At 42.8% G+C, this 121,730-nt stretch overlaps 1 protein-coding gene and 1 long non-coding RNA gene across 4 annotated transcripts; both read left to right on the forward strand.

The window, feature by feature from the left end:
* The first annotated feature begins 26,452 nt into the window (after nucleotides 1-26,452).
* LOC141741627 (uncharacterized) lies at nucleotides 26,453-46,091 on the forward strand. Of its 2 annotated transcripts, none has more exons than XR_012586437.1 (5): nucleotides 26,453-26,635; nucleotides 33,358-33,499; nucleotides 38,800-38,994; nucleotides 40,401-40,540; nucleotides 45,065-46,091. It is a non-coding gene; the product is annotated as an uncharacterized LOC141741627 (long non-coding RNA). The 2 variants fall into 2 exon arrangements; XR_012586438.1 differs by having other exon boundaries at nucleotides 26,567-26,686.
* Nucleotides 46,092-103,955: 57,864 nt separating this feature from the next.
* CCND1 (cyclin D1) lies at nucleotides 103,956-120,241 on the forward strand. Of its 2 annotated transcripts, none has more exons than XM_074586337.1 (5): nucleotides 103,956-104,329; nucleotides 106,124-106,339; nucleotides 106,922-107,081; nucleotides 112,668-112,816; nucleotides 113,404-113,583. In XM_074586337.1, the coding sequence occupies exons 1-5, from the start codon at nucleotides 104,132-104,134 to the stop codon at nucleotides 113,425-113,427; spliced, it is 747 nt and encodes a 248-aa protein (XP_074442438.1). In that variant the 5' UTR covers nucleotides 103,956-104,131; the 3' UTR covers nucleotides 113,428-113,583. The 2 variants fall into 2 exon arrangements, with proteins under 2 accessions (XP_074442438.1, XP_074442439.1); XM_074586338.1 differs by lacking the exon at nucleotides 113,404-113,583 and adding an exon at nucleotides 118,249-120,241 and having other exon boundaries at nucleotides 103,969-104,329.
* Nucleotides 120,242-121,730: the final 1,489 nt, after the last annotated feature.

Raw genomic sequence — 121,730 nt, forward strand, 5'->3', positions numbered from 1 at the left:
GACCACACATTCCTATCCTGTATTTTCATTTTATGCCGTGTTGTGAAACGAAAGTGCACTGGATGCATGTAATCCAGCTATGAATTTTCAGACTTTCACTCTACCATGGCAAATGCCAGGTAAAGGGGATTTTGTGTGTTTTCCAGTCGAAACTCCCATTGACTTGATCCCAAGGCCATCAAGTTGCTTTGCAGTTCTGGGATAATGATGGGGGGGTCATTCTTGTGCTCTAGAAGGTTGCTGCTGCATGATCTTGAAGGTTTAAATGTGCATCTTTATAATGGTTTATGTCAATATCAAGTTATAACGTGTGTGAAAGTATATTGAAATAGAGACGACTTGTTTGTGTTGGTCCATAATAATCCTTTAGTCCTTCATCAGATTTCATTTGCTGATGTTTTAAGAACGTCTTTCAGTTTGCTTCTGAAAGACCCCTGATTTTTGTTCTATGTTCATACAAATTGTGTATATTTTATGCAACTCTACAACAGTAGAACATACCATACAATTCTCTTTTACCGTAGAATTATAGTTTAGCATCCCAGCTTTTAATACAGTGAAGAGTATAGGTATGCAATAAATGCCCAGGTAGCCACTAGGTATGACCCAAATATCACCCAATAGTGTCAACTCGGAACAGTACAGTATGTGAAACAAAAGGGATTTGACTTCTCCTGTTTATATGAGTGTGTGATGAAGGATGATTTTTTCCTTTTTTTTTTGTGTGTGTGTGTGTGTGTGTCCCCCCCCCCGTTTTTTTTAAGAAGACAGAGAATGTAAATTTTTTGTCAGAAGTTTTACTCCTGCCTGGCTTCTAGCAGTTCCTTTTGCGCATCTTTCTGTGACACTAGCATCTACCTGAATTTGCCTCTCATTTTCCCCCTTTCCCTGTAGCAGGGGGTGATTAGCTTTGACGTGTCTCCCTGGCTGAGATCGATAGCAAAACTCTGGGTTACTGCGTCAGGATCAACTGGCAGGTAGAGAGAAGCAAGAGAGGAGCAGGCTGGCGACCTGACTGCATGTGCCATACCCCATAGCCTGGGGAAGCAGGAAGGAAAACCAGCGAAGCTGCCTTCAAACTGTCTTCTTCCTTGGCACGAAGTGGGGAGAGAAATCTCTGCTGGCGACTCTGGCGAAAGCACAGGAGCAGACATCTGGGAGTGGAGCCACGCCATCTGAAGAGTGCAACAGCAAAGTCCTTGATGATAACCAAGGTATTTTACAACAAGAATGACTTTGAACTGTGAACTATGCTTCAGAATATCTGTGCAGTTGTGAGGGAGTGAGGAATGAAACAGATTTTGTAATTGTAAAAGAAATCTTTTCTGTCATGCTTGTACAGGTTGTTGATGCAGAACTTGGTCCCATTTTATTACTGAGCTTGTGGGACCAAGTATTACAGTTTTTTTCTTCTATCAGTATGTGCCTTTAGCTCTCCAAAACAGCAGCAGAAGAGAAACAACCTTTTTGGCCCAAATCTATCTTATCTTTATCATTATGGAATAGTCTTCTCAATGTCAACGCAATTATTCATGAGTAAGGCAAGTATTCTATGGCCCTTGCAAAAAAAGGAATTGAAAGTACCCATGATTATTCCTTATGACATTGGCATATCTGCAGCATAACTTCATGTTTCTAATCTAAGCTGAGCAAAGCGCTCTTAGGATGACCACCAGATAATAAGGGAAACAAACCTGGGGAATCTTGTCCTGGCTTTTAAGTTGAATTTCTCTTCATCAGTGTTCATTCCCCTTTTAATTTGTTTGTTTTGGGTTTTTTTTTGCAAATGGAGCTTGTTCAGGAAGGCAAAGTGTTGATTAGCAGCCAACACTTATTTAATAATGGAACGAAATTAGTTTTGCAGTGAAGGAGAATTCACTTCAGGAAGAAACAGGAGTAACTTGTAAAGATTACATCAACCAAACAGGAAATGGAAAGAGTCCCATATGGTTGAGGTAGTTTTGATTGCAATGCCAAGGGTGTAAATTGCCGAACAGCTTTTGCTGGCTTGAGCTGTTGTTGGCTTTCCCCTTCCTCTGAACTGCTGCTAGGTGTCCACTCCTGCCTGAGCCATTCCCCTTCCGTCTGGATCGAGCCCCTGAGCTGCCACACTGTGCCTTCAGGGCAAACATGGCTGGGGAGAATTGCTAGCAGCTGCTTACGCGGCTTAGTCATTACTGCCACCAAGAACCACTGTCTGAGATAGCTGGAAGAGTATTTGCGATGTGTATTTACAAAAAATTGCTAGACAGACTTCGTCTGCACAAAGCGTTTGTCAAACGATTTTGAGCAGGAAATAAATTCAGATAAACAGATGCTCTTTTGACCAAGGAAAGTATATGCACAGATTTGTATATTGTCTAATATGGCTAATCATGCTGCCGTAGTATTAAATAAAGGCAGTGCAACTGTGAGATGTAGCAAGATGGGGTTTTTTTGCTTGGACCTATTCTGATGATGGATTATGTCAGTTAAACATTTTAGGAAACAGAAGTCACTTCTCTGTAGGAACTTACCAGCAGTACTCACAGCTAAAGCACAGCTAGTCGATGGTTGAACGTGTACTGATGCCAGCCTTGAGTGAATGGCCTCTGAACGCAGCATCACGTAAACGTGTCTGAATAAAATGAGAGCAGACCGGAAGCAGTTCCTGAGACTTAAGTGAATGACCTTTCTTTGCTGCTGTTGTTTCCAAATGTTTGGCAGGCTCTCCTCTGACCACTATATTTCATTTCCATGCACCCCTGTACTTCCCAGTTCCGGCCAGGAGCAGAAGCAGAAGTAATAAAATACCACAAGAAAAGCTATTCTTGTTATATTTCCGGCGCTACTGGATGCAGCCCCAACAGGAAATCTCATGAGAAAGACTGATCCTTCGCAGTTTCCAGGCCCGCTTGGAAACCCAGGTGACTTGGTTGAACTAAACAGCAAATAAGCATCAACCAGCTTTGGTGAATAAAACGCCTTCTCCCAGCATTTCTGGTCCAGTCCTCCCTACTCCCAGGATGCAGAAACCTCGTGGCGGGTGGTGGTCACAGAGAAGACAGTCCCTCATGGTTGGCTCAAAATAGTCGGAACCTGTGTTTCCAGACAGTTATCTAACGTGAAATGAGGAGACCTGCAGATGTAGAGCCCTCTCTCTTCTAAAATGCACCAGTCTTACTTGAGAGCCCATGGGGCTTCGGGATTGCAGCCTCACCACCTCCACGCGTAAAGCTCTGCCGATGAGCTGCATCTCCGCTTCAGCCTGCGTGAGTGGGCGCCAGTAGGACTCCCAGTCTCCCAAGGGGCTAAGATGGTGGAGAGGAAAAGGAGCTCAGGAAGAAAAGGGGGAAAACTGGCAGTCTCACAGCCAGCTGATGCAGGACCAGCCCACAGAAACCATTGCAACATGCACAATAAAAAACCCACTAGTCTTAGGAGCATTCATATGATTCTCATCTTTCCTTTCCTGCTCTTCCCCCCCGACACCTTGTTGCTTTTGTGTGTTATATACTGTAAGCAGGATGGGGAAGGAGCTGTGCCTATTCGTTCATTTTGCCTAAAATGTTAGGTTCCGGGTGATAGTTCAGTCACTTTGGCCACGCGCTGGGAATTTTTAATACTGTTTCGAAGTCCAAGAATTACCATCTAGGGATCAGTTCTCAGCCCACAGAAAGGGGACCTTTCCTTTGGCTTCCCAGGGTAGCGAATCAGGTCCAGAGCGATCTGCAGATCTTAAAACCTCCCTGCAATGTTTTGCAGAAGCTCTGCCGTTCAGCTCGCTGGTGGACACACACGCTGTCAAAGATGATGACTCAGATGTAAACCCTTCCTGAAATGTCGCTCTCAAGAACAAATGCCTTCCCTCTCGGTAACCGATACAATATTTCTGGCTCTCCAGCTGCAATACCAGATTGCATTTGCAGTGTCACTTTGGCAGTTAAAAAACCTTGTCATAGTCATCTGCTTCAACACCAAGCGTCTCGTCCAACTGACTGTGGGCCTCTCTGTTTTCCTCACATGCAGCCAGGATGCAGGTTTCTAGCGATGTTTGATACTCGGGACATTTGGAGATGGAATGTAACCACTTAAAACTGTTTGGTTTGTCACTTTTGGATTTGCTACATAAGGCTCTCTTAATACAAACAGGCCTGTTTATAATATTCATCAGACAGTGGAAGAAATTCCTCTGATGTCTGTATAATGCAGCGAGCAGACTCCTTGATTATTAACATACTGATTGTGTACTCTTATTTCAGATGTGAGCTCAGCACTGGGGGAAGAGAGCTGGGGGAATAAAAAATGCAAGACGCATGACATGCTTGGGATTTGGTCTGTGAAACTGGAAAAAATATTTACACGGTTAGATCGTGTTTTTATGTCATTCTTTCCTTTTATGTAATATTTGGAGAAGCCGCTGAATTTTCAGTTCTTACCCAAATCAAGCCACACCTCTGAGCACTGGAGCAATCCTTGTAGGAGAGGGAATGGGAGAAACATGTCCCCATCCTTTCTTAATCCTTTCATTGATGTACTCATTAGTGTTGGCACAGCGATCATCTGGTGCATCTCATCCCTCCCTCGGCACTTCCCTAAGCTCAGCATTTACATACGTGCCTAACTTCCAGCCCAGCAGCCGGGAGGCTCCAATGTTACGCCTGTCTGCTTCCCCGGACCCCGCTCCTGTTTGTGGTTGCTAGATCCAGCAACCTCTCCCACCGCGCGTAGCTAACCAGATCTTCATCGCCAGCCCTCAATAAAAGCTGCAGAGTAAGGAATCCTGCATTGCTTGATTGTGCGTGAAAACAGTCCCCGGAATATAAGTCAGAGCAATCCACGTGCTTAATGTTCTCTGGCCTGCAATAACTTTGGTGGGTCTCAGTTGCTGCATCCTGTCACCGGTTACTTACCCGTTTACAATAATTTAATTATTAATAAGGCCTTCTTGATGCCTTAGTCATAGAAAATACAGCAGATACTTTGTGCGTTACTCAGTGTTTTCATCCCTTGGGTATTATATCTTCTTTTAATTTACTGTTTGTTGTTTTTGTGCAGGAACTTTCACTTTTGGTTAGTTTCAGAGCCCACCCTGGATATCCCTTGGATTGGGCTGAAGTACATTATATATGACATTAACTAGCATTAATGTGGAAATTTAGAATCCAAATAGAACTTGTCCGCTTGCCCAACAATGAGTCATTGTCCTTTTTCTCTTTTTAGCCAACAGCAGATTCAGAAGCTGTGAGACAGTTTCCTGCAGATAAGAGATAAATCGAAGGGAAACCTGGCAAAAAGATGATGGTCAAGCTGCAAGATATCATTTCCTCCAAAGCCTCTACATACTAATTAACCATTCCAAGCATATTTTCAACAGCATTTAGGGATTTCCTCATCAAAATAAACTTCCTCCCATGTTATCTTCATTTTTGACATCCGGCGGTATAGTCTGATATGAGAAGCAGGGTTAAAAATTCCTAATATTGGCGCGCGCGTGTGTGTATATGCACAAGGGCGCGCGCGCGCACACACACTCACACGATTGAAGCTTTGCCAGTATTACTTTGGAATTTTAATGCCTGATCCAAAGTCCTCTGTAGTCAGCAAGAGATTTTCTGTTAACTTCAATAGTAGCAGGATCGAGCCTCTATCCTTCCGCATCCAGATTTTTTCATTTATGCCTTATGACTTGTTTATAACAAACTACAGATGGGCTTGAGTCATAAAGTTCGGAGTATTCGGTTTAGAGGTTTTGCTTTGGGCCCATCCCTTTAATGTACTGCTTATTCCAGACCTGCCTTTTAAAAGGAAAATATTGTCAGAATGAAAGTGTATGTGCAATAAACAAACTTCTCATTTCCTTCCCCTTATTTTTTTTCCTCTTTTGAAGCTGATTTCTTAACTGGACAATTAGTTTTAGGACTGCCATCGAATGCAAACTTGTCATACCTGATTTGCAATCTTTTCTGTTTCAAGTGCTATCAATTATTTTCTAACTAGATGCTCCTGTGGGATCAGCTGTCACTAAGAGCAAATTTGAACACAATGGGTTGCTTCCTATTTCCAAAAGAATCTGAAGATTGTCAAAGCTTGACAGGCAGCTCCAGTTTTAAGATGAAACAGATAAGTTAGGTTTCCCTGTTAGGCGCTTTTGAACACAGGCAGATAAAGGAAGTATTGTTTCTAAAGAGGGGATGCCATTTATAGTGCAAATTCACTCTTATTAAGAACAAACTGCAGTTGCTTTAAACACATGGTCAAATACATTTACGCTTACGAGTCTTTGCAAATATTTCCGCAGAGCCTGCACTTAAAAATGTCTTGCTTTTTTTTTTTTGTTTTTAAATGAGAGACTAAGTAAACTATTAAAAAAATCAGTAGATGGTATAATGTAGCTGTTGTGTAGATCAAATACGTAAGGTGTTGATTTTATAACCAAATTCACCAACAGTCAGCTGGAAGTTAAGTTTATGTAGCCCTGTTTTTGAAGATGCTTCATCTATCGTATGCCTTGGTAATTACTTGTGTATGTTGCAGATGCAGATCAAGTGCACGTTGTTTTAGGTGTATCAAAAGTGAGACGTGTCATGACTTTTAGGTCTAAGGTAGCACTAACTATCTTGTGCCTTGCCACTTATTTTGGGGTGGAAATGTGCCTTTGAAGCATTCCTTTGTGCAAAGAAATGTGGGACTATCATTGAATGTTCACTTAAAAAGACAGAAAAAAAGATTATCCTGAGAGATGACACTAGATCAATGGTCCCAAGGTCTGAAGTGTTCCAGTTGCCTACCAAAGAGACTCGGTGTGTGTACTGGAAACACTCATCACCTACTTCAGGAAAGAGAATAGTCCTTAGTCCTTCCAAACCTTTTCTGTTTGCAGAGTCAGTCTTGGCCAGTTGTTGACTATTGGGTGTGTTAACAAAGATCCCGTCCCCTGTCATTTTTTGGCTGGGTCTGTTGTGTGTCCTCACCCACTATGAAGAGGGCAAAAAAGTTCTTTGCAATGCAAGGCAAAAACCTTAATTATTCAGGTGACTGATCAAACGCCCAGTGACTTCAAGGATTAGTCGCATGCTAATACGTCTGCTTTTGTTATAAGTGTCGTGCTGAATGAAAGACGATACGGTACATAGGAGGTCCTGAGCTTTCAGGTGCATATGTAAAAACCGTCTGAGAGAGATAGTGGTCTTCTTCATCCCTCTAAAGGGATGCAAGGGAAACGTGACCACTTGGGTTTGCCAGTTGTAATCAGTGTAATATTTCAAACTTTGATATTTTGAAAATTTTCAATTAACACCAACATCCAAGGAGAGAAAATTTCATTCAGAATCATTACAGTTGGGAAAACACCCAGGAATGGTAAATATCCTTAGACAGAGAAGTATTGTACAACCTGAGTATCGCTGCCACCACATTGATGGATTGTCCCCAGAGCAGATCAAAAGGAGGAATTTTGGCCACGAGGGCAATTCATTCGATCTACCAATGGAGAGAAGCAATGTTATTTCCACTTGCAAAATCATAGGGCTCCATTGCCACACTTTCACAATCGCCAAATTAGAATCAGGTGTTAATTAGCCCTTGTGTTTGGCAAGCTCAGTTTATTGAGAACATTTGCCTTGGTCAGACTTTTGATTATTTTGGCTCTGAAACCTGGTTTACATTGATTTAATCATTAGAATACCCTCTTCTAAGGCTTTCAAATGATGCAATTAAGTGCAAATACCACATCTCCTGCACAGCAATAGGGATCTGAACAGTTATGACAAATCCAGTAGACAGCAGTAAGTGCAATTTTTTACTGTTTAACAGGGTCTAATTCTGTAGGACAGCATGTGTCAAATATTAAAATAATACACCTTTTGCTTGCCCATTACCATACTTGTATGTAATAGCCATTGCATGACTTTGTATCATACTAGGCGTCTTTGCTGAATTTCTAAATGAAGAATACAGTGTTCACTGTATGGGGACGTGGCAGTCCGTATCCAATTTATAACTCCAGCCATTTACAAAAAAATCTCAGTCTTATGATTGTATCCAGAGAGCAAATAGAGGCGGTGGCACAAATGTAATACAAACGTGTCAGCATCTGTAAGAATTACTCACCTATTCTTAAGACATCTATTCATAAATAAGTTATTTAGGTTATTTCCTTTTAGAAGCTGTTCACCTACTTAACCATGTACATTCTACTTTGCAACAGTTTTGTGGCAGCTCAAGTATTTCAGAGAACTCATTTACACATTTTTGTCATGTGTTGTGCCATTCGGAATAATTTGCAAACAATTTAAAACTACATATTTTTATTATTTTTTTCCGTTTCTAATGATCGATATGAGGGTAGAAAAGCAAACCAACAATGATGCTGTATCTGCAGTTAACAAAGTTCCCTCCTGCTGGATATGATGGTGGGTAATAACTTAGTGTAGTTGAGTTTTTGCTATGAGTTGGATCGAACAACAAATACTGTAGTAAAATTAATAACATTTTTACTTCTAAAACTAGGCATTCATATAGTGCTCATTTCCACAATTCACTGATGCTTTTGACTTGGACAGGAAGGGCTTTCGTAACCTTCCTCACCTTGAGTCGTACCTTGCTCTAGAAGCACGGCCAGAGCTTCTAAAGACCTTCGGAGAGCACTGTCCCACCGGAGCTGAGGTGTCAGGATCCAATACTCTGTATTTGTTTATAATTTCATTCCCATATGACTAAAGAAAAACACCCTGACAAAAGGAAGTAATCTCTCGGAGGAAGGCTACATCGGGTTTTTTTTCCCCCTACTCCTTGAATAGCTTTACAATGGTGATTTTAATCAGATGAGTCATCTGCCAGGTTTTATGAATCGGTGCTCATGTTGTGGATCCATTAGGGGTTTGTACTTCTCTCCATGACAATGAAGTTGGAGGGAGTAACAAGGAGGCAGCTGCTTAGATCAAGTGGCAGTGTCTGTCCACTCCTAAGCCCATAGCCAAAATCAACAGTGTGTCTTTACAGTTGATCTAGGGAATGATGTTACAAAAATGGGATGTTTGCACTAATGACTTAGTCAAATACATCTGGAGCCCTTTTCCCTGAAGAAATGAAACTGATGTAATAACACAACACAGTCTTCTTATTATGTAAATCATGAGGCAGAAAGCTGAGGACGTTATTTAAAGAGAACTGAGGAAAGCTGAAGATTTGCTCAAGTAATTTCCCGTTTTTACCCCATATGAGATCTTGCAGATGGCAGGAAGGGATAGAAAAAGCAGCAAGGGTCCCAGCTTCCAAATGTGAGACAATTCTCTTCTCACAATAAGATTTTAAGCCACTGAAAACCTGGAGTTTTCTACAACAGAAGCATGTGGACACGTTGTGATAAGAAAATCAAGACGGACTTTATCTATGCATCCGCTATGTTGAAAATAAAGGAATAACGCAGGTTGCCACTTGTGATTGGATTTTGGAAGCATGAACTTGATAAAGTGCTTAAGGACACACTCTGGTTTTGATGCCAGGAAATATCACCAGTTTGCAAATAGAAATTTCCTTCTTTTTACACTAACTGAAACTTGGATGCAGTGGAAAAGTGGGAAAGAGTGAACTAGAATGTTTTCAGTAATTTTTGGTTGATCATGCAAAATTCATCTTTACTTCATCTAAAGTTTGTGGTCAAAGGTTTGGCTTATTTTATTCAAGTTATTTGGGATCATGATATATTTTTGGAAAATTTTTCTCCCACAATTTGATTTTTCTATGCTATTCAAAATGTACCGTCTACATACGAATGTAAAGCTTTATGGGTTGCTGCCTGCAGATGAAGAAAAATGAACCTCCAGCACTCAGCAAAGCCAGGCCAATACCGTGTCACAAAAAACCCACCCTCAATAGCTGTAGACTTCTGGCATAACAGGGTTTTCCTAAATAGATAGAGCAGATCTGTGCAAGAGACAACATTTCGGAGGGCGTCACTCAGACTTGAAGATCTCTGGGGAGTGACGCCTATCACAGAGCTCACCACCCTCTGCTTGACTGTCAAGGCCCATCCTTTTACCTTTCGTGTTCTGCAGAGAGAGAGATGTAGCACGTCTTGGTGCATCACTGCCTGGTGCACTACTGAAAGAGCTCAAATACTTCAGAGCTGAGTGCACGTAAGGATTTACATAAATGAGAACAGAGAAGAGTTACTTTAAGACTTCAAGGTTAACTATGTGTTCAGATGGTGCAGGCAACCCCTTATACTGCTCTGCAACACTCATTGCCCCACCAAATTTGCGGAGGATGTTCTCTGGCTCATTGTTCGTGGCTTAGGTATTGGCCAAGGCATTGACAACTTTCGCCAGTTTCAAACCAGTGTGACCTTTCGCATGGAAGAACATAATTTTGCACCTTAAAAATATGCGCTTTTTTCCTATTTCTGATTTATTTTCATTCTTTCTTTAATTTTCTTTCTCCTGATTAGCACTGTGAATCTCTTCTTTGGGGACCAGGAACTTCCAATGCATATAAGAAAAGTGTTAACACAAAAGAAAGCTAGGGGTAGAGATCAAGACCATGACTACAACTAATTAAACGTTCCTGTATAGCAGAGAAGCAGGAATTTTCATTCTGCATTTAAAAATCCAAAGACTTCACTTACCTTATCAAAGACAGCAAATCATCACGTGTTCTGACTTTCACTGCCCTCGCCCTAGCGTCGGGCTTAGGGCTCACGGTGACAACCTCTGCCGAATCTCACTGGGGTGGCAGAGGAGGTTATTCATGCTTCTAGAAAAGCAGAAGGATCAAATCTGTCTCAAATCCTCTGGTTCTGTGGTTTATAGCAGAGTGTTTCCAAACAAAATTGATGAAAGCGGAAGAGGCATGACAAGGAGATCATGGTGATACCCTCTAGCACAGGGACAGAGCTGGTAGCTGGCGGCAATAATGCCATAAACCCCAGTTAGCTCCAGCAGGATTCATCCTCCGGAGCCTTCAGTTTATATAATTTTGCACCTTTTTCAGTATTTTCCAGCCCTTATTTCTGGTTAAGTGGCATCTGCATCCCCAGTAGCCGTAGGCTGCTGTGTGCATAATGTTCCACTGGCTTAAACACAGTTCAGTGTAAAACACACAACAGTATTTTCACAGGTTTACAGAGATCCGTATAAATACACAGTATAGAGGCTGAAGTATCACTGTAGTTGAAGGCTAGGAGATACATATATTTTGCACCTTCTAATCCTGCATACATATGTACATACATACCTACATACATATGTTTTACACCTTCTAATCCTACAACCTTCGTTTAATAGCAAGACATCAATTCTAAGACTATATGAAAATTTTCTTCCTGGCTACGTGAAAATTCACGTGCATAAACAGAATGTTTGTGTACTGAGAGGCACCGTTGCCTGCAGATATATGGTATTTCTTTCATAAACCTTATTGCTACACCATGCTGGTAGGGTATTTTAATCTTTTCATTTCTGATGAGCCTGATCAACAGGGTCAGTGTTTCCACTTACATAGATCTTTACTCCTTAATGTTTGTGTGGACTGGAATTAAAGTGTAGGTCAAGGAGGGCATTGGGGCTTTTTGGTGTAGAGCAGGGGCTCTTCAGATGTTACTTGGTTGGCTATAACGTAGACCAGGTTAGCAACCTTCACGAAATAATCTTCTGCTAGAGACAGCAATGTCCAACTTCCCATGGATGCAAAAATCCTTTCTCTGCATTGATGAGATCTGGGTTCAAGCAAGAACTTGTTATTTCTGAAATATGGAATGCATTTGCTCTTGGAACACATGTCCTTTTTATGCCCCCTCGTTCATGAGCTGGTTGCAAAGCTACAAATTTGCTATAAAATTCCTTTTAAGGTGCAGTGCTGCTAGAAATTTGTAGAATAATAGAGCTCCTTTCATCCTTTGTATTTAAACATGCAATTTGCTTTAACAGGATCTGATCAACCATTAAAACCCACTCTGTGTTTTATGTGTTTAACAAAAAACATACTCGCACGAGTAAAATAGACTGCATGCGAGGCTACAATATACCTATTTATGTCTAACATGTAACAAGGTCTCCCAGAACTCCTTTTGTCCTGAGGGGTTTAACAGCTCTGTCCCAACACCACTAGCAGAAGGTCAAGCCCTTTGGAAGGAAAGCTGCAACACAGTGCCCTGATAGTGTAGCGCATCTGTTCGTTAGGGCGTTGGGTTGGCCGTCCTGAAGTTGGGGTTCAGCTCCTGCAAGAGGGATGCTCCATCACAGTCCTTAACTCAAAATATATCTACGATCCGTTCCAGTCATCACCAACGCAAGAATGCCTGCATTCTGCAGCAGGAACTGGTTTGTCAGATAGTTGCTAGCCAAGTGGTCAGTTCGAGGAGTATCACTCTTAGCTGAAAGGCTTAGGTACCACTGGAGTATGAATCATAACCACGAGGGAAGTTTTAAAGTCCAGAAAGTTTTAAATTCCAGGAGAGGATGCTACCTTGTCAGAAACAGCTGCGGGGAGTCTGTAATGTTGAATGGCTGTAATATTGCTAATGGTGACACTCAGAAGAAAGAAGTTCTCGGTGTTCAAGGTTTTATCTGAAAGGCATGCAATAAAATTGAAGATTGACTCTTTCCTTTTTAAAATTGATTAGCCATAGAATTACTGGTTTTGCCATTTTTTCCAATGAAGAGGAAAACGTAATTTTTCATATAGTCTTGTTTGTTTACTTAGATACACAAAGTTTTGTTTTCTTGAGGGCGTCAAGCAGGCATCAAGCAACAAGAGAGAATATTTGGGCTTGTAGTTCAAAGGCCTTTTCACAGGTAGCACTTCGCTCGAAAGCTCATTCATTTAGCTCTCCTCAAGATCATTTTTTCCACTGTTTCTTCTGGCTTTGTGTTTGGCTTTTTTTGTCCTTAATTCCTAATTGTTTTCTCTTGCCTTTTTTTTTTTTTCCCTTTTTTTTTCCAAAACCACAAAAACCCAGTAACAACTAAATCTACTCGAGTAACCAGTCTATACGTATGGACTGGAGGCCCCATGGTTTCAACTGCCAGATCCTGTGAAGTTATTTACAGAGGACCAGGGAGACATCATATACATAAGTATTAGTGGAAAACCAAGAAATGAATTGCAAGAGATACTTCAATGACATTTTCAGACTTTGAACTAAGAACTGATAACTTATTTGATATCTTGTCCTCTGTATTTCTTTAAGAATTTTGTTTTCCTTGCTGTCATTAACGTTCTAGAATGAAAGCAATAAAATAAATCTTTAGTTTGGAAATACAAAGATCCGAAAAACAATTTTTATTTTGAAGATTCTTCTATGCGATGCATTTGTGGTGTCAGAGCTGAAGGTGAAAAAAAAGATTTATCAAAACGAAGAACTACATTTTGATAACATTTCAATCCTTTTAAGTATTTGATGTTGTTAACTAAAGGTTTCATGCATTCTTTCAAGGAAAAGCAGAGTTTAGTTATTTTTTGTCTTTGAAATATTTTGTGAGCATGAAGACCCCAACCTTTCCTATCAGTTCAATGGATATAGCCAGGATTGAAACTCATTCAGTCACTGCAATTTTTAAGATAATAGTAAAAAAAAATTCCTCTTGTTTTTTATAGATATATATACTTAATGCTAAGGATTACATCTGTGTAACTAGTTCAAGAGAATATTTTACCAGGCTTGTTATGAAAAATAGCACATACCATATTTGTCATCTTGTTCTTTTTCAAAGCCCAAATCTTTTGGCTGACCAAATGATCCCAAGACCTCTAAAATATTCTGTGATCTTTCTAATTGGATACACTGATGTCTGCTGGGAAACAGATGTGATCGACTGCAGTCATCTGTGAGGCTGAAACAAAATGCAGCATGTTTTTCAGGAAAACTTTATCAGTAACTCTACCTCCTTCCAAGGCATAGATGTAATCCATAAATAAAAGAGTTGCCATTTGATGAGAAGGAGGAAATTCTATCTCAGTCAATGACAGGGAAAGTGAAATGTGGTCACCCGGAGTTCCTGCAATTCAAAGCCAACTCATGCCCACTTTAATTATTATGATGTATGTTCCCGTTCAACTTTAATGGGACTGCTTGCACGGGTAAGGGAGCTCAATTGCAAGGGTCACATTTGCTTCAGTTTTTTCATCTCTGGTTTAGGGTTAGGAAACCTGCAGAAAGGACAAGGATCCTTTGAGAGAGCCATCTGTTCATCTGACTCTGCCTCCCCCAGGAAAGATTAGCGCAAACCCAGGGTGGTCAGTTCGGGTATACCCCTGGGCAGGGACTGAATGGAAGGGGGATAGACTGGCCTCATACTGTCTGAAGAAGCGGTGGGACTCAAAGCCAAAGCACAAGGTGGTTTTGGATCAGTGTAAGACTGGATGGTAGAAACCACCCCACACCCCCAGGAAGCCAGTGACGCCAGATAGATCAGTCGAGGAAGTGACTGCAACAATTGTTACGCTTTCATGTATTTTATTACTTGTAATTTTAGCTTTAATTTCACCACAGGTTTTTCAGTCTCGGTGGAATATTAGAAAGCAAAAACGTCACGTAGCAGGGGAAGGTGGACTCAGGAGCACAGATCTACAGAGGCCTGGGAAGTAGATTCATGGTTGAGTAACTCGTTTGTGGGAACTGCAGGATTGGTGAGGATGGAGATTGCAGGTGCTAATTATTTTGATTAGGTACTTTCACGGATTAGGATTTGGTACTTTCAAGAAGTTTAAAGAGTTTTGGTTTTGTTACAAGCTCTTGAGATAGTCTGGGGCTTTGGCAATCCCCGATGGAGCTGCACTTGGGCCTCACCTCTGCTTTATATGTAAATGGTGAAGTTATCCACACGAAAGCTATTGTCTGTGTTGACTTCTCTTTGGAAAACATTGTGTTTCAATCAACTGTTCTTTATCTTTGGGCAGAGTGAGGTCTGCTCGGAGAACTCAAGCCCCACAGCAGCAACAGGGAGGCCATGCTGGTGACTCCTGCGGGGACTCCTCCTGGGGACGCTGACGTTGGGAACCACCACGCTGCCTCTGTTCCCAGGCAGGATTTCAGCCCATTAAGAGGACTGGCCCAGCTTGAAAACTCAGATGTCCATAAAACCGTTAAGGTAGGCAACATCTTCAGGCATTATTTACCTGTGAGGATTAAGACATGTCTTGCTTTTATGTGAAAATCAGACTCCTGATGCCAGCACGTGGCTTTGGGAGCTGTGATTATAGCAAAAGTGTGCTTTTGTCATGGTACTTTTTTAGTACAAAGGTCTTGCAGATATCTAGCATACATAGATACAATGTTATAGTACAAATTTATAATCGATTTTATTCACAGTAGCAGTGTCACTAATCGAACTGAAATCAAAGACCGGTAAGAATTTGAGTTTAGGCTGTCATTCTTAGCCGTCTCAAAGCTCACTCAGAATAAATTAAAAATTATAACAAGAAATTAATGAAATAATATCATATCTTTTCAGAGGACACAGGCTCCCAGTTTCTATGAAAACTGCTCTGCAGCCAGCTGCTTCTGCAGCTGACATTTGCTTATTGAGCCAAATCCATATCTCAGGGCAGACCAGAGGGAATGTGTCTATTCTGGTTCCTGAGAAACAAAGCAGACGAGGGCTATTTCTAGTGGCCTTTCAGGTCCAGTGCGGGTGGCTGAGAACTTTGAATCAAAGTCCTCCCTTTCAAAATTGAACCCAGTGATATGAGTTTTGAACAGGGCTCACAGACTTAAACCCAGCAAAGGAGGAGACTGAGACAGTTTGTGATGAAACAGGCAACTTCTCCGTCTCTTGGAATGAGAATATTATCTTCAAGAAATTGGAAAAGCAATAAATAAGAAACAAACTCAGAAGAATGAATTTAAATATTAGAAGGCACTAAAATCTAGGAAAAATGTCCTGGCTCCTTTTCTTCAAAACATTTTGATAGACTTCTGATAAACTAGGAAACACAAAAAAAGCTGTTAGCTTGGGCCAACAAACAAAAAAATGCTGGCAGATGTGTGGAGCGCTCACTCTTTTTTTTTTTCTTTACAAAGTTATACAATAAAATCCAGCCAGGGTATGTGACTATGTCATGCGGGAGGAGGGAAAGAGGGAAGGAGAGGAAGAAGGTTAAAGACTTTCAAACCTGTACGTTTAATTCTAGGTCTTTAAATTTGTATTTCTTACGCAAATTATTTTGAAAAGTGCTTATAAATCTCAGAACTTCCCCCCAAATCATTTAAGGTTGAATTTGTCTTCTTAAAATGATGTGATCCAATGTTCTTTATGCAGTGAAGGGAAGCATCTATAAACCATTTCTTTTTTGAATGGCTTTATTTCTGAATCCTTGCTTACCCTAAATAAGATCTGAAATGGTTCCTCCTGAACTTTAGAGGGTGAAGGAGTAGAGAGTACATTGTGTTTCTAAAAGGCAGTCTAATGATAAACAGTGATATACATTTTTAATGCTTTCCAGTTTTAAAGCATTTTAAAAATATCTGCAGTCTGCAAAGGAAGAGGGGGAAACGGGTAGGTATTTCATTTTTTTATCAAAGACTAGCCATTCATAAATTGCTGAACAATGGAAACTGCATGCAGGGGTAGCGCCTGGACTTAGAGTGAACCATGGCATTTCATAAACTTGTAGGGCTAGGCATAGAGTGCTCCTATTGGGAGTCTGCATCACCGAGTATTTGCTCACTTAAACCCCAGGGTAGAGGAGAAATTTTCATGGAGCTTATAGTGATTTATAATGGGAAGCATAGGCTTTTTCATAGACATTGTTCTCAGTGACAGTGTAAAGAAAGAGAGCACTAAATCTCTTCTCATCATAACTAATGATTAAGTCAGCAGCTTTTTTGGCGAATACAGAATGCCCTTCTACAAAAACAAAGTATTCTATTGTGATGTATTACATTTAAAAAACCCATAAGTATCCCATAAGGCTATTGCAATATTTTTAACTAGATCTTCCCTCTTTGTCACCATATTGAAATAAATGGAATGTGTCAGACTGAGTAATGCTCTTTCAATAAGTTTTTAGGAGCTCACTTAGAAGTTTGGCAAAATATAAAGAAACGAGGAAAACTTTCTCAGGATCCTCTATGGCCTGAATGAAAGATCGGTCCATTAAGGAGAAAAGCTTATGCTGATGCTGACACTAATAAATGGGACAGAGAAGGATATTTCTGCTTAGTTTGGGCTACCTTGCTCCAAGTTTGCTGCCTCAAGTTGCCCTGTGAAATAAATCAGCCAGCTGAAGATGATTCATTGCATTACAAAGTTCCCATCAATATAATGGGGAAATCAGTTTTGTGTGAGCGCTCAAATGGGAACCCACCCTCAACTATTGGGAGTCAAAGGGCCAGCAGTCGCTGAAAAATTAACTCCCCTGCATCCGCCGTTCAGACCTGGGTTTGAACTGTGGCACTGGGAATGCCTCTTCCTACAGAGGGTATTTCTGTTATTCAGCCTGGATGCTGAACTAGCTTTAGCATCACGCATTATTTGCCAGAAAATGCTATGATTTTGTTCGGCTGTTCCTTCTCCAGTGCTTTCATTTCAGATGCGATCTCAGCCCTGTTGAAGTCAGTGATAACACTCCTACAGCCGTCACCAGGGCCAGGCTTTTACTCTCTATTTTGACCCATGGGGCAAAGTTTTAGAAGGTGGACCTTCAGACTTAGATCTAGCTTGGAGGTTGAAGTGAATACAAATACATTCTCTTTTGTAAATATGTTCCCTAAAATATTTTATACACCGAAACACTTAAAAAAATACCTCCTCAGTGCTGCTCAGATGGAAAAATTTGCAGTAGAATGACAAAGGGAAAAATTGTGTTTAATTGTTATCCCTCAGTAAAGGTCAGGCTTCAGGACTCCATTGTTCTCCATGTGGCAAGTGTTGGTTTTTTATACCTTCCGTCTTTCATTCTTTAGAAAAAAAGTATATTACTGAGAACCCATTTTCAGGAGAGTCTTTTGTGACATGGATCCTAGAGTGTGTTCTTATATTAGATAGTTTAAATATTTCTGAAATGTTTGCAAATCTTGCCTAGTACGTCCTTTCGTACATCTCTGTAATACAGCCTTTCCTGAGTATCACGTCTGGAATCTGAGCCACAATTCACAGAAGTTACAGTTGGGTAAAGTGGGCCCTCCTCAGACTTAAGAATCCTTCAGTTTTCCTTCCCCCTCCCTTTTGCCTCACAAAGGTCCTAGTCAAGAGTGGGATAGAAGGAAATCCCATTAGAGCCTCATAATGCTGCTACTTTCCAGAGGGAGTCACTAGAAAGTAATTTATTTCTCCAGCGTGCAACTGGAGGTACTCAGTTGTCAAAGGCATGCTGGTGCTATGGCCTTCGTTATCCCAGGAACAAGGGACCGAGGTTGTGGCCTGAGAAGCCTATTCCTCCTGCCAGGCTAGCCCTGTTTCTTCCTTACTTACTCAAACATCACGTGTAAGTCCACAGGACATACAAGGCTATGCTTATAGCTGGAATTTGTATATACGTGTACGTATGAAAAGCCACAATTCTGCTGCCTTCCCATATTAGCACCAATCAGAAGCTATAGGCGAGAGTAGCGCTATCAGCTGCATTCCTTCATCTCCTGAGCCATGGGCAGCTCTAATTTTCAGACATGCTTTCCTTTTTTTCCCCTCCCTGCTTTTCTCTATTGTTATGTCTTTCCCATCAAGGGAATTCGCCCTCGAGTTCAGATCACACACACTTTGGAGACGCAGTGGAGAATCGGCCCTTTGTGAGCGTGTGAAGGATGCTTTCCTTGACCTGTCAGAGAACATATTTTACTTGATGAGAAAGAACGCTGGGCCAAATTCCTCCCTACTGTAAGCAGGCTGCTAGAAGTGGACTTACGCTAGGGATGAGCATGGCCTACTTTGGCTGGCGGAAGGTCTCCCAAGCAGATGACACTTACTGTTTATAATGTATTGGCTGCTTTTACTGCTCTTTTAAGTGATGGTGGGTGTTTGTACCAAACAATGCAAATAGGAAGTCATTTGTTTGTGAGGGCTTAATCCTGAAGCCCTTATTTGGTGTTTACTGAAGTTAAATTCAGCCTTTACTCAGATAAACTCCAGTTGAATTCACAAGGAGCTTGCCACAGGGAGGACAAGAAGAGGACTGTGCGAGTGGGCTCCTTGTTTTTGGCTGAAGCACAAAGATACTTTACATTAAAAACACATACTGAAGAAAATAGAGGCACACACAATTACTGCCTATATGCATGCGGCACTATACGTGTGCACACGAACACAATTGCACACTAATCTAATCAATACATTCATTTCTTATTAGAACATAATTACACATCCCAGGAGGCTGGAACAGAAAAGTCCCATTAACCCCTCATGCCCTTTTCAGCTTTCCTCTGCCTTTCCATCTAACAGACCTCTGTGTCACTCCACTCATTAGCAGTTACTGTCTATGACATTGTTACATAAATAAGGATGTCGACCTGTCAGAATGGGTCACCCAATTCAAGGGTGATGATAAATATCTGTCCCTCTGAATTAGGCCAAAGACACTAGAGTACAGGACAGCTACTGTTGATTATTGGATAGTTAATGTATAGAGGACAAAAGGTGCTGAGGCCTGGTCACTTTTTGGATCATTAATATGGATTTAGGCCTATTGTTAAACCCCCCCCCCACACACAAAACTAGGTTAGCAAGAACATGCATAACTTTCAATTTGGGATAGAATGTATAGATGGCGGGTAGATTCACGGTGCTGAAGGTGTGGCTTTTCCATGAAATTGATGGTGCTTTTAGATAGGCAAACAAAATATTTTGGGGTCAGGCTGAAAACAGTTTGTGGTCCCCCCCCGCTTACAAATGCAATGTAAGTAGAAGGCACAGTGGATGCCTTTAAATAAGCAGAAATGACTGCAGGAAGGGGAATGTGCAGTAAAGCAGTATTCCGTTCAGAAGGAGCTAGAGAGCTGCTGCTGAGGTTTATCACATGGTTTGCACTGAAAACCATCGGTTATTGCCAGGACTCTTTTCTGAAACTCTGCTTTATTTTCAAAACACCGTTTTCTACTTAAATAATGAAAGGACTGGAGAGTGTCTGTAACCCCAATTCATTCATTTAGTGATTACGATCTTCTTGCGTTAGTGACAGATTATTCCTTGCAGGTAGCACTTAAGTGTGATGCAAGACACTGCTTTGATTTTAATAGCAGATAATGTAAAAATATCAAGGCAGTTTTGTAGACAGAGGCTCTTGCCATTCCAAATAAGAATGAATTAAGACCCTTTTCCAAAAGACTCAACACTGTAACTCACTGAAAATGCCAAGCGCTGGGCAGGAACATCCCTTAGGATTTGTTTATCTAAAAGTCTAATCGCAGCACCCACAACTTTCCCTGAATTCAGTCTCCCACAGGATCAGACTGTCGTATCACCGTCTAGAATTCATTACAGCAGTTTGCTCTGCATGGAAGATCCAGTCTGGTAGGGAGCTAAATGCCCTGTAAAGAGTTCAGTGTTAATTACAGCGTGTCTTTGCAGAGTCAGGCCCCTCAGTTGGTTTTACTCCGGTTGTCGCTACCTCTGTGCACTGGTATCTATCTCCCGTAGAGCCCTGCCACTGAGCTGCGAGAGACGTGGCTACCGCGCAGTCTTCTAGAGCAAGGCTCTACCAGATGGTGATGCCAACCCATGTGCCAATTCAGTGGTGCAAGGTAGCTGTAATTCGCCCCGGGTTTCCCTCTTCCTAATTTCCTCCACGCTCAGGGAAGCAACTGTTGCAAGGAGTATCCCTGTTTTCCTGGCACACGGGCATACGGGAAAGTTCTGCTCCTTATTGTAGTCAGAAATCTCAGTCTCCCTGGTGGTGCCAGACAGCAGTCTTTTGAGCACAGGAGGATCAACAAGTCAACTCTAGTTTGCTGAGACACCACACCAGTCCCGAAAGGCCGATTTGAGTCGAGACTGTGAGTGCTGGCTTACTGGAGTGCATTCACATCTTTATCCAGGTGCAGCTGTGCAGATCTGGAAAAAGAAAATGCCGGGGATCAGAACTAGGGATACCTACAGCTCCTGAGTTTCCCTTGCTGGGGTAAGACTCAAGGGAGTTAGGGAACAAATTCTGGGCCTTGTCTACTGTGGTGGATTTCTGTCCTTAGTGGAGGAGACCCACAAGGGAACGTCTAATGTATCCTGTACATGAATTATGTATCAGCAAAAGATGTCAAAAAGATTTAGAAAAACACCGTTCCCAAATCTATTTTTTCCCATTCAAACTGCAGTCACGCGTAGCATTTTATTTAACTGAGCTAGATTCTACTATTTTGTGATTATTATTGGTAAGATTCATGCTCCTCCATGAGATCGATTTTTAGAATTAATTTTCCAGAACAGATTTGTCTGTGCATGAATCTGCAGATGTGTTTCTGCTGGAGCATACAACGCTTTCTCTGCGGACTGAAACCTTTGGGGTCTGAAAGTTGTTAAAAAAAGAAAAAAAAAAAAGTCAACCTTTTTGTATCATCTTAACAACTAAAATTTGAAGATATTTTGATCTGGGTTTTCCTCAATGTATTTTCTCTAATGTACGTTGAAGATGGTGTTATAGGAAAGACGAGGCTTGGAAGTGCGGAGCGTAGTAAGGTCGCTTGCTAATGCCTCTGTTTCTGAAAGGGGTAGACCTGTCAGTGTTCCGACTGGTATCACCAGACATCCTGATATCTTCGCCTATTCCATTATAATGGCAGATTTGACAGTCTGTGGGAAATCCATAAAGAAAAACGTAATTCAAAAAAATACACTAAATGACGTTATTTCTTTGTATTTGGTTATTTCCTAAATATTTCACAGGACCAGCATGGCTGTATTAGCTTGATGCCTGTCAGAAACCAGGGGGAACCACATCAAAATATGGTAAAAAATGAAAATGTATTTCTTTCCTTTTTAAGGCCGATTGTAAAAAACCTTGTGCATGCACACATGCTACATTTATAAAAATAATTCCTAACACCCTCTAAAAAAGTCTAATCATAATATCTCAAATACGTGTCCAATATATACGGGATTATATATGCAGCAGTGGGTTAAGCATATTGCTGGCAAAGAACTCCGGGACACGATGATATAAATTCACAGAAACAGTGCTTGCTAATGCAGTAAATGACGACAGCTGCTGTAACTGCTCACTAAAAGGGAGCTCTATCCAAGAATAATGAATATTTCCCGTTGCATTTCACAAGTGCATGCTTTGCACATGTGAGTTTGGGTCATAACTCTGTCAGCCCTGTGTACCTCTCCGTTTACTGCACGGTAACATTTAGATGAATTAATTAAAGGTCCGAAGTTAATCGTGAACATACTCGGCGTGAGGATTCCAGCCAGGCAGCCCCTGGTAGCCCAGTCCTCGGCGCAGCCATGGGCCAGGTACCGCCCAGTACTGGCCCGGGTATTGGCCAGTGCAGAGCCCCTGCAACGCCTGGCTCGCCCCAGCCTGCGGAAGGCAATGGCACTCCTGCTGTAAACGGCCAGGGCGAGAAAGCCATTCGGCTTCTTATTGCAGCCCGGTAACAATCTGCCCGTTTGTGCTGGTGGTTTTTGTGCTGTGACTACCTTTCCAACAGGAACTGGACTGAGATCACTGGCTTATTCCAGTCTAGCCACTGAAAGGCTGCCTGTTTATTAAAACCATACTCTCTGTGAAATGCATCTTTGTCTATGAAATGGCATGGCCATTACATAAGTTTGTGATTTATGGTCACCAGATAGTGTATTTGCAGTAGGCAAAGCAGTAAGCCTTGAGGGATCAGGATTTGCGAGCCCAAGGCTGTCCATCTCCAGGTGCTTTCGTGCTCTCTTGCTTCATGGAAACATAATAATTGATGGGACTTAGCTTCTTGAAGAGTGAACGGCACTATTTCTACCATTGGATGAGGCAAACCCAACCCAGCAGCTGTAGCGTATAACACCTCAGAAGCATCTGAAGCACCTGGGCACCTGTCAGGGTGGCGTGAAAAGCTACCTGGGTTATCTCTAGAGCTTGGGTATTGGTAGCAGTCAAGCTGTGGTAGGGTGGAGCACCATGAACATTAATTTACCCAACTGAGAAGTGCTCGAGGCTGTGGTTCCACAAACATTTTTCTCCGTGGCAATTTCGGCTCCAGCAGGTCATGCTGCCACCACCCAGGGCTGTTTGCGGCAGTCCCTACACTTTGTTCTGCCCGGAGGGGTGGCAGGAGCACGGGAGCAGGCAGCAGCGAGCCAGAGTGGGCATCGCCTGCTGACGCTGACTCTCTGTCCTGGAGAAATGTGTGTGTAACCACAACCCGAGGGGCAGGATGAATAAGCTTATGTGGAAGTCTGTGACTAAATCATTCTGGAAAACAGGCTCTAGGCTCTTTCGAAAATGTTACCCGTTGCTAGTAGGGACTTAAAGAAAAGGCAAAAGGCCATTTAGTCTATTCCTTTAAGTGCACAGCATCATGTCTAAAAGAAATCACCAGCACAGCTGCTGTTAGCTGGAAGATGTGAACTTTCTCAGCAAGTAATTGATGGCCATAAAGATTACACTGCCCTCTCTAAAGTGGTTCCTGGTGTTAATCTAATCAGTGCCAAGTACAGTAGCTGTTGATCTGTGCCAAGAACCTCCCTCTTCTATTACCTGCGTTAAGCCCATTCCCTGGGTGCAAAAGTAACAATTCATAAGTATTGAAGCTGAAGCAAAATACGAAGACGTGAGTGTCTGTTACAGGGAGTTAGGAAAGAGGTCTGTTGTGTCTGTTGTATCGGTCTCTCTGAAAATTCTGGCGGTGCAGTGTTCCTCGTTTGATTGTGTGTTGTCAAAGGGTGTGTGTGATGTCTGAGAGCAGCAAATGAAGCTAAATTGCTGCGAGTAAATTATCTACCAAGAATTACTCAACAGTTCCATACCAATCAAGTTACAAACATTAGTATATATTGGCATGCATGCTACCAGTGTGGTATCAGCTGGTGTTGTTAAGGTGGGATGCCATAAATTGCCTCAATGACTCCGTGTACCATTATATGGTAAGTGTGCAAGACCCCCTCTGCCTCCTACAGGTGCCCACACAGCTCCACATGTTACACCTTGAAAACACTCATTTGCAAGTTTGCCCCTAAGTGGAATGACACAAAAACTTCCCCTCTTGCACTAAATCCTGGAAACTAGGTACCGAAGAAAGCAATGACCTCCTGACTCCTACGGTCGGTTTGGCAAAGGCAGGTGGCAAGAGACTGACACTTTTTAGACTTTTTACAGTACTAAATCTGCCATTTATCATGATCCCTATGACAAGACAGTTATTTGTCCACCTGACTAACCTAACTCCAGGACCGCACCAGCAAGCGTGTCCCAAGCGGGTATGGCCGTGCGCTGTGGTGGTTGTCCTGGCTGGCCTCGGACAGGGCCAGCAGCGTCGCTCAGGAGTTACTTCACAAGCTCTCTTTTACCAAAAAAAAGCAAGCCAAACTGTTGACAGAGAGATGCCGAAGCCTTTGTAATGCCTGCAGCCAAGCGTGCCCCATGCTGTGATCTCATCAGATGTCATGTGCTAACTCGGTACTTCAGGGAGGGCTTGTATAGTGTGTCTGGGAGGCACTGTTGGGGAATAAGTGGAATGCTTCTCAATCTGGCTTAAACTCAATATTAGCGGACACTGTAGGTGCCCACTGCAGTAAGTGTCTTGCTATCAAGCTCTTCTGTTGCTGTGGCCATTTTTCCATCATTTTTGCAGAAGTGCATGTGATAATGTAATTAATGACTACGCTTCTTATGGCAGCGGACGCGGACAAGTGCTGCGGGGTGGATCTCACATCTACCCGTCGAGGACAGGTGTGCAGGCAGGAAACAGGGACATGGCATTCCCCAGCATCAGGCAGTCCCCAGTTTTGGCTGGGGGTATGGGAAGTGCGACCTGAAAGGGGCAAAGGCCATGAGAGAAGAAAGTAGGAACAACGGGCATGTCCTGAAGCTGTGGTGGAGACAGAATGACTGATTCTTACTGTAGAAAATGTGTGTGATAGCAACAAAGCAGATCAGCAATTAGAAAATAAGCAAAAACAGAATCTGAGAAGTTACCCTTTTCCAGGCTGTAGAGCCAAGTTCAGATTCTTCCAGGAACTGATTCCATTTACATCGACGAGAGGAGAAAATACCTGCTCACCCTGAAATATGTGATTTCCATTGCTGAATCACAGTTTTATGCACTCAAACATATGGCCCGTGTCCCCCTGACCCCACCAGGAACACAGTTGCACAGCTTCTGTCATAGCTGGCTCGCCGTGTTGGGTTGGCGGGGTTTCCAGATTTGGGATAGAAAGTTTCTGCTCCGTGACCCCAGCTTTTTGCAGCCCTTCTGGTCTGTTCGGAAGCGCATCCTTCCCCAGCGCTCGTGGCACACCAGTGAAATCTCGCTAACCTAAAGAAGAGCAGATTGGCTCTTTACTCTCTTTAGTTTCCACCTTTGCCAGCAGGTGGGATGCACAGACTCGCAGAGTGTGCGCATTCATTGCCTACACGGGCTCGTATCCCATTGTATGAATTTGCCTGAACAGCAGCATTTTAGGTTTAGCTTAACCGTCGGTAACACCTTTAACTCAACTCCTTTATAAAGCGGCGTACAGCTCCATCCATTAGCATCCTTCTGAATTACTGCAGAAATCTTTGAAACAAAAGTAATTTTTTTTAATAAATGAAGAATCATACCCAGTTATTAAAGAAATGGCATGATTTATTCAAACTTTATTAATATTTTGCTCTCCTTTGATTTTGGTGTACTTCTTGTGTAGAGCCAGATATGTACACATACATGCACGCACACACATGCACAGATTTATATATATGTAAATATATATATATACACGTGTGTCTTCCATATATATACATGCATGTGGGCCTGGAACATATATGAAATGTCAGCGTGTTTGTAGAATGTTCTCGAAGATGTTCTGGGGTTCACCAGTGATAAGTCATTATTGATGATTTATTTGGATTACAGCAGTGCCTACAGCACCTGACCAAAACAGGGATGAGATTGTGTTGAGCTGCCTTCAAATGGTTCCTGCTTTGATGCAAGTGTTTTAGGGAGGAGGTGAAGAGAAAGATGGATGCAAGAACTGCAAAGCAGACTAGTGATTTAGCTGGAAATAAATTTTAATGTCCTGACTAATACCTTTCAATTGTCACTGGCTTCATGTGTCGCAGTGTGATGAATCAGGTATCAGCAACAGAATTTGTCTGAATGAATATTCTCACAGATTGCTCTGGTGCTCAGTCCTGCAGGGCTCCAAGCACTTGATGGCAGCCTTCAGAAACTCCTCCTGCTCTACTGGATTTCAGCCTCCTGACACTAAATTTACTCTGCTCGTGCTGTGATCGGATCTGGCTGGGACCCTGCTTTGCCCTCGGCACTCAGTCCGAGGTCCCTCTGACGTTCCAAAGATGTGAGTTGCGTTTTATTCCCAGTATTCCTCATTTTCACATGCTTGTTCCCATCCAGGTTCCGGAAGAAGCTTCAAGAGGAAGTGCCAGAATCTTATTAGGGAAAGATTGTTGTGCTTTTACTCCCCGAGGAGGTCTGGCGAGATTATAAAGACAGCAGCATGCTCCTGCAGAAGGCTGAGAGGTGGAGGAAGCAGGCAAGATGGAAAAGTTACTAGGAAGAAGGAAAAGTGTAAAAGAGGTACAGTGCATGGGAACGTAAGGAGAAAGGAAATGAGCGATGAGGGAGAATGTGAGTCTTCTCTGGTTCACAGTGTTACGATACCGCTGTCTGCGTTTGTCACATCACTTAACAGTGACCTGCAAATGATTATTTTTATTGCATTTATGCTTTTCATCGCTTCTTGATGATTTACAATGAAGGCTTAAAAGAGTTCACAGCTTGATTTTTTTTTCAATATACTCGTTGTTGTTGCGCTGTGTCTCAAGTTGTTTTGCGTACACGAAATTCTTGCCAGCGCAACTAAATTAATTTAGATTGATTTTGATACATTAATGAACAATACTTCTCCTACAGACACCCAAACCCTCGTCAGCATCTGGGGGACACACTCCAGTTGGCGCGGTCCTTTTCAGTAGCTCTAGTTTCTGTCCATAAGAAATGCTCAAACTGGCAAAACTTTTGCTGGCAGACAGGCTTTCAAAATGTCAGGCAGACAGAGATGAGGGAAGGGGGAGAGAGTGGAATTTTACAGGCAATGCTTGCATGTGCTAAATAAAAAACGGAGCGAGGATTTATTTCCCTACCTCAACTCCCTTTGCAGTTCACCTTTAAAGGAAAATATTTTTTTAATGCACGTGTATTAAATGTGCTCATGTTCCGCTATGATTGTTGTTTAATGAATAGGATATTCATTACAGTTAAGCATATTGAGCTCACAGAAACAGCTGGAAAAATACTCTAAGCATTCGTTATACACAAGTGAAGAAACACGCGTGTACGTGTGTGTGTGTGTCTGTGCGCGTGTACATGGAACACCACGCAGCGTGTTAGCTGAGAGAGGGCCCTCGCAAGGACGGGGTGACATACAGGCATGGTGGATTCAAAGTAACAGAGTAAGAGGTGAAAATAAATCCAAAGATCAAACAGAAACAGAAGAGAAGAGAAAACAGGCAACGAACTGAGAGGAAGTTGTGCTCAAAACTGGCTGTATTCCATATTAGTTATTCAGATTTCCAGATTAAGACAGACCAATTTTATTATTTCTTTTTTTGCTCTTTCATTGAAAACAGATACACCCCGATTCAGGGAGATGTTTAAACATGTGCTTAACTTTAAGCACATAAGTAACCCTAGTGAAGTTGTTTTACTGAGTATTCAGAAAAGCCACCATTAATAAAGACATTCACTGTAGTTAAAAAGAGCAACAAGTTCTAGGTTAGTGGAGAGGGGGAAATAGCTATTATATTTACATAAATTTAATTATATATGTGAAGCAGAGGAAGCTTGTAGCAATACATATGAGTGAGGAGCTTAAAATTGCAGAATAATAAGAACAGAATCACACACAGATAAGGGAAACATAAGGAGAGCAGGCAGACCTGTATCCACCACGCTCAATTTTTTAATAAATTAGAAAGAAAGCCTGAACAATACTAACTTCTTTCGCTGTCTTAAGATAGTAGAAAAATAAGGTAGAAGGGGTAGAACTGGCTTTATTTCAGAAAAAAATCCATATCATGTAACGAGTATAGGGATCATTAAATGTTTTCCTTTCCAACAGTAATTCTAGTGAGTTCCAACAGGAGCTTATTAAACATGAACTATTGAAATCAGGGTTAAGATCAAAATATCCATATAACCGTACCCAGGAATGTTAAAGGAGTTGAGTGGTTTTCGGGAGTGCCAGTGCATGCAATAGATACCAGCTGGGTATAAGCTTCCAGAAACACTAAGCAGCAAATACCATCTGTGAAAAGGAAGCTGTCAAACAGGGACGTAAAAGGTGAATTACATGGAGAAGATTAAGATGGGTTCCATATTGATGCGAATGTTGAAATCAGAGTATAGATTTTCTGAAATACCTGCTCTAGCATGTGTTATGAGTCCATTTAGGAAACCCTATAGAATACATTATATTGGCATAGAACTATAGGATAAATGTACACTCATTTATGTCTACATTTCTGTTCTCAAAACCTGACGATGTGAAGTGGCTTCATGTGCAAGATGCTGAACTTCATGTGTCCTAACATGTATTTTTAAACGTGTCCATTAAACATGTATTTCCTTATGCCCCGCGTTGCGAAGCCGCAGTGACGGGCTGTAGCTTGGGCTGAAGTCCCCTTGGTAAATGCTGTCCTGGAGGAGCCCAATGCAGTCTCCAGTGTGAATCTATAAAATTCAACATCCCGTCTTTGATCTAAACGAATACAAGCCCACTAATGAGAAACAACGTGGCCATCTGTATCATGGCGGAATAGATGCTGGGTGCTCGTCTCTTTTGCTCCCTGCTTTGATGCAACACTAATGTATCTGTTATTTTATTAAATAATCATGTACCACAAATACTAGTTGCTGATGGCCCATGGAGAACTAATCAGCAAGCAGTATTTTTTACATGTATACACCATATTACTTTATTACCTCAATACCTTCTAATTTTTCAGTAACTGTCCTTATTCTGGCATCAGCACGATGAGAGGAGGTTTTGTTACAGAACTTTCAGATCCTGGTAGCAGGGTTCTCACTGGACATAATTAGCAAAACCTCCTTGAGTCCCCAAGATCACCATTTGTAATCAATAATCAAAAAGCTGTTGAGTCCAGAGGATGCCATGCTTGAGTTTATGCATAATATCAAAGCTAAGACTGATTCTGGACTGGTCTTTATGTACCAGTGCAAACGGCTACCAAGAGAAAACCGTTTAATAGCTGTTTTGGTTTTTTCTCGACTGCACCATCACTTATTCATGCTAACAATCATGACATGTAGAGCTCTGATATTCCTTCGCTTGCAAACTTCAGTGATGCTGAAGGCATTAACACTTGGTCAGGCCTTCAGGAGCTAAAATATTTTTCTCCTTTGTGTTAAAAGGGAGATGAGTGAGCCAAAAGCTGAAGGTGTCGTTATTCTTTGGTCCTTCATAAAACCTGATAAGCTAAACAGGGAATAATGAATGTTTCTCAACTCCTTGCTCAACTATAAGCTGCTGAAATATAAGAGTATTATACGGAGACATCAGAAAAATGTGCATCAGACTGTATAGGTAGAGAGCTATGTAACATAGAAATTATTGATTTAATTGCATGAATTAAGGTTTCTAAATAGGCTTCTGTTATCTTCTGGAGAAAGGAGAAAGAAAAGCAGAAATACTATTACAAGGAGATAAATTTAAAGGTGCAGCAGCAGGGAAAATAAATGTCATTAACTTAGTGGCGTCTTCATTGCTTATATGAATTTGGGTTCAGAAGAGAATGTTTATAAAATTAGAGCTTTTCCTTTGTAGCTGCACTGTCAGACTGGCCGTAGGTTGCCAGATAAATTAAATGGCTCTCAACAAAGCTTTCGGTGGGTGTAGACAGCTCACAGCAAGGCGATCCTTCATTTTTTTCAGAACCTACTGCCTGTCAAAAACTCATAGGAGTTAAAAACCACCACAACTAACCCAAAGATTCAGTGCAAGAATTACAGTTGGCTGTTCGAGCCTCTAATTGCCTGGTGTCCTTGGCAAGAACAAACACAGAGCCATATCATTTGATATCTTGAACCATAACCTGCAATAATCCATACTCTTTAATCCTTCATATAGCTGTCGCTATGTCATCACAATTTATTTTAAAATGGTATTCTTTAGTACTAATCTCATTCCTAATCATTCATATTAATGTTAGCATTAGGGTGAATTAGGGCATTATTTGCTTAATATGTGCCATATGTGACACTTAAGTACTTGTAAGTAATTACATATCAGAGAAGACAGCGTTGAATGTGAATGACACATACAGTATGAAAAATGGAAGAGACCAATATTAAACTTTTAATAGAAATAACTTCAGCAAAACTTTCCCACAGGCAACAGAACTCTGATATTTTTAGCTGGTTGAGGCCAATGTATGTTAAGAATAGCATTCGCTGCAGTGGGAAAATACACAATTTCTATTACGGGGCAGTCAGAATAACAACATACTGATGATACACTGGTATAAAATATGTAATTATCTAGCAAGCAAAAGAATAAATCACATAAACTGTTTACAGTAGGAATTGTGACAGGACAATGACACATTGTTGTCTTCTTTGTGTAGCAAGGATAAAGTTTGGCTTATAAAATTGCAAAATCTAATTCATGGTGTTTATGTGATGCTTCCTGCAAGAAGACTCTGATAAGATTTTTTATTTCTAATAAATCAGGTTAGATATTAGCTTGGTTAAAATGGCAGATAGAACTGGATAAAATTAGAAAGATGCTAGACTGGATAACATCTTATGTTTCTTCAATGTACTGTTAGTCTAAAATTATACAGAATAGTCCTCCTTTCCCATGCAGCTGCAGCTAACTGCAATTTTGCTTCTAGAACCATTACTGTGTTGTAATTCATAGGGTGCAAAATCCGTAACCGTACCAGAAGTGAAGTTGGACTCCTTGAGAGCTGTGCTTGGAGTGATTATTCTTATTACAGAATGACTAGTCCATCATATTAATAATTAGTAATAATGCAGAGAACAAAGGCATTGTCTCCCCCCCTAACTATCATCATATATAAAAATAGTTTTAACTGACAAACCCCGTCTGTTCTGTGCGCTATTATTGTATCGCTATAAGTTGTAAAAATGGGGTGAAATCAATATTTTTTATCTGTCCTCCTTGGTAGCAAAGAAAGACCTAAGCTTCAGGATTAGCGGGCAGATATGAGGAGGATTTCTTTCTTTGTGATACAAATCTGTATTAATTGATTTTTCTTGATGTGGATTAATTGCAGCTCTTTATTAGGAATAATATCACAAATAAACTATAGACAAGTATAGATTGCTAAGCCTAGATTTCAACTGAATGAGGCTAATCAATACCTAAGTCTGTAATTTAAAGCAATTCATTAAGGCCTCAGGAAAAGCTAAATAATATACGTGAGAAATGTCTCATCTGGAGCCTTCAAGGAGTTTCTCCCTAAACAGAATAAATACATTTATAATATATAATTATTGCAGATTAAGCTTGCTCAAATGCTTTTCATTTGCCAGCTATTACACTCAGGGTGCGGAGGAGCACCTCTGCAGCTCGGGCTGTGGCAGCAGCATCCTGATGGCGCAGAGCCCCTCTCCGTGTTTATCATCAGGCTTTCAATTCCGGAGAGGAGGACAGCTGTCATACGCCTGGCAATACCTCAAGTTTCTGTTCACCTTTTTGGGAATGAAAGTGTTCATATTCTCATTTTAAGGAAGCATAACGTCTTGTATCCTCACTCGGGTTTCTGATGGTCTACAGTAGACAAGAGAAGTACTTCAGTTTAGGCCAAGGCGTTTGAGCAGAAATGATAGCCACCAAGCACAGCCTGCAAACCACAGCTGTGTCAACACGTAGCGGGGAGCGTTTCCCATGGGGATGCCACTCTCTGGTCCCAGCCTGAAGGATGGGCCAGCCAGGGTCCCTCTGTGGCCAGCTGGCCATGGCTCTGCTGGGGGCTTGCTCACTGCCGTCCCGTGCCAGTTCTTGGCCATCGCCCCTGTACCTGCGTGCTGTGCTTTGGAGGTGCCCCGCACACGGCTGGGACGCTCAGAGTCATTGTGCCTAAAAAGTAGACCCACATAGGCTTAATTTTCATCAATATTGTAGATACAATTTGTCTCTTATAGGTCATTAAGAACTTCCCTTGGCTATTTCATGTGTTGCGTGATTTCAGATAGACAGTAATTAGACAGTGGATTGCATACAAATTGAGATTGAAGTTACCCAACAGTTGCAAAAAAGAAACCCAGGAGAGTTTAGTGCTCTTGGGATTAGCTTTATTTGCTTATGCTTATCACATAACAGCAACACAAGACGTATAGCAATGTCTGTATTACCATTGCTTTAGACAACATTTTGGGTATGTGTAGCTCCTTTAACACTGTTTGGTCTCTGGTTGGATGGGTGCATCATTCTTGCTCTCAGTTTAGTCAACTGTACAATTCAGGTTCTGATCTTAAGCATCCACGTAAAGTTAAATACATGAGCAACCATTATTAAAATTGCTACTAATAACTAGCCTTCAGTAAATTATTTTAGTGACATTTAGTAAGCGCGTATTGTGCAAGGTGAATTTCAGGCTTCTGTGGCTTAAGAGCTTTCAGAATATAAACTGTATCATAAAAGAAGGGAAGTGGATGTAGCGCTTGATTAACATGTTTGCTGTAATACTTAAGACAGATCCTAGGTGTAGAAGGACTAAATGCAAAACCTAGGAATAAAAACCCTAAATCAGTGCAACAACAATGAACAAAAAAGATAAATTACAAAATAACGTTGTAATAAGTGTATTTTGAAAATACTCTTACATATTGGCGTATGGTCTTCCTGGATATGGGTGTAGATAAGATGGAAACAAACTTCAAGCATATAGTAGTAGGTCTGACTAATTCAAATTTTAGCACTTACCAAATTCATTAAGTTCTTTGAGGTTGCAAAGGAGATACATTTGCCTTAGTAGTTTCACGAGTGCTGCACTTAACAAGAAGTTTCCTTTCTGTTCCTTAAAAAACTTGGGTTTAGAGATAGAAATCCCAAATTCTTAGTACAAGTCCCGGATTTCAGCAGGGCTACAGCAGGGACAAATGCAAACCATTTCTGCCATGAAAACTATGAACCCAACTTTCTCTACAGTGGAATAAGCCACGCAAGGTATTCTGTCAAGTCTCCAATGTGCATATGCCATTAACCAGTGCTGTTACTGCTCTAAGCCTTCTCCTTTTTTCGCTTTGCCTAGGCCAGCATCTGTCCTCTTGATACCACCTTGACCTCCAGTGCTGGCGCCTGTATTTTCCTCCAGTGGAGATAACAGAGTTTGACTCTCACTGTGAAGATACCGGAGGCTATTAACTCACGTGCAGTGAAGATACGCTAACCAGGTATTTCATTTGGTTAAATGACTTGACTTTGACTTCTGGTTCCCATATACACTAGTTTGTCCTTGTCCTTGTATTAAGTATTGTTTTGACAGATGAATTATCTAATTCAAAGTAGCTAGGACCTGAACTAGCTAACTACCTCTTGCAGGAAAAAAGAGTTAGCACAATTTGGGACTAATTTTCTGCCCACTATGGTTCCTTTACACTACTGTATGGGAAATATTTATACAAAGTATATTTAATTGCTATAGAAATAATGCCCTACATAATTACATCATGAAAGATGTCAGAGGACAGAAATTTCTTGCTTTTTCTCATTCGTTTATATTTCTTAGACCTTTTCTCAATTCCATGTTACTTCCGTGGCAGCACCATAAACCAAAGCCTAAATCTGAAGATGTGTGGAAATAGTAGGGCACAAATGCGTCCAGGATAGACTGCTCTTGCATTCGATAGCTAACAAAGAGAATAAACATCATAATAGGTCGGTATGCCCTCTATCTGGCTTAGATTATCTGGAGGCCATCTGAATAAACTCTCAGCTGAAACAGGAAGCCCTGGGACTAGATCTTTCACCTTCCTTTGATTGTCATTTTCCAATTGTTTTCATTTTTCAGTGACGCCAGCCCACTTGTTCATTGATGTTCCATTTTGGCCTTGACTGTGCCAGATCCACCCAGAGAAGTAAGAAGCCAAGAACAAATTGGGCCTAAATTAAGAGTTGGCTTTCCTTGAGGCCTCCTTATACGTAAGGTCCTGAAGTAAGACGCAAACAATGCCAAAATTTTGTAAAAGTGGTGTTAAGACAGGGTGCTTCAAGCTCATCAGGCTTCTTGAATAGGTGGAAATAGCGCGTGTGCACACGCACGTACTCAAAATCAAGGATGCTAACAAGAGAAATAATACTATAAAAACAAACTAAAATGGGTCCGTATTTTTTTTTCCAAACTAGAATCATAGGTGACTAGATAGGGAGAGATTTTGCTCATTTTCTAGTCTCTGATGTTAGCCTCGTAGTGCAAAGGAACCATAGTACCACAAAAGGTGGCACGGTGTGGCAATATAGCAAGTTCTCCTCTCCTCTCCTCTCCTCTCCTCTCCTCTCCTCTCCTCTCCTCTCCTCTCCTCTCCTCACTTATGATTTATGAGTACTTATGGTTTATGGGATATATTGCCCAGTTATAGATGTGTATCATCAACCAAAGACCTAACATGCTACGAGTCCATCGCGGTGATTTCCCATCTCTTCTGATTTGATTTGCTTCACTGCCAGCCACAAGACTAAGCACTACAGTCTTGGGGAGAGTGGTTTGCTCATGTGTGACAAAGGAGAGATCTGGGTCTTCTACGCACAATTGCTCATATTTATGAAGTCCTTGTCATCTGACCAAAAGTCATTATTCTTTGGGAATAAGCGAGGGAGTTGGGATGAGTGTTAAGAAGGCTGGACTTAGATATGGCCTGTCCATTTTTGGCTTGGGACTGGTTGGCAAGGAAAGCACACCAATGTCCATGCACCTATTTTTCTCGTGCAAAAGATTTCAATTGCACAGGGGTTGTCGGTTTGGCACACATCATTAACATTAAAGTTTAGAGGGGAAAGGCTGTTCTGGAACGGCCAAAGAGAGAAAGTCGCCCATGTATTTGCATTTTAGTGCTATTAGTGGTGCCGCATTCAGAGCCGCTCTCTGGTCTGAGGACGGATTTGCAGGGTAACTGCATTTTTGTAGGTTTCCTTTGAAACAGAGACAAAACAGAAAAAGAAGCACCAAACCACAACTTTAAAAATAGGATGCTTTAAGATGCCTCGTGGAAGTCACAGGCTGTCCTTATATCGTTCAATTTTTTGAATTCTTCAGGAGTGAGAACAGAGTCGGTTGTCAACAGAGTGCTGTTCACAGAAACTAGGCAGGAAAATGAAAGAAGGCTCGCTATTGTTCGGCGATGTGGTGTAGGCTGCAAGAATGCGTTGGGAATGCAGCGCCTGCATGTCAGGCAGAGAGAGGGGTCTTTGTGTGAAAACACTGAAGCAGAATGTCAATCATATAAATAACTATTATCTCATATTTTTTTTTATCTTGATCATTGCTATCACCCTTCTTCAACTGGAGTCCATAAGGATGGTTATCAATTTCCTGCAACATACTGGTGTCTAGTGGAAGCTGTCCGGATCCCGCGTCCAGGGGAGCCGGCCTACCGTGACATGGGGATCAGTGTTGGAAGTGTCATGCCGCTCGTGCGTCCTCTGCTTCGTACCACTTTCTGACATAGTCTCGATCATAATTTATGAATAGGTAACACGCAGCCACCCTGCTCTGGTGTCACTTAGAAGCAGCATTGTTTTTCCTAAAATACAGATGTCTCCATCATTCCCCAGAAGAATGTGCGTGATTTGAAATATTCATAATTGAACAAGGAAAACCTAGGCTAATAGAAAGGAAAGCTACACACTTATGCAAATGTAAACAACATGCTTTCTCTCACAATGGTTAACATTGTGTCTGGGTGCAATGATGTAAGAGCACTGTTATGAAATTCCTTAAAATCCTGAACAAAATAGAGGCAACGTGCCTGAAAAGGGTGCATTTGTGATTAAAACGGTTTTATTCTTTAAGCAAATTAACGCTTGAAACAGAAGCTTGCAGAGCTGGGAATAATATACCTGTTATGACCTGAATTAAATCAACGTCCTCTGAAGTCTCTCTTCTCCTGGGTTGGTGTTACTTGGTGATGCTTGAGGCAGATCCGCCTTTGGGGTGACACATCACTGTTTTGCTTGCCTGCAATGGCGGGAGATCGCATACGGAAAAAATCCACCCCACGGGGGGAGGCTGAGCCAGTGTTTTGTTAGCCTACACCACGTGCCGTGCAGCAATCGTAAGGGATCTGTTTCAGCGGGGTCACGCAGGGCCAGGAGGAGCTGCTTTGAACACCCACGCAGATGTGGCACTCGGAGGTGAGAGCTGCTGGGTGAATAAGCACGAGGTGACCAGTCCTGCACCACCAAATCCAGGGAGAATTTTGCCAAGAATTTACCTTTAAGCGCAGGGTTGCCGGGCACTGGCCACATTATTATTCCTGCGTACCAAGGCCCAGCTGGGATGGCCTTATCTCACAACCACTTTTTCCTGATGTGGTGGCTAATCTAGGGAGCAAGGAGTAAAGCAGGAAAGCTAATAATAAATACCTCTTAAATCACACTTCCTTAGGCTCCTAGCATACTCCATTCCATTTTATCCTGCGTATTGACAAGCAAGAGAATTTGACCAGAGGACATGGGTTTTCCTCTTCCTCGGGTATAACTTTTGGAAACTCTTTAAGCCAGTGTTGCCGGTGTTCCCACCAAGAGAAGCTGTCCCAGGCGCCACCACCCCACCCCTAACCATTTGCCAGCAGAGGCATGAACGGAGTCAGGGAGATGACCCATATTAAAACCACCTGATCTTCTACCAAATTAGTTTTAACGCTGTGCAGGGTTTTTTTGGGCCAGATGACAATCTAGCTGCCCAAACAGTGACATTAACAAGAGAGAAGGCAGCATGGACAGGAGGAGGCAATGAGCAGCGAGGAGCTAGGAGAGAGCAGGGCAGCTTGGGCTTCCATTTCAAGTCAGAACTCAACTAGGAGGCTCGGTACCTGCTCCAGCACGTGGTGGTTTAGATTTCGACTGTTTCACATCTGTCTCCTCTGTTACACCCTTTATTTTCCACACTGTACCTCATGCTTGAGAAGGCCTTCTTGAAGAGAGCCTTAAGAGCGTGGATTTCAGGGTAAACCGTGTTACTTCACCAGCCTATGCCATGGTTTGTTCCGTATAGTGAATAAACTATAGGCCATATCGGCATACGAGGACAGGCTGAAAGAGCTGGGGTTATTCAGCCTGGAGAAGAGAAGGCGCTATAGCCTCTTCCAGTATCTGAAGGGAGCCTACAAGAAAGCTGGAGAAGGACTTTTTACAAGGGCATGTAGTGATAGGACAAGGGGTAATGGCTTCAATCTGGAAGAGGGGAGACTTAGATGAGATCTGAGGAAGAAATTCCTTACTGTGAGGGCGGTGAGCCCCTGGCCCAGGTTGCCCAGAGAAGCTGTGGCTGCCCCATCCCTGGAGGGGTTCAAGGCCAGGTTGGACCGGGCTTGGAGCAACCTGGGCTGGTGGGAGGTGTCCCTGCCCAGGGCAGGGGGTGGCACTGGATGGGCTTCAAGGTCCCTTCCAACCCAAACCATTCTGTGATTCTACATCAAACTCTCAGTTCGTTTAAATCATTGTAGTTCTCGTCAGTTCGACAGGGCTGCGCTGATTTGCACCAGCTGAAGATTTATTTCACTACCTCAGATTTCTTCTTCGTTTTTATAGCAACTGTAGCTGTATAGCACTTAATAACAGCACATTATTATGTTAGAATTTTCCATGATTCATTTCAGGAATTCAAAGTACACATAACCATTGGTACTTACTGCTTAAATGCTTTGCAGAAAATCATCTTGATTGTAGGAGCAAACCTTATTTGTGTGCAAAAATACTGTTTATTTGGCCCAAACTGGCAATTGCCAAAGTGACCAGAACACAGAAATATACAGGATGGATTACCATTGTGAATGGCCAATAACTGAAGAAAGCCATGTATTGTTTCACAAAATTTTAAGATGTTTTTCAGACAAACCCGTGAAAAATACTCATTTTCATTCTAGAGGGTAAAAGCCTTCTGGGAAAGATTTTACATCTGTTCTATTTTGGTTATGAAAATCATAATTTATTTTTTCCCTATTAAAACACAATTCAGAATATATTTTAAGATGAAATCCTCCAAAATGTTACTGAAAAAAATGTTACAGTTCCTTGGGGAAGCGGGACGGGTCGTTTCCTTTGCATTTGTCTTGTGAGGGCGTAAAAAGGAAAATTTTTTCTAATAGCAGTAGTTTAGTCAAAAGCTGTTTGAAAAGCTGATTTGACTGAGATAGTGGCCAATTCTTGATTTAGATTTTTTAGCTTTTATTAGCACTGTACAAACCAAACACTCCACTTGGGGTTCCAAACTACAACTACCAAAAATCTCTGATGACTAATACTTCCTGGCTGGACTTCATGCTGCCTTGGAAAGAACAAGACTACTTTTTGTCTAAGCCTGCACTAATGTTGTATAAAAGGATGTGAAAAAGGTTGTTGTAGGTCCATCCACAAACATCCCTCTTTTGCATATGCTTGTGGTGTTTTTGCCACTGGCTTTGGGGAGAGTTAATCTAACGTTTAATTAAATCATTTAGCTTTATTTGAAGCATCCTTTTTTTTTTTTTTCGTGCAGGGATTTGCTGCAGTCCCAAAAGAAGAATGAATAGTGTTTCCTATTTTGACCACAGAGTGATCTGCTCATGCATGCTGTCAGTGGACATCGCTACTGACCGGCGTCCAGGGAGAAAAAACATCCGTTGTCCACTCTGTCCCAGCCGCAAGGCCACGTGGCGGCAGAGTGTCCTGCTGGTGGGCAGAACATGTGACGGTGAGTTGGGATTCCTGGATTCTTTTCTTGCCCTGATACTGAGCCTCTGGATGAATTAGGTAGACATTAGTTAAAACCAAGGTGATAATACCCACATCTCCCAAACATTATGAAGGTCATTTCTGCGTATTTAGGAGGCCCTTTCACCCTCAAATGAAACTGTCGAATGACCACAAATCAAAAATAACAGCTCAAAGTAGATACAGGTCTGAGCACACCTCTGATTTTCTGTGGGAATCTGGGCCCACCGACCCATAGACTCAGAAGCACCGTATAAACTCCTCAAGAAAATCTACATGAAAATCCTCTTTTTGCTCAGAAGAAGATACTCTGTCTTCCCATTCCTGCTCCCTCCCCTCCATCAAATAAGGACCTTTCATCTGGCTGCTTAATCCCTGCTAGCACCCACCCTCATACCTTGTTCCTCCCTCGCTCTTCATTAAGCCTTTACAAAATGTATTTCCAGTCGACACCGACTGGAAATTTAATACTCCCAAGTGTGCTGCCAGCAAAGCTCCCAGTCCTTTCCTCCGCTGGCCTCAGCTGCTGTTACAGTCCAGCTCCCCCAGTTACTTTTCCACACTGGGGAAAAGCTGGAACTGGCGGGAGGCTCCAGCAAGACTGGGAACACCCAGGGCTGAGGAGAAGGCTGGAAGCGGAGGCTGGAGGGAGTGGGCCGGGTCAGCGTTTGCCCCGTCTCTACGTTGGTCTCAGTCGCCTGTGACTAAACTCTCTCCCTCCTCCCTGCCACAGCACCCTCCCACGGATGCTCTCAAATACAGAATTATTACCCACTGCCCTGTTGGGAATTGCACTTTGTAAGAAACTCACCCACCAAAAGAGCTCAGTTTCCAGTTGGGCACCTTATAATGACCAGATTTTGAGATGTCTTCAGCATTTTACGTTTATTTGCCAGATACTCTCTTGGAAAGTTTGGCTACAGTAGCCAGAAAGGCAAAACCTTATGAAAGGAATAAATAACTGTAGAAAGAACTCATTCAAAAAACCAACATCCTGCCCACAGGTCCGATTCCTACGTGCGCTCCAGATCCTGTGAAACAGTTACAGATGCTTCATGAAACTTTTTCTTTACATTCGTATCAATTTTACATGTCTATTTTTCTTTATTGTAGTCTGTCCTTTGTTTGCTAATAGTACATTAAAAAATAGTACCTGCATTCGAAGAGATCAGCTTTGATCTTTGCACTGTTTTCATCTAGCAGTTTTGTGGTTGTCTTCATTCTCACACTTACGATAATCGGCAGTTTCTGCAGGCTTCTTTCTTGATTCTCCCTCAATTTTCATTCTCTTCTCGGGTTGGACTTTTGTTTAGACAGGTTATTCTCAAAGCAGAAATTTAACAGAGTCATATTAGCCTAACACACGTTCAATTTCTACTTCCTCAGGCTGTATCGCTCGGGCAGGGGCTGCACCACGGCTCGCCAGGAGGAACATGCCTGCGGAGGCTCGTGGCCTCTGGGAATCGAGCGAGCGATTCAGCCTCGCGGGACCTGACAGTGCTGCCTCTAAACCACAGATCCCCCAGGTCAGGGAAACCTTCGGACACACGTCCCGGGGCTACCTTAATCCTTTGGCACCCCAGAACACCATGAGGATGCTCTAGGGGGGGGTTATGCTACATCTTAGCTACAGCTGCGTAGCGTGTACGCATTTCTTGACACAAAGAGGTTGCTATAAAACGACTGCTCGGTTCTAAAATGTTGCTGGCAAATTGTCGTGAACATGGGAAAGAAACAAGAGTGTTGAGAGCTCTGAGTATCATTGAAATATTTAAATATTATGTACAGTGACGCCTGTAATTCACCATTTGCTGTGGTAAACACAGCAGAAATGACTGTAGCATAATGTTATTCCATATTCTAAGCCAGATTCTTGAGGTTTGTTTTATTTATATCACATGTGGCTGGGAGAAATAATTCTAGGAGGGCTCATACCATATATTTTCTTTTCAAGTTGCCAAAATATCTTAGAGAAATCAATGGTTGAGGATTCTTCTGTGTGGCTAAAGATTTCTTTTTAACCTCTCGGTGTGCCAAAATCAGGAACAATTATTAATCTGTCCTGAAGCTGCCGATACAACCTGCTAGGAACAGATGGTGTGAATGAAAAGCCAGAAGTGGCCATTTTTAATATTCAATAGATTAAAAAAAAAATGAGTTCTTTAATCTTATCTAACCTCTTGTGACCGAGGGTCTAAGGTATTGACTTAAAGACAATATCGATAGCCTTGAGTTGAACCTGAATCAAACAGGGAGCGGGATCTTCCGAGATGCTTTGTACCTCTAAATGGTGCTGCGTGTCCCTGGGCTCTGTCGGCCCTGCTGGGAGATGAGCACTAAGGGCTGCTCCTCAGCAGGGTCGACGGATGAGGCCCCGTCAGAGCACCCGGTGCTGCAGGTACCGGTGTGGCTGCACTCCGGGGCTTCTTGTATAGGTCTGAACTTGTACGGCAGTTAAGAACCAGCTCCTGTCAATGCCTAGGGATGGAAAAGTATTACATTACTAGATATTATCTCAGTCTTGCTGTATTTATACATCTCAATTACAAAATCAGGAAGTATTGCCAGCCATCGTTTGGATACAGCTGGCATAAACACACAAACACACACGCACACACACGGAGAACAAACCCGAAAAATCCCAAACTGCAAGCCTGCTTTATTTTCCAATTAGTTAAGGATCATGGAAATCTGACTCTTGCAGCCTCGTGTGGTGTCTGGTGTCTAGTTCAGGTAACATGCGGATGGCTGGGTGCAAGTTTAACTGGTTGGCCTTCCCCAAAAAAAGCCTAATCCCAGGTACCCAGCGGGGTGATGCTACGCTGCTGGTGAGACTGGGTTTTGCCCTGTGTGCCACTGCTGGAGGGGGCGGGCTGTCAGCGGCAGAACACAGAACTTCACACCTTTCCATGAGAGGGGGAGCCCAACCGTCGATTCGGACTCACCTGCCCTATGGGAAAGGCTGCATCTGAATTTCTCTGCTCGTTATTTTCCTAACATCTCTGCAGCCCAGATTCATTTGTGAGAAACAAGGCTGGGGGGGGACACAAATCCAGAGCAGCAGCTCGTATACAAAAAGGCAGTCCTATTAACATGGTGCAGGTGAGAAATAGCTTGATTTTTTTGGCAGGAATAATTTCCCAGGTCAGGTATCCCGTCACCAGCCAAGCGACTGCAGCAGATGTGGCCAGATGACAGACTTTGCGTGCGTGACTCTGGGACAGACAAAACCTCTTCCTGCAAACCAAGGGCTGCAATTTGAGAAGCCATTACTTTCTCTATTTTTAATGCCTTTATTGACACTTGTCTGCACAGACCCCGTATCCTGGCAGGCCAGCAGCTCCCCACCCGCAAATCCCTGTTCTGGTCCAGGCCTCCCTCCTGCAGTTGTTCTGCGCTCCTCGAGCGTGGCCCCTCTGCCCCTTTTCCGCCTACGTGTCCGCACACAGAAACCACTGACCACGGTCAGGCAGTCCCCTGACAATACAGCATGTGGGAAAGCTCTTCCAGGGCGAACGGCAGCCTTTCAAGAGCTCAGGCCGGAGAGTAAAGGCCGATGCGCCATGGGAGAGCACTGAAAGGACATTTGAGTATTCTGATGAAGGGAAAATGAGCTCTACTCTGTGTTTTTTTCTCTGGAGGCTACAAGAGTGAGATTTCTGAATTGGAGGAGTGGAAGAAAAAGAAAAAACATGAAAAAATAGCCAGCTAGAAAGATGGAACTTTAATTTAGCACATTATGGTAATGATGCTAGGTACTGCTATGAAACGGAAGATGCTGGGAGATGCTGGGAAAGATCCACTTAAATATCAGTTAATCTTGGACAGCAAAATTTAGTGTGCCCAACACGGTGAAAGCAACGCCTAATGAATGAACAAATAAACACTGACTTAAGTTGTGGCCATAGACCTGTTGGAACAAGTCCAGAAGAGGCCCCGGAGATGCTGGGAGGGCTGGAGCCCCTCTGCTGGGAGGACAGGCTGAGAGAGCTGGGGGGGTTCAGCCTGGAGAAGAGAAGGCTCCGGGGAGACCTTAGAGCCCCTTCCAGTCCCTAAAGGGGCTCCAGGAAAGCTGGGGAGGGACTCTGGATCAGGGAGGGGAGCCATGGGACGAGGGGGAAGGGTTTTAAACTGAAAGAGGGGAGATTTAGATGAGATATTAGGAAGAAATTGTTTGCTGTGAGGGTGGTGAGCCCCTGGCCCAGGTTGCCCAGAGAAGCTGTGGCTGCCCCATCCCTGGAGGGGTTCAAGGCCAGGTTGGACGGGGCTTGGAGCAGCCTGGGCTGGTGGGAGGTGTCCCTGCCCAGGGCAGGGGGTGGCACTGGATGATCTTTAAGGTCCCTTCTAACCACAACCACTCTGTGATTCTATATGATAAGTGTTATATCAGCCCAAGCTGTTGCTGAAAGCAGTGGCCCCGGCACACCCTGCCCCGGGGCGCCCATTCCTGCTGCTCCCTCGGCCAGTCCTGCGGGGAGCCTGATGGGGCACCGATCCAGCGATGAACACGGGTCACTCTGCTGCCCGTGTCATTTTCAGAGCAGTGGTCTGCTCTCGCCACATGGTAATTAACATGAGAATGAGCAACTAGACGTGCGGAGGGAGTGTGTGGGGAAGCAGGGAGGGGTGACAGGGCTATGCATTTTCTTGGCACTGTGAATTTCTGCTGGGACGGAGCATCTGTGTAACCGTGGCCTGGGAGGTCTCATCTAACGGTCTGAGCAGAAATCAGCAAAGTATTCCTCATTTCCCCTTATGGATGAGAGATGGATTCCCTGCTTAACTTTGGATAGGTCTTGCACCTAGAACATGGTCACTGGCCTGAAAATGGGGACGTGAAGTGAATATTTGGGTTTGTAACATTTTTTTTTTTTTCTTTCTGGTAACTCCATTTATGACAGAAAAATATTAAAATGTTTGCCTGTGAATGCAGCTTTCTACCAGGCTCTGAGATGCGCTCCTAAATGTTCTGCACTGTAGACTACGTGAATAGTTCTAGACGGACAGTGTATATTTTGCCATGAAGGACATGCGGAGTTGAAGGATGCAGAACACTGAGAATTCTTCCACTGTATGACAATTACAGAAACATCTGTCCTCAGTAACCCTCTGTTGATCATCTGTAAAAATCAACTGTTTGAGTCCCAAATAATTCCCGTTTTTAACAGACGGTCTGAACTTCAGGTGAGTTTTCCTTACAAACCACTTTCCTTGCATAGACCTGAAATGTACGTACAGCCCCTGCTTTTGTATCAATGCGTTACGAATTCTCACGGTGTCTTGCAGCATTCAGCTCCGCGTGGTCCGACTCCTTATCTGAGCTTGGAGTTTTGGAATGTTTCCTATTTCGTGGTCTGAATTTTAAGATTTGGGTTTATCGCGGATTTCTAACCTGCAGCGAGAAGACCAGACTCCTGCATGAAAGTGGTGCTGAATGGAAAACACGTTGTACTGTCAAAGTCTCTTTCATGAAGATGTTTCATTTTGAAGTAGCATAACAAAGTCAGAAGAAAACACTCCTCGCGAGCGCACACAGTAACATCTACAGAATTTCTTACTCTCGGGACATACTTTTTCTCATGGTTGTGTGGCAGGACTCTCTGTCTCCCTGGCTTCTAGTAGAATTTCTGCTCTATCACTGACGAAAGAAGTCTGAATATCAGAAACGTACCTCTGAATGCGCCCACAAAACATAGATTTCCTTAACATGAAGGTTTTCTATATTCATGCAGAAAATAGCTCCGGTGCTTCTGTGAATGATATAGTCTCCAAAGGACAACCAGCTCTTGTCATCACAAGGCAATTCAGAAAACCAAACAAGGGTCAAATACTTGATACGCGAGTGCTCAGATCTTTGTAGAAGTGGAACTAGCGTTATCTTTTTTTTTTACTCTGTGTGTGTCTGTATTGAAGTTCTCATTCATATTTCTTTTATGTGTGGTGGAAAACTGTTAAGCTTCATAATATCACTGCAAACATCCCAGGTCTCTGCTCTGTCTGCTAGACTTCGTTGCCTCACTTAAATTTTTTTTTTCTTGGTTTGGTTTCAGAGAAGAGAGCTTTCCATTTAATATTAGCATTCCGAAGACGTCCGGAACTGAATAAGCCCTTAGAGCTCAAGGGGAACATCTCCAGTACTATCCGCGGAGGAAATGGGAATCTCACGCGGTTCCAGGTGCTGCCCCACCTTTCCCGTGCCCAGTTCCGCTGCAAACGGGAGCTGTCGGTGCCGGTAAATACCTCTCACTGCGACGCAGCCTGGAACCCAACACCGGGAATGAGCTCACGCCATCCTTGGCGCAAGGAATTCTGATACGAGCTTAGCAGGGATGAAAGGTACTCGAAGCAATGGGTGATGACTTATGAGCACCATGGGAGGAAGTCAGCCCGCCACGAGGAAATTTTTCTGCTGTCTAGATGTACTAAGGAAACACTGCAAAAACAGAGAAAAAGCCAGAGAACTGGAAATTATATCTTGGTGTTTTCTTAAATCATGTTTGAGTCCACCATTTTTTGGTTTTATTACTTTAAAAACCAAACAAACAAGCAAACCCAAAGCATTTCCTTTTCTTTTGGTCTATATATTGAATCATGCACGGCATGCATTATACAGAATAGCCCGGCCCCAGTTTGGAGTAAAAGGTAAAAGGAGAGGAAGGTCAGCATTTCACAGCACTGAATCCTAAGTAATGCCAGACTGCCTGACATCACGTAAACCGAGGGAAAGTCTGCAATAACTTAACTTCTTTTTTTGAATGAGTGCCTGGTGCTGGAAGGTATCTCGAGCCATTGACAAGGAAGGCATCTCAGGACACTTAGCATTATCCAGGCAATATTCAACATCTTCCAAGATTCAGTGCCTCGGCAGGCAGAAGCAGAGATTTAGATTTTTTAGCATCCAAAAAAAGAAAGGTGAAGGGTTCATCCCAGTTCTAGGTGGTATTTTAAAGCTAGCGTGGTTAAGGCATGCCCAGCGCTGCTGCCAGCAGCTTGCAAACCATTTACTTTTGATTTTTCCTGTCTGAAGGACCAGATCAGAGTTGGAGTTGGTATTTAGCATGAGTGTAGAGAGAGCTTCAAGCTTACCCCTCATCTGTTTCATCATCGGACCATTCTCTGTAGTCCTCTTCATTCAGGTGAGTGATGGCTGACATCAGCTGGAGATCTGTTCTTCCAAGTCTGGGATTTAACCTTTGTGCAACAAAATCACAGAGAATTAAGCCATTTGTGGAAATAACTGTAGTCAAAGACCATGAAAGAAACCCATGAGCACATATAAAATAAAAGTGTCCATGATACGATCCTCTGTGTGTGTGTATATATATATATATATACACACACACACATATATATGTATATAAATCTATGTAGAGATTTCAGCAGCCCACTTACCAGACTTCTAAAACTGATGATGAGATGACAGAGAGGTGAGAAATACGAAACTTTCGAGTCAGAGACATTTTTCTGTTTATGGTTCATGTGATTTTATTTTAAAAAGGATTTCTATGAAAATGGAGAAAGTTGGGTCACTCCTGATTCACCTCCCCAAAAATATACATATATGCATGTACATATATAGCAGTGGGGTGTGTATATATACATATAAAAATATATATAAAGAAGGAACATTAGGAACATAATTATATTTATGACCAATGAACCTAATGACCATTAGTACTAAATCCCATAATGTCTTGGAAAATTCAGGTAGAGCTAATCCTAAATAACAATAAATCTGATTTTTGTTGGAACTTTAAAACAGCTTCATTATTTTCTCTACTACGTTGATTGGAAAATTACAGCGTGTTTTCATTGGTCTGCCAATGGGTTTAGCTGCCATTTAAGTGATGCGCTTTATATTCCAGTAATTTGAACTTTTCTGGTAGAATACCACCCAGGAAAACAGAGCGTGATGTTCTGGCATTATTTTATTATATCTGTATTGAAGAAAAGGAATGATTTCAATTCCAAGCACCCAGCTGGTAGAAATTATTTTAGCTGCAGGAGTTAAAACTAAAGATAGCGTTAAACCTGCATTTCTAAGACGGAAATCTTCTGCACGCACAAACCCCCGTTTGCATGTGGAATAGGAGTCGATTTTGCCAGTGTGAGCCTGCAAAAATACCGGGTCAGTTGTTAAAATGGTGCATACACACAGCTGGAAATTCTGTTTGAGCTATCAATGTGTACAAACGTGTGAATCTGAACCCACAGCAGCAAACAACTTCAAATCATGAGACGGAGGCAAGGAAGCAAACTACAATAATAAAATATCTCTTGGTTAATAGTTCTTAAATTCCCAAAGGTCTGAGGCAGTTTTGGATCTATTGCACACCTTTCTGTGGTAATAAAGCACTTTAATGGGAATTCATACATGTGGAACCATCTTCCCGTTTCCCCATTCATTTTTATACAATGTTAATAGACTAAAATTGTACAGACATATAGAATGTTTATTGTAGAATCTAGACTAAGCATGCCCCGACAGTAGAATACCAACTGTTTTTCTTTTTATTTTGCAGCTTATGAGAAAACGTTCATGGGCAACGCCTGGCCCATTGCAGATCAAGCGCAGCCACGACACGGCTACGGACGCTGCCGATGCTACGGTCAGTGGATGTACTGTCGCGCCAAGAAAACAGACAATTGTTTCTTGCTGCTGTAGAACATTGAGGAAATACGCTTGGCAACGGAGAGAATTCCGTTGGTTCTGCTGTAGTAAAAGGCTGGTGTAGACTCAGAGTTTCCATTAGATAGCAAAGCATTGCACTGTAGTTGAAACGCTTCGTTTTTAATGACTAGCGCAACAGTTCAGTGGCTGGGTAGTAAGCCCTATCACGCGGGCACTCATCTGGAAAAATCCACTGTATTCGTACGAGGAGACCCTCCACCACGAAGCCGCTATCTGCCCTGAGGCAGGTTCCTTAGTTTTCCCTGTATGTAAAGTGAGAATAATGATATTTACTGTCCTTTGTGGGATGCTTGTTTATTTATTACAGCAATATGTATTACTCTTAAGTATTAAGGAGCCTATTTCCAACTGACAAAAAAATTACTTCTTTAGTTTTTATCAGTGAAATATGGTCAGTCATCCAACAATTTGCTTCTTTGGCATACCCTCCACTTGCCGTAATGAGGAATAAACCAAGAGTATATCTCAAGAAATATATGGTTAGAAACAATGCTTTTATGTTTTCCATATTTTGTTATTTTTGCCTCAAATCACAGTTCAGTTCAGCGTGATCTGACATGGCTGAAAGACTGAAACCCCCACTCCTCCGAAGCAGTGTTTATTATAGAAACCCACAAACTTAACCTAACCTAGAGCAGCTTTTCCAGCAGTGATATAATTACAGTAGTTATTGTTGCAATAAACCAGATGTTCCTGAACTGGAATGAAAGCGCTTCCCCCCGCGTTACATTTGTTACGTTGCCTCTTTTCAAGTTTCACATCAGCTGTTCAGAAAGCTCTTTCTCGGTTGAGTGTCACTTACAGATTCTTGCTGCATGAGTCTTGTAGCGTGAAAGAATGAAATACTGGCAGGCTTCGAATTTCCATTGCTTCCCTTAAAACCTCAAACATGACAGTTATCAATGTCACTAATTCTCGCCCTGGTTTAAAGGCATTTTTTGTCCTTTAAGACACTTTTACTTGGCTAAAGAAACACTTTGAAAAAAATGCTTTCAGAATGAATGAGGACATTGTTCTGTACAAAAAGAAATGTTCCACCCCTACAAAATCGATGCAGTTTGCTGCAGACTTCAGTGGAGCCGTCGTTTTACCCCACCATTTTGGGTAACTTCTTTGTTAGGCAATACCGGTAGCTTTGGAGAACAGCACCTTTTTGAACCGCTGTCTCACCTGTGGTTGCAACTGTGAACCATGAACGACGGGTTAACCTGCACCATGAATATCTATCATTTTTGAAATATTACACGTCTTACATTTTTAACAGTGCGTTAGTCAACACATTTCTAATATTTCCCAGCCCAATCAAGTCCTAACTGTAAGAACACCTTGCCAATAAAGAAACGGACTGTGTTTAAACTACTACGACCTTAGACATGAGAGTTGTTGTCTATATTTTACGTGTGCAAGAAGACCCGTCTAGGAACAACGAATATGAAAAGTCAAGGAGAAGTCAACAGATTGCTTTATTACACTTACTGTGCCATATAATAGCACAATGAAGAAACATAAACTAGGCTTCGGGTTTTGTTTACTTATAGGTGAGTTCTCATGAAAATACGGGAACAGTAAGAATGAATTATCAACTACCTGAACACGTGACGGCAATCCTGGAAGAAACCTTTGTGATGTTCAGTTATAGCTGCTGCTCATTTTTCTGTTCGCTAATGGTAAACTCTCAGTCAGCCCAGCCCCGCGGTAACTCTCATGTAACAAGGGAGACGAACCAGGGACGCATTCACCCCGTGAAGTGGTCTGCTAAATTTACACTTTGTAAAATGTAAATGTTTCTTAGAGAAGGAATTTACATGACTCTGAAACACGGCCCAGTTTTTCACTGATGTGGTAGGGGATGCAGACATTGTTGGCCTGATTTTACAGAAATCTTTGAAAATGGGCCATAAAATAGCTGAGGAAACCCAAGAGGCACCCACACGTTTGGAAGCAGATTATAAGACAGCTCTGCTGCTCAGCCACAATCAGCTCCCTGCTTTCGAAAGGCACGGTATCGATTTCACATTTTTTGCTTTCCTAATGAGAATGTGTCAGAGCTGAAATAAATAAATAACTAGGCCCCATGTCCAGGGAGCCTTGAGGTCTTCCCCATCACGGCGGCCGGGAGGCCCCTGCGCTTCCTCCCCAGCCGTGACATGCCCGGTGAATATTTCCACCACCCACACTTTATTCATTCTTAACTCTCCTCACCCACTCATCATTACAGCTGTGCAAAGCATCCATTACAAACCCTGAAGCCATCTGAAACCTACCTTTTTAACTTCGTTATGTGCTTCTCACACAGCTGGGACTGGTTGGACTTTTGGTAAATTAGCTTTTGAGACAATCGACCCCCAGTTTCATGCAAATTTGGACCCGGGTTAAGGTGAATGATTTATGGGTTGCATATTTTGAAAATCGCCGAGAGAGTTTCGTATCACTGCACCATGCTTCGCTGTGCAGATCTCTGTCATATTCATGGAAATCACAAACGACGTATGTAGTACACTGCAAAAGGGAATAATACCAGCAGTCAGATCCCAAATGTGCTCCGTGCGTTGCGAACAGTTCCTGGCCTGAAGGACCTGGGGAAAAAAAAATTTTAAAAAGAGCTCTTTTTAACTCTTTAACACATTATTGCTTCAAAGTGTAACTAACTCATAAATTTTTTATTACATTCCTTCGTTTAGCACACATGCATGCCACTAGCGTTTCGATTAGACAGGAACCCGTGCAAGGAGTTGCCGTAACGATGCTCTCAGACAGGAAGTAGAGGGAAACCCAGACTCCAAAATTCAGATCCAAAGGTAGATTTTCTCTAGTCAAAAGGAGAGGTTTATTTCATTGGTGATCAAATTTTGAATTTGCAAAATTCGGATTTGGATCCTCACTGAGATTTTGGCCAGCTCGGTTAGCAAAATTAAGCAGCATATTTGCTACATGGAGACTAGACTACACCAGCCCTACTGAGGGCCATCTTGCTCATCAGTTTTGAGAACCGCGAGGCAATTTGCTCTAAAAACACTGACCGAAATTATAGATAAACAAGTTTTTTAAAAAGAACGATTCAAAGGACGGGATTCAATATAAGAATGCCTGACATTCTTAGTCAGACAGTATTGAAGAAACTAATTTTGCGCTTTAATTTTTAAAGGAAGCCCAGACTGTTTAAGGCAGAAGTACCAAACACGTCACTGAACATCTTAACTCCTAACAAAAGAACTTCCGTAGTTTCAGCTTGTGGAATGACAACTTCTTATCTGCAAAACAATCTTTTTCTTTTTTATTGTGAATGAGTCCACGCAGAAGATTGTAAACACCTCATCAGATCCCAACTGTGGAGTACCGCTTCCTGCTGATACCAAAATATTAATGTGAGTGAAAGCCAGAGGGACGGGTTTTAGCGTGGTGAACGTTGCTTTGTCATCAGGTGACTTCAGTTATTTTTTTTGAAATCCTGTTTATCACAGTGCTTTCAAGATAGGCAAGGAAAAGGCATGAAAAGTCTGTACAAATCCCGAAAATGGCTTGAGGTGGAGCTGTCTTGGACTTCAGAAAAGTATCAAGGCGTGGGATTCAGCTGAGCAAGGTTGATAGGGACAGTGAAAGCAACAGTATCCGAACCAGTCACTGTGGCGTAGGCACTGTGGGGTCTCAGTCCCCATTCTCCTGAACGTCTAAGACAGGTAAGATGAATCACAGCCTACGGGTGTCTGTTTCTTCCCATCAGCGACGAGGAGAATGTGAGTGACCAGCTGATGTGTAGGTAAATGTCTCTCCACCTCCACATTCGGTGAGGTGAGCTCCATTCCTGGTGCCTGCTGAGCGCCCTCCGCAATGCGAAATTTGGTGGAGGAGAAAGGGGGGCAGAACAAATATGAAGCACCACGGAGGTCAATGCTCTATCCTGTGCCGCTAAAAGCAGAATTCTGCCCTTGGTCAAGAGTCATTAAATAAAAATCGCATGTAAAAGATCCTCATGGAACATTAACACTAAATGACAGGACTGTCAGATATACTCTGTGATGAAATGAGTCACAGAAATAAAATAGAAGCAGATTGCAGTATCAGAACCCCAAAGTGTATTTATAACAGCCTTTAATCACCACCTTCACCGTGTCCATTTGTTACTCATCGAAACATCACGTTTGCCTTTTGCTTAGGGCCTGGTTTTGTGAAGCATTGAGCATCCTCACCTCACATCAACATCAACACATTGGAGACTTATACCCAGGGAGAGATAAAATATGGCACGTAATGTTTCGTATCGCGTATGTGTGGATAGCTGTGAATCGAGGAAAAAAAATTGCTTTTGAATAAATGACGTGAGACCAGAAAAGTGATAACATAATGCGTGATTTGAGAGCAAAACCCCAGGCCCTTGAAATTCATTTCAATAACAGTAAAGAGCAGTGCCACTTACAGCGCTGAGGAGTCAGTCGGCTTTTCCACTGGACAGTCGTGATTCTTGGGGTTGGTATCGCTGTCATTTCGCGTCATGCTGGGCTGTGACTTAGTGTGGAAAAACAAATAAATTGCTGAAATGATGGGATTTCTCTCTCCCTCTTTCTCTGCATCACGAAAAATAAAATAGAACTTACATTTTATGAACCGTTTGCCAAAACTCACATCATGAACACCTTCCTTTTAAATGAACGGCTAATAAAAAGGAAGACAAAGGAGAGATGCAAGTTCAATATTTAAAAGATTTCCTTTCTGCAAATTCTTTTGTTAAAAAATGAGAAATACATTATGAGGTTCATTTAACAGTACTACGAACAAAAACACGCAGGCAATTAGTAACAAACGCTCAAGCAAATCTATCTGTTCCAAAAAGAGGTGTCATAAAAAATGTTAGAACTGAAATTTACTGCCGCTGAAGTCAGCAATAGCATTTCCATTGCCTCCAGCCGGAGGAGGACTTGGTTCCTAGGAAGTTCACTTCAAAGATGATTATCTTTATATCAGCAAGTCTAGGAGCGAGGGCTCCGTGGCCCTCTACATGAATGCTAAAGGGAATACCGTGCTATAAATCCCTGTTTCAGCAATGATAAGGGCTCTGGCCCCAGTTGAAATATACAGAAATAAAGTACAGTTATACGAGTTTAAAAATCCTACCAAAATCTCTGAGTAACCACATCTGCAGTCCTACCACAGGTAAATCTCCCAAGGCTCTTGTTACAACTGTGGCTTAAATAAGCAGTCCGGGGCCTGTTTCAGCGTTTGTTATCAGATTGTTCAAATATTTCACTTGCGTTTATTAACTAAAGAAGGTCTTGGGCTCTTTATTCTGGCTGTATGCAGAATTTACCGAATTCACTGTTCATCATCTGCAAGTAGAGGCTGAATTATCTGGGAATTTTCAAATAATTTTGTTCAGAGTATGACTTTCAATTAATATAAAGATAGACTTGTAAGGACTTCCTTAAGTTGATGCTGCTTTGGCCTAATACATGACCAGTCTTTCAAAGTTCTCTAATGGTTAAAGGTAGTGGCAAGGCATTTCAAGAATATAGGTAAGCCAATTTCTTCTTGATGCCGCTTCCTCTCTTTATTCACAATTTTTTGTTACTTGGGATGACTACAATTGCGTACAGCTTTGAATGGGACTTGAATATACAGTTGCCCACTTTTGCACTGCTACTGAATCACATATCCCGACTCACGTAAAAGAAGGATTCCTTGTTTGTGTTCCCAAGGTCTTTCCAGCAAACCTTGGGACTGAAATCCCTCTCTCCGGGCTCCTCCTGAGGCTGTGCACCACGGCTCCCGCAGACTGCCCACCTCTCCTCCCAGCCTGCTTCTGAGCTCCGACTCTGCCGCTCTGTCTCTTTTCCACGTGCATCCCTGCCCAAAACAAACTCAACAAGGCTCCCCACCCAGATCTTTTAAATTCCTGGGCAACCTTACGGTTGTCTTTGTTTTGGGCCCGAACATGTGCTGAACTGTCTCCCGTAGCTCAGAAGAGAAGGGTGGTGGTTAAAAACCTACCATTTTCAACAAGGCTTAACCCAACCTATAACAAAACCCTCAGCAAAGATGTAACCACTTCACAACCCCACGTGTGTGCATGTGCGTGTGCGGTATGTGGAAAGGAATTTGCCAAAGAAATGGCCATCTTTCCCTGAATTTCCAGCTGGAGAGGCGCCACAATCAGGACCAGGACTCAGGCAGTTCCATTCCTTTGAGAGCTGCATTAAAAATGTTTAATTCTTAGCATTTTGCTTCTGTCGGGAGTAGAGCCCTTAGGTTTCTACTTCTTCAGACATCGGGGACTAGACAGATGCACAGGCAGTCCCAGCATTTTTATTCTGAGCTGACTTGATCTGAGCACCAGGCTGGGAGCCAGGGTGGCCACACTGGGTGTGACGTTTGGGCACCCAACAGTTCTTCTGGGCTGGGACCAGCCTCCACCAGACCAGCTCGGCGGGTGCAGAAGAGCCTCGCGCGGGCTGCCCTTGTCCAAGCCCACACGCCGATCTGCGTTAGCCGCCTTTGCCTTCATGAGTCCACGGGGTTCAACCACCCACAGTTGAATCTTCTGTGGTGGGGTCTCCACTGATGCTTTGCTGCAAAAACCGCAGTAACGCATACAGCATTGCTCATTGAACTTGTGCGCGTCACATCTGTCCATCCCAAATAATGCTACTGTTGGTGGTCTGAGTAAGACAGCGTTTTATATCCCGAGAAGGCTCATCCGCAGGATGTTCCGTTGTCACTTGGCGGCACGAGGAGTTCTCCGAAGCAGTGTAGTGGCCACTGGCAGGGAAAGGGAATGGGTAGGAGGCGTTCCATAACTCGGCATCTTCTTACAGACAGAGTTTATGTTAAGGTGGGTTATCACACATAACCAACCTTAATCCCTTTTAAATGAAGGTTCTGTTTATAGCATATCAAGGTCAGGATTACAAATCCCAAAACAAATCACCAGGTATAATTAAAAGGAATAATGCCAATGATATTTTCCAGTCGTTTTCAGTACTTGAAACGTGGTCTCTGTACTCCTTGGACTTCTCACAGGTAAGTACAGATGGTATCTTTGTGAGCTAATAGTAACTTGTTTATTGTAGTTCCTTTATTTTTACCACTAGCTTGAAATACATACCAGTATTAAACATTGTATATGGCATAACAAACTAGTTAATTCTTTCAGTTTTTCAGCGGTATGTTCAACAGAGCTTTAGAAGTATTTCCAAATAAATTTCCAACCTTTATTTACCCTTTGTAGATAAATTCACTTTGCTTTTTTTCCATGCTCTTTTTGTGGTCAATTCCTAGCAGTCATCGCCAGTTCACCAATGAGAATTTCACAAGAATAGAGGGTTTTCTCTACATGTCACAGAATATTTCGAAAACCAGAATGCCTTTAATCTTTATCACATAACTTTGTAACACAAAGCCGATTCTGAGAGATAAAGTACTTCCACCAAGTAAAGACAACAAAAGAAAATGTGGTACAAAAGTAGCACATGACCTAATCTTCCTCTTAAAGAGGTAACCTCTTCGGATTAAACTGAATACTTGAATTAACTTTCTAAATATTTTTTTTTTTAAATAACTAAGTTAAATGAAAAATCCAAAAGTTTAATGACAAGAAAAAGAAAAAAGAAGTTGTGGTTTTAGTGTGGTTAACTAGAATATATGTATTCTATGAGTACAGCCAATTACCGTAGTTAGTACAGCCAGCGGTGCTTAACTAGCAGAAATTCTGCATAGTTAAAGTGTTGGCTTTGTGACAGAACATGCATAAAGCACAGTAAATAGTAAGACTATGTACAGAAATATTTAATTCTTTCAGTTACGGGGGTTTATCAAGCCCAGTATATAACTTTGGGCTGGAAAAAATGGTAAAGATACTTTGCAGGTAGCGAACATTTTCCTGACAGATCCCAAGTCATATTAATTGAGATACTTTATTTTTTTTCTATTTTCCACTGAAGGTGTGGGGAAAAAATAACAGAGACTTGGTTTTTTCCTCATTATTTGGTGGTCCTTCCTTGAAACTTTCCAAACCAAAGCCATTTCTCACATCTGGTTGGAACACAGATCTTTAAGACATCCAAGTAATTCAAATCAGATGTAAAAATCTAAGCTACGCTATATGAAATTCAAGAACAATATAGTTACAAGGTTAGAAAAGTCTGCAATATGGCACCTCTTTTAATCAATAACAGCCTCAGTTTCGGTTTTTCTGTAAATACGAGACTATAATTAAGAATGATCTACTGCATTAATTATTTCAATACCCAGTGTAGCAAGTTACTGGATTAGTGACACTTTACGTCCATAATATTATTAGCGATTTCTTATCCCTGTGCCCTAGATGAAGTCCACAGCAATAGGGTCTGTATTAGATTGTAGTTCCAATGGAAAATATTGAAGATCACTAATATCAATAAGTACTTCCTTATCACAACCATTTGGGGCTGCTCGTATTGACTTCCGTTACATTCCAGCAGTTCTGCTTATACCCAAACGGTAGTCGTTAATTTCCATTAACTAAGTCACAACTATACGTAATTTAAATTATTTCCAATAAACGTTCCATTAATGCCCGTTATCTGCATTTCATTTCCATTGATTCCAAGAAGCTACCGTTGAGCTTAATTGCCGCCATAAGAAAACCAGTTTACCATGGGCGTCATTGGGTCTCCAGTAATGCCACTGGACAGCTACGGGGCCTGATTTCTCTTCCTGCCAGGCAGGAGGGAGCAGCGCTACACAGCGATCGCCATGCAAATCAATGGCTAAAAATGCAAACAGCTGCAGCTGGAGTTGACCAGAGAACAGCGCCTACCCACCCCATCGACAGATACACGCGCTTCTAGGATACCATTTCAGTCGGATGGAAAATATTTTAGAGGTTTCCTTTGACTTAGCATGTGAAAATAAAAGGAAGCTACAATGGACTGTCGAAAGTAACACAGTATTCTGGCTTGTTCCACTTGAGTTAAAAAATGGCATCTGATAAAGGGAAGTTCCAGACCAAGAGAAAAATCAGTGCAACTTGTTTAATCCCGTTCTTTTCCTTATTATAATTTTGTCCGTACAAATACTCTGACTGACCAAGAAAAAAACCCCAAACCCTCATCTGTAGGACTCTTTCAGATATTTTTGGATACTACAGGTTCTTAGCAACACTTTAAACTCATTAAGATTAGATCACTGTTTTAACATACAAGTTGGTTACATTTAGACTCTCAGAAACTGCCAAGTCATGAAAACAAAACATCTGCATGGAAGTGATGATCTTGACTAATGTTCCTTTTGAAGAGAAAAGCAAAAGAATCAGCGTGCTGAAAATTAAATGTTACTACATTTTCAGAATGACAGTTTCAATTTTGCATTGCAAAATTTTTCTTTCCTATTTTACATACTATTTCATGTTGAGTTCTAAATGAAATATTTTGCTTTTATTCAATCAAATCGCTTGATTGACCAACAATTATTCACAATCATGCTTTGTAACAGCTTTCTGGATTGTTTTATTGCTTTCATTAGGAGTGGAAATAAAACAACCGTAAGACATTCCCTGAGAAGGAAAAATCTGGATCTCACTGGGCTTTGGTTAGAGCATTTTTTCATTAGCTTCACTTTCTGGATGTGTTCAACGTCTTATCCAAAAAGGCCCTCCAAGCTAGTCCTGTACAAAAGTTGCCACACATCCCACACTGTAGTACGGTCAAACCTCATGTCCATTATGAAATGACAGCGGGATACGGCTTTTCCTAGAGTTTTATTACAGCCTGCTGTTCTCTAACAGTTCTGCATTCACACAGCAAATACAACACATGTTCATTATCTACATTTGGGGCTGGAGAGGCATAAATTGCCATTGGACCTAAGACTCCCAAAATTTGAAGACAGTCCAGTATCTATTATTCCATCAGCATTGGCCGATGCATTCCACAGAAGGCTCGGCTCTGCCCTGGCTTAGAGGTGTCACTGCAGCCAACTCTCAAGGTGACAAAGTCTTGGGTAATAGTTACAAACTTTGCATCTGAAAGAAAAGCGGCACCTCTGAGAAGCAAACCCAGATGCTGAGGGTTATGGGCTACAGGTTGAGGGGCAGAGCTGAGCCTCTCAGGCAGCCCTGACACACAAACCTGCATAACAAGCAGCTGACCCACACACCCTGTAGAGGACTGATGCTGTCAAGAGCTGATGTAAAGAACTGAACAAAGGAAACCATTTGCAGTGCACAAAAAGAAGGACTTTTATTGTCTTAGAGATATCTCCTGAAACCTTATCTATTAACTAGTCACACAGACATCAGTGGTGATAGATATTATCTGCACTTCCTTTTGATTGCTTCCCTTTCATGCCAACATTACCTCCGCCTGCTCAGGCCTGAGCCTCTCCTGCTAGCCCTCACTCAAGATCCAGCCTCAGGAAGGCTCCTGGAAAGCACCCTCCAGCAATTCAGCACAGAAAAGACAGGGGCAGGGCAGCTCCTGGGACAGGTTTACCCGTACTCTCTCGTCATCCAGGTATTCCTGAGCACAGTGAGTAGGAGGTCTCACAGCTGACAGCAGCGTAAAGGACTCAGTCCTTTATGGGCGTTCACCATTTCACCCTGGAACCCCTCAGAAAGAAACAGAGGCACTTCTTAGCAGTGGTGTTTATCCCAAGTACAGATTGAAAATGTGCCATTCATATTCCATTCAAATCCTATGTAATAATCTGAGAACACATAAAGCAGGTAAAGCTTAATTTGTTTCTAGTTCTTCTACAGCCTTCTTATTTCCTTTTTTTTTTTTTTTTTGGTGAAACAGAGGTAGTCTCACCCCATAGCCATGTTTCAACCCAAGCTTCTCAATGGAAACCTCTCTTCTTATTCTTGAATCCCAGCCTCCTTCTCTTGTAGGACTAAGATTCACAAAGTCCCACACCTTTCACATGCAATAGAGATGAGATTTCAGTCTCTTTTTTTCCTCTGACGGTACAACTGCGTCTAACCTTATCCACGAAAGCATGGGGAAGAGCATATTACAGACAAGCAGAACGAAATGAAAGCAAAAATACGACAGATATTAAAGGAAAGTCAGCTTGATGTCACAGTCACCTCTTGGTCCAGGTGGTGAAACTCATCCCATGCTCTGACATGGCATGAAAGCATTTGTCATAAGATCCACTTCTTTATGTACGGTCCCAAGGTTAGAAAACTGCACGCTCTTCAGTGTGCCGCTTACCAGCTGTGGTAGCCACACAGAGAGCTGTTGCTGTGAAAACACAGAATTGTATTCACCTTCAGATTTTTTTTTTGCCTAATTCAAACAAAAGCAAAGCTCTACGAGGCTGGAAGTAGGTCATATAAGGAGTAGTCTCCAAAGACAACTGCACCGTTCATGCATCCTCAGAATAATGCTGGTGAATAGCTACATGTAGACATCCACAGTGAGTGTGAATAGCTGTTCCTGACTCTAAGTTCATGATGATATATCATGCATAGCATCTCCTACTAGTACTTCCATGTCTCGAGCCCATTTTCCTAAATTATTTAATTTTGAAATCACAGACCATGACCAATGTTTAGTTATGCGGCACCAGATAAAGACATAAATGTTTTTCTCTTAATTCCCTTTTCAGAGTTTCTCAACTCCTCTGAATATCCAGATTGCCCCTATGAGTAATTTTGGTCTGCAACCTCCAGAGGTTTTAACCTCAACAATTTGACCCTCAGTTATGAGATCTGCAGTTTTTCAGGCTCTGCAACCCGGAAGCAAAGACTGAGGATTACCTAAATTAGTTAAGACTGGCTGATGAACAGTTGCTATTTCTTGCAATGCCACAGCTGATGTTATTTTCCTTTCACACTCAAATTACCCTGGAAGCCCTGCCCTGTGGAGCAGGTGCTCTCAGGAGATAAGCAGCAGTGTGAAAAGTTTGGGAACTTACCCCATTGTACAATAAACTTGACATCTAATCTACTACTTAGGTCTGTAACACACCCAGTAGAGTTAAACTAATCAACCACTGCGGTCCGTGCATCCCTCCCAACGCTTTTCAGTGGTATTCCAGACAGCCACAATTACTGTAACTAAAGATGCTCCGTTTACATGTTTTTCAGTTTTGCACATACAGACGTTCACTCACCCCTGGACAATAAACTCAGATGACAGCGGTGTGGAGGATTCCCTTTCCAGCTGGATTCCTCCAGCACGGGATCTCCTGGTGTGCAGCTCCTGCAGGGATTTGGTCATTCGCGTGGTATCTTGCCACTGAGCTTTATCAAGCTTCGGGTGCCTTTGAGTATGTGCAGGACTTCAAAACTTGGATACTTTAAAGCTGGGAAAAAAAAAAGGTTGTATGATATTTAAATACCTTTGGAGCTAGACATTAGTTGAGCAAGGGTTTTCAGGACTTTAGTTTTAGTTTAAAGAAATAGTACTTGAACTTGACTTCTGTACCAATTTAGATTCCTAAATCTACTTTCTAACCTCGCCCTTAGTGACTAAGGCATCTGAATGAGCGGCAGAGATTAAAATAACCACCTTTGATAATTCTCTAAATTCCTAAATTAAAAGCACTCCTCTGAGATACATAAATGGTTTGCCTGTTTCACATAGACCAGAAAATCAGGACCAAAGTCCAAGAAAAAAATGACATATCAAAACATCAGCTGAAACAGAAGGTTCCAGCTGTTTCAAATGCCACTAAACCACAATGATTATTGCTAACATAAATAAAGCAAAATCTTAATCCAGCTTTATCAAGGAGTTACTAACCATATTTCTGTGTTCTTCCAGTAGTTTTATGAGAGAGCGCATGTTTCATAAGCAAGGAGAAGGATGGTATATTAGCAATTACTTTCTCTTGTACTGTAAAACACCCCAAACACCTCCAAATGCATCTAACAAACAACTGAACTTGGTCCATTCATATAGAGCAGAAAAAAAGAGATGTCAAACCAACATCTAAATTATGTCCTTGCTAAGTGGCTTGACTTGTGTTTTTTTTTTAATTGAACAATGTCACTTCCTTGTGACCACTACAAATGATAACAGTTGCGAGAACTTTACAGTTGCTAAACCAAAGGAATGGCTGGAATTCTTTGGAAAAATTTTACAGCTTCAATACTCAGTTCAGGCTGACATTTTGTACTTTAAAAGCTATCTTTAAGCAACTAAATAGGTGGCAAAGCACTCCAGAATCTGGCAAGACAAAATAAAAAAAAAAAAATCAAAGCCTGGAAATGCCAACCCACTGCACTTTTGCTACACTCCATGATTGTGGTGAAGGGTTTGGGTTGTTTCATTTGCAGACTCGTGGCTCCCTTCGTTCCAGTAACAAAAATGCCAACAGCATTTCTAAATTAAACCCAGCATCTTGTCCCTTCTATTTAGGGCAGCTTTTTCTCTGCCCCACCACATCTCCAAGCACAATGCCAGCTCTCTCATACCATCTGTGTAAACTTCCCTCTGCTGTTTCCAAAAGTGCCTTTTTTCCACTGCTGGGATCCTCCACTCAAGGAGAAAATTTTCAAGATGTGTTCAGTGAGTAATTTTTTTGCTCGCCAAGTTAAACTGATCACACAAAGTCCCCCCCCCCCCCTTTTTTTTCTTGTTTCCCCATCACTATGTTAATGTTCAAAATATTCTCTGAGAATCCTAATTCTAGCTCTTCAGAATACGGCAGGGGGAAGAACACTGAAGTTTGGTGCTGATTTAAGTGTTACTGCAATTCCTTAGCATTCCAAAAGACTCATTACAAATGACTAAAGGAAAATATTTTTAAGGACACCAAAGAAATGCCTGCAGCAGGACATGGCACAGGGAAATCCGAGCTATCTGGAAATGTGTTCACTCTCACTGGAGCAGCAGAGCCACACAGCTGGACTGTTCAGGTCCTGTACTGTGCTGCCTGTACAGATGGGTAAAGACATTCTGCTTTTGGGATCCAGTGAAGTATCCCTCCCTGGCAGTTAATGAACGGTGTTTCGAATCACAGTAATTTTCACCAGGACTTGTGCTTCTACACCTTTTAGATTCTAATCTCTTGCCTCCAGTTGTTTATCCCGGCATTTTTTGCTAGACTCTGTAGAGTCTAGCAAGATACATGATACAGACTCTGTATCGCTCCAGTAGCTACCAGGAACTCCTTGGAACTGGCATGGGAATAAGTTAACAGGGTGCAAAGATTTGAAAAAACACAAGTGATTTTTTTCTGGACCTGCAGAGGGATTTAGGATTATGTGTTTCTACTTGAGAAGTGAGAATGACACAGCACTGGCACAGATTGCCCAGAGAGGTTGTGGAGTCTCCATCCTTGGAGATACTGACAAGCTGTCTGTACATATCCTGGGCAACCTGTTCTAGGTGATGCTGCTGGAGCAGGGAGGTTGGACAAAATGACCTCCAGAGGTTCCTTTCAGCCTCATCCTTTCTGCAAAACTCTAAAAAATACCAAATTTGGACTATTTATTAAAAAAAAAGGCCAAATAGGTTCATGGGATGGGATAAAAGGCATCAGCTGGGTTCTCTGGAAGGAAAGGACATGCCACTGGTAGTTCCAGATCTAAAAATCAAGTGCCTATATGCTCACGTAGTGATAGATGAGGTACACAGGTACCAGAGCAATGAGCACGACAGGACTGAACTAAAGTGAAGAAAAAAGGAGAGGTTCCAGTAGCTCTGTCACCACTTGTCCAATATAAAATTGGGCTCCCATGCTAATTCTTCTTTCCCCTAATATAAAATACCTGGTAGATTCACTGTTAAAGTGCACAAAAATTTTGGAGTTGTTCAGCCTGGAGAAGAGAAGGCTCCGGGGAGACCTTATAGCAGCCTTCTGGGAAGGGGCTGTTTGCAAGGGCATGCAGCAATAGGACGAGGGGCAATGGCATTAAACTAGAGCAGGGCGGGTTTAGATTAGACATTAGGAAGAAGTTCTTTACAGTGAGGGTGGTGAAACGCTGGCCCAGGTTGCCCAGGGAGGTGGTAGAGGCCCCATCCCTGGAAACATTCAAGGCCAGGCTGGACGAGGCTCTGAGCAACCTGATCTAAAAATGTCCCTGCTCACTGCAGGGGGGCTGGACTAGATGGCCTTTAGAGGTCCCTTCCAACCCAACACATTCTATGAAAGGCTGGGTGAACAGTTGGAACACACTATCTCTAGTTCTCCTTGGTAAAATACAATCTCTTGGCCGTAGTTAATAAGTGTATTTCACTGTTTTCCTATTGCAACCAGCTTACATGTTTATGTTTGGATGATAAGGGAGCTTATAGAGAAAAATATCTCCTATAATTGTTCTGCAAACTACATTGTTCTTTAATACAAACACAACAATGAAGTTGTGTTCATAAACTTACTGTTACTAATATAAATAATTACAAAACCATAAAAAAATAAATGCACGTAATAACCAAAAGTATAAATGCACCACTACTAAATACCACTTCATAACTGTGGCTCTGAATTATTACTGCCTCACCAACACAGCCGCAATATCCCACTTTATAAAATCCTCCACTCTACAAATTAAATGAATTGGATAATTAAGAAAGCCTCTGTTTAGTCCACAAAGTGAAACCACCATCACTATAGCATGAGAATGAACCCACATTTTAAAAAAAATTGTAACATTTCCATTCCCTGGTGTACATGACCCATACCTCCTTGCTCTCTATCCGCGTGAAGCGCGTTGAGAATGAAGACGCTGGGCAGCCGCTTTGCTCAGCGTAACAGCCCCAGGTGCTCTGCCAACAACTTTGGGTCTCCATCAGAAAATCTTCAGGGCTGGGACTTTGGCTTCCTACCTATCTGCAAGACACCTCACCGCTAACAATAAATAGAAAATTACAGATTAACTGTAGAAGTCTTGGTGATAAAAAAAACCCAACCAATGCACACTGGAGTGCAGGTCTTGCAGTAGGACCTGGCTGGTGGGGCTTGTTACGGAGAGGGGCCAAGATGACAGTGGCTGTACATAACAGCTCTTTACTACAGCATCTCCTGCCGCCGCAGGGAGAGGAGTGGGCCTCGATGGAGCGTCAGTTCTGCTTGTCCCTGCAGGTCTGGCAGAGGGGGAGATAACCAGAATTACAGGCCTGACCCCACCAAAAGCACCCATACCCCACCCCCCTCTCTGCTAGCCTGGAGAAAGGATGCAAAGAGCAGGAACACAATTAAAACACAAAAAAAACACAGGGTGTGTGATACAGTTCACAGTGCGGCCTGCGCTTGCTCCCTGGTTTTGCAGGGAGTTGCATGCGAGCGTTTGTACGTCTGTGAGGTTTAAGCAGCGCTCACGCATCCCTGCGGCTGGGCAAACACAGCCACGTGTGTCAGCTCTCCTAGAAGAAAACAGGGGCGAGGGAAGGGGAGAGGACGCTCCTTTTCCTTGTCACTCTTCCAAGCCTTCCATCATCTTTCTGTTGTCAGCTTCCCTTCTCTTCTGGCCAGATTGTCCCAGATTTTAGTTCGTGAACATGCCCTGCCAGTCAGCAGTGGGCTGGGTGGCTGAGGGTTGCCATTAGCTGCCCTTCCCTCTCAGCAGCATCGTTGCTCCCACCGCTGTAGCTGACGGTAGATCCTTGCCTCTGTGTTTTCTGACCTTGGTGCCAAGAGGGTATCTATTATAACTCCCAAAACATGTTGCCTGATTACCTTCACATTGCATTAGCTCTATAAATAGGACAAAAATACACCTATATAGGTGATGTCAGAGAATTACGCGTGTATGTTTTATTCTGAACGGCATCTCCAGAACAGCTGCTGATACTTTGCCAGTTGCATTTTACTTACAACATTTCGGCATTTGCCAACAGGATTTTTGGTGCTGTATGCGGATGGCCAGGTGTTGTTATCATTCCACCCATGTGCCTGAGTCCAGTAACAATCCTGCTCCTGGCAAAATTCAATCTTTTCTCATCTCTCGACCCATGTTCATCTTCGTATTGTTTTTTAATTAATCTACGGTTAGTTGAAGCTCCTGCCATAGATCAATGATTTCCTTTCAATTCTTGTTAAAGATTTTTCATTTTCATAAATTTGCAGCGCGTTGCTCAGAAGCTGCTAACAGCACACTTTTCTCTCATTATCAAATCACCAAGGAATGGACTCAATGAAGCAAAAAAAAAAAACACCCCATAAACCCGCCACTGAGGACCTTCAGGCTTAAGGGCCTTTCTATCTGCTCCAGACACACTGCAAATGAAAACATGGTCTTTTGCCACCTTGAAAGCTACAGGCCAGATCCTCTCTTGGTGTAAAGTGCCGCAGCTCTGTTTTGGGATGCAAGCAAGATGTCCTGATTTACTCCAGCTAAGCATTTGACACTGTATGCTGCCTCCCCTCTAGCCGAGGGAACAGCTGTCTGTGAAACTGCCCCTCAAAGAGGAATCACTGCAGTTTTCTGTGACTCTGTATTTCCAAATGCAAGTTTTCCATACCTTTTTATTTTGGCAAGCAGTATCTTGAGGGCTGCACTGAGTTCTTCAGGGGACGCTCGCATTGAGGATGTCTCTTTGTGCCTCCATATGCCACTGTGCTCAGCGTATCTCAGCACCGTTATTTAATAAAGTTCTAATTGTCGTGGGGTTCAATTTACAAGCCATTGGCAAATGGAAAACAGTCTTAAAAATCCCAAGCCTTTCTAATCCTGTTTTAAAAAAAGAAGATGAACAAATTACACAAAAGAGAGTGATGAACATATGTACTACTCTTAAGTGGCATGAGAGGGAAATAACTATTCAGTCAATGAAGGAAAATGCAAGCTATAACACATTTTAAGGTAGTTTATCAGGGTGGTCGGGCACACGGCAAGATCTGTGAACTGCACACACTAGACCTAGGCCCAGTTACAGCAGCTTTTACGGCTTAAGCCCATACTCACTATGCATGTGTATTACATTAAACTTTTCCCTTCTTTTCTGTAGTTTCCCTTCTGTGCATTTTGGTCTAAATTTTCAGAAAATTGCATGCACGGTTCCTACGATTATGCACGTAATCAATTAGTTATTTATGTATACAACTACTGTGACCAGGTATGCAAATCGCCAAGCAGCTTTTGCCATTTTTCAATAATTTAGCCCTTTGTCATTTATACATCCACTTTTGTTCAAAACAGTAAGTTCATGGAAATTTAACTCATTTGAAACATATGTGTAGATCCATATGAACTGCCCAAAAGCGTCACAAAGAGAAAGGATAACCTTGTTGTTAAGGCAGGAGAGCGCGAAATCTGGTTTCCATTCTGAGTTCTGCCACACATTTCCTGTGTAACCTTGGGCAAGTCATGAACTGTAACCTATCTCAGCGCAGCTGACCTACATGTAAAGCAGACAGAGCCATCCTTACTTTGCGACATTATTGAGACGTTTCGTTTGTTAGTGCACATGAAAAACATCGAAACAAGTCAGTGGAAGGTGCTAGAGAAGTATAAGCTGTTAGTAACGGCATTATATGTAGTCACAGTAACAAACATGATAGATTATCTGTACTCAATCGTAAAACAGTAATAAAGGGGCAAACATGGCCATTGAGAACGGAGCAAAGAAAAAGGCAAACAAATTCAAGCAAGGAGATGAATGAGAACCAAACAGCAATGGTGAGCATGAGCAGGCATGTGAGTAATTAACCTGCATAATGCAACTTTTACTGTCCTGCTAGGTCTTGGCCGTTTACAAATGGCCACGGTGTCAGAAGACATTTCACTGGCACTGACCACCTCACCGTCTGTCTGATCAGCATGAATTATTCGTCGTTAATCAGGATAATTCTGACAGTGAAATTCATGCCAGGTGTCGGCCAAATGCTGGTGGAGAACATTGTGCTATTGAACCAGTTAATATAGCTGTGGTCAGTTACAGGAAAACATGCCCTCTTTGTTTCCTTGGACACCAGAACAGAACTGTAAAGTCAATTGTGTTGCTGTGGTTTTTTTCTTCTTTTTGGATAAAATGCAGTTAGACTTGCACATCGCTTCACTAAATGTTTGGGGTATGGCCTTGTGGGAGCCATATAAATCATGACACATTCTGAGAGAACACATCTCCTTTTAAAAATTACCTAATTTTGTAGCTGACCTATATATGGCACTCACACTGACATCATTAGGAGTCTAGAGTAGACTGATTGCAGTATCTGGCCCAAATTTATGACTTAATACAGCAAAATGTTCAGTATCCTCAGATCCAACTGGGATAAAATGTTACGTCTTGGGCCCCACGTAGCAAATCTCTATTTTGATTAACAAAATCTCTACCCGTGAGAAATGAAGCAAAGCTTTTGAAAATATATTAAAGATCGTATCTCTTTACCTCTGCAAAACAATTTGATGACTCTTTATTTCACGCGTGATATTCCTTGGGAGGATTTGGGAATCAGAATTAAAAATGAACATAGAACGAAGAAAGAAAATTCTGGCACAGTAAGTTTTCTGAGCTTCAGACAAATGTCTGAAAATATGCCTTGATCCACACCTCTAAAGGCGACTGTCGTCCCCTGGGTCTGTATTCACACTGCAGCTGAGGAAGCAAGCCTACCAACAGTACATCTGAATTTGCTACAGAGAGCTTTGTACTTCCAGTGTAAGATGTTCAGATGCCCGCAGACTGAAAACGCTGGGAACCGCTACAGCACATCAGCCTCCCGCGTTCCCTGGAATTCAATCCCTGTTTGAACCGGAGCATATCTTTTGGAAAAAGATATCATCTTGATTTAAAATGTTCCAGTGAGGGAAAATACACTAAAAACTTTGGGAAATTATTTCAATGGCTAATTAAACTCAATTAAAAAAGCTATGATGATCAGAAGGGAGCTTTGCAGGGGTCCTTATCGCCTACAGAGAAGGAGCCCAGATTTACTATTTTATATGTGAATTGCACCTGTGTGATGTCGTCTTTTTTTTTTTAATCAATGACTGCAATACAAAAACACACTGACTGTAAAAATCTGGCCAGCAGAATGATTAAAGAGTAACTATTCCCTTCCGGGGCTTGTGAAGTGTTTATTAATCCTATTAGACAAAACCTGAAAAATTGAGATAACGGGCATGTGCCACAGTAGTAATTCCACCACCACTTAGCTGGTCTTCATTACTCTGAGCTACAGTCAATGAAAAAACACAGGCACTTCTACAACATGATTCATTTCTTCTTAGGCGTACACCTACCTTACATTTAGACGGATGAATCACATTTGTAGTATGTGTGGCAGTTAAGAAAATTTGGGCCGTGGCCCTAGCTCTGAGCAACCAAGAAAAGGCCAGACGAAACAGTTCTACCTGATGGAAAATCATCTGCAAGACCACAGGGCGGAGGGAGTCAGTCTTCAGCTCAGAGCCATGGTGTTCCCCTGCCATCACTGGTCCTGCAGTTTCATAGAGAAATGCCCTACAGCTGTGTCACCACGAGTAAGTGCTGACTCCTGAAAGGTGCAGATTTGTCCAGCAAAACTGTTGGAGGCAAGATACCAACATCCATCTTCCAGCGCTTTAGAGATTTTACTCCGGGCCAGATGCAGTCTAGTCCCACTGGCTGCATGTAAGATAGGTTCGCTCCTGGAGCTGGAACAAACCTCATAGTTTGGATGACTCTAAAAGGAATCAAGTCCCTTTGCTCTGTGATGTGAACCAGAGCACAACAAGGGGAACAACAGGGAGAGTCACTTCAGAAACTAACTCCAGGTCTCTGCTGCAGTGTTAGTGTAAAGCCAGCCCAAGTGCTTTTCTTCCTTTGTGACAATAAGGTATGCGGATCTGTGCTCAACACTCGAAGGCAAGATCTCTATGAGTGGTCATTACCTTCTCCATCCTAGTCCATAAACTGCTAGAGACATTCAGTTATATGTTCCCAGAGGCAAAGCAAGCAGTCTGATGCTTTTTCTGTCTTGGGATATGTGGTTGCTGACTCCTGCCAAATACAGCTGGTACGTTCAGAATGACAATGCTCGCTGGCTTTGGATAAAAGAGCCTAGGGAGCTAGTCTAACACCCAGTGCCTCCTAGGGAGGTATCTGCCTGGGTTTCAAACTATGGTTTAGATACTGCATTCTGAGCAAGCGTTTAGTTGATGATGTTTCGCCCTAACCTGAATCCCTGATGAAGCTTACAGATCAGACCGGCTTGGTCGAAACCAGATGTTCAGCAAAGCTAGTCACTGCAGTCCTTTCTCTTTTTCCATACAAATTCTCTGCTTTGGCACAGCAGAAATACCTACCTTCCCTCTCTGCTTGGGCTTTTGTTACTGTACAGGCTTTAAAAGCATTTGTCACTTTACAGTTCAATCTTGAGTAGAATTTCTTCCAGCACTAATGGAGATAATTCTGGGAATAAAGTTCCTAAAATCGCTAGTTCCATAAAGGAGAGGTCCATTTTTCATTTTTTCTGTAAGTGTTGTGTTCATCTACCGGCTCTATAGGGTTAATAATAATAATGCAGAGTTACACAGGTGGAAACTTAAAACAAGAGGTCAGATGAGAAACACAGCTTTCATCAATGTCTGGGGTCTTCACTGGAATGCAAAGAGATCATGTCATTTGTAGAAGACTCTGTAATTGTAGGAGGAATATTGTCTACCCCCTTCTCCACTCTCCAAAGAAATTACCTAATAGTTTCCAATTGAGATGGCTTTTAAAAGAATTTGGTTTTGATTCAGTCATCATCTCAGAATAAGGAAAAGTACTTTACTCTTAAATTGTAATTTTCATTAGTTGTCTAATGCCAGCTGAAATTCACATTGTTCCTCAACTAACTTTTGCTCCTTAAATTTTCTCTCCCTTTGATATACTTATAATAAAATAAATAGGTGAAAATAATCATCTGCTCTACTTCCAGCACAAGATCCAAAAAGTTCCTTAAGAAGCTGGATTTAATTTCTAGACAGGGCAGCCGAGGCAGAGGGAGTTCTAGGGCTTTGCCTGGGATCACACAGCAAGCCAGCAATTGACCTAGGAATAAAATCCAGGTGGCTGTTTAATTTCCACATGCAGACCTCTAACCAACACAACCGTCCCAATTCCTTCTCTCTACCTCTCTACAGCTATATCTGATTTCTAGCAGTGTTGGGAAAGTATTACTTTTGTGCAAGATTCCAACGCAAAGCACGTTGGTTTACCTGAACCTATTGAATTTTAAAATGCTGTATTAATTTGCTTTTACTGATGAGAAAATGTTTATTCCACCTGTCAGTTTCTATCACAGAAATGATACTCTGATAAAGCTCAGTGTTCATGATCCCTGCTGTCAAAAGATTGGGTCATCGAAAAGATGAAAAATGTAATTGAAAATCGAAAACACCGCTCAGCTCTTTATATGACAAACACAAGGGAGGGAGATTTTCTTCCCGAGTCCCCTGATGAGGCTTTTTAAATGTTAGTTGTTAACTAAAGAGTGGCCTGTTGGTGTATACATGCAAAAGCAGTATTCAGAGTACTTGTCTGACCTAAGTAGGAAGGGGCTGTTCCGTTTAACGAGGGCAAGGCCCAGCGACAAAGAAGTGGTAATGGAGATGCCATTGATGACAGGGATGCATGCAGAAGCCACAGAGATTCCTCCTTTTGTCTCCAGACCCATCACAAGGACCAGGATTCTTTCACACACAGGAAGAAACAATCGCTGAGCGCCTGAAGGAAATTCAGTTGAGTCCCAGATAGCATAAAGGAAGAATCTTCTTGTTCACACAGAAGAAAAATATGCCCGTGTCAAGACTTCACACACATCGATATCAAGTTGTTGGGTTTTTTAAACAGAATTAGGCAAAAGCTTTCTCTGCTTCCTCCCACAAAATGCCTTGTGAACTTGCTGCAGATCCCAACTGTCGAGTTATTGCCTTTTTCGTTTGGTCTAAAATACGCCTATATTTTTCTCCTCCCCAGTCTTTATTTTTATTTTTCATTCACCTCAGGTCTAGCTGCATCACTTTGACCTCACTGTGAGGCCTGGGTAAATCCTGAAGATGCTGGGCCACAATTCTTAAGAAGGAAACTTCAAGTTCTTTCCACTTCACTTCCCCTTCACATGTCTGAGGCAGTTAACGTTGCTGCCCCATAGTCTGCGTGGCAGGAGCTGTGTGCTAGCTGTGGCACCTATTGTCTGCATTTTTCCTCTCGTTAGTCTCCTTGACCTTTTATTGTCTTACTCCTGCAGTGTCAGGTCAGACTTAGTGTAGGTCTCCCTTCACTAAGGACCCCTTTCCTTTCGTGGATCACTAAGCAGGACAATTGCTCTATCCATCTTTTCAGGGTCTATTGTCGAGCCCCCCCTGAGCTGAGAAAGGTTTGATTCACTGGGAAACCATTTTGGTCAAAGGGAAGCCTGACTATGTGTCCTTTTAGGAACTCTGTCTTAATCACTGACTTTTTTATCTGGGATATGAAGAGGATTCAGGAGATCAAAAGGTTTGGGAGTACATGGGTTTGACCACATTTTTCCTGGAAATAATGGGAAACCTCCACTGAAAAATGAGCTCCGTTACAATGGGCAAACAAGAAGGAAAGCCACATAGTGTTCCCAGAGCATTCTGAATCATCAGACCTTCAATAGCTTCCATAGAGAAGGGAAAAAGTAAACAGAAAATGTAAATGGAATGTAATAATTAATGGACCTAAAGAAACAGACTCATTTCATTTGCGCATAATTGGTGCCTTTAAAAAAAAAAGAAGATAAGTCAAAAGAAATCGACACAGCAGATGGAGAAGGCTGAAGACTGGAAGCTCAATTTGGCTGAGTACGCAACGGACATGTGTGTGGTTACTCAGAATTAGCAGCTCACCTCACCTTTACAAGTGATTACACATTCAAGGGCCCCATGTACTTCCCAGGACCACGGAATGTTGCAGACATCTTGCTGGAGTATCACAGTGGAACTATGTTGGTTTTGAAGGCCCTGACTTCGACACTAGCTATTCAGCCACATTCTTGCTAATGCCTTGAATATTTCTTCCTGCGTGGAAACCCTGACCATTATTTACAATTATGAGGCCTTAATAAGACAATCCTTAAACTAGCAGCAACCATTGCCATTCAAGCAATTTCTTGAAATAGAGATGTAGGCGCTTCTTTAGGTGCATAAATTTCAAGGCGTTTGGTTCAGGGACTTAAAAAAAACCAGGAAGAATGAAAATAACTTTTTTTCCTGCAATCTAGATAGAACCCTTTTACCTACTGGCATACCAAAATGCTTTTTAAAATGAACATGTCACTCTTCCTTCAACTAGTCATTACCCCTGCACAGAGTCAGCTCAAGCCTTTTGTTCAAAACGCAAAGCTGAGTATTGCTGTGTAAGGATAAAAGAGAGGAAAGGGACTGGTCTTGGGAAGGGAGGTAAGCAAAGAGAGGAACTTGGACAGAAAGTCTTGGAGAGCTGGACTCGTATTCCTGCTATCAGTAAAATGAAAGAAAAAAACGTAAGCAGAAGCCAGGCCCTCAACTTTTCCCTTGGACCTAGGCAAAGTCAAGAGGGAGCCAGGCTGTTTTGCCTTTCCCCAGCAACCTACTGTTTCTAGGTATTATCTGTGCCTTTCCTTAATTTTTTTTTGTACTTTTAACAGGAATCATTAAGGATTCTGCTTTGGAAAGTACCCCAATTTAGGCAAAAGTTTGTATTTAAACTTTGGTACGTGCTGAGATCTTTACCTGAGTCAAAGAAAGAGAGTCAACCAGACACAGTGAGCGCCTATGCACTGGTTTTTGGATGAGGAGCTACAGCTGGCTTCACACAAGGTTAAACTTTCAGATTAAACATTTATTCTCCAATAAGTGAGGAAAAAAGTCTTTTAAAAAAATCAGAAAACTCAGATTAAAAGAAATAGTCTTTCCAGACACGAAGAGTAAAAAGTGACATCACCCACATCTCTGATGTTTCAGGTAAAGATAAGTGTAGAATTGAATGAGATGTGAACATTGCTGGTTTTTACAGTGAAATTGCTCAGCCTGACATCTCTCGGTTGGAAAACAGACATAATTCTTGTGATATGTACATGAAGCATGACGAGGAGATTTCTCTTTTTCTTTACCGGCACATACTGTCAGTGAAGGAAAGAAAATATCTACAGTAACTTTTGTGCCACCTTAATTTGCTCCTGCCGTTTGATTTCCCAGTGTCAACCAATCACTTAATGTCAGCAGTGTCACTTTCTGTCAACGTTACCACGCAGAAGTGTCCAGGATATTAAATACACTTACATTTACATATAAGAGGAACGGAAAAAGTGATCCAAGCATTTCCTGCACTGTAGAAACACCTGAATATTGTTTCAGTTGAATTGTGACTGACTTATTGACAAAGTTCTGCTCCACAAGAGTCTTTAGTCCTCATCCTTAATGACACTAAATATCGATTTTCTATTAATGAGTCACAAATGTATAAGGAAAACACTTGGGACTGAAAACACAAGTATATCTGCAAACCTGTGGAACTGGTATAGCTGCAGTTCCAAATTCCCAAAGACAGAGAGCAATTACTGTGGGATATGTTTCATCCATATCAGGGAAGCCCTTTGCGTAATGGAAGTGCAGTCTACGTGGTTAAGCTTATTTGGAAAACTGTTGAGCTTTATGTACCCTTTAAGCTTGATAATGACAGATTTGCTGAGCATCTGAGGGTCTAACCACCCCAGATTCTGAGTACTTGGCAATGCCACCAGCTTTCACCTGGTATTGTACTACTGAAGTTACTTTCTCTCTACCCCTTTCTGCTGGTTATAAGGGAGGAATCTGATCCAGAGCTTGTAACTGGTTAAAAAAGTTAGGTCAAAAAACATTCCAGAGGAAATACCTTCAAGAGAGAATGAGGAATTGTTTCCCATCTCTCTGGTGACTAACATTAAGGCTATCTATAAGAGGTTTCCTTCTGGATCCCTCTACGTTGTTTGCCACCCATCTCTAATATTACTCTTTCGACTGACCTGTTGACAGAGCATTGTACGTGAGGGCTCCCCAATGTGCTTTGGGCAAAACCAGATAGACCATTTCAATCCTAGTTTACATTAAATGAGAGCCCCCAGGTAAATTATGCCTACGTTTTCTAATGGCCCCCTGCACATTTCCTGCATTTTTTGAGAGATCCCATATTGCTTACAATTCTATGAGTTTCAGAGCATAGCTAAGGTGAGCTGCCATGCTTTACCTGTGAAAGCAGCAAGTTGGCCTCGGTATCCTCACAGTTTAGTCTTTCTTGATGAGCTAACCTTGATAAAATTTATTACGGGCCCCAGGAGAAATTAATTCCCCCAATAGAGAATTAGATTGAGAATTTAACTTAGCATAGCTAATTTGTCCCACGTTAATTTGGACGTTCTCATACTACCTTCTCTATCAGCAGATTGGTGGAGGCAGGACCTCCAACAAAGTAATGGTAAAGGGGGGAGGGTCACCTCTTCCATTAGCACATCTGGATCAGGAAGAGGATGATTTACTATCCCCACCCCAAACTCCTATTGAAAGGAACAATCCCATTCCTCACAAAGGACTAGTGGCTCTGCTGCATATTTAACTGGAATGGTAATATGGTCAGTTGCATAGCTGAAGATGTAAGAATTATAATATGATTGAGCTAATTACTTCCAGACGGAAAGAAACAGAAAGAAGCTATAAAAAGGTATGCAATATTTACAACCAATAATTTTTTTCCCCAAATAATACTGTTTGCAGAGCTTTAAATGTCAGGTGGAACATCAATTATTAACAATACTTTCTTGTAAGTATGTATATTTTCTGCCTTTTGTTAAATCTTTTCCCCATCTATTGGTTCATACTAACAGCTTCCATAGTGAAATGCAGTACACACAGGTGGGCAAAATGACTGTGTATTCTGAGTAATTAGTTGCAGTTAGCAACTCACCGTTGATGTCGTATTCAACCTTGTAATTTTCTAATCTTGAGACACTGAGTAAGCTCAAAGCTGTATTAACTCTTCTTTTGTAACAGCTGGACGAGTAGCTGGTTTAAGTCAAAGGAAAGATTCCCATTAACTTCAGTGGTCTGTGAATCAAGCTCTTGATATATATAGAAGGCCCCTGAAAACAAAGTTTTATTTTTTAATGTATTGTCTCATTTGTTGAATAGCATGGCTTACTGCCCAGTGTTATGGCAGTTCACAATGACTATTCTTCCCACCCATTCTCCTTCTCCTCCTTCCATTAATCAGTGATGGGTCGAATTCAAATGTTTTGGAAGTTCTGTCTGGTTTTGATGTGACGGTACATAAAAATATCTACAAAGTAGTTATTAGGGTGCTTGGTGTGGCTGCATTTGTCCTGGGGAAACCTCCCCCTCCTCTCTGAGAGCAGCAGCACATTTTGTGGGAAGGTTGGCAGCTCTACAAGGTCTTCTTTGAGGCGGGCTCCACTCCCTCTGCCCCAGTGGTACATCCATCATTTTTGGTTTTCCTTTCCAAAATGCTTTTCACAAAAGTCACTTCCTTGTTTCACATTACTCCATGCTTTGTGAATTCAGACTGAAACATGCTGTGAACCAGATCCGTATCTGGTGTAAATCAGCATCATCCTGCTGCTCTCAGTGGAGCTACAAAATCTTGTATCCATGGAGGATCTTGCCCCATGAACTTTCTGCGCAAACAGACAGTTTTGGTGGAGTGAAAAAGGGTTCATGTGTTTTGAGAAGAGATGTTAGCAGGAACAGCAAGTGGAAAATCCAACCTAAACAATGAGGTGTTTAACTTCACAGGTATTAACATCCCCGTTCCGCCTAATGAGATAATTCTGGATGTCTTTTTTGCTCTGCCAGCTCTCATACTGTCCATTTCTGGGTACTAGAAATTGGTGCAGAGCAAAAAAGGTCTGGGTTACTCACGGTATAAGAGAACTCAATTAGTATCATAAATGAACCCTATATAAATATATCCTTTGCACTCCCATTTCCTTGTACAACTGACCACCTCAAGCACCTTTTAAAAAAGTTGCTCAAAGTTTATTCAAGGATGCATTTGGTTAGATTTACAGTATTTGTCACTTGTTGGCCAAAAGTGACATAAGGGATTTCAATGTGCTGCTTTTAACGTGGTGACACTGCCTTTAATTTAGCGTAAGTGATTATATATGTTTGACTGTCAAATCACTGTATGTAGCTTTTGTGGTTGGGGGCTTGTTTTATCAAAGAATTCTGCTGAACCTCTTCCAAACCAGAACTCCCATGTGTATAATTATATTGTATTTTCATTATATAAACTTTATTTTTAAGACTGAAAACATATGAAATGATTATGGGAATGTGCATTCTATGTAACACCAACACGTACTTGCGGGAAGAGAAGTTTATAACATAAACCAAATGTTGTCATTAATATACAGGTACAAGATGCATCCATGTGACCCATAAAACTAACGATGGAATAGAGGGATCTGAAAACACATGCAATTGCAATTCAGATTGAAAGAAATTTATAGCAACCTTCATTTTGCATTAAATAGCATCTACTGATACCCTGCGGAAGTAGATGTCAAAGACTCACAGCCTGTGGTTGAACAGTACTTGTGTAGCCAAATTAGGTGCTTCCAAAATATCCCTCAAAGTGATACTTCAAAAAAAATTTATTACTTTGTTAATACATTTGACTGGTGCTAATACAGCTCTGATAGAGACCTTTTTTAGGTCTCTAAATACTACTTTGTCCTGGGACAACTATTTTGGTGTTTTGCCCTAAAATTGTACACTGGGATTATGTCCTTAGTTTAATTTCATTGTCTTCTGTCACAACCCAATGAGGACCTAGTTCCGGTTTGAATAGGTGCCACAGAGACTAACAATTTAAGAGATCTGCAACAGAATATTGTTTAGGGCAGGATCCAAAATTATATCCAACACCAAGGTCCAGCCGCGAGGTATAAACTGTTTAAGTTCTGAGTAAGCTGTCGTCACCACCACGTCCACGGTCCACAGTCATTCATAGATTTTTCCTGCTAACAAGGCTGTCAGGCATTGTCCCTATGTTATAAATGGGGAACTGAATCACCATGTAGATTAAGCAACTTATCAAGAACATACTAAGCATGTCCACATAATTCAGTGCTTGAATTCAATTCCCCTTTTGCACCCTTACTCCATTGCCCTAAATAATAAGCTGTCCTTTATTTCAAATATCTTTGGTAGCTCCCTATGTAATCCAAGTTTTTTTCTCTTTGCCTCAGTAACTTTTGCTTGACTAATAGCGATTCTTTAAAAAAACAATCCTCAAAAGAAATGAAGGCTCTAAAGGGTATGTCATGAAAGCAAACCATTTTTGCTAGAGATATACATACATGTGCACATACAAACATATGCACATGAGAGCAAGAGAGATACATTCACACAGAAACTACAGGACACATCCATCATCAGAACAATCTATGAGTCGTCTAAGAGAAATGCTAATTCTTTCAAGGCAATCCTATACAACAGATCAATAAACAATATCTTCCGTTTGTGGCTGGTAATTTAGACCTAGACATTTACAAGCTAAAAAATAGGTCAAGGAATAATGGTGATAACTTGCCTTATCGTCAAGCAGTGTGTGTGATCGTTGTCATCTGTAAACTACTGACAAGCATGCGCACGTGGGCTCTGATTCTTCCGTTGGGGCGACAGCACAGAAGTCATCGATGCCACAGTGCTGTAAACCTGAGTGGAAAATCAGGGGAGAGTCAAAAAAAACTTTTATAATTATGCATAACTTTTAAGTTAAGGTGTAACGAACTTTTAAAAGGGTAACAAATGCAGAAAAATACCTGAGTCAAATGAACACAGGGCTTCCTAATCACCACAGAAGTCATCTGAAGACAGTTTTGCAGGCTCAACGTAGCAAATTCCTGCACAGCATTCTCAAAGTCCCCGGCCTGAGTCACTTTGAGCTCAACTGCTCTCGAGAAGAGAGAGCTCGGAAGCTGATGAATCACTGTTGAGCAGTATGTATGTTTTCATAATCTTCACTTTAAGGAATGTCCATTCAACATCTAAGCTAATGACCATTGGATAAGGGTGCAGATGGAATGCGGTTTCCACATTTGGAAACACACTGTGATGAATCTGTTCTTTAAGTGTGTTTATGTTTGAGGGACTTTGCATGCAGGCTATCTCCTCAATGGCATGTTAAACTCTGCTCTCCAAAGAGAAGAGTGCAAGAGGCGAGGTAGTGGAGGGGGAGGAGAAGAATCCAAAAGGATGGAAAAGCTGCAAAATGCATCTCTTCAGAAGCACTGAAATTCAATTTGCAAGGTCTGAAGAGTCTTTCTTAATCAAAGTAAGAATAATGAACTCTGATAATTCACCCAAACTCACCACAAATGACTAAATACTGAGGGGGCTGGAGTTGCAAAACAAGACACCATGTTTTCCAGTATCTCCACAATGAATCTAATTTGCCAGTACATCACGTGTTCAAACACTGAAGTATCTCAAAATGTTTGCAGATGATATTTGTAGATTTTCAAAGCTCTACTAATTTTACACCATCTCCTTCCCTCTTTCCATATCTCCACGTGCACGCTGATGTATGCTGTCACTGTTGTCCGTTAAAATTTGTCTTTCATAGTCTCAGCAATGATTTTTGGAATAAGAGATGAGTTTGTGAGCGCACTGTATTTTAGCATGGCATTTTTCCATTGAAGACAATCAGTTCACATTAGATATTCTGCGGACCCAGTACTGCAGTTTCTTACAGTTTCCACATAGCAGAGAGACTAGAGCTAGAAACTTAACAACCAATTTTAAAACAACACACAATTATCCTCAGCTTTTCTCCCAAACTCATGTAAACAACTTCCCCGCTCCCAAAATAACTCGCAAACTACCTTTCCCCCTCCTCATACTCATGTATTCCTCTGCACTTCCTGATTTTGGCAGGGAGATTTCAGAAATAGCTATTACAATGGTGTTTCCACTCTGAAAGAGGAAACACTGGGTGGGAGGAGTTATGAAAGGAACAGAGGAAGCGGAGCTGTTTTCATACCATCTCAAGCTGCACTTTTACAGCAAATAGGTGGAAATGCATCTGGGTGAAGTATGCTATTGAGCCATCAGAGCCCCATCGTTTTACAGCACAAGGCCAAAAGTGAATACGCATAAACCGGAGCGTGTGTGGCTCCTTGCATCATTCAGCACAGCTGACGCTGACAGGCAGCTCTAAACTGTTGAACAAACTGAATGAATCAAGGTCAGGCCAGAGTCAGCAGCAAGCTTCCCTCCCTCCACGATTCACTGATACGTGAAAGGTACTGACTAGATGGCTCCTTAGTGCAGCTTTGTGCAGAGCAGTCGTACAGCAGAAGTCGCTCCATCACATGTTTGTCAGCAATCCAAGATTTTAATTCTGAACTTTTCCATGAAACCAATAGCTATATTTTCTGGCTCCGGCCCGCTGGAGTGCTTGGCCAGGGCTATGGGAATGAAATGTCAAAGCAGCCTGTCGATGGATTGAGATTGCTTTCATGCGTCTCCACCTGCTGGCTGGCATTTCACTAATTGCAATAGCCCGTAGAGATGACAGCGTACTTCTTGAAGTAACGAGCTTATGTGGAAAATGTAACTCAGTTTCACAAGAAGATGAGCAAATAAGCACGATGGGCGAGATTATCTTCTAACTTGATAAAGAGCAACATCCTACATCACGGGTGACAGGTAGAAGACCACTGAGATTTTTCAAGTCGAGCTTTTGAACTTCTGAAGCCTCGGTTGAGAAGATAAGCAATAAGGAAGATTTTTGGAAGGAATTCATAAAGTGTGGAAACATTAGCGTTTTATTTCACTACCAAAACCAGATGCTAAGAATGTTAACGTGCTCTCATTGACACAGTGAAAGAGGGAAATTGTTTATTAATATCTGGAAGCATGAGCATTCTGGGGCCCACAGCTTAGTTTCTGTGTGGTTAGGAAAGCAGTTACTTAGCAAATGCAGGCAGGCAGCTGTTTCAAATGGAAAGGAATAGAAATGATTAATGACTTCTATGCTTTAAAGAAATGAACCCACAGGATTTCTTTCTTCTACTGTGCTGTCCCACTTGGCCATTTCTGTCATGTGCCCTGGGACTTTCTTTGGAAGTTTTCAATGGTCTGTCGTGAACTACTCTTTAGAAACTTACTGGACCAGATCTGGAGCCAGACAGATGCCAGCTGAGGATCTGATCCATTTGTTCATACATTTACAGACTCCGAGCACAGATTATCAACACTTGATATTCCATTAACTTTGTACTGCAAGAGCAATAGTATATCTTGCTCTCAGACACTGCAGTGATGAGCACAGTATTAAATCCTATTTAGAGTAGGATCAGTGTCCTTTTGTAGACGCATTTTATTCAGGCTATTTCATACAACGTAGAAGGCAAGGGGCACTCTCAGGAACTGAAACAATACAAGGAACAAACCCTTCCTCTGTTAGTCATGTCAGACATCAATACGGATTATTCGTATTTTATCATCTTCTGCACTTCCAGCAATGGCTTCTTTTTATCCTGCCCAAACAGCTATCATCTGTTTCTCATGTATGCTTTCACTTAGGTTCTTAGATCTTCTACGCATAGCATCAGAGGGTGGAAAAGGTTAAAAAGAGGATGAGGAAGAGAAAGAGGAATACGGAGAAAAAAAAAAGGAAGGCTATACAAAACACAGATAACATTTTCACTGAATTGTTCACAGCAAATCATCCAGCCAATTTTGTTAAAGTAGTATTTACCAGGGTGAGTAAGTTCTCCTCTGACTTGACTTCATGTTAATTATTTTGAATTTACCTCTATTCTAAAGGGTACATAATTTGATCCACTAAAGGTTCTTTTGCCGTATTTTTGATTATGCTTTCAGAACTGCCGAAGTTCAGAACTGTGAATGTTTGCTATTCCAAAGTATTATCCCATTGCAAAAGTGGTGTTCCATATTACTAAGCACTGGGAACAGGACAGTAACTACAGAAAGTGGTAAAGGTGTGCATTGCATACCTGTACAATTAAACACAGCTAAGCACATTTATTACATACCTATACCAGTAACATTCCTGGCAATTCAACATATTCGGTTATTGTTAGCACTAGAAATCTGACTAAATTAGCCAGCTACGTGAACTCAAACCTATCAAGTAATTTAGAAGGTGTATAAGTTTAACACATCCAATGCGTCTAATACCTTGGCTCAGCACGGGCATTCAGCTAAAAAGAGTCCTCCTAGACTGCTCTAAGACACAGCAGGACTGGAAGATGATATTTCCTTGTCTGCAAGTACACCGCTCTCAAGTCATCGTTTCAACACAGGAAGTTATCTGCTACCTGGGGCAACAGTGTGCACTTGGACACAATTAGCCTGCTGTCTGATGATATTTAAGAATTAGCCACATAAGGCTTTCTTACAAAGTTGTCAAAAAGGCTCAACTGATTATTTTAACTAAGCCTATTTAAAATACTAGAATAAACTGATGCAAAATAAAAGCAACTTTTGCACGTTTGAACTGCATGCTTCCTTAATATAATTTATTTCCAGTGTAGGAATAAAGACCAGCTCAAATGAATAGTGTTTCTCTTTCTATATCTCGCTGTAGATCTCTGTCAGGTACTCAGGTGAATTAGTACTGATGCCATTCAACGCTCACAGGATAAGGATGAGCTTTATACATGTCAGTTGACAAAATCACACATGGAGGTATAAATTCAGCTCTATGTTCAGTCCACTTTACTAAAAGCAGAAATTGGTCCAATAGCCTGAATCTTCTTTCATAGGCTATTTTTGAAAACGATGTAACTCAGGCAGGAAGTGCGAGTGCATATATGTGTGTGTGTGTATATCTGTGCTGCTGAACACCGTATGAGGGCCAGATCTATTTTCTGAAGTCAATTCTTACTCCTTGTTTTGCTTCTTTTTTATTGCAAGATACTTCCTGAAAACTTCTCTCTGGTAACCCTAGAGGGTATAGTGACAAGTACTGAGGTTTTATTCCTACCTGGATCATCTAGCTGATGTGTATAGGGATGAATTCCTCTCTTGTTTTCCTGACCCTTTTTATCTTTCACGCCCGTGCATCACATACGTATTTAGTATGTGCTCTCATTCGACACTAAATTAAAATATATTTTAGTGTCATATTATAAATTATTTTTAAATGGTGCTCAGTTGAAGGTCTCTCTGTATGGTAGCACAGTTCTTCCAAGAAAAAGTATATACAAAAAAGGCTGTGAATTTTATATTTTTTTCCTCAAAGCACATTGATGCTGAGCAGAATGTCAGGCAGGTGAACGGTCATGTGCAAATAGATCATACGTCACTTGGTGTTGCGCTACCAGGGAAGAAATACTGATTTTGAACATTTCACTATGAATACCCTTATTAGTGTTTCTGTTTTGGCAAGAGAATTATTGCCTGCGAATCCTTTGCCAGTCTCTGAGCATAGTAACAGACTATTACTATGGAAAATAAAAATCAGTGGGAAATTGATTGTCTGAGAGGCAATTCAGAAGTGTCTGGTGAGATGTACATTAGCCTGATAGCGACTACATCTCATTGAATGAAAGACCATGAAAATTGAGCACAGAAATCCGCGTGATGTAACAATCTGTGTAGAAAAAAAACAGTATAAAGCCATCCAAGAGTTTGTGCATTGCTCTTGGTAGTAACATAAAAGATTCCTGACAAGATATGCAGCCATGTGTATCTCTGCAAAATGACTGGCAAGACAGCATACGCAGATGGCTACGAGGTGACTGTTTACAGTGAAACCCCACACGAGGCTAGAGTGGTCCCTGGCTCAGTTGGGCAACCGAGGTGTCAAGGGCAGCAAAACGCCCTTTCCCAGGTTAGTGACACCTTGTTTCTGGCACAGACCCTTATCCCTCTTCTTTCTGTTCTGCAGGTTGAGGCTTGTAAGCACAAGGGGAGAAGTAAGCTTAAGTCTAGCAGCACAAATACCGAAGTAACTTACTTCCCTGGCTGGAACAAGGAGGAACCGTGGAAGGAATTGCAGCTCTCTGAGTCATACTTCCTCCTTGGAGTTTCTCTTGGAGTAGTACAGCTCTGCACCATGCCTTAGGCTGACACTAGAGTTAAGCTTGTCCATCCTCTTATCCGTGAAGTGATAGAGAGAAAGAAGGAAAGACAGTAAGGCAGTGGATTATCATACCCTCAAATCTCCTGATTGCAGCTCTAAATATAGCCAAACAAGTAAAAATCTGTTTCTGGAAACAGTACAACTATTTAGCTCCCAACCCTTCAAACAACATACATGAAGGAAAAAAAAAAAAAAAAAAAAAAAAAAAACCACAAACACCAACCAGTTCTCTCCCGACCAAGATCCTGTATGTGGAGCCATGTTAAGCACATTCTGATCTCCAGCCAGAAAGTAAAAAATTCCCAACCACCACACCTATCCAGGGTGTGACTAGAGACTATCAACTAGTTTATATTTGCACTTTGATATACAGCACATGCTTAACATCATATGGTGTATCCTTGGAAAAAAAATAGCAACAAGTTTCAACATAGAAATTGTGTTACATTAGGAGGCCAGAATAAATAACAGCCAATGAGTTGTAGAATGACTTGAGGTAGCGTATAAGATCTCATCTTAAAAATAACATGAAGGCAGTACATTGCAGATGAAACACATAATGAAAAAACATTCCAAACTTCTCATCTGAGAAAAGATTACAAATAAAATAGGCTTGGGCACGCCAAGAGTAAAATCTTTGATATGGAAATGCAGTAATGGTTAAATGAAATGGGATGAAAATCTATTTATCAACAGTCTGTAATGCCTAGTTGGATCGTCCCATGAGAAAAGCAAATAAGGAGTAGTAGGAGAATATACAGACAGTGTTAAAAAGTTTACATACCTCCTGCTTTCATACCTCAAGATATAGTCCTACACCTTAACTAGGGATTTGCAGAAGTTGAAAAGCTGGTATGAAAACACACCTCAAATGATTCAGGAAACATGCCCCGAGAGCCAGATTTTCAGGAGTTGTCTAGTATGTTCAGCCTGACATATATTAAAGGGACCTGATCTCTAGACAGTGAAAAGGAGCCCTCTGGCATCAGGCCCCCCATAAGCGTCTTGAATTGATATCCCCAGACAGCGGCACCGCTGCGCATTTCTGAAAAACCTCAGCCCAGGCCACCAGCAACTGTGAGGGTACTCCATAAGGTCCGTATTGATGAAAATGCTGCTGTGAGAAAGACCACCAGATCGTGCTCTATGTGACACTGCCCAACTTCAATGAGCTCCGTGCATCCAACTGAATACAGAATTTGGCCCGTTACTGTTACCTCCAATTCATTTTTCTTTTTATTCACACTAGCCTTCTATTACATTATTGCCAATGGGCATGTAAGTCATTACTGCACCCTACATGTGAATCACAAATGCGAGTTCCATGGAAATTAAACTTCTTGACCTGCTCGCGTTTTTCTCTTTGATGTCAGTCTGAATAGGCATTTTTGACTGGAACATAGTTTTAATTTTGAGAGCTGGCAAGACAACCACAACCTTTTCTGCAAGGAAGTTCGCTGAAGAATTCTTTGTTGTTCTTCCCGAATTACTTTCCTAAAGAAAGTGTCAGCAAATAGCATTACAGAAGGCCTGGATCATATTTTCACTGTGTTCAAATGCAGGAAACAGAAAAACAGCTACCGTGTTCCTGTTCACACCAGCAAATACACAGTTCTAACTATGTCAGTCTGAACAAGGTGTAAAATTTCTATTAATCTGACACAGAGATGAAAATGGAAAATATTTTTCACTCATCACTGAGGACTTCTCTCCACAATGGCAATCTGGATTCAGGGACACTGCGGCCACGTGCAACCCATGGGGCAGCTGTGTGAGCCCCGAATATCCAGAGGGGGAGCTGGGACAAGCAGAGGTGTTGAGATTCCACAGTCACCTTCCAGCGGGAGCTGGCGGAAGGTGGAAGAAGAGCAGCAAAGCGAATACCACTAACCCTGACCCCGCACTCGGGACCAAGGCCTGAGAGCTGAAAAGATCCCCTGGGAACCAGCGCTCTGGTCTCCTCCATGCTGCATGCTTACTGCTATAAATCAGGAGGTGCTGCTGTTTCAGACACTTGGGGCTCCCACTGGCAAAAGGCTAGGTAATTTGCAAGGGATCCAGGACCAATATTAGATTTCCATTTGAAATCATGCAATGTTTTGCTGAAACACTGTAGAGATGTCTGTTTTGAAATCTACAGTTTCCCATCTCACTGTTGCTGACCTGTTTAAAATAATAAAAACAGAAAGCTTTCCAAGATGGATGACACTGGGGCCAGGGATCAAAACCTTACTTGTGTTTCTAAAGGCTCTTTCCATGCTTGGAAACCTGGTTCTTGCATTCATCAAACACAGAGAACTCTTTTTTTTCACTGTCTTTGCCAGGAGACTTCAAAAAGGGAGATGTCCAGGCCATCTATTATGCTGCTAGTCTTTTTCTTCAGCTCACAATATGTTTCTTCAAGCTGCAGGGTTTCAGGTAAATAAATATTCCAGAACTAGAAACTAAGCATGTATTCAAATTATATATCCATGCTATTTAAAGGACGATTTTGTTTCAGACATGTGGCTATCTGGGAAAAATTATTATTTGATACACTGTTCTGTAATTTGTCAATTAGGCCTTTCCTAGAACTTTCAGTCTGGCAAAGAGGCAGAAAATAATTTTGTGACCGGGAAGATGGCACAGACGTTGCCTTGTTGGAGTTCCAGATGGACTCAAGGACTCACAAAAAGTCATATTTTATAGCTAAACTGCTGGAAAAGGAAATTTTCATTACTGCATCATTAGAAGTAACTCTGTAGTTAAGAGTACACCAAGAACAGAGTACTTATTTTGAGACAATTTTTCAAACATCCTCAAATACACAAGTATTGTTGATTGACTACAAAATGAATCTATCAAAGCCTGGAACACAAATTTGAAGTTGTTTGGTAAAGACATAGGAATAGTACTTTTGAAACCTCATGATTTTCAGCTTACTTCTGAGATTTGTTTTCCGCAGAGAAGGGGGAAAGAAGCTTTGAGAACTATACACTAGTTACATCACTGCACTGCCTGTCTGGAGATAGAAGATGAAATTTTAGATTAAGTTAACGCCAGCAACATTTTATCACCGATATTGAAAGAACCAAGGTTGACAGAAAGTAGAGAGAGAAAGGCCAACACAAGTATCTTGGGTTTAGCTCTATAATGCTCGAAGATGCCACTGTAGGGTGTTTCTTTAAAAACCAAATAGAGTCACCACGCACTGGACACTCTGTACTTCCATTTCTGTATATTTTTCAGCGCATAAAAGGAGTCAACAAACAGCACAATTTCTGCTTTGATGAGTTTATATTCTATAGGTGCAAGTACATAATGCAGAAGAAAATAGTCAGGAAAGGCTACTGGTGGCAAAAGTAACTTTTCCAGACAAAGTATTTGCTACGTAAGTAAATTTTTGAGACTTCTTTCCAAGAGATAAGGCTATAACTACCAGTTGCTTTGACCTAAAAGAATGGGCTGTTTCTGGGTTTACAAGACACATTTGCTCCCCTTGCAATGAGATTTAAACAGATTAAAACAGATTTTAACCCCAGATTTTCCAAGGGTACACAGAGGCAAGGCTTGGCTCTAGATTTGAGGAAGAATGTATATGAGCTCTTAAACCAAGTGAAAGCAGTCAATGGAAACGTGGATGCTCATGGATTTGTGTGTTTGAGGCCTCGAATCCCTGCTAGCGATACACCATTCGTTACTATAGAGTAGCTGTGTGTTTCACACCGAGATTGATGGGACATGGGCTCATCAACAGCAACGAGAAACCAAAAGCTCTAGCTATTACATACTGTGCTGCATTTGAAAAAGGAGGAATGTAATGTCGAGAAATAGGAGTCCAGAGCTATCCTGCGCATGAGAAGTCCTCTGGTAAAAAAGGAATTTGTGCTAGAGAAAGGGCGGGCAGACTTGTGAAGTGGATACTGGTGTTCTCTATTTGTTTCTCAGTCCTGCCAAATAATTCTTATACAGTGTTGGGCAAGACAATTCAATTTCTCTGGGCCTGTTTCTGTGACATGGAGATAATAAAGAATGATTTCTGTCTCCAGTCCTTTGTTTCTTTTGTCTATATGAACAGCAAACTGTTCAAGACCAGGGCTGTATCTTAACTGGATGTATTTGCAGTGCTTAGTATGGATGGCTCTCAGTCTCACATGTGGCCTCTAGGCACAATGGTATTACAAAAATAATTAACTGAGAGTGTGTATTTATTTAGTTAATTGTAATAACTTAAATCAGGATATTGGACCTAATTTTAGCTTAGTGTAAGTCAGTTCATATTCATTGATTGGTCTGCTCTTTCTAAGTCTATTGCTTGTGACAATATTGGTTCACAAGCAGGATGTCAACAGGCACATGGTGATTTCTATTGTTTGGGTGTTTTTTTTTTTCCTGTGAAATGAGCAGGTGAGGATGCCTTACTGCCTGGAAGTTAACTGACTTCGAACTTATTTTAAATATACCTGATGCCCATCAATTTGTGAAGATGTAGAAGGATATAATACAACTAAACAACTTCAGGAAGAATGCCTTAATTACTCAGAGAGATGCTGAACGCATGCTGAATGACTCTCACAGAAGCATCCTCCTATGCCTTATCTCACTGTCACAATGTCTTTATCTTACTGGTACAAAACCACATTTTATTTTCCTGCAGAAAATCGTGTCAAACTGCAAAGCAACGATTCAGCACCCAATGAAGACAAGCGGAATTATTTCTTTGATGGTAAGAAGCATAAGGATTTTGAAGACCCTTCCTGTGGCTGCCACTTCTTAAGTCCTGAGCATCCTCAGAATTGTTTGTGTTTTCCTATCTAAAGATGTACCTAGCACCTCACAGTTTTCGCTCCTGACATACACAGATCTTTTCTGTTTAGTTCAGAAGGATCACCGAATTGTTTAAATAGAGAGCGCTAAATATTACCACTGTTTTCCAGATTGCTGGCTGGTATCCTGAAAGAATATACAGGGTCACCTTTGAGAGTAAATTATTGTAAATGTTTAACTGAAGATTTATCACGTGGTTCCTAGTAGCATCCCAGTTTGATGTTGCATCAAACTTACTTTTTCTTTCTTTTAAAGAATTCAATGCATTTTGCTCTCCAACAGTGTTCAGCAACCTACAAGTTACATAGAGACATCAGAAGTCTTTAATGCAGGTTTTCAGAGTAAATGAAACCTTTTTTCGGTGTGGTTGCCTTTGTAATAACAGTCTTCTTATTTGTTGGATACTTATGTAACGTAAGATGAAAAGACATTTTATAGCCTTCTGGCAAGAGGACTTAAAATTAACAGCATACCTGTGGCTGCCCTAAGCCAGGGAGGGAGTCATTTTCAGGCCATGGGAAAACTGCAGTTTTGCATCCTTCGCTTCTTCTGACTTAACCGGTATTCAGTGTTTCCATAGACTTGTTTTTCATGAAAGTATCATCATCATCATGCACAAAAAGAAAAATTAAGTAATTGATTCTGATGAAAGAACAAGAGACCAAGGTGGTAAGTGATAACTGTCACCCATTAGCATTTCCCCAAAGAATGTGGTGGTTTAACTTATTCTTTCATTTTATATTTTCATGCCTGGCTGGGCTCTCGCATCGCACACAGTCAATTGGCTCTCTACGCAAAAGCTATTAACTGTCTGATTACCTCTGGCAGCAAAACGAAACAGATGCAGTGCACATCGAGAGGTAGGAATCTTCAGCCTCCCGGTAACATTATGGGCCATATCCTGCCAAGAGTCCGCAGGCAGGCAGGCTCCCACTGAATTTAAAGGGTATTTTACAAAACAATCAATGGCCCTTCACACTGACTCCCTCCCAATATGCAAAAAGGAAAACCACAAAAAGATAACGATCTGGGGTCTGATCTCACCCATACTGGGCTGACAGTAGGGTAATCCCATTGACTTCAACCCATTTATTCTGTCAGTCAAATGACTTTCACAGGCTCTGGGCTGGGCCTTTAAACAAATGTAAACTTGATCAGAATCAAGCCCAATCACATTCATGCCCATTCTTGCTTTGAATATTTGTCTTCCACAACACGCTTCCACCTGAAATACGACTGACCTCAGCGCAAAGTTTTATTATTTAAAATTGACAACTATTTTCAAGACAGGTAATTAGTCTCCATTATAAACGCAGAATGCTTTAAAATCCTTAAAGAAGCATGCCCGGAGATAGAATTTCCTACTCATCCACATTGATTACCAACAAATACATACATCAGGGCTACAGTCCCCAAAGAAACGCAGCTCCTGAAGACATGCCTGAGCTCGTCGGCTCAGATATTGCTGGCTGCAGCGTGGAGCACACCGTGGCCAGCAAAACCACCCAGGCCCCTAGGTAAATACTTGGGCTACTAGCCTGTCCTGAGCGTTGGGCTGCTCCAGTTATGCCACTATCAATACTTGTGCTGGCTAGTTGGGAGGCAGGTCTGGGTAGCTGGCCACGTGAGCTGCTGTCACCGGAGGATAGATAAAGACAGCATTCATAAAGGTGACTGAATCTAACCTTTGCCTACGTCCCAGGGCTTTCCGCGTCCATGGAACAGCCCAATAGGGTCAACAGAGCAAGGCCGTCGCTCTTCTCACCCTAGGCACTGGAGGGAAGGGATGCGTCAGCCAGCAGAGCGTGGCCAGCACAGCTTACATGAAGGATAAGTCAAGCCCTCAGCTACAATCCTGCCTGGAAAAATAACTCCGCTTTCACAAAAGCCCTGTGAGATCTGTCATGACCCCAGGCGGCTGAGACCCCAGTTTCACGGCTCAAGGAAATATGCAACTAATTGGTATATTGCATCTACTGGGGATCAGACAGACTAATGCTAATACGCCTATGTTAGACATGCTAATACTCCTTTGCCTCTTCAGCCTTTGGGTTGTTTGAACGTTTTCTCTCAGCAGCAACAATTACCCACAATACTAGAGATGGCAGTGATATTAGATTAGAAAATGACTCATCATTGAACTAGCCCTGTCAAGCAAGATAAATACAATTTAGTTGTTAGCTAATCTATTTTTGTTTGTATTCTCAATTCATCCAAGACACTGATTACGTTGCAGTCTATCATGCTAGCATTAAGTATATTTTGTTACAAAGCTCTTTGCTTTGTGAACATTTATGAATACAATAGTTGTATTTGTCTGTCAATATTACATCACTGCTGATGTACCGTCCATCAGCTCTCTGTGTCAAAGCACATAGAGTAATATTTTGGGTTTTCAGGAGTTAAATTATGGAAAGGTAGTATTTAACTAGAAGTCTCACCTAAGATACACTTTTGCTATCCGTCATCTTCATCTGCCAGTTATTCTTCCTCCACGTCTACGACTAAAGTTTCGTGGCTTGATACTGCGTTGAATCAGCTTTGGACTTTGGCCTAAGAAGGAAGGCTAACAGGGGCTGTTTTAAGAGGCCTTGCGGGATGCTTTTGCACCTCCGTGCTGAAATTTATCAATGCAAGCAGCTCTCAGGGGTGCTCAGCACCTCCTAAATTCTCCTTCTGGAAGAATTCAGGCTTTGCATTTGAGTTATTTATTTTCATTGTGCTTCCTCTCACTTTGTTTTTAGTTTTGTTTAGCACTTACTTAGCCCTTGGGAAGGGTATTTATGGAAATTTAAAATTTTCATGATAAAGAAAGTGTTTTACAATTAGAAGGAGAGGAAACCATTGATCTTGATAATAGAGAGAGAAACTTTCTAACTTGCATGGTTGGCAAATCAATTACCAATTGCCAAACTTTGCAGAACAGTAAATAGGCAAAGGTGCATGGTAAAAAGGAGGTGAAAAGCATTGTAAAACATGCTTTCTCTATTTGAATTTAATACCAAGTAAGTTGGCATTCCAGATAAAGCATTTATCAACTGTCATATTTTATGAAAGTCTTTACAGACTCAAGTAAAAGCTCTCGCTACAATCACCTCATGATGAAGTCTTTTTCTGGGAATCAGGGCAAGATAACCGATTATTTTGTGCAGGCCAAGAAAAAAAAAAGGAAACTGTGGTTTTGCAAAGTTCCACCACACGTATAACAGAACTTCAATAATCAACATTTCTGCTGCTTTTCCTAAAACTGACTACAGCGTTACACTGAAAGGACTGAACCAAACTATTAGTAATGAATTTACAATACTTTGGAAGCCAAACAGCCGTGGACATTTTTCAGGAGAGGCATGAATGCACGCCTACTGTCCATCATGATGTTTGCCTTCTACTGTGGTCCTTTAGGCCTTTTGTTGTATTTCTACTGGTGGTGAGAAACTCTTGTAGAGCCTACTGGTTAATCACGACATGTTAAACAAGCTGCTAAGTGATGTGGGAAACCATTGCAAAGATACATAGCTGAGACAGATTCACTATACTATGTATATAACCTCCTTCCATCTGATAGTACTATCGTTTGGTATGGGCTGTGTGGGAGCCTGAGCTGATGGTTCATACCACATTTCTCATGCAGATGATTCTGTCTCCCAAATTTAACCCGTAGGCTAGACAAGACTCAGAGGATGGGATGAAAATGAGTGAAGTAACTTCTATTCTCCCTCTTGAGTACATTACACTGCATTGTACTGCTTGTCAGGTACATTTTGAGACAATTGCTTATTTTTCTCATCTATACCGTAAGATATTATCATTATCATTACTATTATGTGATATCATTTAAACTAGTCCAAAATTGCATACCTGTGTGCAATTCCATCTCTCTCTTCATCAGCTGAGACAGACGGATGAGATAACTATACCACGAGTGAAGCCAGGGCCCCGAGCTGGTTGGGCTCCATCAGCTTGGAAACGAAGGCGGCAGAGGTGGTTTCTAAATAAGAGGTAGGTTTGTGAATAAGAGCATGTTAACTGTGTTAACTTCCCCCACCAGAAGAGCAGGAAAGAAAATCCAGCCTGCGTTGAGGATCTGGCTTTCCTAGCGAGAAGATGCATCAGAACACAAGAGGCTGGTGTTTCCAGCCAACTCTATTGGACTGAGGACTGGAAGTGTGACAGCACTGTCTGAAAAAGCCCAGCAGCAGTCACTGCCAACAAAATCAATTCGACAGCTCGAAGTGGTGTAACAGACCTGTGGCCTGATCCTTACCCTCTTCCAGCTCCTGCCTGCACTTTCTAGTAGGTAAACCTTAAGAGTGACTTTTCCCGATGGCAACTTGTGAAAGGATGGATGCCTTATGGGCTGCCTGCTAGGCATGCAAGGAAAGCCAACATGTGTCCTTCTTATCTTCAGACTGATACCATCAAAGGGCTCAGTCTATCCTGTTTGGGGGTTGATTCTTGCTAGAGAGTGAATAACTTGTGAACTGTGGCTAAAGCTTGGATTTTTAGGTGGGTTTAGACACTCACGCACTCACTACTGTAGCATCTAAGTTACTAAGGACTGGATTCAACGTAGGACTTGGATATTTGAAGAATAGGTGTGTGCTCCTTGGAGTGGGACAACAATCTGGAGCAACCTGGCTAAATTGTGTGGGGAGAGCCCGGCACTGACGATGCCACAACAGCCAGCCACTCTCCTAAAGGGGTTTAGTCCCTCCTTCATCACCCAGTTGGGTGGCTGTTCCTAACTGACCCCAGCCACCCAGTCCTCCTCAGGACAAAAGGAGCTGAGGTTCCTTGCAGATCTACAAGACAGCCCTCCCGAAGCAATGCGCTCTGGCCTTTCCCTTGGTTGTTGATATTTCAAATAATACTTTGTTGCTGTTACATTTCTGCTGGAAGGATAACAACCACCAGTCAAAAAATATTTTCATAGCACAGAGGGTGGGCTAGGAACAAAGGAAGCTGCACTTACAAATTCCACACATTGCACTTGAATTTTCACTTCTCGGTGCAGGAACTGTGCACGCAGAGTCCCACTGGGATTTTTGTCAAGGCTGTTTCTCCTTGTGCTGATGGTGCTATGGGAATGAGGGAAATCTTCAGGGACTACAATACTACACCGCAGTTATCAAAAAGGCTGCTTAGTACCAAAGCCCCAGGCGTGATCCAGTGAAAAGCATCAGAAATGCTAGAAAAAAAGCAGAGAGGTTAAAATGGCTCAATGTCAGAAGGAGATCCAAGACCTCAGTGAGCCCATCAGTGAAAGCCCCGCAGCCATCATCAGCGCCCTTTATTTCTCCAGGGAAGCCATGCTGAGATTTGCAATGTTTTCTTCTCCCAGATACTATGTTCGGAACTAAAACTCTCTTTTTTCATTCTCGCCCTTGATCATTCCAGGACAGTTCTCATGAGAGATGGAATTGGCTCCTGTGGCTTTGGACGAAACTATCCTGATCCATGTACGCTGTGCTGAATAGCTGCCATGCCCTGCCCCGGCCCTCGTTTCACGTCAGTGGTGCTGTATTTGATTAGTTGATAAAGTGCAGTGGGATCCTGTGTGAGGAAGGTTACTATAAACTGCTGGTAACACCTGCCTGTGCTGTAGATCCGTGGTTCACATCAGCAGTTTTCTGTGGAAGAAAATCCCATGGATGTCTGCGTGGGTTCCTGAGAGCTCTGGGGAAAGCCGAGAAATCCAAGGTGAAGGATGGTAACTCAGCGATATAAATGAAAACAACACGTATTTTCACCTACATTTTTGCTTTCCACTGAAATGGTTTCAACTGTGGAAGCGTCAGCAAGGAAGAATATGATTTTAACTCTCCCTTAGGGGATGGGAACAATTGTAGTAAGGGGAAATCGATGCAAGACCTGTTATAAAATCACACCATCAGAGCCATGGTGAGGAGATAACAAAGAAAAAACACACCAAAGTCCCTGTTCTTTGGCACTTACAAGCTTAATTAAAGGGTAATGTAATCAAGCCGGTGATTAATCATAAACTTGTCATCAATGGAGAATGATAGATTTTCCCGCCAAAGACTCCAGCTCACATTTTGCTGTCACTCTAACTTCATCGAGTACACGGACTCCATCTTTCCCCACTAGCCCAACACGAGTCATGGGAGCCTGGGGAATTATACAAGGGTAAAATCAGCCAGAGGAGATAATTGCAAGGTAGCAGGATCCTTCCTTAAACTCCTACACAGAGTCAAATAAATGGATCTGAAACCATATTCCTATTGGATGATAGGAAATCTTTATGGCACAAGTAGTGCATTGCTTTGTAGATAAACTACGTGCTCCTTAAAGGCATTAAATTTATAGTCCCGGAGGCAAGGCCATGAATTATCCTTGTTCCCAACAGTACACAGAGTGGCATGAAAGACACCGATGAGGGAAAGTCATACCTCGTCCTGCCAGATAATGCTGTTACTATAATAGGAGGGAAAGAGAGGGGTGATAGTTTGCCACAGCCAGCAAGGATAAAACGGCCAAAAGTTTACAGATCCAGATTCCCGTGAAAGGAAAAGAATGGCCTCCTCAATCCCTTCCTATAGGATTCCTTGCGTTGTTGCAACAACACCACTGCAAAGCTAAGCCAGTCTGCATATTAACATAAAGTTAGAACATCATACTTCACAGCAAATAAAGGCAGGGGCCAGGAAAATACCTCTAACATAAAGTATATGCTGATGTAAGAGTGCACAATATTTCAGGGTCCCTTTGTAATAAACTCCCACGCTGTAGCCTTAAACCTTAATGGTCTGTGAAAGTTATTATGCGAAGTTTTTAGCATTCAGTTTCATTCTGACAGGACTTTATGATGTGTATTACAGAAGAATACTGTTAAGCTAATCATATTAATACCAAATCTTTGTAATATAATAGCTTCAAACATTTTGGGCAAGGAGCAACTTGACTTTTCATAAATATAGAAAGACAAAACTTTTAATGATGTTATTTTCCTACTGCTTCCCCAAGTCCATCTGCTAGAGTTGCTAAAGATCAAGGACCATAATTTCTTTTTTCTAAAAACCTAACAGTGGAAACTGAACTTGGCTTCCCAGGGCCTAATTCTGTACTTTTTTAGTCCCGGGGCACTCTCTTCAAGCATTATCAATTTGTCTTTCTCTTTTTCTTTTTAAGACATGCCTGGTATAAGTCATGTCTGAAATATAATTCCTTATTTCTGCTACTGATGACAGCTTAAATTATTAAAAGGAATTTTAAAGTTCTTTTTAGGTTTCTCATTTTCACATTATTTTCCTTTCTGCGTTTCATTCAGTTTTGGTAGTAGGGGCATTATTGGAGTCACTTTTTCCTTCTGTCTATTAAAACTAATTCTATTCTGCTTTTGATGTGCAGTTAAATCCAAAGAAAAGAAAAAAAAAATTCAGGTAGCAAATACTCTCAAACACTCACCTATGCAGAACTGCACATACTTAAAGAAAAACTAAATTTGCATCCTAAAATTGTCAAGAAGGGCCCTTTAAGCTTGAAACAGGAGCAGATTCTTTTAAACTTTCCCAGAGAATAGCAGTGACCTTGCAGATCAGATAACCCATGGTCCACAAGAGTTCAAATATGTCATCAAGACTTTATTTTACTGCTTGCTGTTCCTTGGCCTAGTTGCTCCAATCAGGCTAATTGCACCACCCCCACCGCGTCCCCCCCCAAAAAAAAAAAACAACCAAAAAACCCCACAACAGAGCTGTACAACCAGGAGCAATGTCAGCAAAGCAGAGCTGGGTGCATGGTAGGAACAAGGAAGGATAAATGAGACTGCGTGTTGAAGGCTGGATTTTTGCTGAGTGACTGTAATCTGATGGGTACAATATATTAAAACTAATGGAAACAGTTGATTAAAAATATGCTAGATCTTTGCACAGAGTCTTATCACAGAGCCATCGCAGGCAGGCAGCCAAGTGCTTAGCTGCAGCACAAATGACCACGATAGAAATCCACAGGCCCCAGACTTCCTCCTTCCATGGAAAGCTTGCCAGAAGGATACCTGGGGTCCTCAGACCTCCACTGCCTTTAAATGTTTGCACTGAGGGACCGAGATCTGCTATCACCATCCTTAAAAACACTGACAACTCTGCATCATCTCCCCAAGCCCATGACTTCCTGGTGTACATCCAGGAAGCCTTATCCTTTCCACGGAGTTATCTGCCTTTGTGTCAGGTCCTCTGAACAGCCTTCGATCTCCATGGTTTTATTTCAGAAAGTGTCAATCAGTTTGCCAGGAGACAGCACAGACCTCGTGCTTGTAGCAAAACCTTCACAGAGGGCCAAATAGAAGTGCTGAAGCCCTAATATCTCTGTGGCTGGTTTCAGTGAAGCTGAGAAGCCACCAGTGATGTCCCTACATCTTCTGCATCCCACCATGAAAGGCAAGCATCTCAAAACACCCTGTCTCTTCTTGCTTGCTTTACAGCCAGCTTGATTTTGGTGACATATTTGTTTTACTCATCCCTTACTCTTAGTTATCGCTAGGAGAATGTAGAAGCCCGTAAGGAAAAGAAATAAATGTATCCTAGTCAGCATGAGAACTGCTCCCCTTAATTCTTTCTCCAACAGGCTGTAGCTCGTGAAATCAAATGGGGATTTCATGTTAGTACAACAACTGACTTCGGGGTATCTCCATTGATTTTTAGTATTAACTACGACTGTTACTTGCATTTTTATGAGAAATCAATACTTTTCAAAGTTGTTGAGGAAGTAGCAGTTATTGCCAACAAACTGCATTTGTTTTACTCCAACGTGGGCCATTTCAAGGAAGTAACTCAGGAGAAGAAAAATCACTTTTAGCAACAGCTACTGTCTAGATTAGTTTAGCTTTAACTTCAAACTGTACCCTTAGGCTTCAGTTCAGCAATGTATTTAAACATATATTTAATTTTTAAGCATATGAGTAATTCCGGTGTATTTACTTATTTAAATGTAGGCACATGTTTAAGTCTTGTCCTGAATTAGCTTCTAAATCATTCACAATCTGGCCTCATTTCCATCAGTGCAAATCATCGTGCTACATCATCTGATTACTCCAGAAGTAGGAAAAAATATTCTCCGTATTTCTTGAGAAAGTTCTCCTGCTTTTTTACTAACATTTTGCTGAGATTCAGCTTCTTTAACCAGTTTCAGCCCCAGCCTGAACTCAAAGACAGAGCTGGGATTTGATGAAATAGTTTGGTTGTGGACAAAATATGCTCAAACCGTACACAGATTTCAAAGAGGAAAGATAAGGTGGGGGCATAGCTTTATCATACATTTCAAGCAAAAATGTAGCCATTCCCCTTTTCCAGATCCTCCCTTTCCTAGCACAATATTCTGGTAAATTACCTGTGAGTTTCAAGACATGGCGCAATTAGCACTCACACCATGATACCCATGCATGTGACACAAGCTTGTGCCTGGCAGAGACCTGCGTGTGTATTTTGGGTTGGACATAAATATTAAGGTTTATCTTATTTTCTTCTTGGTGTTGTAAGTCTTGGATCTGCGTGCCTTACCATTTTCCAGTTGAGAATCTCTGTCAGATGATATCATCTAACTTCACTGCGTCCATCCAGACATCTTCTCAGCCCAATGCAATTGTTACTAGGAAATCCCATGAGAGCATCCTCCGAATTTTTTAGCTGCATGAAAAAGAGCTCCTTGCCATGATCAAGCAAATGGAGGTTGGACACATGCTGACTGAGCCTTAACATTTTCTGAATGACTGGGGAGCCTGTCAACAGGCAACAGCAGACTAAGCACTTCAAAAAAGCCATTTACGTCCCAAGCTGGGAATCAAGAAAACATAAAGGATAAAGTGAATTTCAAATAGAATGACATCACATTTTTAAATCTGCTTGTTCTTTACTTTAAAAGTGGGCACTGATGCTGCTACAAACTCTAGGCTCCTCCTAGGCCAAAGTAATATTAAGACCATGGAAAATGTCATACTTTGGAAATAAAGCATCTCTAATGTAGCTGTTAATCAAAACCGGCATTCACATTTTATTCTGACTTTCTTAAATTCCTCTGAACTGTAATACACATTCAGAAAGATAATTCCTCTCTTTTTTTTTTTCCTTCCCAAGAAGAAGCATCCACAGTTTAAGGTTGTAAATCTGAGCAATTTAGAAAACGATGTAAACACAAATGAAAATTAGCCAACAAAAGAAATTCAATTGAGTTAAATAGGAGGCTATTAGCATACCTTACATTCTGTTCTGTCACTAGCTGTAGCTCTGTGGAGAACGAGTCAGGTAAAAACAAACCAGAGGGGGCAAAAGAGCTACTGTTGATGTTTTGCACTATTCCTAACACAGCAAAAAGAAACAATAAATATAAAATAAGTAATATACAAAGATGTATTCCATACTCATTTTCAATCAAATTGAGCTCTACCACAAGCAAGGAAAAAAATACCAGGTGCCACAAGCAGACCAAATTAAGTGTAAATATTTCTGTAGTCTTCACTAAGACTATAATCTCATTTCTTCACTTCCTTTACTGATTTATGGAAACAAGTAGACCAAGCATCACTACTTTTATTTTTACCAATCTAGTATAACTGCCCCAGACTCGAAATGGTAGCACTCTAGATCCACTCACCTGGCACACGCATAAAAGCGCGCACACACAAGGCAAAAGGTGGTAGAAAACCCAGGCAATGCAAGTTTATTTGATTGTAGTCATTAGTGCTATACATTACAGGTTCAATCCTGCTCCCTTTGATGTTGATGGTAATACTCCCATTGAATTCATGTGCTCTGAAAAATGCCTGAGTTTTGAAAATTTATCATTTTGTCATCTATGCTTCAGGTCAAAATTATAATCCAGTGTTTTAGACTTGGTTTTGAGCCAAATGATTTTTACTAAAGGTTCAAAGTACGCATACTTGTCCCTCAGAGAGATGCCAATTCATTTTACAACCAAGGAGGAAAATGGTTGAGGATTTCAAAAAGGTCTGAAGGATGCAAACGTCTTACAGGTGACTACAGCAATCTCAGCTTCCAGGGTCTCACTGAAGGAAACAGCAAGGCCCTCCTCTTGCTGGGGGCATGACAGTGCCCACCTGCTTAGAAAGAGTTGGGAAAATCATTTGCAGAACGCCAGAACTGAAGGAGACTTTCTGGGATTGTTTGTGCTACTGAACTGCAGCTCTTTCGGTGAAATATCCCAAGACTTAATCATTTACACCATCCAGTCCACCCACCACTTTTAAGTAAAGCAAGTTTCTTTCTCTCCTTGTCCTCACTTTCCCTCAGTCCATGGTAGAGAACATTGCATACGGTGAGAAACATTGGGTAGTAAGAGCTAAGTTCTTCTGCTCATCACGGCTGTTCAACCCAAATGTGTTCAACAGCAATATTCAAGAGATTCTGAAACAAGGTAGATGAGCTTCCCAAAAATGGGACTACACTTTAAGTCAACAGAAAGGATGAGAGAATACAGAAACAATTAGGCAGGTGTCAGATGCCAACAGGACTTTGATTTTGAAAGCCTCTCCCTCCATCCCAAGTCAACGTACCAAAAACTGGGACCTTACCAGAGGACTTGTGAACTGCCACAAGCAGTAATTAAAGAAGGCGAGGAGATTACAGGGGAGTCAGGTGCCTGATTTACTGAAGAAATGACCCTTAGAACTACCACTGGCTTAAATTAGAGTTAACAGCACCCAAAAAAATCCGGCCCCAGCGGTAATTTGTACCACTTTTACTTGGAGAGTGTGTCACAAATATGCAGCAAGCAGATTTACCACTTTCAGGTAGGTGGAGAAGGAGCAGACAGGGCAGTAGACTGAAGCGAGAAGTGCAGCATGTGGCTGGATGGGCTTGGTTCTGAACTCTGGGAGAGCTGGAGAACGGCTGGTGGAGACGGTGACAAAAATGTGCCAGATCTCATTTGTATTCAGATCGGAGTCCCAAGATAAGCTTCTATCATCACACCTCTACCCCTCCCTGGAGCCAACATGGTTTAGGAAGCAAACCTGCCTGGATGGAACTACCCCACCAGCCCAGCCTACCTGACAGTCTGGATCACTATTACTAATGCATCTTTTCTGGCAGAGGGAGAAAAAAAATGTAAGAAGACGATACCTAAACATTCCTGAAATAGCTCTTCTGCAGCATATGTGATACATACTGATTTACTGGCACTTAGAAGGAATTATGCAATGTACTCTGCAAAATTTGATTAGGCCTTTGCCACTGATGAACAAACACAGCATAGGGATCATTCCAGTAAACTCTCCATCCCCCTGCCCCAAGCAAGTCATCACGCTGGCAATCTGCCCTGTTACAGGAACCCAACGTCTCCTGACTTCAGTGGGAGCAGAACTGAACCTATAATCACCACAAAACATCTTCCTGTGTCTGTCCTTTTGCAATACTGGTGAAGAGACAGATGGAAAATAATAACACCGTGTTTCAAAAACTACTCCCAATACCCAGTTCTAACTGTAACAAAATCCTAACTGTATTTTTAATGTGCCTTTAAATTGCCTACACGGAGGAAGCGTCAGTTTGAGGAACTGAGAAAATGTTCCTTTTCTACCTTGTAAACCGAGTTTAAACGCTGTATGCGGCTAAGCCGTGTTTTTCCATAGCTCACTAACCCATATCAAACACCAGCGTGTACGCTGGTCATTTTCATGCTACTGTGTTACCAAAATGTACTGTCAACTGAGGACTCCCGGTTAACAGCGCACAGCCAAACGGAAACTGTAGCTGCTGGTTTTAAAATCAAAATATTTTCCACTGAAACGCTTTCACTGTGAGGCTGTTGGTGCATAAAGACATTGTCTGTTCACCTTGATGCCGTCTGCCAGGCTTCCTTTGGTGCCTCTCCTTCCACCGGCTCGTTTCTGGCATGGCCCAACACAAGGTTTCCCTTCATGAAGAAAGAAACAAAACCAGCCCTGGCTTCCTTCCTGCTTCTTCCCCTGTCCTTAGCCCTGTTGACCTCCTTCTCCACTTTCTCACCTCCACTGTCCAGGCCAAACTTGAGCTAATGTCTGCCAGCCCTGGAAGGCGGCTATGGCCTGTCCCTGCCCCTCTGCTCCCTCAGCGATGGCTCCTCGCCTCAGGACACCCCGACCAGCCGTCCCCCGCCCTGCGCCGGCCTCACCCTCCCTCCCATTTGTGCCTCTCCCCGGCTTGGTGATGGCTGTCCCCCTTGAGCTTGGCTCCTTCAAACCCCCTTCTCCACAGGCCCCACATGGCCCTGTGGGTGCGCGTCCCAGGGGGACAACATGGCGGCAGGCGGCGCCACCACAAGGGCCGGGCCGTGCCCTGGGGCCTCTCTCCTCACCAGAGCCTCCGGCACCTCACCACCTCTCCCTCACCGGGCACCTCCTGCCTCGTTAGCAGCACGTTAATTACCGGCAACAGGGAATGAAAACATGTGACAACCGGGAGCGCCCAGGGTTTGAAGCCGAGGCCAGAGGGAAACCGCTCCCCCGGGGCGGAGGAAGGGGGTCGCTTCCCCTCCGGTGCCACCCCCCCCCCCCCCCCCGAGTGCTGCGCGGCTCTTCGGTAGATTACGGCGGCACGCCAGGAATGCGCGTCCCCGCGGCGGGCCCGCGCGCACCCGCAGCCGGCGGAGGCGGGCCCGGCCGCCCTTTGTCGGCGGCGGCGGCGGCGCGGGGCGGGATGACATCATGAGAAAGTGCCGGCCGGGAGCGGCGGCGGCCCCGGCAGCGGGCGCCGCGGGGCGGGGAGCGACGAGGCGGGGAGGGGCGGGCGGGCAGGCAGGAAGGAAGGAAGCGCCGTCGGAAGCCCCCGGGGGTGACAGCGGCGGCGGTGGCAGCCCGCTCCCCCCCCCCCCCCGCCCCGGGTCGCGCCGCGGGCTGGGCGCGTTAGGCGGCGGGGCAGGAGGCGGCACGCCCGTTAGGCGCGTAGCCCGGGGCGGGCGGGGAGCAGGCATCCCCTCGCCGCCCGAGGGGAGCGGGCGCTACCGAAGCCCCGTTCCCGCAGGTAGCGGCGGGGGTGGGACCGCGGGGGTGGGCGGCACCGCCTGCGCACCACCACCCCCCCGCTTCCCCCGACCCGGGCAGGTGCGGTGCCGCCCCGGTGCGGAGGCGGGAGCTGCCAGCGGTGGCGGCCGTGCCGGTGGCCGCCATCCCGTCACCGTTGACCGATCAGTCCCCTTTTGTCTTGGAGGGACCGGGCGAGCCCCTGCGCCGAGATCTGCCCGATCCGCCTGGTAACAGCCCGGCGCCCCCATTGGCTCACGCTAATGGCCGCTTCCTGCGGCCGCGCCGCCCCGCGCCGCCCGCCGGGGGCTCCCCCGGGCCGGCCCCGCTCCCTCCCCCCCCCCTCCCTCCCCGCCGCCGGCACCGCCCGGGAGCCCCGCGCCCCGCCGGGCAGCTTTTATGAATGAAACCCCGGCCTCGTGCTGAAAGGGAGGGGGGGGGGTGGGGGGGAAGGACACACACCAAACCGAGCCCACCCCAAGCGGGAGGCACCGGGAAAGCGAGGATGGTGGAGGCGTGGGGGCTGCGTCCCTGCTCCTGGGCAGGGCCGGGTGATGTGGCTAGCGATAAATGTTTGGGGGCAAAGAGCTGGCACGATCCGGACCGGGGCTGGGCCCCCCAAGCGCTCTCCCAGCACCCCCAGAGCGGCTGCTCCCCAGAAAGGTGCTGGGGGTGCAAGCACATCAATTAAATCGGATTCCCCAGTCGCACGTCGCGGGCAGGCCGGATTCCAGTCTGGGAGTGCGGGGTCATGGCGTGTTTCTGCATTAAAAATTAAAACTGGCCAACTGAAGTTGTGGAAACAGAAGCGCGTGTCCTGTGCGGAGGGACGCGGGCAGGGGACGGCTTCCTTCCCAAGAAACCCTCCCCATTCGCCCCAGGGGCTGTGGTGCACCAGGGAAACTGAGATCCCCATGGCTTCCGACGTCCTCCCGACGGACGAAGCCAAAATGGAGACAAACGGTCAAGCAAAGCGGTAAACTAGGAAAGATGGGCAGATATTTCATGCAAAGAGATTACGTAAATGCACCACTGTGCAACAGCGTGCCCTGTGATCTTTGGCACTGCTTTCCCCATGGGTCATGCAGGGGAGATGCCGTGTAACTTTGTGTGGCATGTCTTCCAAAGCATGTCCTCCATGGCATGTCCTCCACAGCCATGAGACCCTTCCACTGCCCTGACGCCTGCTGGCGATGCTGCCGCCAGTGCCGTCCCACCGATGAGGTCTTCCTGCACCCAGGTGATGCTGAAGCGCCGAGGCTGAGGAGCGGGTGGGCAGATGGCAACGTGACCCCCAGTTGATGGCCTTCCCGCTTCTCCCCACTCCACTTTGGAGCAGGACAAGTCATTTCTCCCCCGCAGTGGGGCATCGGCTTGACCTCTGGTGTCTTCCAGCTGGCCCCAAGCTCCCCTATCAGCCCCTCAAAAAACAAGGAGTTTAAAAGAGACTTTTTTTATTAGAAACAAAGCAAAGCAAAGTGTTTTCAGGTACGGGCGGTTCAGCCAGGGAATGGGAGTTATTTACGGTGGGGCCCTGCATGTCACGCGTGGACAGCCTGTCCTGCCAGCACGGCGTGTCGGATGAGGCCCCAGCAGGCTCCGGCGGCTGCCGGCACCTCCCTCGCCCCCCCTTGATTCATCTCCCTTTAGGTGCTGGAGGAAGCTCTGGCCACCATTTTGCTGCTCTGCTGGGATATTTCTTTTCTGGGTGGCTGTGCGCGGTGGGGGTGGGGTGGGGAGGGGAGCGCGGCCTGCCCGGCGTGCACTGCCACCGACGGTGGCTCGGATTAGCTGTCACCCTGTCTCCTGCCACCTCTGTGCCCCTTGTGGAGGGTAAAACCTTTAAAGTGAAAGGAAAGACATTAAAATTAAAAAAAAAAAAAAAAAAAAAAAATAGAAGAAAGAGCACTATCGTGACAGAGGTGGGAGACCCCAATTCCTTTAAAACTTCTGGTGCGCAGCAGAACGATCTAGCCTGGGAAAAAATAGGTCTGAGGAAATGGGAGAAAGCTTTCCCTTGGGATCAACTACAAAGAGCTGGAGTTCAGGTTGGGAGCGCGCCTTTTTAAACGACGCCTGTTGCAGGTACCCGTGGGTGACAGCAATAATAATAATTGATAAGCAAACAGCGATGTGCTGGTACGGCCCTGCTCCCCCTCCCCAGCACCCCCCAGTAAAATAATACCAACCCAGTCTCCTTGTATTTATATCCCTGCGTGTCTGTGTGTGGCCTAGCCCCATTCATCATTTGGCTCCCACTGCAGAACTCGCTCCATTTTTAAAATTATGCATGATACACTGAAGAGACAATTTGGGTTTCCCCCACCTCTCCCTTGCCCTTGAAGAAAGCAAGCCCTTGTCTCATTTGCATTTGCATTAAACCCCTGCTCTCTATAAGCTAAGCAAAGGGGAAGGACTTGAAGCCTATGGGATGGCTTTAGGGCTCTGCCCCTTGCTTTTGGCTCTCTCTCTCTCTCTTTCTCATTCTCTCTCGTGCTTTGATCTCTGCTTAACAACAGTAACGTCACAGGGACTATACAGGAGAGTTTTGTTGGAAGTTAGAAAGTTCTGCAGCCTCCAGAGGGCTGTAGCGGCAGTAGCAGAAGCAGCATCCAAGGGACTCCTGGAAGGGGAAGAGAGCGAGCGAGCGACTGACTCAGTCCTGCTGCAGAAAACTGACTCGAGGACGACGGAGGCAGACATGGAACATCAGCTGCTGTGCTGCGAGGTGGAGACCATCCGACGAGCCTACCTAGATGCCAACCTCCTCAATGACAGGGTGCTGCAGACAATGCTGAAGGCGGAGGAGACCTGCTCGCCCTCCGTCTCCTACTTCAAGTGCGTGCAGAAAGAAATCTTGCCATATATGAGGAAAATAGTTGCCACTTGGATGTTGGAGGTTTGTATCTTTCCGGGGATTTTCTTTGCTCCGGCACCGAAATGAATTAAGCCGGAGAGCTGCTCCCCCATCTCCTGACACCCCCCCCCCGCCCCCCCCCAATCTCCTCCCGAAATAAGTTCCCCGGCGCGGCACACGTTGCTCTGGCTCCGGAGACGCCCGCCCGCACCGAGGCGACCCGGGCCGGGCTTACCATCGCCGCCGCCGTTATTGCCGCTTCTTTATCCCCGCTGCAGCGGTCGGGTCCCGCCGCGGAGAAGCGGCGGACGACCGACACCCACCCCCGCTTCCCTCCATCCCCCCACCCCCCCCACCCCCCCCGGTACACCGCGTCGGGGGGCGCCCCGGCACCTTCCCCGGCCGTCGGGGCACGGCGTGTACCGGCGGAGAGCACCGGGCCGGCGGTGCCCCCCGTCCGCCGCCCCGCCGGGAGCGGCCCCGGCCGCCGAGCCCCCGGCCGCGCCGTGCGGGGCCGCCGGGAAACCCTGCCAGTTAATTTTTTCGGGGGGGGGGGGGGGGATTTTATTTTAAATTAATATCCTTGTACACGTATGCAAGCGGCTGCCCGTGCCAGTATTATGCGCCATCTTTGTTCTTTTATTTGCAAAGCAAAAAGTGTTTATTAATGGGGAGAAAAATTAAGAAAGTCCCGGGGAGCCAGCCAAGGGTGTGTGTTGCGGGGGGGAGCGGGGGAAGGGGGCCGGGGGAAAGGAGGTCGGGGGCCGGGGGACCCAGCTGGGGCTGCGGGCAGGGAGACCGGCCGGAGGGGCTCCGGCGTTTCTTGGGGGGAGTTGCAGGGTGAAAGTTTCTTTGTTCAGCGCGAAGAGAGGCTGGAGCTGTGGTCACCCCTCAAAGGCACGCTTGTGCTGCGGCGGCGATCGGCAAGGTCGCCTGGGAAAAGCCAGTTGGAAAGGGCCTCATCCCCTGGCGGGACACGTCTCGGGGGGCTCCCAGAGGGAGCCCCAGGAGCTGGGCTACATTTTCATGCCTTTTCCGAAGCCCTGGGCGCCCGCGATCTATTTTTAATTAATTTTTGAAAGCGCAGCGCCCTGCCTTGCTCTGGGAAATGTCGCGCCCGGCTGTGCTGCAGGGCGAGAGAGGGAGGCGGTGAATTTCACTTCGGGGGGCCTCCCCGGAGCCCCCCAGCAGGACCATCGGCACGGGGCTCGGTAAAGGACCCCCGCCGCTTCATTTTCAGCCTTTTTTGAGAGCTCGAATGATTTTTTAAATATTTTTAAATATTTTTTGAAAAGATGACGTCTGGGGAAATGAGGCTGGACGCCACCTTTGTGTCTCGACCAGAGAGGGGAATCGGCAGCACAACGGCAAATTAGATGAAAAAATAAAAGCGAAATAAATAAAACTGGGGGCAAGCCCGGCTCTGCACCCCGTTCCCAGACACGGAGGCTCGCATTTTCCTCCGCTTTCCTTTTTCTTTCTTTTTTTTAAAATTTGTTCTAGGGGCTGCAAAGATGGGGACAGACGTCCTCATCGATTCCCCCCCTTCCTACCCCCCCCAACACTTTTTTTACCATGAATCGCCTGCGGATTTTTTGACGCCACATTTCTCCCCATTTTGCCACTCGTGACTTTCTCTTTCATTTTCTTTGATGTCTCCGTTTTTCCCTTATTTATCCCATTTCCCCCCAACTGCATTTTCCCCCCCTCGTCTCCTTCAACATTGCCCTGCAAAGCCTGGGGGCCGAGAGGGGGGGGGGAAGACGAGGGCGGCAGGACAAGCCCAGCTTTCGCCTATATTAAATTATTCTTCAACGATCTCTCTCCTTCTTCCAGGTTTGCGAGGAGCAGAAGTGCGAAGAGGAAGTTTTCCCCTTGGCTATGAATTATTTGGACAGATTTTTGTCGTTTGAACCCCTCAAGAAAAGCCGATTGCAATTGCTCGGAGCTACCTGCATGTTTGTGGCTTCAAAAATGAAGGAAACTATTCCTCTGACCGCAGAAAAACTGTGCATTTATACAGATAACTCCATTAGACCCGACGAATTACTGGTAATTTCACGTTTAATCACCTCAGGAAAAAAATAGAAAATAATAAAAACCACCAAAAACGCCGATTAACGAGCCCCCCCCCACCACCACCACCAGGGGAGGGCGAGGAGGGGGCTACCTCCGTGCCGGCGCCGGGTGGGAGTCTTTCCCCGCCGCCGCAGGGCTGCAGCCGGGGAGGGGAGCGGACCGGGGCCGTGTCGGTACCAGCCCCCCTCCCGCCCCCGCCATTCCCGCTCCCCCCGGTCGTCCCCCGCTCCCCCGGGCCGGACCCGCCGCCACCGCGCAGCGAGGGCGCCCCCTGGCGGCCCCGCAGGGGGGCAGCGGCGGGCGCTTCCCGGCGGGGGGCGGCTCGGCGGCCCCCGCCTGAGCCGGGGCTGGGCAGCGGGAGGACCCCCCTGCTTTTTACACACACACCCCCCCCCCGCCTCACCATCCCCGGCCGGGGAAGCGGGCTGGGCCGAGGGCTGACTCGCCCAGCTGCGGATGCTGCTGGTCCGAGCGTGTGCGAGCCGAGCTAACCGCATTTTCCCTCTTCTCCTTCCTCTTCTCTTCTTCCCCCTTCCCTCCCTCTTGTCTTTGCAGCAAATGGAGCTGCTTCTGGTGAATAAGCTGAAATGGAATCTGGCTGCAATGACCCCCCACGATTTCATTGAACATTTCCTTACTAAAATGCCTCTGGCAGAGGACACCAAGCAGATCATCCGTAAACATGCTCAGACTTTTGTGGCTCTGTGCGCTACAGGTATGAGCCCTGCACGTTAAGCGAAGCGTGTTTGCTCCCCTACACGCACCTACCCCCCGGCTTGTAAAGCTTCCCGTAGCTGTGGTCTAAAGCGAGCTCCCAGAGCTGTGGGGAGGTAGTTTAAACCCCGATTATTGCCCCTTGTTGTTTGCAGAAGGTGGATTACTTTGCAGAGGTAAGTTTTGGTGTTTGTTTCTTTTTTTTTTCCCAGAAGATGATTTTGCTTCTGAGTTGAGTCTGTGGTGTTGCCAGGGAGGGAGAAACACACCCCCCCCCCATTTTTGTAGCTCAGCCGTGGCACGATTTCTTCACCTCCGTACGCCGGGTTTGATGTGGGGGCTGCAAAAGGCTCGCCGCCCGTACGGGGGAATCCCTCCCGGCGTGGATTCATTCTTAAGACGGTTTTTAAAAGGCGGAGGGAGATTTTGCTTGTGTGAATAGCTCGGCGCAGGGGGTTTTAAAACTTCCCTCTTCAAGTTGCCTCTTCCCCCTACCCCTCCCGCCCCCCTCCCTTTCCTCGGTGGCTGGTGGATTGGAGGAGGGCCACGCGGCGCAGAGGCTTTCCTGGCACCGGACCCAGCCGCTGCCATCTGCACCCTTCGGACCACGTGCTGCGCTGAAGCCATGTGCGGGGCCGGCCTCCAAAGACGCCGACTGTTGGCTAGGCCAGGTTTGCAAAGGCCTGATCTTTGGTTTCAAGGGCACCGTGCGTGCACGAGCGAGCGAGCGCTGGTTCTTTTGAAGTTCCATGTTTGCATGTGGACTCTGTGTGTGTATGCATTTGTACATGTACCGGCTTTAACCCGCTGATCCCGAACGAGTGGGAAGGAGGAGGAAAAAAAAAGTTGTAGAAGAGTCTTTTCTGTTCTCCAGATCTCGAGATCTCACTGTTCCCACAGGACAGAGTGGAGGAGCAGGGACAAAAGAAGTTCTAGAGGGAAGATACTCTGTTTAAACAAAACGTGTTCGGCGCGGTTTTAGTATGGCGAGACCAATCCAGGGATGGCAAAAGAATAAGGAAGAAAAAGCAGCCAAAGCAAATGATCCTTTGCAGTAGCACGTAAAGAGGAATGCCAGACACTCCGTTGACACTGATAAAAACTTAGTGTAAAGGAGATACAGTGCTTTAGTAAATGTTAATATTCGGTGGCAGTGTGTGCTAAAAAAAGAGATTGAGCCTGCATTTGGACTCGAGAAGAGGTATCCACGCTTGAAAACCTCGGTGGGATGCGTGTGACCAGTGGCACAAATTAAGGTTGTGTAGTTTATTTTCCGGAGATTGATTTGGTAAAAAGATCGAAGAAAGATTGCAGGCGCTCAGAAGAAGAATTTTATTTCACACAGTCTGCCTTACTGCAAGGCCTAAAGATAGAACGACCAAGCCATAAAAGAGAAATTTATAAATGCTGGCATTGCTCTTCATCTTGGGCCTAACATCAGCATAACGGGTAGTTCGTAAATTAGATTGCCTGGAACAATGCTCGGTGTTCGGAGCGCTACAACCTTCCATCAGCCTTCAAAACTACCTGCAGCAACATTTTGGGAAAATCAGCCGTTAACTCTCCGTGCCAGATTCTACCGAGATAAGGCTGCTGCAACTCCGAATGCGTGATTTTGCTAAGTTTGAAGCTTCCTCGGCTGCTAGCTAAAAAGAACAGCTACTCGGCCTCCCCTTTGGATATGGGGATGTTTAACCTAGGTTGTTGTGTTGGCAATGACAGGGATGAAAACAAGAGTAGTTCAAAGGTTGGAGACTTGCTAAGAGTCCAGTACTTTGATCTACTGTCGGTGTTGTTATGTTTCTTTTAGGAAGCACATCCAGAGCCTTTATTTAACACTGCTACACACCACAGCTGGAGAATGGATCAGTAAATGAGAACCATGTTCTGGGAGTTTTACTTAGCTTTTAAAAAAACAGTGCTGAGCTCACCAGAATTGGGGCCCTCTTCAGCTCCCTACTGAAGTTGGGAATATTGCCTGGGGAAAGAGCGCTCAGGAAGGCTGCCACTACGGCTCTGTATTTTTATTGTTATTTTTGGATGTCAGGGTTTTCTCTACCTCTTGCTTTCCTCATGACTTCTTTGTTGGCTAGTGAAGATCACATGTGGCTTAAGTAGCATCTGGACTTTGCTTTGCTGTTGCTGGGTTGTGTTGTATTTCCCCTTGCCAAAATGAACCTAGACGGGACTGCAAATGCATGGTGCTGCCTGGATGCTGTGGGGCCCAATCCAAAGTCCACTGGAAACACTGACACTCGCTTAAGTGGCCTCAGGGGCAAGTGCAAGTATGTCCTCTACTCGGGGATACGTGGGCCTGTGTCCTCTGCTGTAAAGGAGGGTCTCCTAAGAAGAGACGGCAAGATAACGCTTGCTTAGAAAAGAAGAACCTCCGCCAGTTGGCTTAGGAGGGTGAAGGCTGTGGAAGTGTTTGTAGATGAGTGTGCAGAAGGTTAAGCTGCAAGGTGAAGTTGAGGGGAATTCCTTCCGAGCTCCCTCCGCTGGCTAGTGGAACTGGATTTATTGGATTAGGTTTAGTTTTGAAAAATCCATTTTCACCAAAGGATGTCTTTGTGCTGTGGTAGGTTTGGGAGAAAAAGAAAAAAAAAAAAAAAAGAGTAAAAAAAATTACCAGGGGTTGTTTGAAGTTAACACATAATTGAGCTTAATGAATGGGGCTTTGGCATGGCCGAGCAAGGCAAGGAGAGCTCAAAAGGAAGCAGGCCTCTTTTGGCCCAAGTTAAGACCAGCGTTGAGGGAGAACTGCAGCTCTATACAAGCATAACAATGAATAGCAACAAATATTGGAGCTTCAGCATTTCATTATGTTCCTCTGGTTATCAAAACATACCAGGCTCCTTTTATATTATTATTATTGCTGTTATTATTGTTGTTGCTTTCCTCCTCGGATGGAGAAAGAACGATCCCCCTTTGAAAACAAGCGCGTTACAATTCTCCTATTCTCTGGCCTTTATAAAATTGGAAGTCTCAAGGTATGTGACCAGTTGGAACCTGTTGCATCTTGCAGCAAGTGATTTATGTTCGCAGTTTTGATTTGCCTCAATGAAAAGATTTTCATTCATAGCCCCCAGCTCTCCAGACGGATGGAATTGCTGCTCCATTTAAAAAGGAAAAGGGGTGACTCGCCTTGTTAGGAATTTTTTTTAAAGCGCTGCAGCGCCTATATGCCTGCTTTGTCCTCCCTTCAGGGTGGCTGGCATTCTTCTCTCTCCTCCCCCTCCTCTCTCTCTCTCTCTCTCTCTTTTTAACAACGCTGAAGTTGTTTATTCTTTTTGGATGAAGTCTCAGATAGGCTACTGGGGATGTGTGCTTCAATTGATGGGGCCCCCTACCCCATTGTGGCTGTGTCAGGTCTAATTCATCTCACCGAAGCCCCCTTGTTCCTGAGCGCTCAATAGCGCAAGATGAGGCGATGGAGGCTGACAATGATGCCACACTCTTCACTTGGGGGCATCCAATTACAGGCGAGAGGGGCCCCCTGATTAATATGCTGAAATTAGTGGCCTCTGCCACAAATAATTCCTTGTTGAGTTGCAACAAAAAGGCAGTCCATGCTGCTTGTCTGGAGTGGTTATAGGGACAGACACAAACTGGTCATTTAAACTTCATTATCACTTTTCCACCTTGGAAAGAATGAGGGTGTGACTATGAATTCATGTTCTTGTTTACTGCTCCATTTAAAAGAAGAACGCAAATATTAATCCCAAACGTGATCCTGTCGGGACAGACTCATTAAACTGACACATTTTGGTCATGTTCTGTTTGTGTGGAGCTCAGTAAATAGTGGCGCGACCGCGCTGCCACCGTACCCCTCTGAGCGACCCAATCTTGGTGGAATTGGTGCTTGCCTACTGAAATCCCTCATTCCTGAAGTCTACCTGCAGCTGTCTGTCAGGATTACAGTGAGGGGTCTGGCTTGGGAATGCGTATAGTGTCGATAAGCAGACTGGACCACTTTGATTTTGGGAATGACAGAAGTTTGCTAGAAGCTGGTTGTATTTATATATCTGCCCGGAAACGGGGCAGATTAGGAAAAAGGGACAAACTGGATTTATTTTAAGCCTGGTAACGTAAATGAGATGACTGTAGATAAAGTTCGCCTTTCCGCCGGCAGTGCATCACCAAAGTTTGGCCACAGTTCATTGTATGGGTTTAATTTTGAAGGTTCATAGAACGATGGGTGAAGTGCCCCTTTGAAGGTGGGTATTGGTCTGGGCTGCAGTGGAGTGTCAGAGGTATATGAATAGATTGAGAGAGAGGACTTTCCCAGAGTCCCAAAGTCTTCGGTTTCACTGGTGTAAAACATTTACGCAAAAGTTATTTTATCATAATAAAGTAGATGCATGATTTAATACTTAAACTGTTCCACTGAGCCCTCTAAGCTGCCCGTTCCTTTGATTTCATTCAAGGGTTTGACAGATGGTTTATATTTTTTCAACCCGGAGGAAGTTGTATTCTGATAAAAGCTGAAGGAATGTATCTCAGGTTCTTGTGTATAATGTGGCATTTCCCTTTCTTCCTCAAAAAATTAGACGTTTACTTGTGCCACTTACTTCCTTTGTTTCCCGTTCTCCTCCAAGGTGCACGCTGCCACGGATCAAACGCATTCCTGTTCTGCAGCAAGAGTCTTAGCATTAAAATGTGGATTATTTTATTATTAAAAAAAAAAAAAAAACAAAAAAAAAACCAAAACAAAACAAAAAAAAACACCACCAAAACAAAACCAAACCGAAAACATGCTAAATGGCAGAGATAGCCCCTGGAGGAATCATGGGAGTGGCTTTGTGGAGAGACCTACAGCAATGCAGTCTGGAAGGGGGCCCAGCCTCTTGTCAGCATGGTGTCACATCAGAATGTAACTGATTGTCCGCCAATTCTTGGGACCCCCGTCACTTAGTTATGCCACATTTACATTAAATCCCTGTTGCCAGGATGGATGGCAGCCACTGACAAGAGACTAGGTTGAGACAAAGCATTTTTAAGATGAAACCTTAATTTAAATATGGATTATCTGCCTCCTGACAGGGTTAAGCAGCCTTTCTCTTTCTTTCTTTTTGTTGATGTTGTTGTTCATTAAAGCTATATTCCTTTGAATGTCAGTGCAAAGGTTTCTGCTTTAAAGGGCCCGAGGACTCCTCATTGGAGCGCACCTCGGATCTGATCATGCGAAACGCTTCAGAATGCCAACAGGTTTTCTCAGATGTATAGTGCCATTGACCCCAGTGGCGTTATTCACATGAGCAAAGTATTTTAACGTTGGAAGAATGGGGGCCCCGCTTATGATAAAAATACCTTGGAGTGATGAATGGCCTCCCTGGCGTAGCGCTGGGAAGGGCTGCTCGCTCCAGTACGGTTGCTCGTGTGGGTAAGTGTTCACAGGTTTGGACCTGTAACAGTTTAGAGCAGGAGGCACCTTTCTGCTCACAGCTTTCCCTACCTTTTCGGACGCAATAGTTGGCAGCTGAAGCCAGGCTGGTAGAAGAGCGTATGTGTATGGGCAGGCTTCTCCTAAAGCAATCATTTCAGTCTTTTTTTTTTTCTTTTTTTTTTTCTCTCTTCCTTCATACAGATATTAAATTTATTTCAAACCCACCTTCCATGATCGCAGCTGGCAGTGTGGTAGCAGCTGTGCAAGGCCTGCATCTGGGGAACACTAACACTTTCCTCTCCTATCAATGCCTCACACATTTCCTATCACAAGTTATCAAATGTGATCCGGTAAGTGACTCTTTCTTTTGGTTGATCTGCTGCCTTAGAGTTAAGAATGAATGCCTGCTTACTGCAGAGTGGCTGATCTGACAGTAAATCTCGATAAAAGTCAAGCCTCCGAGTGGGGTTTTCGAACGTGTTCTGTTGTGTCCATCCGAGTTACACTGCTGTCGTTACATCCATTAATAATCGGTGATTACGCTGCTGCACTTCACTGATAGGAATGCCACGTCCAGCTCCGGTGGCTTTGTAGCTGACAAAGCAAAAGAAACCCTGCATCCATTTAGGCTGCGTTTGGTTGTAGGTAACTAAACCAGGAGTCTATGTAAAACCAAACTTTGAAAATAAGAGGAGGAAATAGTCATGGAGACCTTGTGGTATCTCTGACCTTATCTTTGACCATTCTCGAGGCCTTTTTATTGTGCCAAGTGGTGTGAAAAAGCCTTTCTTAAAAGAGTTCTAATGATCTAATTTGGTTTATTACGTGCTAGACCTGCACAGTAGCTGGTATTGAATTCCTTTTCGGAACAAATGCTTGTCCCACGACTTTCTGACGAGGTAGATGGTCCTCACAGGACTCTCATTTTGCCCTGCAGCTTCCAGGAGATGCACATCAGTAACTAGTGAGCAATAAACCTTTCATGAGTGAATGGGCCAGGAAGGGAGCCTACAAGGAAGACCTAAAGTCAATGATCCATGTCATAATGGTGTGTGAAGTTGGGGCAGAGTTGAGCTTTGTTTTGTAACAATGTGGAAGACCAATAAATAGATGCTTTAAAAAGGTTCTTGTGAGGTCTCCAAGCGCCGGACAATGAGTCAAATAAAGACAACTCTGTGGTTAGCGGCAGAATCTTTGGGATGCCGTTAAATTATTTTACATGTTAATAATTTAAATACATAGAGAACTGTACTAGTCCAGACGCTGCAAAACTGCTAGGTTTGCGTAACTGGACTTTGTTGACCGGACTGAGTGATTTCTGCAAAGATGAATGCACCATAATTAATTATTCACAAAAGAATATTTTATTTTTGATAGACACTGTGAAACAATTGCTGACTAGTATCATAGCTTATTATTTTGATCCCCTTAACAATGCCTCAGTATTGAGCACGTTATTTTTGCCATTTATATTAAAGCTAAGAAGCTCAAGTAATATGGATCCAGTGCTGAAATGTTAAATACTGTAAGAACTTCAAATCCTGCAGTACAATGCTGCTCAGTTTGGTATGTACGTGTAATGCTTTTAGTCAGTTCGGGAACAACGTGGATATTTCAGCGTATGGTTGGCCACTATCCAGTGTGAGATATCTGAAGCAGGTACTGAGGAAAAATACTAGGCTCGCTCTCTGCTCTGACGGTGTCTGATTCAAACAAAAACCTTATTTGATCATTCCTGATACAGAGCATTGAGGTAGATTCTCTAACATCTCTGAGAAGAACAGCACACCTGTATGTGACTTGACTTAGTTGATGACAGAACTCTTTGAAAAGAAAAGAAGGTGGTTTTAGCAAGAAGGAGAATCCTTGCGTATGTCTTTTTTATTGTCCGGAGTCATTGCAAGGCCACAATCTGCGTAACCCGAATTTAAGAGCTTTAAAAGGAAGTAACTCCCCTCCAGCTTTCACTGGTAAATACATTCCCGTGTTAGAGCAGCTGGAGTTAGAAGTTCGGTTTTTGTATGGGTTGCTACAGAAAATAAGCATCATAGAATTATACCTACATATGTGTATATTGTGTTTGTAATGGAATAAAGGAACAGCATTTTTCACTACTATGAGTAGAGAAAACTGCTCGGCTTCATACACAGCACGATTCCCCTGCACAGGGAGCTTCCCGCAAGACCTGCCTATGTAATCCATGGCACCAAATGCTCTTCCTATTACCTTATCTCACTAGCATGTGTATGAAGTTTGTTACTCCACAGCGATGATTCCCCCTTGTCGGACCGCACAAATGAATACGCTTGATATTGGATTGTCTGGAAATATTAAAGAGCACGCATTATAACATGGCCAGCATTCTCCCTGATTATCTATTAGCTAGAGCAGCTGGGCTGTTGGATTTCAGGTTATATAATTACACTTTTTTACCTTTAGTCTCAAAGAAAGCTGAATCTAAAGTAAAATGAATATCACCTGATTGGAATTCCTTTATGGTTCATGTTTACGTTGGTAGGAGTCCAATTTCCCATTTTGCCTTTGATCAGGGGTAATTAGAAGTCAGATAATCACAATTAGAATGTCTTGGGCTGTCTTCCATCATTCTATTCTTGACCCCATCATCCAAACAGATTGAATTTTACCTGACATTCATTTCCAGGCCAGAAATTTGCTAAACTAGATTAGATTGGGTTTCCATGCTGTCTGTTAGTACATTGGAATTCGTCTCCTGCCTGCCCCTACTCAGAGGCACCTTCAAACATGCGCTTGTTATCCACAACGGGTCGGGCAGTAACAAAGGATTTCCAAGCAGTTTCTTTTTTGTTGTTGTTTGTTTCCTTTAGCATCTGACCCTGGAGTCTGATCATGTCTACTGTGTGTGTTAAAGGTATTTGACCACATCAGTTAAGCTAGCAAGTCTTTTTTTTTTTTTCTTTTTTTTTTTTTTTTTTTTCCACTGAGGAGCTTAATTAATCCAGGAAGGGTTTATGACCTTGAACAAACTGTGGGCATTGAAAATTTGGGTAGTGAAGCAGAAAAGTTGTTGGGAGAAGTTACCAGAGTAATGCTCAAGTTTTGCATTTGCTGTTCGATGTTGAGGAGTACTGATGAAAAAAGCTTTGCTGAGGTTGTGGACAGTGAATGTTACATTTTGCAGTTATTTTTGCCAGCTCTAATACATTCCTGCAGGCAAACTATTCATCTAATAAGAAGTGATCTGAACAAAAATGCCTGAAACATTAAAAAAAAATTGTTCATTCAACTGTAGCTTAAGACATAGTCTGTTCATAATTGTGAAGATTATGTTTAAAAAACATACAACATGCTGTACTCTTGAGAATCTCACAGGGGAAAAAGATTTCTGTGGTCAAAAATTACCTTTAAATTACATAGTCCTATGTGATTATTCATGACTGGACTCCAGAGGGAGAAGAATAGGTATTTATAGAAATTCTTTTGAATGGTTTTAGTTTTCAGAGCTCAGACATGCTATATGCAAATGGTAGGATTAAAGAAAAAAACCCCAAAACAACAAAACCTCCATGAAAACCCACGAAACACCCCCTACACCCCCAAAGAAAAAGCAAACAGGGTTTGTTTTGCTCAGAAAATAAATGGGCTTTCAGTTTGGAACACTGAACGTGCCACTGTGTTAAAACAGAATTATCCTCAGAAGTGCCTGGATTTGTTAAAACTGAAAATACGTAAACCCGTATCCTGTACTACTCTTTAGTACATCTAATTCCAAGTGTGACTGAGGTGCGTGGTACAGGACATGCACGTAGAAGCCCTACAGTCAGGATTGATCCGTCATATCTTGAGAAGGGGCGAAAGGACTTCATAGAGACCTTATTGTGAAGGCCAGAGGTATGTAGGAGCCAAAGGCATGATGACTTTAGGATATGAGGCGTTTCTTTTTGTCATTTAAAACGCTGTGTGTCTCTGTCAAGAGGAAATATTACACTAGGGTTTAAACCAGAAAAGGTCATAGGTTATGTGTTTTCAGTGAGCTGTAACTGATGGTCTGATCTGCTTAGAGGTAGGATTAACCTCCCTCTCTCTCAGAAAGGACTTGCACAGAATTGTTTGCTTGGGTTTCTAATCTTATTTTACCCCAAATGCCATGTGCCCTTATTGGTGGCAGAGGAGATTCTTGTGGTAGTGGAATCAGTGAAAAGCTGGTAGATCACACAAGAAGCCTCTGAATGAAGGCAGAATTGAAACTGGGAAATAAAGAAAACAGCAGGCAGGTCACCCTCTCAGGAAAACAACATTCATTCTCAGTCATGCACATCCTAACACTTTTGACGGCAATTTATCATGGAAGACTGGGTTCACCGCAAGGGCTAACACATGTCATAGGTTAAATCAGAAAAGGCAATACTGAAAGGAAACTTCAAAGTCCTTAATACACAGAGTTAAATATGTTGGGGGAAAGCTTACGATGTTTGTTATAAAGATATGAGTAAACAGCATGCTGGAGGAATTTTGGCAAAATGTAGCGCGATTGTTTTGCCTGTTTACGGCCCCATTTGTGTCATTGCAATGGCTCTGAAGAACCCAACCGTAACGTGCAGACAGTTGAAGAGGTTGAGCTGACAGGCCTTCTCCAATTCTAACGGCTGCGGATCGATAAGTAGAGTCGGACATATCTGCTCATGGTATGGTTTAATGCCTGGGGGAGGTTACCTTTCCCCACAGGAGACGGGATCCTGCGTGGTGCTTGATGCTTTTAATTCACATGGAGGTCTGTGCAAGCGGCGAGGCCCTTGCGCCCTCCCGCACACTCGGCAGGATCGTGTGCGCAGTCAGCTCCGAGAACATGCCTTTGAGGCAAGGGAAAGAGATCTCAAGGTGAACGCAGTGGCAAACAGAAAGCTTGGCAGCACTTTATAAGGCATGGTTGCGAGGATGCTCAGCGGTGCTTCTGAAAGATCTCTCCATTTTGGGGTCGTACAGTCCAGTACATTTTTCTATTCAGATGTTTTCCAAGCGAGAGATCACTTAGCTCACTTGAGCTGCCCAGTGCTGGACACAGCAGCAGCTGGCAGGTAACTTTAGGCATGTATATCTAAAAATAAATATATATATATATATATGGCACTTCTATCTAAGAACTTTATACTATCAGAACTCAGCCTGGGAAACTCACTGTTTAGACCATCACTTCTAGTAGACGGTACTGCTAAAGCGTTTCTGTGATAAAATGGGAAATCAGGCATCAGCAATACTTGGAGCAACTCTGACTCCCGCCCAGTTTTATGTCTTTCAAGTCCGCGTGTTTTAATTTTGATTGATTCACGCTGCTGTCCAGTCAGACTGTTCCTATTTTTCGAAAGGTATAAAGGACAGTGAAGGTAAAAGATGGTGTGGATGGACTTTTATAGAACTGCTGAAGTAGTAGTGCAAGCTCTAATATCCTCCTGGGTCAAGGTCCTGCCCGGACCTTGTTGTGGACCTATGGCCTGAGACTACAACACAACCAGTCATGGTTTGTCCAGAGGACCGTGTATGGAGGTCCCTACCATGGCCGTTAAATAGAAGATAGTAAAAGTTAGTTGCTGAAGTCTGGATCCAGGCTAGCACCCTGCAGAAAAGGGGGTAGCTGTCACTATTTGGCGTTTCTCTTGCTCTTCCCACACTCCTCTCAGTCTCCTGCCCTTCCAAATAACTTGATTATATTTCTCTTGCTTTTTCAAGAAATGGTATTTGGTCTGTGATCTTATTGTTTTTCTAAAGGACCCTGGGTCTTTTTCTCCTTCCATTCAATCTTCTCTAGGATTGTTTACGAGCCTGCCAAGAACAGATTGAATCCCTCCTTGAATCCAGTCTACGTCAGGCACAGCAGCACAACGTATCTTCAGAAACAAAGACTGTAGAGGATGAAGCAGACCTTTCCTGCACACCTACTGATGTGCGAGATGTGAACATTTAAGAGGACTTCTCCTAATGGGTTTGCTTGGCAAGAAAAGCAAAGAAAGGGCATCTGAGAAGGAATCGGCATCAGGATCTCCCCCCCAGAAACCCTTTTCTCCAGGACATTTTTATACCAGAAGGGAAAACCAGTCTCGTTATATTTTTTTCTTGCTCTGTCTCCCTTCCATCTGTGACTTCAAACAAACAAATAAACAAAAAATACCCCAAAAACTGTCTTAAAAAAAGAAAAAAATAGTATTTGCATTACCCCCAGGGGTTTGTGCTACAAAAATAGAGGATTTTATACAATAATAATCAACTAGTTTTTATATTAAAGTGTTCTTGTCTGTATGTTGTAAAAATAGGCATTAACACACAAAATGTCTCCAGGGGAGGTATTAGATTTGATTTCTTACATACAAAACAAACCAACCAACCATTTTTAAAGTAGAAGAGGGTGTTTTTTTTTTTTTTTTAGATAGTAAATGAAATATTCTTTTTTTTTTTTCTTTAAAAAAGCATAGCTTTAACGCAGTTCTAGGCTTTTCTGTATCTTGCTTGCTTATGCATTTAGTCACTTTATAATTCATCTGTAAATGTTTATTTTATTTCCTTAGGTTTTTTTTTATCCTCTTCACCTTATAAATGGTTAACGTAACCCATAAGTTAGTGTATGTTAGTATGCAGCATTATTATATGTTAATCTTTTTTTTTTTTTGGTGCCTGTGGATTGCCTGTGCATAAGGCATTTGTAGGGTTCCAGCTTAGCGTTGTTGGGAAAGGCCAATGTACTACTCATACGATACTCTATTATAAAGAGAAACCGAAATAGTGACATAATATATTATATTTTTGTAATCTTCATATTTTTGTAGTTACCTGTGTAAAATGCTGGTCTGACCCCACAGATATTCAGCCTAACTATGGTCAGGTTCAATCCACAGTTTAGTCTTTTTTTTTTTTTTTCGTTTGTTTGTAATATTCTAAAACCATTCCATTCAAAGCACTTTCAGTCCATTAGATATAGGAAATACATTCTTTTATTGTGTGGGAATTTTTTTTTAATGGAATGGTTTGGAAATATATTAAGTGCTTGTTCGCAAACTTGGAATTGCAAAGCAAGTGCATTTAACTATGGTGTTAGAGGAGAGGTGATTTTTTTTTTTTCCGAAGGTTGTGTTCCAGTGAGAGAAATTGCATTCACAAATTGCCAGGATACCTTCCTATCCTTTTCTATAGAAAAGTTGAAGTTTAGAAATCCTTTGGTGCCAACTCATCTTTATAAATTAGGGGGCCTTAAAGGTTCACATATAGGACACATAGTTTAAGGATTGTCGCTAGATGTTTTACAACTGAAGGTTTTTAAACACTAAAATATATAATTTATAGTTAAGGCTAAAAAGAATATTTATTGCAGAGGATGTTCGTAAGGCCAGTATGATTTGTAAAATAATGCAATCGCCCCTTTTTTAAAAAAAAATAATCTTTCTACCCTTGATGTTGCAGTTTTAACACAGCTTATTAAAGAAAAAAGGACACGCTTCAAAGAACAACCCCGAAACAAAGCAGTCTGTTTGGCCCCTTCCTATACATTTTTCAAAAGCAGTCTAACCATGAAAACGCCATAGTTAATAGATACGAAAATTGGAGTACTTGAAAGAAGTTCTTATTCCAGTATATGCCCCATTTTTTTATTTAGCTACAAATAGAAAATTTGCACATCTTGGCTATGTATCTTTTTATTATTATTTTAGAAAGTAGCTGAAGGGACGTGGACATAGCTGTTGAAGTTGATGCTCGAGGAGAATGTGATGGTGAAACGTATGTGAGAAAACTGCCGCTAAGGTGTTGATTGTAAAAAAAGAAAACAACAACAAAAAAAAACCCAACAAAAAAATGAAAAAAGAAAAAAATCTTAAAATAAAAAAAAAAAAAAAGAGAGAAAAGAAAAGGAGTGGATGCTCCATTTTTATTGAGCTGCTATGGATAAATTCCCAGCATGGTTTGAAAAAAAAATTAACATTGCTTTTCTGTATCTTTGTCATTGTGTTTTGCTGCTATTTTGTGGATCAGTTTGTTTTTTTTTTTTTGTTATACAATGTCATATACTGCCATGTTATAGGTTTTAATTTTCTCATAGAAAATTATATTATTGACATCATTTTTTTTTTTTTGTAGATTTTTTTTATGTGATCAATTTTTACTTAATGTGATTACTGCTCTATTCCAAAAAGGTTCCTGTTTCACAATACCTCATACTTCAGTTAACCATGTCTAGACCAGGTTTTAATGTTCGTACACAGTGCCTCATAGTTCTACTGCAAACGGAAATGCATCGAACGTTATTCTGAATGGGTCTCGCGATTTGCAACTAGGTTGCATTAACTTAAAAACAGCAGACATTTCAGAAGATCGAGTAATGTCAGTTTTTTTGTTGTTATGCATTTTATAAAGCTGGATTCTTTGTCTGATCTGGGGTTTATTATCATAGTAGTTTTAAGCTGTGTTATTAGCCACATTGATATATGAAAGGTGCATTATAATATAACTCTTGTATGCCACCTGATGTGGTTTCCCATCGCTTGGGACACATCATTTGGTATGATAGGTTATCTTCTGGAACTCTAAGTATTTTGTGTGTTTAATCTGTTATGATATACTAGTTGTTTTTTTGTTTTGTTTTTGTTTTGTTTTTTTTTTTTAATTATAGCATAATGCTAATTTAAAAAGCCTGTAAATCTCATAAATAAGCCAGCTAACAGAGTTGTATGCTGAAGAATAATCTAGCTGTTGCCTGTATGCTGCTAAACCAAAACAGAATTAGAACTCATTTTGAGGCAAATGCAGTTAAGATCCTACATAGTGCATAAATAAAGCATTGCAATGCTACTAGCAGTCGCAGGACCCAGGAGGACTGGATACATTCTGTCCAAATTTCAGGAACATTTCTTACTGCTTACCTCATAAAACACTTCTGTTCGTGGCATCTCTGTGTCTCTGAACCAAACATGATTCTTGAGTTAGTGCTTGTTGGTTATATTATGTGTTACACTGAGTGGCAGTGTGTATTGCAAATTTCTTTTAAGATATTGTATGTACTAAAAGGCCAAATCCAGATTAAGTGGGTTCATGTGCCAACAGAGATGCTTTATTTGTCACATTATTATAACAATCTGTAGTAAGCAAGCAATTCAGATTTGTACATTTTTATATTGTACTTATTGGCATCACTGGTCTGAAATGCACATTTTCACCAACAGACCTGTAACAGACAAGTTTCCAGCAAAAAAACTAAAGTCTAGAAATAAAATTGGTAAAACCCAACGTCTGCTTGTTGTCGTCTCT

This window comes from Larus michahellis, chromosome 4, assembly GCF_964199755.1.
Source record: "Larus michahellis chromosome 4, bLarMic1.1, whole genome shotgun sequence".
Classification (NCBI taxonomy): domain Eukaryota; kingdom Metazoa; phylum Chordata; class Aves; order Charadriiformes; family Laridae; genus Larus; species Larus michahellis.

Bases quoted from the DNA above. Each gene is read 5' to 3' on its own strand.
- CCND1 (XM_074586338.1), top strand. From the start codon at position 104,132: ATGGAACATCAGCTGCTGTGCTGCGAGGTGGAGACCATCCGACGAGCC. The intron at 104,330-106,123 runs GTTTGTATCTTT...TCCTTCTTCCAG, and splicing joins TTGCCACTTGGATGTTGGAG to GTTTGCGAGGAGCAGAAGTG. The intron at 107,082-112,667 runs GTATGAGCCCTG...TCCTTCATACAG, and splicing joins TGTGGCTCTGTGCGCTACAG to ATATTAAATTTATTTCAAAC.